This window comes from Neovison vison, chromosome 12 (genome assembly GCF_020171115.1).
Source record: "Neovison vison isolate M4711 chromosome 12, ASM_NN_V1, whole genome shotgun sequence".
NCBI lineage: Eukaryota > Metazoa > Chordata > Mammalia > Carnivora > Mustelidae > Neogale > Neogale vison.
In genome coordinates this window covers 58421287-58565465 of record NC_058102.1, presented here as the reverse complement: position 1 = coordinate 58565465, position 144179 = coordinate 58421287, and the positions used below count along the sequence as shown (strand labels likewise).

At 39.1% G+C, this 144179-nt stretch overlaps 1 protein-coding gene across 2 annotated transcripts; it reads left to right on the top strand.

Annotated features, from left to right (window-relative positions):
- The first annotated feature begins 22935 nt into the window (after positions 1-22935).
- RERG (RAS like estrogen regulated growth inhibitor) lies at positions 22936-140833 on the top strand. 2 transcript variants are annotated; one of them, XM_044227970.1, is made up of 5 exons: positions 22936-23046; positions 26465-26628; positions 127328-127384; positions 137268-137341; positions 139089-140833. In XM_044227970.1, the coding sequence occupies exons 2-5, from the start codon at positions 26568-26570 to the stop codon at positions 139494-139496; spliced, it is 600 nt and encodes a 199-aa protein (XP_044083905.1). In that variant the 5' UTR covers positions 22936-23046; positions 26465-26567; the 3' UTR covers positions 139497-140833. The 2 variants fall into 2 exon arrangements, with proteins under 2 accessions (XP_044083905.1, XP_044083906.1); XM_044227971.1 differs by lacking the exon at positions 22936-23046 and adding an exon at positions 25587-25601.
- Positions 140834-144179: the final 3346 nt, after the last annotated feature.

The window sequence follows — 144179 nt, the reverse complement described above, 5'->3', positions numbered from 1 at the left end:
TACTAATGGCTGCCAAGAGTGTGGGCAGAAGGTCAGCACTGAGTTTTCTCCCATCTGGCAAAAGAGCAGCAATTCTCAAAAGGCTATGTTATCTCCTGATATTTTTTGTGGTTTTATTTAAATTTAAAAATTTTATAGGTAATTATTTGGGCATTATAAAATATTCAAGATATAAATGGGTACATAGGGAAAGGTAAATGTTTCTCCAAGCCTTCAGTTCCCTTCGCCAGAGGAAACCACTGTACCAGTATCCTCCTAGGGGTAGACTATGTATGTATGAGAACTCATGCATGTGTATAACGACAATTGTTTTTAAAAATACAAATTGTATCAAACTCATTTGCTGTTTTCTTTTTCATGTAACAGTGTGTCCTGGAGTTCATTGCTTGTTGATACATAAAAAGGTTATTCCTTTTAAAGGTTTTCTGTTGTCTTTTAATTCTGGTAGTTGGGCAGCCTGCTTAACTTTACTTCATCTAACTCATTTCACTTACAGAAACTTTGCCTTAAATTTAACTGGAAAACAGATGCATTAAGCATCTACAAAAATATTTGACATAGAGTGGGCTCTTCCACTTCTATTTGTGTGGCATTGAGGAAATCTCTCAACTGTCTCTGCTACGTGAAAGCATCTACTTGTTGATACGGCCCTTATGGCTGGCTGCCAATCAAAGGTTTGCTCTTTCAAACCACAGGGCTATTGCTGGGAAGAGGCTGTGTAGGCGGGCCTGCATTTCCCAGCTCCCTGTACATCTGGTGTCACCCTGTAACTAAGTTTCACTAATGGAAGATGAGAGGTAGTAATAAGTGTCAATTAAAGGCCAAGGCAATTAAGCGCATAACTACACACTAAATCATATAGTCAGGGTCAAGATTAAATTCAGTACGGTAGGGCGCCTGGGTGGCTCAGTGGGTTAAGCCGCTGCCTTCGGCTCAGATCATGATCTCAGAGTCCTGGGATCGAGTCCCGCATCGGGCTCTCTGCTCAGCAGGGAGCCTGCTTCCCTCTCTCTCTCTCTGCCTGCCTCTCCGCCTACTTGTGATTTCTCTCTGTCAAATAAATAAATAAAATCTTTAAAAAAAAAATTCAGTACGGTAATATAACATAAAGCATTAAGGCATAGTAGTATCTAAGTAGTATTTATCATTATTAATATTGTCACCCATATATGGTTTTCCACAGGAAAAACCCATAGCTTTTTCTGTACCAACTCTAATAAAGACTCAGTACTCGGTCATGTGCTCCAAAGTCAAATGCACTTCAGAGAAGCACTAGGAGCAGTCAAAATTTTAATTGGAGGAAATAAAAGAGTGAATTTACTTCCATACCTCATAGCAAACTTCTTAATTATCACCATTAGGTTTTTTTTTCTCTAAGAGTGATTCTTTAGCCAATAGGTGTCTTTCCTTTTTAATATTTTCTCTGTACATTTCTAAATTATTTTCTACTGTCCTAACATATTCAGATTTAACCCCAAACTTAAATGACCTCACTTAAAGAACTACTCAGAGTAAATGGACCTATCCTCCTTTTTTTTAACTGAAATACAATTGACACATAACATCATATTAGTTTCAGGCAGACAACATGATGATTTGATCTTTGTATATATTGTAAAATGACCACCAAGATAAGTTAAACTCATCACCATCGCATTTCTTATGACGAGAACTTTCAAGATCTACGTTCCTAGCAATTCAAATATACAATGCATATATTATTAAATATAGTCACCATACCATGTATTACATCCCCAGGACTTATTTTATAACTGAAATTTTACATCCTTTGACCACTTTCACCATTTTGCTCATACCCTCTCTCCCATGAAATTCTCCATAAAAGGCAACTTATCAACAATCCAGTGTTACCCAGTTTGTCTTTTGAGAGTCTTGGCTTTTTTCCAATCATATTAGTGAGATATTTCTTCAACAAAGATGGATATTTACCTAGGAGAGGATTTTTCTGTCAGGAAAAATAAGATTTGCCTCTATCTCCTCCTAATTGTGTTGAAATTATAAAAGAATTTCTCATTTGATGCCTAGTTGCATTCGGGAGATGGACACTATTAAGGAATACTCTTCTCTCTTGGACTGGTGTAGGTTGTCTCAGAGAGTTCTCTAGGGAAGCCTAGAGGTACCCCAGTGAAGGTAGTATCTGCCAGGCAGCTCACCTTCTGGGCTACAACTATCCTTTGGAGATTCGCTATGATCTTTACTTCTGACTCTGTCTTGGCCACCCCTCCCTCACCCTCTTCTATTGAAGATAAATTACAGACCTGTCCCCGCATTTGCTATATAATTCATGAGTCTGGATTTTTGTTTTTGTTTTTGTTTTTCCAGAGAAGTTACCATCCAATCAGCGCCCAGCATATCTGGGTCTGCCAGTACCTTGTAGAGCACAACAGGCAAGTGGAGAGATGTATCATATGGTACCATATACCATAATGAGGGTGCAAGTGTGAATAAAACTCCTCAAAAGTATTCCATAAAAATAAAAACGTATTTAATAACTGCCTACCCACAACATAAATTCTACAGATTATGTAAATCCATAGGAAATGAACCAGGTCTGTATTATTCCCTAAAATATCCTCAGAATTCAACATCGTACCTTGGGGATATTAGGGACTCAATAATGTTTCTTAATGTGAAGAAATGATACAGATAACCCAGAAGTGAAAGATTAAATAGTCAAATATCAGACACGTATTTTATAAGACAAAATTCATATTCTAATATATATATATATATGTGTGTGTGTGTGTGTGTGTGTGTGTGTGACACTAAATAGTGTCTAATAATCGCTAACTTAGTATATTTAGACAAGGTAATCTTGGGGTCTTACCTGATTTATCTCTACAATGAAGCTATTGATAATATGAAAGAACTGAAAATGTCATAGAAGTGCTATCTGAATGTTAGAGGTTATTGTTTTTACTCATATGGGTAAAATGAAGTTGATAATCTAGTTGTTGTAGTCTGAGAATATTAACCACCTGGAACCTATTGCATTATAATAAAAGTAATGTGTCTCAGTGACTTTATAGGAGCTCATCTCTTGGCTTGCTGCCCTGACTTTTTGGGCATGAGAGACAAATCACTTAATTTTTTTCTTTTATCTTAAAAATGAGAGACAAACCATAAGTGACTCTTAAGCTCACAAAACAAACTGAGGGTTGCTGGGGGGAGGGGGATTGGGAGAAGAGGGTGGGGTTATGGACATTGGGGAGGGTATGTGCTTTGGTGAGTGCTGTGAAGTGTTTAAACCTGGCGATTCATAGACCTGTACCCCTGGGGATAAAAATATATTATATTTTTATAAAAAATAATTTAAAAATAAATAAATAAATAATAACAATGTATATCTGCCTCTTCATTGGGTTGCATGTATTAATTTAAAGGTTTCTAATTTACTGTGTATCAGTTCATCTATCCTAAGATATTTCTTGCTCATGGAGTAAGCAAGTATCCATGGTTTTAAGAAACTGTTATTCTAATCCAATTGTTAACAGTATTTCAGATTTTAAAACTGCTGTTAAACATCAAAATGTAGAAGCAAAAAACTGTTAAAGACTTTGTGATGTTTATTTAATGCAGGGATGAAAATTCAAACTTAAATAGTTCCATATTCCATTCTTGCTATTAACAAATCCTTGCAATTAACTCACAAACTCTTCTCTGAACCAAAGGTAACATAAATACATTGTCATAAAACATTAAAAGCAAAATCTTGCAAAGCCCCAAAAGATAGTTTTTTTCTATATAGGATGGGCTTGAGGATTCTTCTATAACTTAATAAAAGTAACTTCAAAGTGAAGGTCATTTCACTATCAAGTGAAGGCTTGGATAAGTAATGTACCATATCTTCTGGGAGGCACCCAAATTCGACTCTTCTTATCTCGCCAAGGTTGCCAGGGAATTTCACATCAGTGAAAGCCTCTCTTCACCATAGCTGTGGAAGGGACAGCAGAAGGGACAGCCTCCCTTCCCATAACAGATGAAAACTTTGTAGAAAAGGAACACCCTAGTCACCTAAAACTGAAGTCATTCCATAGGGAATGCTTCTAGGTAATGGAGCATGATGAAAAGCAAATTCTCAAAGTGTTTCTTGAATGCTGAAGATCCAGAAACATAGTTATGTGATAGCTGGAAGCAGCAAGCTGGGGCTCTGGATGGAGAGCAGAGGTACCAGAATCCCTGACTTTAACACAGAGGAGAAGGATGGCCATTCTAATTCTGAGCTTATTTGTAGGATAAACAACTATATACCACCTAGAGATTCAGTGATTATTCAATATGTGCAGGGATTTTCTTAAATAAGTCATTAATCTTAAGTAAATAGTGCCTCCCCATAATAAAGGGATGCTTAGTGAAATATGCCATAGAAAAGGGGCAATTCTAAAGTTGGTATCCAGCCTTTACGTCATGGAGTGATCACAAAATGCCTCCTATGTATGCAAGCACCATCAGGGTGTCCTGGAACTTTTAGGAATAAGGGAAATAGTTTTGCCCTCTGGGAGTTAAACTAGTGAAATCTGTATTTGTAAATTAATGACTAATAGAAGAAACCAACAGATTTTCTATAACTGGATGATGGAGAGATTTTTAAAAGTATTTCAACATCAAACTGGGTGTGGAATTGGATTATAATTTAGTACCAGACTACCTAATCAAATTAATTTCATCCTCTCCAGGGAAAGAGAACAAAAGAGGCAAGGAGGAAAAAAAAAGAAGACAGGTCCTTTTTTTCTTGGTATATAGTGGATTTCCGATATGCAGAGAAATTCCTCCCATTTGCATATACATCACTGGTACCTATTTTGCAACTTAATAATAAAATATATGAAAAATAACTATAAATTAGAAAGAATGAATATAATTTGCCACAGTCTACGCCAGATGACATGTTCTTCTGTGCCCATTTTGTATTATTTTGAGCCCTAGTGAATATTATGCTTTCTTGACATTCAAGAAAGAGGGTGACCAAGAAAGAGGGAACACAGTTTTTCCAGTCACAAGAAATTGATGTACGTTGCTAAAATTTAATTAGTCACCTGATGTATACACTTCATTCTCTTACTAAGTTTGAGGAACTCAAGTCGGATGGGCTCAGTCAGTTCTGAGAATCAATATCCGAAGGCTGAACCATGGTCTTTATAAATCAAAAAGCCTCTTCCTAAGCCAATAACCAGAGTTCTTTTGATAACACCTCAACTTCACTGCCCCGCTTTTACCTTTATAAACACCACGAGTGTTGATTAGTTTCTATTACCAGCACCGACTAGCTGACACAAATATTCAAAGTCAGATATAAATCACCAGACTGAATTGTGACCCCTGCTCGATTCTTTCCTAGAGAAGCCTGGTTTGGGAAATATTCCCAATTTCCCTAGGACCCATTAAGAAGTAAATGACCAAGAAATGGCTTCCACTGTATATTCAAAATCTGCGTGGAATATTGGAAAATGTAAAGCCACCTCTAATAATCCCTGCCAGATTCCACCATCTCGCCCTCCTATTAACAGCTTTCCCAGGTTGGGAACCCTGATCTCTACATTTGATATTTTACTTCTCACCCAGTTTCCAGTCTATTAGTATTCAGCATATGCTGTATCCTGAGGCAGCTGCTCCATCTCTTAAGTGAGAAGCTGGTTTTGAATTCAGGGAGTTGGTCTAGACTTTCTCATTCTATATGATGTTTTTCCTCAAAAGCCTGATATTTGGGACACCTGGGTGGCTCAGGCTGATTAAGCATATACTTACTTTTGGCTTAGGTCATGATCCTGGGGTCCTGAGATCAAGCCCCATGTCAGGCTCCCTGTTCAGCCGGAGCCTGCTTCTCCTTCCCCTCCCTGCTTGTGCTCTCTCTGGCTATCTCTGTCATTATCTGTCTGTCTGTCTGTCTGTCTCCCTAAAAAAAAAAAAAAAAAGCCTGATATTTGCTTTGGGAGCTGATAACCTCTGTGAAGTCACTCCAATCCATCAGTCAGGCTCAATAACTTTCAACTTCAAAGAGAATGAGGTCTAGTTCCTTATGCCATTCTTCTCTAAAGGCCCCATTTGCCTCTATTTTAAATTCATGGAGGCAAAGAGACCTGTAGGGGGATGATTCTTCATGTTCCCTGAGGACAGTAGCTAAACCCCAGGCCCTTGATTAGCAAAAACAAACTCACAGCAAATAAACGAACTCCTTTCCTTATATTCTTTTCCCTGCCAACAATGCCTTGCCTTCCGTCTACATAATCCAAAAAGATCTAATGTCAGTTCATCCTAGAACAGAAGGAACTCCCCTCACTGGATTCTCCACCTCCAGAAACAGAAAACTGTTAACAACCTTAAGTGTGAGCTCTGGTTTCTACTCCTCCAAAAAGTGACTGAATACTGTCACCATCTAGAACGCCGTGTCATCACGGATCTGATGCAGTCCTCGCAAGAACCTTCTAAAGCAAGCATTCTTTTCCTCGTGTTCCAGGCATAACTACCTACCGCCCAGGCACACAGTGATTAATTAGCAAGTGGCAAAGCGTACATTCCAGCCTCTGCTGCTCCTGATCTTTTCCATGGGCTATTGCCGCCAGTGAACACCTAGTGGGAATTAATTTCCCAAACTGCTTCTGTCACCCTGACAGAACCTAAGAGAAAGGAACAGGGGCCAGGTACACTTGGTGGAGGTATATACAGTGAGGAAAGGAGGACAGATGGAGCTGAGCGATGCCTGTTTTCCACTTGGATTGCGCAGCAGGCTCAGGGCATTATGGCTGCAGAGAGCATGGGGGACACGGGGGGCTCAGGCATCTGGGAGATGGTGGGAAACAGGATGGAATGCCTAACTAACCAATTGTCAAAACAGATGTATTTATCATTTATTTACTTCCCACCAGTTTTTGGTTCTGGTTCTCTCCCGACCCCAGATTCTTGCTTCTGTGTTTTGACTTGAATGAAACTGGCCTCTCCGTGTCACTTTCATCTGACAACTCCTGAGGCTTTAACATTCGCGTATTTCCACCCAGGCTTGTGCCACCAGCTCTTTGGAACCCCAACCCTTGCCAAGGTCCTCTGGTTGCGGTGGCATATCAGTTGATGTTAGGTGGATGTTTCTGGAGCTTTTTGCAGAATGCTATAAGAATGGATTCACACTCTAATGGAAGAACTTCTTTCAGATAGTCGTTCTCTCCTCTTGTACCAGCCAGGATCAGCACACTTGAAAGCCTCGAAATACCCAATTTGTCCTCTCTTGCTGGGCAGTCCTCAGACTATATGACACAAAATACAACGATTTTTTAAATAAAATAAATAACATAGTTTTGATAAAAGGTCTGCTTACTCGATTTGCAGAATCCTTTTTTTTTAAGTGTTAAAAAGAGAGAGAAGAGAGAAAGAGAACACAAGCAGGGGGAGTAGCAGACAGGGGGAGAAGCAGACTCCTCCGCTGAGCAGGGAGCCCCATGTGGGGCTTGTTCTAGCCCTGGGATCATGACCTGAGCCAAAGACAGATGCTTAACTGACTGAGCCCCCCAGACACCCCTCGATTTGCAGAGTCTTGATGAAATGGCTAGGTGGGGTCTACCCAATCTAGAACTTCTGAGGAGGTTAACTTTAACTTAAGACTATGACAAGGACAAGAGTATATAATCTGAGAATGATTGTTTTGTGTTGTGAACACAGGAATAACTACATACATTTGAACATACTACACAATACTCTTTTGGCATTATAATTTGTCCCTGTCAGAGAACCAGGAAAAGCCTTGGTGGCAGCTGGGAGGACCAGCTCCCTGCTCGGTGGTTCCAGATTTGTTTCATTACATAACCCAGACTCTATTGATGCTCTCCTGCCAATCTTAGGTTATTCTTGTCCCATTCAAAGCTGGGACAATCGCTTCTTTGTATCAGAATGAAAGAATTCTCAGTTCTTGTATTAGTTAAAAGCCTAGTTTAATTACCGATCTTTAAGTTACTAAAATGTAAAGGAAATTGCTTTCTTCTAACGTTTTGCAAACACCTAGAAATAGATTTTGAGTTGTGTGTTTTATATTCTGAGCTCTGTTGCGGCCGCCGCTCACCCTCTCTCTCCTGTCCTCCCGGCCCCTCCCAGTTATATGTTCATGGTCAGCCAATCACAGCAGGGTACATGAGTTAGGCGCATGGACACTGCACTAAAGCATACAGGGCATGCAGAGATCACGCAGAGAGCATGCAGGCGCCCGGTCCAATGAGGATTGCTTCCTCATTCGGATGAAGCTTGTTTATTCTAAAGCCTGACCGCACTGGCTCATTGCCAGCCGCCATCCCGTCCGGCCTGCCTTGTGGGGTCCCGGACACCCCGACAGCTCCCCCTTTTGTTTTTGTTTAAAGGGTTGGCAAGAGACCGTGCCTGTCTTAGGTTGAGGGGTCGACTCATATCCTTACCCGTCATCAAAGACTGTAGAGCATGCTACAGCTTCTGTCTTAGGTTGGTATATGGTCACCTCCTTCATTACCCGTCGTCGACTACCAGTCTAGCATACTGAGCCAAATTTGAGGGGAGCCGCCTGTTTCTAAAGCGGACATGGCTTGCTGGAAAATAATGCGGTCTCTGCGAGCTGATGCTCTTAGGCCTATGACTAGGCGGGTTAAGAATAACAATCCTAAACCAAACAATATGAATAAAGCCCCCAAACCCGCCCATTGTTTAGCAAATCCACTAACATTTGCAATCCAAGATACAAGATCTGTAGCTCTAGCTATATCAACCCTTGAGGTATTAAGGGAAGATATTTCCTGCCGCAGGGTTCGCATAAGATTGTCAAACTCAAAAGTTCAAGATCCATTAAGCAAAAGTCCAAGGTGTTTGGAAATGTTGGCTGCTCGAGATAGATTGGTGAATCGTGTGCTGGTGATACAGCGTCCAGTCATTGTGGATACACAGGTGGAAGTGAGGACCTCTGTGACAACGTCCATTTGTTCTTGTACGAGGTCCACTCGTTGACTCAGTAACATGATGCCTCTATGAAGGTGTTGATTGATGGCAGCTTGTGTTGAGAGGGCCGTCGCCGTGGAACTAGTGAGGTTATTGAGTGCTTGGGCAGTTGGCACGGAGAATGCCAGGGCTGCTCTGGCGGCTGCTGCTGAGGTGGCAGCCACTGCTATCGCTGTGACGACGGCAGCGGTGATTCCAAAGTCTCTCTTTTCTCTAAGTATTACTGCTAATTCCCGATTATACACCTGGTGGCTTGCATCTTCATTCGTTTCCAGGGCTGCATTCGTCAGCGTCAGGAGGTTTATCTCTAGGAGCAGGGTCTGCATCTTCTGCCACTCGTGTCAGTCGTTCTGGTACCCAAATAGGTGTTTGGCGGTCCTGTGGAAAAACACAAATGGACCCTCGGGCCCATCTTAACACAGGATCTGGGCCCTTCCATTCTCCCGTGAGGATATCTTTCCATCGCGCCCATTGTTGTGGTGTTTGATTTGGGGAGTAATGACGATCGGCGGCTGAGCACCCATCATTATCCAAAGTTAAAAAATTTAAAATAAAAAGGATTAGGTTAAGTTTGTCTTTTGGGGATCTGAAGGATGCCCCTATTCCCCCTTTTTGTTTTATTAAACAATTTTTTAAGGTAAGATGGGTCCTTTCTATGATTCCTTGGCCTTGTGGGTTATAGGGGATACCAGTTATTAATTGTATGCCAAATATGTCGGCAAAATTTTTAAAAGCTTTGGAGGTATATGCTGGTCCATTATCTGTTTTGATGGTTTTTGGGAAACCCCAACAAGCAAATGCATGTAAACAATGCTGAATAACATTACTTATCTTTTCTCCAGCTAGGGGTGTGGCTATGATAACCCCTGAACTAGTATCAACTGAAACGTGGACATATTTAAGATTTAAATTTTGTCAGTAGTAAGTTTAACATTCATTTGTTGTAATATATCCCTTCCCCATAGGGAGATGGGCAAGTTGCAGACATATGGTTGGAAGATCCCAGTATTCCCTTCAACATCTTTCCATAATAAGGAAGCTGCACTCTGGTCAGGGCTGGATGCTATACCTAGCCCTCGGAGAGTTTGGTCAGCTGTGACAAGCGGCCAGCCTTTTGGCCAGTCAGTGGAACTAATGATGCTTTTATCAGCTCCGGTATCTAGGAGTCCCTTAAATCTTTTTCCCCTTATGGTAAGATCCAGTAGGGGTTGGCTGCTTAAATTTATGGTAAAGCAGGTGAGTGGGTTTCCTGTAGAACCAAAGCCTTTGTCTCCTCTTAGCCTCCTCCCACTGGGCCAATTGGCATGATCGCTAGGGAGGATGAGCATTTAAGCAATGCGGTCTCCCGGGGAAATGACAGTGATTCCTCTAGGTGAGGATACTAGAATTTTAACCTTGCCTCTAAAGTCAGGATCTATTACCCCTGGATGTATGATGAGACCTTTTAGGGTGGTGGAGCTTCTTCCTAATAATAATCCTACTGAGTTTTCTGGTATGGGTACAGTCCAATCAGAATCTATTGCTTGAACACCCATTTTTGGGGTTAGGACCAATCGGGAGGTGGCACAGATGTCCAATTCTGTGCTTCCTGTGGTTGCTCTACGTGCTCCCCCTTGTGGGTTGGAGGATACCATTTCTGAGGGATCTGCTGAATCATCCCGTATATTTGCTGAGGGCCCCGGGCTGGGCCCTCCTTCCCGTTTTTTGACAATCTCGGGTTGGGGCCTAAATAATTTCCCTCTTTATCTTTGAGTGATTGACATACACTAGACCAATGGTTTCCCTTTTTACATCTGGGACAAAGCCCTGGTTCCTTACCCAAGGTGGGTTTTGGGCTTGGGCAATCGGCCTTCTTGTGTCCCATTTGTCCACATGAATAACATGCACCTGGGCGTGTTTTGGCTTGGTTTGTTCTGCTAAACCCCTGAATAATAGCAGAAGCCAAAACTTGACCTTGTATGATGGAATCATTTATGTCTCTGCAGACCTTTAAGTAGGTCGTTAGGTCTTTATTTTTCCAGGGGCGAATAGCCTCTTTACACCACTTATTGGCCTGCTCATAGGCTAATTATTTAATTAGCGGCATGGCCTGTTCCGCGTGGCCAAAGATACGGCTTGCAGTTTGTATTAGTCTATCCACAAAATCTGCATAAGGCTCATTAGCCCCTTGAATAACCTTGGATAGTTGACCTTGCAAATCCCCTGCGCCCTGTAGGGTTTTCCATGCTTTGGTTGCTGCTGCGGCAATTTGCAAGTAGACGGCTGGGGGATATAGGTTTTGAGCCTGTATATCGTCATATTGCCCTTGTCCAATAAGCATGTCTACGTTCCATGCAGGATTACCTGCTGCCGCATTTCGTCTAGCAGTATCCAGACAGAATTCGCGATGACTCGCTTTCCACATTAAATACTGACCTCCTGAAAGGGCAGCTCTGGTTATGTTTTCCCAATCGCGAGGGGTTAAATTTAGGGATGCTATGGATTCTAGCAGAGACACAGTAAATGCAGCCTGAACACCATAAGTACTGGCTGCCTCCTTTAAGTTCTTAACTAGTTTGAAATCTAGAGGTTGATGAAACCTCTGATTTTGTGCGTCCTCGAAGACGGGGAAGCAGCAGGAATTGGGAGGGTCAAACCCGTTCCACTTTTGAACATTCTTGGGGGTGCCATGTTCTGGATTGTATGCAGGAGGCGGCGCCGTTGGCATGGGAAAATCTTTAATATGCAATTTCCTCGCCCTACGTTCTAATTCCTCATCTGAAAGTTCCCCTTCCGAGCTGCTGCTGCTACTTGTTACATGGGTGCGCGACCGTTGCTCTTTCACTTCCTCTAGAATTGCATTCCCTTCCTCTAGAGGGGGCTGAAATTTCTCTTTAGGTGTAGTTAAACAGCTTTTTACAAAAGTCCATATGGCTAAGGTGCCAGTGGCTAGGGGGGTCTTATCATTAGCCTTTTGTAGATCTTCCCCCAAATATTCCCATTGAGAGATATTTAATAGCCCTTCATCTAAGAACCAAGGGGCAACCTTCTCTACAGTTTGTAAAAATCTCCTCGCTGAGGAAGCCTTTGGGGGCGTTCCATTAGCTTTTAGTAAAGCCCTCAAAGGTCTCTCCATCCGGAGTCTGGATAACTCTGACCCCATTATTATTTGTCCCAGACCTTCGGGCTTGCTTTCCTTTTTTTTTTTTCTCCCCCCGCAGTTTATCAGTGGCCGCTTTTCGCGTACCTGGTATCCGTTTACAGATTGGGCCGCTTTTCGCGTACCCGGATAGTCGCAATACCGCGAACGTTAAGGCTGCCTTCCTTTTAAATTTTAATTCCTGTATTTCTTACCTTAAGAATTACTCACCTTTAATCAGTTGATCCCGGGTTTCGGCACCAAGTATCGCGTTCACTCTGTCCGCAGAGAGACACGACACGTAGTTAAGGAGAGCTCTTTTATTTCTGCATGCTAGCTTCTTACACTCCGGAGGATGCTTCTTCCCTGCTGGCCGGCGTGGGGCTTGCCCTGGGGCGCTCTCTGAGGACAGGGAGCCAGCGGCGAGCAGGAGGCGCGGCGGGGCTGCGGCTGCCGCTCACTCTCTCTCTCTGGTCCTCCCGGCTCCTCCCAGTTATATGTTCATGGTCAGAAAATCATAGCAGGGTACATGAGTTAGGCGCGTGGACACTGCACTAAAGCATACAGAGCATGCAGAGATCACGCAGAGAGCATGCAGGCGCCCGGTCCAATGAGGATTGCTTCCTCATTCGGATGAAGCTTGTTTATTCTAAAGCCTGACCGCACTTGCTCATTGCCAGCCGCCATCCCATCCGGCCTGCCTTGTGGGGTCCCGGACACCCTGACACTCTGTGTCTATCAAAGTGTCAGTTGTGAATTTTGGTATTTGCTCTTCAATAACCTCCAGCATTATTGTCTCCCAATGTTACCATCTAACAAAGGGGGGAAGAAGAGTAAAGGGTAACTATGTGTGACATTTACAAGAGGATGCCATTAGTGAGGCAACCTAAAGGTGACTTCGCTAGAAGCAGACTTTGATAAAAGTGAGCCCTTGGGGCAAAATGTCAGCCCTGCGGTGGCCTTGACACTCCCACCCCACCTGGCTGGACCAACAGCAGCATAGCCTGCCTGACAGTCTAGCATTTGACATGAATGGTGGCATCTTCCAGTTGACTTTAATGCTTTCCCATTATCACCATTCATGATGGCTAAAATACTATTCACAATCCCTGGAGAAAAGTGTCTGAGGAATCTTGGCATCACTCATGTGAGAGATAGAGCTCTACAGAATAAACCTGTTTATTCATGTTTGCATTGAGGATTTCACTGTAGATGAACCAATTTTCCTTGACAGCCTTTTCCAACCATGTCCAGAATTCAGGTATGAAATTTTAGTTAATATTTTCTCTATTTTTTTAAGCAAAAATAGAGTTTTTAATTTTCTAACTGATACAACATTATATCTCCATTATAAAGTAAACTAAAGAATGAATTGTTGAAAACTGCATCAAGAACTAAGGTACAAAATGTTGGCTAATTGAATTTAAAATTTTAAAAAAGATAAACTAAATAAAACAAATTAAAACCTTATAGGCAAGCCTACCACCTTTACCTACAGCAACCCTAGATGCCTTCCAGAGGTTACCCGCTTTTGAAGCGGGAGAGCTAGGTTCTTGTCTCAGGCAGTAGTTGAAGAATGAATTTTGAGGACAAAAGAGGGTGAGTAAAATGATTGAGTTTTATTCAGTGAGGATCCAGAAAAAGCTCTCAAGAGGGAGAGGGGCCCCACAAGGTGTCTATTGAAGGCCTTTAGGGTTGGTCTTTTATTGAAGGTTACCCAAGTAACTTAAAATCCTATTAACATCTCCAGTAATAGCACCATTGAGTAGGGACTAGTGATTTCCTTCAATGGTTTGCTTCCTTTTTAGGGTCCAATAATTCTTTCTTGGCCACAAGTACCTGTTATAACAGGGACCCACCACTGACACCTAGGGCAGGATGGTCTGGGTTCCCTTATCTTTGATTTCTTTACCCCTCCACATTTATGGGATTTTTTATAAGCCTGATCTTACAGTCCCCTACTTATCTCTCCCTCTGTTGGCCCACCTGTCCCTTACCCACTTTTATCTGTTTGCTTTACATCCTTCATACATTTACTACAAAGTCATGTGTATATGTGTGTGTCCACATAGAAATTATATCAGTTGGCTTTTCTATGTAAATGATATCACATTTTATATATTACACCTTGTTTTTTTGTTGGAAATATCTCTATCAATATATACAGATGTATTGCATTTTTAAAAGATGAGAGATAATATTTCTTATTTTAAAATGTATTCTTTCGGTGGTTAAATACATAAATTATATTCTGTACAATCGTACCTTAATACCATGACAAGGTTGAAATCAATGAGGCATGTACATGGGCGGTGACAAGAAAAGATCTCTAAAATACAGTGAGAAAAGAATAATTTATAATTTACAGTCCAAAATGTAAATTTATTTTTAAAAAATATATGTTTTGGGGTGTCTGTGTTTCTGTCTGATAAGGCAGAAGAATATGTCTTAAACTGTTAAAGTGGTTGGTTTTATTTAAGTGTTGCTTTAGGTTTTGGTGTTGGTGTGAGTTTTCATCCTTCTTAATTCTTATGTTGCATATTTTAGTTAGATTTTCAGAGCTATTTAGCCAAGGACAAGTACCCAGATGAAATATTAAACCAGAAATTACTATACATTTATTTTAAGGTTAATTATTTCAGACTATATACCCACTTTCTTTTATTCCAACTATTTTTTTCAACAATAACAAAAATGAGTTGAATTTTATCTGTGCCAGGAACTGTGTGAATAGCCATGGAGAAATGGTGGGAAAAAATTGTACTATTTTTTTCACCTTCTACAGTTTTCTCTGAGTTTTCTGCTTATCTGAATCAGTTGGTGACTGTTCTCAAACTTCAGAATTTTTAGTAGCTGATGAATTATTCTTAGGTCTTCAACCCCTATTCATTCACTTTCTTATTTTGCTATTTTCTCATTCCAGTTCACAACCGTCTCATCAACTGGATTCGTAAAATTACCATTTCATTTAAGTATAATGTCTTGTCTTATATAGGAGACAGAGCAGCTAGGGAAATGCCTCCGGTGCATATGGGTTTTTTTAACATTATTTTTAATCACAGATCATATGTCTGATTATTCCGTCCTAGTTGGTGAGGTTTAAAAAAATATTCCAGCTCAGAATTGTTTTCATGTATCATCAAACAAAGTTAGTGAAAAATCACGTGGACTTACCTAGATAAGTTTAACATCTCTATTAACTCTGTGGTTGGCCGATTTTTATTATTAATATGTCAGTTCAGGTCCCACAAATTGTCAGAACTCCATGAATATGTTTCTAATTTCCTGCCAGTTTATGAAGTAAAGATCATCTGATATCATCTGAGCAGCATTAACTTCCAGTAAAATCTTTTACTATTCCATCTGAATGTATCAAATTCTTTGAGTCCAGCTTATATACTTGTAGTGGTGATTAAATTGCATTTGCTGTGAATGAATAGTCTCCCCCTTACCTATCCCCCCACACACACCTTTCTCTCTCTCTCTTTCTCTCACACTACTGTCCAGTCAGATATCAGTAAAAGCAAAAGCAATAAGAATTCAATAAGAATTCCAATTCTGCTAGACAATTTAATCTTCAGTGATCTGGAAAAATAGTTAACAGAGATGGACTCCTGAAAGCTAAATTTAGTTCAGGGGTTATGGTTCAAAACTCTGCAGAATTAGAAACTTGCTTTTGTAGCCTCATATGGGCATTCATGGTCTGCTCTCTTTTCTAATAAAAGGGGATGTAGTTACAACACCCTGGTCCACCAGGACAGGGAGGGGGATTTATGGTGAGACTTCCATGCAAAAGAGATACAAGGATAGTAGCCATAGCTTATATTTCTCTAAACACGTTCATTTCAAATACTGTCATCATGCTCAGCTTAGCACCACTGGAGAACCTAGAGTGGGAAAGTAGAATGGAGGGAATCCATCTTGGCCAAGGCAGGGAAATCTTACACACAGAGATGAGCCCAGCAGTATTAAAAAGTGGTAAAGCATAATGCTTAAGAACAGGGGCTTTGGTTGACATTCATGTAAGTAATGGTATAAAATGAAGCTCAGTTGCAAAGTTGCCCTTTCCCTCTGATTAGTATTCTCATGGCACTCCTTTTCTTTTTTTCTTTTTTCTTTTTTTTTTTTTTAACTCTCAGTACACCTATATGTTTAAGATGTGTTATTTTGTAAAAAACTTACAATCACATCATTTTAACTCAGTCTGACAATTTTAACATTTAATTAGAGTATATAATACATTTACATTTAATATAATCACAAGATAGCTGGATATAACTCTACAACTAATTATTTGCTGTCAATTTGTACCATCTATGTGTTCCTTTATTCCTTTTTTCCTGCCTTCTTTACTGTAGTATTTTAATTGCATTTTATCCTATTACAATACTTTTGGAATCTTTTCCTAGGAATTGCAAAATGCATTCTTAAATTAGTAGTCTATCTTAAATTAGTAATTTTGCCATATGTCAAACTATGGAAGAACTTTATAGCAGCCTAACTTCATTTTTACTCTCCCATCTGTTTGCTATTGTCATATACTTTTCTTCTAGATATTATTTTATCCCCATGAGACATCTTCATGCTTGTAGCTTTTAATGGCCAATATTAATTTATTTTCATTTATATATATACCCTATCTGAAGTTGGTGATTACTACTTGATTTTTATACTTCCATCTAGAAACTTTATTTTCCCATTGTTTTGCTAGAAATAACTCTTTCAAATTTTGTTTGTCTGAAAATGGTTTATTTCAGTAAATACAGGATTCTAGTTTGGCACCTTAAAGATGTCATTCTATCTTTTCATGTCTTTGTTACTTTATGTCGAGGTTACCGCTCATTCTTGCTTTTTCCTTTATTTTTTTAAAAATATTTTATTTGAGAGAGAGAGAGGAAAGAGAGAGAAATAATGTGCACAAACAGTGGGGAGGGACAGAGGGTAAAGCAGAGACCCCGGCTGAGCAGGGCTGGATCCCAGGACCCTGAGATCATTACGTGAGCCAAAGGCAGAAGCTTAACTGACTGGGCCACCCAAGTGCACCCATTTTTTCCTTTAAAATTATGTCTTTTTTGTCTTCCTGGCTATTCTTAATATTTTCTCTGTAACCTGGTTTTCAATAAGTTGCCATGGTGTTGTTAGGTCTAGTTTTGTTTTTATTTTGATTAGGGTTCATGGAGCTCTTGAATTGGAGGATTACTGTTTTTCATCAGATTTGCAAAATTTTCAGGCATTATTTCTTTAGTGATTGTTTGCATCTCATTTTCCCTCTCTTTGTAGAGCTCTAATTACATGTGTGTTAGAACCTTTTTACCATGTTCTACATTTCTCAAGTTCTGTCATGGTCTTTCCATTTATTTTTCTCTCTGTGGCTCATTTTGAATGTTTTCTAATGATGTGTCTTTGAATTAGTCCTGTCTTCTGATCTTTCCATCTACTGTTGAACACATTGAACAAGTTCTTAATTCCAAGTATTAACTTGCAGAGTTCTGAAAGTTTTTTTTAATCATTTTTATAGTTTTTGTTTTTTGTTGAAACACGCAAATGGATGAAAATACTTTATGTTTTCATCTACTTTTGTCCATAATTCCCTCTATAGGCTTTAGCAAAGTAATCTTAGAAATTTTAAAGTTCTTGTCTACTCAGTTTAGGTCATCTAGTGTTGTTTTGCTATTGACTTTTATCTCTTTATTATTGGTAATTTTTTTCTTGCCTACCTTGTAATTATTACTGGAGATATTATGGGCAGAATGTTTCTGTCCCTCCAAAATTGATAGGTTGAAACCCTAACACTCAATGTGACTGTATTTGGAGATAGGGCCTTTACAGAAGTAATTTAGGTTAAATGAGTTAATAAGGATGGGGCCCTAATCTGATAGGATTAGTGTCTTTATAAGAAGAGATACCAGAGTGTTCTTATTACCTTTCTGTAGGTGCAAAGAAGTCATGTGAGTACAGTAAAATGACTGTTGCCTACAAGCCAAGAGGAAAGACCTCAGAATGAAATTTATTTTGCCAGGATCTTGATCTTGGATTTCCAGCTTCCAGAACTGTAATAAATAAATTTCTGTTGTTTAAGCTACCCAGCCTGTGGTATTTTGTTATGGTAGCCCCAGCAGACTAATAGAGAGGACTTGACATTATAGATGATATTTCTAGAGGCTCTGGATTATGTTATCTTTCTTAACAGTGTTGCTTTTTGCTTTTTGCTTTGGCAGGCAGTGTGTTTACTGGTGGGTTAGCTTGTCCCTGTCCAGGCTTCATTTTAATCTCTGTTCAGGGGAGGGTCAGATTTGCCATTACTCTTAGATTATTGCCCTCGTTTCTATAGCATGGTCTTATAATCTTTCTGAGTCCTCAGTTGAATGTCAGAAAGTACTCTAAACTCTGGCTAGCCTCAACTTTCATGTCTTCTGAGGCCTCGGAGGTCTCTAAAATCGCCACCTAGCTTTCAGACCCTAGGCGGCTGTTCTTTGACTAGGTCTCTGAGAGACTCACCAGACAATGCAGAGCCCAGGAAATGGCCAAGGTCCCAGGGGCATTTCTGTGCAAATACTGGGAGTTCTGCTTCTGTGGCTATCCTCTGTGGCACTTTAACCCTCTGAATCCAGTAGCATTAGTAGCCCTGAACCCTGCTCTGATTGTTGTCTGGACTCCAATTTCATGGACCACGGCCCTTCAAATACCCACAAGGAGAAAACTTGGATGACTGTGGGGCTAAACCCAAGTGCATTCCCTCCTGTCAGGGATTGGCACTCAGCCTTGGTTGTTTTCCAATGCTTCTAAACAGTATTTCATACATTTTGGTTAGCCTTCAGCATTCTCAGTCAGAGGGGAAGTCTAGTTGTGGCCACAGTCAGACTTGCCCTTGCCTAACATCTAGCTAAATAAAAAATAACAATAATAAAATATCCCTTTAAGTAAAAAACAAAACAAAACAAAACAAAAATTAGCAGCAAAAAAAAAAAAAAGCAAGGAGAAGGTTATGATTTCTTTCCATAAAACTTCAAAATAAATTCTCTCAGGAAATAAAAGATAATGGTTGTAGACTGCCCTCTCTCCAGAAGCAGTATTGGTGAGTCATCAAATCCTGGGTATTCTTTTCCAACAAGAATGAACACCTCTAAATTTGGAGTGAAATGAGCTTTCCTTTTCTGACAAGAAGAGGGGAGAGAGTGAGAAGTTGTCATTGAAATGGCTTAAGAGAGAGAGAGGAGGGGGCCCTAAGAATGAAGGGGGTGAGCTCTTTGAAGCCTGAGGCAAACTTTTCTGTGGAATAATATCTGATTCTGACAGCCTGCACTGAATCTTGGTATGGGGTCTTCAGTAAAACCTCAGAAGTAAAGCAGAGTGTGTAAACTTTAACAGAAACCACACAGAAACTCAGATGACCTCTCCTCTTGGCTTTATGTTCCCATCTCAGGATGGTAGATGAAGTAGAATGCTCAGTCCTCAAACCATTGCTCCATGGAGGAAGCAAACAGGTCTCCGATAAGGTAGGTACAGAATTAGGATTCATTTATTATATATCACAGCCAATATGATGTTTGTTTTTTTTAAAGATTTTATTCATTTATTTGGCAGACAGAGATCATAAGCAGGCAGAGAGTCAGCTAGAGAGAGGAGGAAGCAGGCTCCCCGCCGAGCAGAAAGCCCAATGCGAGGCTCCATCCCAGCACCCTGGGATCATAACCTGAGCCGAAGGCAGAGGCTTTAACTCACTGAGCCACCCAGGCGCCCCCGATGTTTGATTTTAAAAATAAACAATATAATAACTACAAAATATGTTACACAGGAAGAAAAAGAGGAAAAGATCATGTAAACCAAAGTCGGGTAATTACAAAATAAATTGAAAACAGGGAAAGGAAGGGATGGGTATTTTCAATTACATGATATAGCATCTATAAGACCTTCTTGAAAACCTTGCTTAATGAAGAAATGAAAAAATTAATCAAAATAAAAAGTAAGTAATAGAAAAACTGTGGTAAAACAATTAAATAAATGTATCCCATTTAAATATGGAACTAAGTTGAGATCACTCTGGGAATTAGAAATACAGAACAAAGGCAAATATTATATATCCTGACAATAAAAAATACAGAAATAAAAATATAGAAAGAAGGAAGTGGAAGTGAGGGACATAAGAGGACAGAGAGCTAATTTCCTCCTTTTTATATTTATTTATTTATTTTTAATTTCCTTCTTAAATGATGATATTGACTAAAACAAATAAATGGTTAAATATAAACCATATAAATATATAAATATGAAAAAAATAAAAATGAATATATGGTTAAGGATAATGAATTCAGATCTCATTCTGTGTAGTTTTTTTTTTTTAAGAGACTTTTATTTATTTATTTGACAGACAGAGATCACAAGTAGGCAGAGAGGCAGGCAGAGGAAGAGGGGGAAGCGGGCTCACTGCTGAGCAGAGAACCCAATGCGATGCGGGGCTTGATCCCAGGACCCTGAGATCATTACCTGAGCCGAAGGCAGAGGCTTAACCCACTGAGCCACCCAGGCGCCCCTCATTCTATGTAGTTTTAACCTCAGTGGAATCTCGAACATAAAATAACTTGTGAGATAAGAAAGCATCTGAAGCCACCATTTAAGGGTGGCTTTAATTTCTTTATCTTCTGCTTTATTGAGTGTATCTTTAAATTAAAAATAGCACTTATTTATTTGTTAAAGAAGAACAGTAACACTTAGCATAGCTGTAATGCTATTTGATCCATCTCTGTTCTCTTATGGTAACAATGAGGGTCCTCTCATGGAAAAGGCGGTTATTTCTGGATAGTGTGAATTTGGGGGTGATTTCCTATTTCTTTGTATTTTTTCTACTACTTATTTAATCTACAATAAGCATGATTGCCATATGCACACACATACACAATTCCAGTTTTTATTGTGTTTTGGGTTTATACCGACAATTCATTTACTAGTTAGATGCTAAATGTTTTAGCTCAAGCCTGGAGCCAGACTAATGGACTTAAGTATGAGAAGACCTCTCCCTAGCAAGGAATATGGAGGATTTGTAAGTGCAAAATGTCCTCTGTCTTTCTTACTGATCCATGGAGCAAGAATCATAATGGGGAGTGGCTCCATTTTGCTGCTTTTGAGACAAAGGATACACTCCCATTGAATATAGGCATCACACTGATACAACACAATGGGTTCAGGGTCCAGTTAGTTAGTCATCTCTCTTGGTGTAGTACATCAAGAACTGGAAACACGGAGGCAAGAGCTCCCCTAGTTGACAGAGGAGTGCTGACCTATGTTGACTAAGTGGGAAAATGGTGGGAAACACTTTGCATAGACAAGATCCCAAAGAAATGCTTCAAAAAAGGCCTAGTTCGGGGAATTTTCAATCACTCCATTCAAGAAGGGTGGCAAAGTAGACATTTCAACTTAAGTCTGCAGAAATACACACACACACACACACACACACAAATACACATATATACATACATGTTCAGGAATATAGAACTTGATAGGGGAAGAATGTAACATGTTAGCCCTAAACAGAAATGCCACGAAATTCCATGTAATTGGGTTTCTATAAAATTCTATATAAGCTACAGAGACAATTCTTTCCACATCCCAGACGTCAAAAACTTACTGTATGCCAAGATGATGAAATCTCTTTCTCAGCCTTCTTTACGAAACTTCAGGCCCGTTATACGTTCAATTTTAATCACTATTCTATTGCAAATTATGTAAGAGAAATCAAACATATCTGGTCACAACTTGTTTTTTCTTTTCATTCACTCAACACCTTGTCTCTTGAATGTTCACAAGGCTCCAGGCATGATGGTAGAGGCTGAAAATCCAGGGAGACATACAATAGATCTCAACATTCAGGAAGTTCAGGTTTAAAGGAGAAGATGAAAGAAAAATAGTACGATGCAAACATGATGACAGGTAACAGGCTATAAGACCTCAAATTGGCTCATCTTATCCAGGTGTGGGTTGTGGGGTCAGCACTGGCCTTGGAAACTGCCTCCATGGTTCCATCTCTCCCACCAAGTACCCCTGCAGTGGGTACTTTCTCATCTGTGAAAGGCTAATAATTATACTAGTGCTTACCCCAAGGGAGGGTGTAAATATCAAATGCAAGGAGAGATGAAAGCAGTTCGAGCACGGCATCGATATCAATCATGTTCCTTAGGTCTGGAGGACGTTGGAGTGTGACTTCCATTCGAACACTACAAAGACTGAGCATATAAGGAGAAGACGAAGGCTTTGGAACTTTGTCAAATAGAGAGCTATACATTTCAGTCGAATTCAGCATTTACATCGCTCCTAGCATCTCTCAGCTTCCAATCCGGCCTGGATTTCATTCCAACCATCTACTAGCCTTGGACAAGTTATTTATCTTCTCTTTCAATTTCCTGTTGGGTAACATGGGGAGAATCAAAGGTACCTCAAGGGGATGTTGTGAGCATCATCGGAAGGAAGGAATGGGAAACCCCACGGAGCGACGCTTTCACACGCAAAGTTTTAACGGAGGGAGTCCCTCAGCGAGAGCCTAGGAGCCAGGGACCGAGCAGGGGAAAGGGAAGGCAGCCCCGGGCCGCAGGAGCGCGCGGAACAGATGCGTCTCCTCTCTCCGGGCGGGGAGGCGGCGTCGCGGGAGGAACCGGCCTCTGGCCCCAGTAGGGGGCGCCGACGCGCCGCACTGCAGCATCCTGGCGGCGGAGCGGCGGCCCCGGCCGGGCTGAGCTCGCGTCCTGCCGCAGTCCCTCCGCCGCCCGTCCTGGCGAGCGCGAGTGCGGAGACCCTCGCACCGGTCGGTCGGTCTTCGCAGCTGCCGCGGCGGCACCCACGCGCGATCGCGGCCCCGCGCCTCGGAAACGCAAGCCGCAGACTGGGCGGCGCGGCGTGGGAGGGCTCCACGGTCTCGGGGGACCGATCCCGAACTTGCAGGGGACCGCGGCTCTCCGGGGCCTGGAGAGTGTGAACAGGTGAGTGTCACGCACGTGCCCAGGTGGCTCTTTCGGGACGACTTCCTGCAGACCCTTGAGACCCCCTGAACGCTTGGCCTCTGGGTCGGTTCTCCAGGTCCCCGCGAATTCCCAGGGCGGCTTCGGGGTTCGCTGGGAGGGGATGTGAGCGCGGCGCGCAGGGGTTGACAGCGCCCTCGGAGCTGAGACTGAGAATGCCCTTTTTGACTTAGGCTGCGTTTCTCTCCAGGTTGAGAGCAAGTGACCTGCAGTCCACGATGGGCCTGTTGATCACTCTAGGATACCTGTTGCTTTTGGAGCTAAGCTATCACCAGGGATCTTGCACAATTAACCTTGTCGCTGTGGGTGCTGCGTTGCAAGATGAGGGAGCATTCCCCGTAGCCAGAAGAGGAGAACTTGATTTCGGAGCTAGGCAAGAGGCTCTCATTCCCACGGCCAGACTAGATGCTTTGCTTGCCTAAACAGCTGCGCTTTATTTTGATGATAAATACAGAAGTTAGAAAAACTGTTACCTTATAAAGATGCTTGCTTTTTTTACCCCCCAAAGAGGAAGTGGAAAGCAGGAATTTTGATAAGTATAGTATTGGGAATTATGAATGAAATCTTTCTTTCAATAAAGGTAAAAAAAAAATCAGGTTATTGGTCACTTAAATGTCACAGGTCTAACAGATCATAAGCTCCTGGAAGGTAGCCACTTTTGTCTGTGCTTAGCACAATTGTGGAATGATCAATGAATATATTAGTAATAACATAGTATGGAGGCCAGCTCCTTTTTTTCTTCTTTCTAAGCTTTCTTTTAGTTCCTTTATGTTGGAGGGGGGGAATCAATGTGCCTTAAATCTCTTAAATATCTATGTGTGATTTTAGCTTTAGGGGTGATAGAAGCTCAGAAGTTTTTGTCTTAGTAAAGCAGTGTCCACATAATAAGTAAATGGCAGCTTCTAGACCCAGCCAGAATATTTCTGTACAATAATATTAAAACAAATGTTTTTAGACCCATTTTATGGAAGATCTTGGATTATAAATTATTTTGAACATCAGAAATTGGCAAAAGGTCACTTATTACAATTTACACATTTATCTTTGTTTTATATCTTTGTCAAATGTAACATCACATTTTTATGTGAATAACAAACTGTTGAAAGACATATGTCAGTTTGTGTCTTCCTTTAAGTGATTTTTCTAAGCATAAGGTTGACAATAAGCAGCTGTACCTTCATAAGGGAAAAAATTGCCCTACACAATTTCTCTTTCTTATGTGAAATTCCTATACCTCTGAGGCCATTTGGGAGTTAATGAAATATTTGACTTAACAAATGTTTTTTAAAAATCACATCTGATGACTACTTTCAGGAACTATAAATAAGATAGATAATTACTTAGGTTTTATGTGCATGGGAATGAACAATTTTGCATGAAATAACAAATTGTTGTTTATACAAGCTCCAGACCCTTGCATGGTCTATGTTTCAAAGAAATGCTTGTCATTCTTATTTAGAATTTATGTAGTTATGTATCTCCATATATTATGCTTTTGTGATGTTCTGAAATGAAGCACGGAACTTTAAACATAGGGCCTTTCCATAATGAATACATATAAAATGACAAATAAGGAAATTCTTTTATCTTGAGCCAAAAGTATGGGTCTGGACAAATTGCAGATGTTAAAGCTTCTGGTTTTCCAACTATTAATGATTACAGAGAAATTTTGTTGCTGTTGTTGTTGTTGTTGGGGGTGAGGTAAACAATAGCTAATGTCAATGTTGAGCTTTTTATCCTTTGGAGGAAGTTCTGACCCTTTGGAAATCAGCAAGTACAAAATTCGTTGGGTACAAGTTGATGGCTAAGATGCCTAATGAAGAAAACAATTACATGTTCACATCTTTGTAGAAATCCTTTTTAAGCAGGATTTTTATTTTTTTCTTTCTGTTGAGAAGCTCCTTTGAAAAGTTGTAGATGACAAAACATTGGCAGGAGCCGTTTACACGTTTAGATAACAGATTCGTGTTGTAAAAATATCTTTGCAGACTGAAAAAAAAAGGATGAAATGAATGAATCACTGATGTGATTAAGTTTAACAAGGATGAGAGTCAAGTCTTATATATAGGTTTCAAACACTGACTGCAGAAGTTCAGAAAAAGGGAGTCTGCAGTTCCTGTGAGAGTTGTGAGTCTTGCTGTGAGTACTTGTACAGCCACAAGGCCAGCTAAACAAAGAATAGGGAGTATCTCGGTGTACCTTGGTAGGTCAGTTTGTCAGGCCCTATCTCAAGGAGTGAATGCAGTGGACGCCATGTTTTTAGTGATCAAGAGGCAAGTGCCAGCAAAGAGGACTCCATGTGGTGAAGAGAGAAGGCGAGAGTCAAGAACAAACCAAGACAAAACAAAACCGTACAGCTCATGAAGAACAAGGGAAGATGCCAGGTCTCATTTTCGTAGGAAATAGTAGCCTAGGATGGGGCCAAGGGTCCTAATAACTGTTAGGCTACTTGAAGGCTTCTGACTGAACGTAAACAAAAAGTTGAAGCAATGTCAGCTCACCAGCACTGACCTCAGGTATCTGAAAGTGGCCAATTAGACGCAAGGTGTTGTCTGATCTCTAGGAAGGATTCTTGCCATGGCTGGAGGATTCCTTTGGTTAACCCCAAGGCTGTTTCCAGCTTTACATATTCATGGTACTAAGAACCTAGGTGTCATTCCTGAAGCACTGCTTCTATATCACATGTGCTTACATTGTATGCAATGTCATTTTCTAAGTGTTAGAGCAGTGTTAAGTGTTCAGGTTGTCGTAGAAAAGAAATCTGAAGTTGAGTCACGGCATTTATCTTTTGTGTGCCAGGGGTGTTGTGCCTAGAAAAATATAAGGATATAAAGTAGATATTGTATATCAATTCCTGGAACATGGATATCTGTCAGATGTCTCAATCATGGGATCTAGTGTGAACTGAGCTAAAATTTAACCTTGAAGTGCAAATCCAATCATTACAGTAGGATGGATGAAGACGAATGTATATTATTCAGCCCTCAGGAAAAGAAAGACTTCTAAATGTGACTCTCCCCATCCCGTGTGTTGTGTATTGGGTATGTATAGACACGTGGTAAATACACGTATTCACACACTTCAACTATTTGTTATCCATTAGTGATCCAAAGATAATACCTTCATAAAAAAACACCTTAGGCAATGTTGTTGGGTATGAAAATGCATATGTTTTAGAAACAAAGAGATCTAAGTTCAAGTCATGGATCTATCACTTATTAGTTGACCAGTTTGCAGTAAATGACTATAATCCTTCCACGGGATTGCCGTGGAGGAAGATGATGATAAAGTGAGTGGTGGCCGTCAGGGAGAAGGTGCTTCATAAATACAAATTCCTTTCTCCAGTCACTTAGGACTTCCCAAATCTCTTTGGTTGCAGGACTGCAGATTTACAATGATATGGTGAATCCAAAGGCTGGAGCCAAAAAGATTTTCTCAGCTCTTCAGTGTGCACAACAGTGAATTATCTACCAACACCCAGCATGGCTAAAAGTGCAGAGGTCAAGCTGGCAATATTTGGGAGAGCAGGTGTGGGCAAATCAGGTAAGTGGTTTTGTTGTAGTTGTTGTAGTGTGTGTGTGTGTGTGTGTGTGTGTGTGTCTTTGACACTGCCTCCTAGAATTAGACAGAAGGGTGGTTGGCATTTCTCATAGTGTCATGTGTTGCTCTTTTAGATGAAGTCTCTCTCTTTATCTAGAACTTTCCTTTTGTATAACCAGTTTTATTTACATTTCTGCTTATTGATGATGACAGGTCTGCTGATAATACACAAGGCAATGGATATATCATAGGTTTTGGTATTCTGAGGAAGGGTATAAAACAAACCTCCAAATAAATCAGATTGTGGAAATGAAAAAAGTATTTACATTTTCTCTTGTTCCTCTTTACTAGATGCCAAGGGGCCAATTTTATATCTCATTCATCTTGATATTTGCAGCACCCAGACCAATGTCATGCATGTGTTGGTGCTTAAAAAAAAAAATGCCTGTTGAATGAATATATCCTTTCAAGAAACAGAATTGCATTACTACCCAACACTTCTAAAATTGGGGAGAGGGGTTGGGGAAAAGGTAGACTACATGAACTCAAGCAAGACAGCTCTTGCCAGCACCTCTGGAGTGAATTTAAATGATCGTATTGTGGTATATACTAATTCAGAGACTATCTTTTTCATTCCTCACCTAAGAAAAGTCTTACATACCTTTAAGATTAAGGGGGAAAGGATGGATATGAAAATGTATCTGATCCAGTTTTGAAAAATGTATCTCAGACTTTATAACTAAAGAATAATGCTGAAGCCAAAGTTGCTAAAATCTAAGGGCAACACGGCTTTTCAGACCACTTTGTCTCACTCTCTTCCTGGAGGAAAGAACCATAATTGATTTTGCACACAGGGTTCATGGTTCTCAGGAAAGGACTCACACAGATATCTAGTAGGAGCACCTTTGTGGAGGGAAACCCATTTGGGTCATCCAATGTCATAGGTAATCCACATAATCTTAAATAAACACACATGAGTAGCTTTTAATTCTGTGACCAACCACTCTTTCCTAACTAGCTCTCTGGTTTAAGTTCAGCAGTAAATCTTCCCTATTCTAAGCCTTTCTCTCTCTCTCTCTTTTCATTTTCTAAGAGTGCTCTTTTCTGCCATCACTCTTCCTTCTTATTGCTCATTCTTGCCTGTGGCAAAAACCAAGCAAAGAAAATAGATAGTTGGCAAGGCTTTAAACTTGCCAGGCTTCACAAGATTGAAGATAGTTGAACTCCTTCCCATCAATCTCCTCAGTGTTTCCCAATGGCGTGAGAACCTAATTTCCATAGCTGGTGGAAGGATCTGGAGAATGAGGAAACTTGTTCCAGTGAGTGGAGGATGAAGGGAAGGGCATGTGTGGGAGGCTGTGCTGCTAACAATAGCTTGTCTGAGTCCTTTGTGAGTGGAGGGTCTAGGCCTGGGGCTCCCTGTTGATTACTCATTCATTCAAACCTTAACATAGGCAGTCAAAGAAGAGAATTTTTAGAACTTTGATCATTCACCAAAATAAACTCCACATGGTTGGAAAAGTTAATCATAGAAATTAAAATTTGGTTGAAAAACTACCTAGTTGTGTTATAGCCATCCCTTTCCCATCTCTACTGTCTCAGAGCAAGCTCTGTACATCCTCTTTTCAAGGTTCATCTCTCAGTCTGACCTCTACCCATTTCTTTCATCTTCCTTTATGTTGTTTTGATGACTGCTTCAATTATTCCTCTCATGCTCTACCAACTGTTTTCCCATAAGGATTTCTTTGACCACGGTACCATCTTTTTCTTTTTTCCAGGCTTGTGGAATGTGGGCTTACTTACTATCTTACTATCTTGAGTTCTGTCTTACTATTTTACCTCTCATTCTCTTCCACTATAATCATGAGCCTGAAACTGCTTTTGCTCAGGTCACCACTGATCAATAACGAACAAATCTAATGCATATTTCCTAGTTCTGATCTCCTTAGGACTCCTTTTAAGATTGAACACAACCACTCAGTCTTTCCTAAAATTCCTTCCCTCCTACGCTCTCATGACCTCATGAGCTTCTTGGCTTTCTTTCTCCCTCTCCATTGCCCCTCACCAGCTGCCTTCATGGGGGCCCTTCATCGACCCACCGCTCCAAACCCAGGGCTCTCAGGGCTCTACATACCCATCTCAGGTCTTCTCTCTCCATACGTTCTCTCTAGGGGCGATTCCTCATGCCCAGAGCTGAAGATGTACTTCAATACAATCCAAATTCATACAATCCAAATTCCGCTCACCCTGGTTTTATTTTATGTAAGATGAAGAAGTTGGACTTGTTCCCTAAGGTCCTTTCTAACTGTAACGTCCTGTGATTCTTAATGCATGTTCTTTGGGCTGGTTTCTTTATCCACTTCACACACATTCTACCATTTGTATTTATTTTCATGTAGGTGAAAATGACAACGATAGACAGCATGACTTAAACAATTGCTTGTTTGTCTGTCATCGACACAGTGTTTTCCTATTTCAACACGAGACTGTCTCCCTGAGAACTGGTAACCACACCTCACGGTAAAGGTTGTACCTGTTTGACTGTTGCATGGGAGACAATTCTGAGACCTTTTCTCATAGTTCTGTGAAAACAACTACAGAGTCCTTCATATCCATCAACTTTGAAACCCGGCTATGTTTTCGTATAGCAATGTTGAACTCATGTTTATTCTAATTCTTTATTAATATGGAAATATGAGATCTCTGCCTAGTTATTACACCACATGCTTACTTTTCTGTCCTGTAGTCTGTATTAATCTTTTAAGTAGGGACACCTGGGTGGCTCAGTTGGTTAAGCAGCTGCCTTTGGCTCAGGTCATGATCCCAGCGTCCTGGGATCGAGTCCCACATCGGGCTCCTTGCTCTGCAGGGAGCCTGCTTCTCCCTCTGCCTCTGCCTGCCTCTCTGTCTGCCTGTGCTTGCTCTCCCCCTCTCTCTCTCTGACAAATAAATAAATAAAATCTTAAAAAAAATATTTTAAGTAATTTGTTTTTGTTTGTTTGTTTGTTTTTAAGTCTGTAGAAAGTTATACCTGCTAGAATGTCACAGCAGCTCCTCATTTTCTCAAATGCCTCTCCACAGAAGGTCATTCCTGGGGGAGGCAGCTTGAGATCTGGGAAAGGTAGAAACAGAGGGTCTCTGATTGCACTGTTTCAGAGGCCTCTAGGCTTACCTGTATGATCTACTTTTCCCCACAGTCACTATGAAAGTGGAACTGGGGATAAGCAAGACCCGGTTGTCCCCTTGCTAACAGAGAGCAGCGTAGTCTGGAGTTGAGAGCAGGAGATCTGGGAGTGTCACTGTTAAGTTTGACGTCCAATTCTACAGTTGACTAGCTGCAGGAACATGGCAATTTTGGCAAGTTACCAAACTTCTCAAGTCCCTCAACTATAAAAGAGCATATAGGGGCACCTGTGTGGCTCAGTCAGTTAAGCCTCCAACTCTCAATTTCAGCTGAGGTCATGATCTCAGGATTGTGGGATTGAGCCCCCAGTGGGCTCCATGGTCAGCCCAGAATCTGCTTTTCCCTCTCCCTCTGCTTCACCCCCTACTTGCATGCTCGAGCTCGCTCGCTCTCTCTCTCTCAAATAAATAAATAAAGTCATTAAAAAAAAAAAGGCTATAATAGTGCCTCTCTCTAAGAGATGTTATTAGGATCAAACGAGCTATTAGATGGAAATCCTTTAGAACTGCACCTGGCACAAGTAAGTGCTCCAGTATTAGCTTATAATAGTATAGATTTCTGAGGTATGCTCATTTTAATTAGTAAATTTTCTAATGAAAACATACAATAAAAGATACATTTACATTCAAGTGGACATTTGGGTTTTCATTACAACCAGAAAGTTTATAAGATAAAAATTCTATATTGCAACTCTGCATACCCTAAATGTATACGTGTGTGTGCGCGCGCGCACACACACACATATACACACACACACACCCTCTCTCTCTTTCTTTTGAAACCAAAGTCTGGGTAATGTCAATTACAGTTTGACTACTGGTGATCACAACAATACTTCTTGTGGCTCATATCTTGGAAAAACAGCCAGAAATATGTTGGTGTGATCAATAAATTATCACCCTTAAATTTCAAAGTGCTTCTGGTATGTAGTGGACACCTTCTTAAGCCCAGGTAATAGACAAGCCCTCTATGTTTAAGACAGAATTTAACATTAACCAGAACTCTTTGGTTGACAGGTTGACCATAGAAGTGTCAGCCCAGGCAGAATTTAATAATGTGTTATTTATAAAGGAACCCCGAAAGAACACGTGATGTGTGTGTGTGTGTGTGTGTGCACGCATGTATATATGTATCAGTATTTACATGGTCTTTTGTGTTGGGAGGATTCTTTCCCTTTCTGCCTAATGTTATCTTGAAGTTCTGTCTTCAAGGGACCTTGGTTGCTAGCTCAGCTTGGTGAGCACTTTGGGGGATGCTTCAGACCGCAGAGCCTGTATCCCATCCCATCCCATCCCATCCCATCTTCTCTTGCCCAACAGGAAAAACATTTCCCTTCCTGGCTGAGGGTAGAGCACTAATAACATGGCATACAGGACATATATTTCCTTCCTTGTGTGTGTCAGCCTATAATTTGACAGACTTCAAGTGATTAAAGCACCACCACCTGCAATAAAACCTAGAATGCACACCCGATTTATTTAAATGCTTCCTGGCTTCATATTATTCAAATCTGTAGTAAGTGTGGGAGGAGCTGAGAGAGAAACCACTGAAATTTTAAATTTAGTTTCTCAGTTGACATTCTCATTTTGGAATTGAAATATTGTGTGCCATAGCTATATATATTTCTCGAAAGGGCTAGTCTCAAAGTTAATTGAGTTAATGCTATCCTCTAAATCAGAAGCTGGTTCATGCACTCATCCATGAAGTCTTAAGCTCATAGATTCAGATTGCTGGGCTACAAATTGGGGGCTAAACACAAACAAACTTGTGATATATTTTTCCTAGACACAAAGAGAAGTGATTCAATTTCCCCTTCTTTTCCTTGTTTCCTTGTTCTTGTCTGCTTTTCTCTTTCTCTCTCTCTCAATTATAAAAAAGTATGAAAAGCTTTTTTCATTTTATATTTTAGTGGGACAGGGACAATTTTGATTTTAGATATGACTTTTCCAGTAAGTACCTAATACTGCTTTAACATATATGTGTGCTTTATGGCTGGGGTATGTTCATGAGATTTCACATACGTGGAATGAAAACAGCAATATCAACAGTTCCTTGGGTAGGTCAGTTTCCTTATGCTACAGAACCAAACTTTGTATTTTATTGTATTTTAAAGATTCATTTATTTGAGAGAGAAAGAGAGAGCACCCGCACATGAGGGAGGGAAAAAAGGAGAGGGAGAGATTCTCAAGCAGAATCCCCATTGACTGTGGAGCCCAATGTGGAGCTTGATCCCATGACCTTGAGACCATGACCCGAGCTGAGACCAAGAGGTGGTCATTAAACCAACTGAGCCACGCAGGCACCCCTCAGCCTTCGTATCTTAGAACTTTTTCTCTATATGTAGCTATATGCCAGTTCATTCCCTTCATAGAGACTTAATGGTGTAGTATGATGCTTTCTTGAAGATCGTTTTCAAAGGACTTCTTTTTTTAAGATTTTATTTATTTATTTGACAGAGATCACAAGTGGGCAGAGGCAGGCCGGGGCGGGGGGCAGGGAAGCAGGCTCCTCACTGACCAGAGAGCCCGATGTGGGGCTGAATCCCAGAACCCTGGGATCATGACCTGAGCCAAAAGCAGAGGATTTAACCCACTGAGCCACCCAGGCGCCCCTCAAAGGACTTCTAAAAGAAGATGACAGAGATCTAGGTGATTTGGAGTATTAAGCATCTCATTATAATCATGTAATTATTTTGCATGCTTATCAATTTCATAAAATATATGCAAAATTTGATATTGCTCTGTCTTATATCTATGTCTTATTATAAAAATGATACCCCCAGCCAGCTAGTGACTAAAATGGACTCGTTGGGAAGTTGTAGCAAATTGATCTGTGACTTCAGTAACCTGTAGGCTCCAGGTCCAGTTTGAAAACCACAAGTAGAGGAAATGGCCTCAGCTGGGCATGTCACATGAATGTGAGTACACACTGACAACAGTCCTGTACCACACTTTTTACCTACTTACATTCTCAATCAGCTCTTCAAGTTCTTGGTCATTCTTGTTTTACAATTATGTAACCTGAATGGTAAATTTTCTTTCACAATTTGTTAGCATAAGAAGAGGAACAGATGGTGTTTCAGGTGGTTCAGAACTTTCACACCTCCCGAGTGTAAGTGTGTGTGTGTGTGTGTGTATGCGCACATTTCCTAGGTGGTTGTTGAATTTGAAGGATTACCAGAAATGAGGCCCATTGGTTCTCTGTATGCTTGGTGGTTAGAGGAATAACTGATTTTTTTTTAAAGGCAAATGGGAGGAAGTTGGCATTGAGACAAGTTTGGATGCGGCTGGAAAACTAGCTCTTTTCCTGTCATAAAATGTAATGATATGGTTACCTGTGGCTTTCAAGCATATATACTTTCTTTTACCTGCAAAGATAGAAAAGTCAAAAGAGACAAACAGCCTAACTGAGTAAATTTTCATTTATTTCTTCCATGAGGAACAAAAGGGTATTTTCAAATTGGAGGTGTATGCTTATGGATATGTGGAAAAGCCGTACCTCAGTGCAAGCTATAAGTCATGCTGACTTTTATTGTATGCCCAGGAAGAAAAGCAAAGATGGGGAATGGTGAGGGCTCAGAAAAAGGAAAGAAAAAGAAAAAAAGGAAAAGGAAAGGAAAAATTAAAATCAAAGTCAGTTCATTGGTGGGTAAACATTCTGTAGGTTGGCAATGACCAATTCTTAGACTTTTCTTAAGGAAAATATAGTTAGGGAGGAAACAGTACTAGAAAACACAACAGAACAAAACCAAAAGTTTTTTTTTCAAAACCAAAACAAATCTCTGTCCCTGCTTCTTTCTACTGAAATATATTATTAAAATTGGAGTGTCTCTTATTTTTAATTTATGGCCAATTTATTCATTGAAATAGTTTGCTGTAGTTAATTGTCAGTCATCACTTGGTTCCATTTTATCTCAACTTGTTTTCTTGGCAACTGACAAGGCCTAACTTTAAGGAAAGGGAGTGAAGAAAATTGTAAATCATCCATGTAATTCCCCTTTTTATTCCTGGTATTTCTCCAACTTATGGGTTTGGGGAAATCAGCCAAATTTTCAAAGTGGTACTGTCCTTGAAGCCAAAATTCCAGTGCAAACGCATCTCTGTTGCTACAGCTGCCTTTGAAAATTGATGTGGTTTCAGAAAAACAGCCATAATTTCTTCCATCCCATTAAAAATGAAAGCAGTTATGTTATAAAGGCAAAGCAGTCTGAAAAGGTAATTTCAGCATGGAGTAAGCAAATACATAAAGTTCCTCTACGTACCTAGGTGAGAAAGAGGTCATTACAGAGATCACCAAGCTTCTCAGCGCACAGCCAAGTCTAGGATCCTAGTTTATGACTCATGCAAGTTTGCTACTACATATTTTTCATTTTTTATCACCCCATTCTTTTCCACATTATTTTGATCACCTTTTCTTAGGAAATGAGGTGCTCATTAGGATTTTAGGATATGAACCCTGTAAAACATGATGAGTTTTGTCTTTATGAGAAATGTCCAGTAATCAATAAACAGTGAATACATAATCAAGCCCCCTGGGACTCCTGGGTGTGTTGCCAGTCAATATGGCTACGTATGAAATTCTCAGCAACCTGTATATGTAAGTTCCCCTGTAATGTCGTATTTCAGCTCTTTTTTTTTTTTAAGATTTTATTTATTTATTCGACAGAGATCACAAGTAGGCAGAGAGGCAGGCAGAGAGAGAGAGGGGGAAGCAGGCTCCCCGCTGAGCAGGAAGCCCAATGTGGGGCTCAATCCCAGGACCCTGAGATCATGACCTGAGCTGAAGGCAGAGGCTTTAACCCACTGAGCCACCCAGACACCCCTGTCATATTTCATTTCTTAACAACATTGGATCAAGTGTAAGAAAACTGATGAATCATCTCCTCTGTAGAATAGATTTCTCATTGTTTTGTTTGTTTTTTAAATATTTATTTATTTATTTATTTGAGAGAAGGAGAGAGAGATGGAGAGGGAGAGAGCACAGGAGTGGAAGGGGGAGAGGGAGAGAATCTCCACAGACTCTTCACTGAGCACAGAGCCAGATGTGGGGCTTGATCTCACGACCCTGAGATCGTGATCTCACAACCCTAAGATCATAACCTAAGATGAAACCAACAGTTAGATGCTTAACCGACTGCACTATCCAGGCATCCCAAATTTCTCCTTGCTATCAAAAGAACATTTTACCCTCTATCCTATCAATATGATCTAATTATTATAATTTTTTTAAAGCATTCAACTCTCTTAACTGGAAGGATTGGGGTTAAAACTTTAGTTTCATCCCATTCATTTCTCTTTTTATTCATCTGTCAAATGACACACACTTGCTGGCTGGCTAGCTTGCTTATTATTTATTTATTTATTTATTTAGCAATACAGGTAGATGGGCTTTGAAGGTACTTTGAACAATTACAAGTGTGATATGAATTTAGTCTTTCTACTATGATGCTCTTGTTATCAAAGTCCATGTAGTTCTTCCTCTATGTTCCTTAACATTTCTGTTTGGAAAAGCAATATGGTGAATTTGCTAGCTATCCATGGTGGAAGGCCAGATGAACAGGCTCAATCCACCAGTTGGCTGTTAGTCTTCCTCCACTGAGAATATAACATTACAGACAATTCAGAGATGGCAGGTTTCTTAGCCTTAGGAGATGGCCCTTTCAAATAGGTGAAATGAATAAATATCGAGTTGGGCTTTTTTAAGATTAGTGTGTAAGCTGTCCGGACAGGAGAAGAGTTTAGGAAAATAATTCACTCTTATGTGTTATTGGAGAAGGAAGCATAACATGGAGAATTTTTTTTTGATGATCAAGTCTTATCCTAATTAAAAAATTCAAGTGTAAGACATGAAAATATTTTTGATAGAAAGGTTTCCCAAACATTATTTAATATATGTATCTATGTATTTCCCTATGATCTTAAAATATGTTTTCATTCAACAAGTATCTGTTGACCATCATGTTTGTGTTCTAGAGTAGGTGCCTATGTTACAGGACTCAAGTACATTCCAATAAGGGAGAATAGCAGATATTTCTACTCATCATTATGTCCCCAGACCCTCACACAGTATTTCACACAGCCAGGATCCTCAATAAAACTATTACATTGAGTTAAACTCAGTGTGTTCTACACATGCTTTTAAATTTTATTAAAAGGCATATATTCTAATGTCTCCTCATTATAACCAATGTAGTTTCCTTGCTTACACTTGTATATGATAGGAATTCAGCATGACTGGACGTAGACCATTCTGTCTTTGGGCTGTCAGTCATTGTTCCAGAGAAGCAGAACCAACAGGATGAGGACACACACACACACACACACACAGTTTCTTTATTTACCTGTTTGTTTATTTATGCTAACAAGACTAAAATCTGTAGAGCAAGCTGGTAGGCCTGAAACTCAGGCAAAATTTTAATGTTGTAATCTTACGGGAGTATTTCTTTCACTCTGAAAACCTCAGCTTTTGCACCAAAGGCCTTCCAGTAATTGGATGGGGCCCACCCACATTATTAAAGCTAATCTCCTTTACTTAAGTAAGGTCAACTGACTGCGCATGTTGTCCACATCTACAGATTACCTTCACAGTTACTCCTACGGTAATGTTTGATTAAATAACTGGGCACTGCATTAGCCAGCCAAATTGGCACATAAAACTATCACAACAGCTCTTCCTGTGTGTTACTCTACCTTTGGAACCAGAGGTGGTTCATTAGCTTCTGCTCGTTGCTTTTAAGCTTACTCTTATACGGGACATTTTAAGTGCCTCTTCCTATGGTAGCCCTTAACACATTTAAGATAGGGAGCATGCCTGGATCCATGCTGAATTTTCTCTTCCACCATCTAGTTACTCATAGTTACTTCATTTTCCCTACAGAGAGTGTGATTTCTTGTCATGGCACCATCTTGGCTGTCTTATTTGATCTGTGTTTTCTATGCATTGGGGGCCCTGGAAGTGAAAGCAGACATTTCAGAGCAGATCAGAACACAGCTGTAAATCTGTGAACATACCCTGCTTTTGCTAAGACATTCTGAGATCATTGTTGCTTTCCAGGGGACAATGGAGGCAATATTGACTCATGGAGAGACTGCAAGTAAAGGTTTTTTTCATTGTTTTGTTTTGTTTTTTAATATATGCTGTTGCTATGTCAAATCTCCCCAAACCTATAGTTTGTAAATGCTTAATCCAGGTGTAGAAGTTTATTTTCATCCTTTTAAATACTGTTCTGTTAGATTCATCTATTCTTCTGGTCTGTCCTGAGACATTTGGATCATCCTTCTCTATTTTCTGTCATCAAGAAGTCTGTTGGTTTTGGAACATTATGGGCCCTTGACACTCTTACTCAATCATAGAATTTTCCACTTTGGTATTATAAAGCTCATTGGAATGATTAAGAATCCCAGTGAGTTTTTTGGGTAATTTATAGCCAGTAAAGAAAAACAGAGGTCTTTTGCTCCAAGTGTGGGGACATTAATAGCGTATCACATTACTTCTAAATTCATTAAATCAACTCTATTTAGATTTGCCTTAGAAAGAGTGAGCTGGGAGGACATTTTACAGTTATAATCCCTTGTTTAATATTTTATTTAACATTTCTTGTTTCTGTCTCACACTCGTACTTTAGGATTCAAGGTACATTGCTATATAAAGTACAGAACCGTGATCAGCTTTTATTGGTCCAAGTATCTATTCTGAAAAAGTTGTTTTCCAGGGGTGCCTGGGTGACTCAGTCATTTAAGCATCCAACTCTTTTATTTATTTATTTATTTATTTATTAAGCATCCAACTCTTGATTTCAGCTTAGATCATGAACTCAGGGGTCTTGAGATCAAACCCCACAAGGGCTCCATGCTTAGTGGGGAGTCTGCTTGAGATTCTCTCCATCACCCTTTCCCTTTGCCAAACTTGAGGGTGAGCACACACTTTCCCTCTTTCAAATAAATAAATAAAAATAAATCTTTAAAAAAAAGAAGGCTGCTTTTCGGACACTCTTCCAGGATTTGTATGTACAATTCTGTACTAAAATGGCTGAATTTATGTAATTTGAAACTGTTGCTTCAAATCCCAGCTGAATTTGGTAAAAGATTTTTCTTCCTTGGGTTATACCAGTAGCTAGCACACTTTAGCCTACCTCAGAATCACCTGGAGGGTTTGTTCAAATACAGGTTTCAGGACACCATCCCCAGAGGCTCTGGTTCAGGAGGTCTGTAGTAGAGTCAGAGAATTAGTATTTTTCACAAGGTCTCAGATGATGCTGATGTTGCTGTTGTGGGGACCACATTTGGGGAACCACTGTGTTAAGTTTGTTAAGTACTCAATTTCCATTTGAAATAGGTGTTTTCAGCTTTGTGTCCATACAGAACTCTCCAGTTACCTGTCAGAAACTGTGAGTGCCAACCAGTGCCCTGAGTACTGGTGATACAGTGGTAAATAAAACAGATGGTCTTTCTGCCCTCATGAGGCTAACATCCAAGTGGGAATGAATTAATTGAGCCAGAAATACTCTATGGGGAAAAGCAAATGTGAGTTTTTTCTGAAGTTCCTTACAATTAGAATTTTTCACTCCCATAGCATGGTAAGTTTTGTTTAAAAAAAAAAAAAAAAAAGCATATGCCTCAACTGTGATATGCTGAGCTTTGGTTTTGAGATGAGATGTTGGACAATAGTAGGGGTTGGTTTAGTTACACTGTAGTATTAAGTGTCTGGGAATTAAACATACAGCCTAAAACCATGGTTCTGGGCTTTCTACTGAGAGAAAGTAAACAGACCACGTAGGAGTTGAACCCATAACTGAACTTTTCATTGACACCAAGCTCTACTCCCTGTCAAGTTAAGGCAAATACAGATCCATATTAAAGTAAGGTAGTTTTCCTTTTGGAACAATGATTTGGAAAAATGATTTCAAATTGCTCTTTGACAGTGCCATTTATAAAACTTGTGCAATGGTGTGTAGAACTGTAGTATTGACAAAAGTTCATAAGTTTCCACTGTTTGGGGTAGAAAGATAACATCTTTTTCTCAGTGATGCATTTCCTGGTTTTTAAAAGTATTTCTAGAAGTTCTTTCTTATTTTATGCCATTGGGCAGTAATTTAAGAAGTGAAGCCTAAATTAAAAAAAAAAAGATTAAAAAATTGTGAATATTTATTTATTTAAAACAGTTTGACTTTTTTGTGTATTATGAACCCCATAAATTACAACTGAATCTAACAACTGAGCCAGCTCCCTAGTCATTTGGCAACATATGTTGAATTAGAGGTTTTAAAGGAAGACTCAACCACGCATGATAGTATGAGTAATGGTTATCTGTTCCAATGTCTGGGACATTTTTCCATTCAGATATTTTTTTATCTTGAATTAATTTCTCTACCATGTTCCAAAAGAGGTGAAAACAGGAGCATAGCAACCATGCGTTTGAATCCTTGAGTCTCAAAAATTAAGGTGTGCTTTCTTATGCCTCCCACTCATCAATTTACAAATGTTTATGAAATTCCCCCTATGTTCCCAACTCTTCCACTCTCGCCATCCTCCCATCAATAATGTCAATATTTGTGGGGGAGGTCCAGAGAACCACATCATTGCCTTCATATTCAGGGACCTTGGTGTTTTGTTGGATATGTATGACTTACAATTAGAAATCAGTAAGAAATAGTCTGTGTTCCAGCAGGACAATTGACTTTTATGTTTTTTTTTTAAATCTTGAAATATTTTTTAAAAAATTGTCAGAGTTGCAAAACGGTACAGAGAGTTCTTATGTACCCATCACCTAGCTCTTCCCAGTGATAACATTTCACAAAACCACAGTGACTTATCAAAACCAGGAAATTAACATGGACACAATGCCAATTGCAGAACATGGATACATCTAAGCCACATATCTTAGAATTATTATTATTATTATTATTATTGGAAAGAAAATTGGGGAGGGACGCAGAAGGAGATCCTCTGAGAAAGGATGGAGCTCTTCATGCCTTCTCAACAGGTGAATCTGATAAAATACTTATTATAAAAAAATTTATACATTAAGATGTATGCAATTTAGTAATTTAAATCATACATAAGATGTTCTAACAGTTTAGTTCAGGCCATACATGCTAGAGGAATTGAGGAGAGGAAGAGAAATCAGTGAAAAATACTTTGGGGAGACCTTGAAAGAGGCAACAACACTAGACTCCTGTAAGTTTGATGGGATTTTTATGGTTAGGAACAAAATAACTTCCCTCTCAGTTCTTATCTTTCAAAATGATGTTTTCCTCATACCAATCCACATATGTCATTGATGTTGGGAATTAGAAGGGGGAAAGGACAAAAAAGTAAAAAAAGAAAGAGGAACTAAATAACAGGAAGGGACAAGGGCTTTTGGAATTTTGCTGATCCAGTCCCAGGAACGGTCCTTTTAAAGGTGTCCAGAGCTAGCTCAGCAGTCATCATTCCCTTCAGTGTAAGAGCACAGGCTTGGAGTCCCAGAGATCAAGAGATCATTTACTCATTGTGCATGTGTGGGGTCATCTTTCTTACTTTTGGGAAGCCCCAGTTTCCTCTTGAGTAAAATGCAACATTTGATAATCATCATCTTATAGGGGGGCTGTTGTGCATCCAAACCAAAGGAGCTCTAATAATAATCAGCAATCATAATAACTACCTAATGCTTATAGCATAGATGATAAGCCAACTACTGTTACAGGACACGACACACATGAACCCAAATAATCATCACAGTTACTCATAAATTTAGCCCTATTACTATCCGTCTTTTGCAGACAGGGAGCTTGAGGTCCCAAAGAGGAGGTAATTTGCTCAGGGCCATACAGGTAGTGACTGGATTCTGGCAGAGCTTAATTCAAACCTAGGCAGTTTACCTTCACTGTCTGTCCTTTTATCCACCAAACTGGAAGTTTTTAACAAAATGCCAAGCACAATACTGGAAATACCTAATGAGTGTTTTCTTCCCCTCTAGCCCTTTGTCTTTTCCTCGTGACTTGGAAACACTCATTTGGATCAATCAGTATCTGTGAAAAGTGCTTTACTTCACTTGATCCATTACTAGAGGAAAAGGAGCAACTGGAACAGAGAAGATGGGGATTCTGTTACTAAGAGGTCTTATGGCCTTATAGTACATTTTTATTCTGCTCCATTTTTAAAAATAATATTTCTATTCCAAATTCTGCCTATGATTTCATGCTGAAGCCCCTTATTTGGCTTTTGAAGCCCAGTAGTATGTGAAGGAGGTGCTCGGGGAGGAAGAGGGAAATTATAAAGAAAGACAGAAGAGCCTAACATTGAATATGTGAAAAATGTGAAGTGCGTTAAATATCCTCAGTGGAAAGGGAGGATACATTAATAAATTGACCTGGAGGAGCCCCAAAAGCAAAACTCAGAAGCTTTTTAAAGACGTGAAAGTCCTAGCATGTCAACATTAAGGAAAATATATAGTCAAGTCAAAATTTTTAAATGATGTTATGTGTTAAAAATATTGGATTGCAGAGATTTCCTCCATTATTTATCACAATAGGAGAGGGTTGTTTTTCTTCATTGAAATACAAGATGTTCTTACGAACCAAATAGCTGAAAGAATCAGGCTCCTACACAGGGCAAAATGCCAAAAGGCTTCAAACATTTTGTGAGGGCAGATTGGGTAGGATTGGATCCCATCAGATAACTCAAGATCCTTTATCTGCTATGAATAATTCATGATTAATTATTGCTGGAGACTTCCAGGTCAATAAATATTGTTGAAGTCTATGATGCTTCTTGTAAATGCAGAGGACCACTATCATTTATTGTTGCCAATTATTTTTGATCCCGTAATTGATTATTCAGAATTACATTGTGGTGGTGCTATTTTGGATGAATAATTGGCATGAACAGCTGTGATGTCAAAGTGGTAACTTTACATATAGTTTTTTTCAGGTCATTGTTTCAGATTCAGCAAAAAGGAGGTTTTGTTCAGTACAAACCAAGAAATCCCCAAATCAACCACCATGAGAAAACAGCTTTGGTAAATGTATTTTATTTAAGGTATCATGAAATAAGACTTTTCAAAACTATCTCTTATTTATGCAATGTTGCATTGTCCTAGTTAATAAGTAAACACTTCTATCTTATTTGACTCCCTTTAGAATATTCACCAGAGTCTCCCAAACTCCTTTGTTTGGCTGCTCGGTCAGTTTTATAGTACACACTGTTGATGGGTTCATTTCTGACACATCGTGGTTTGAATGACCCCAGATTTACTGTAATTTTATGATCGTGAAAGGGATTTGTTTTATTGAAGAGCAAATGCAAAAATAAAGAAAGCAGTTTTCAGGAAATATTAAGTTTATTTTAATCTTGGATTATTTTTCTATAGAGATGTATCAATAAAGGTGGAAACAAAACTGAATTCTAAGGATACGGGGCTGCTAGCCATTCAGTTAAATTAGATCATTTTCGAATCTCCACTCTTACTTGACGCATGTGCTATGTATGTGTGTGTGTGTGTGTGTGTGTGTGTGTGTGTGTGTTGACTAAGAGTTTTACTCCAAAAACTTCAAACCAAAACCCACTATGAAGAGTAGTATTTCCTAGGTTTGAAACATCGGGAAAATTCTGAGATATGAATGGGCTTAATATCTAGTCTCTGTTTAGTCTCATGTATAGCTTTTCCCTCTAGTCTAGAATATGGGAATATAAGAAAAAAATGTGACTGCCTCTGCTCTGGGATAGAGGGCTGCAGACAGAATGGAGAGGCTGAAGTGGTATGCTGTAGATTTATGAGGATAAACATTCACAGAAACAAAACAAAATGAAAAACCCACTCCTGGTCTTTTGGAATGCCATCACCAAATGGAAACATTTGACAAAATGTGTTAACTCTAGAAAGACTATCAGTGGTATTATTTTAAAACATTTGCAGTGGGAAAAGACTACCATGTATTGCCTCCCAGAGCCTCCCCCAAAGCTGGTTTATATGAGGTAGTTAATGAGATTTGAGACTTTGGTGATGGTGAGATTAATGTGAGCTCTGGGACCATGAATAAATATAATGGTCCATATAACCTAATCTCAAGAACCTGTCAATATACTATCTTACACTGCAAACAGGATTTTGCAAATAAGATTGACGTTATGAACCCTGACAGCAGGAGGTTATTCTCGATTGTCCAGGTGAACCTAACTTAATCCCATAAGTCCTAAAAAGTGAAGAACCTTCCCAGGCTGAGGTCAAAGGCTGAGGCTGGAGGGAGATGTGACTAAGAAGGAATGGTCACATACATGTGATTGTGTTGGCTTTAAGGACAGAGAAAGGGGACCATGGGCTAAATAAAATGCGGGTGAACTCTGGGAGCTAGAGGAGTCAGGGAAATGGATTCTCTCCCACAGCCTCCAGAGAGGTCCTGATGACTGTTAGACCGCTCACCTACAAAAGTACAAGGTGGTAAATTTATGTTGTTGACCAGCAAATGCGTAATAATTGGGGTTCTTACGCATGAAAATTGAGGTTCCTAGAAGCTTTGGCTACATACAGTGAGAGACTGCTGAGAATCAGTATGTTCTACCCAGCATAAGTTCTCTGAGTCTTTGTCTAGATTTGCCCCCTTACCCTGAAATTCAAAATAGTTCGTGAAACCTCAGGAATGGAGTCCAAGTAAGACTTGGTGGAGATGAGGAAAATCCTGAAGAATCACAACTAGTCCATTTCCAAGTTCAGGGCATCACAGAGAGCGATCATTTGAATGAGGCATTGCCTACGTGGACTGGAGTCTTCCATCCCTCTTGGTAAAGAAGGGGCTGCCTTTGAGAACAGTACATGTAGGAGAGGAGGCTCTACCTACAGTAGTTCAAATCACGTGCGTATCTCAAGGGACGCATCCTCACCAAGGGAGAAGACAGTTAAGGAAGAAAAGGGAGAGTGGAGAAAATAGAGTCAGAGGTTGTGGGCTGAAGAGAATGAAAGCATCGCCAAGGGGCTCCAGGCCAAATAAGATCCTCATAGACAAAGCAGTTTACGATTTTCAGGCATCTCGGTTATCTATGGGCCCTAGATAACCTGGGCTTTCTGAGGGCAGACACTGAAGCAAAGCTTGTGGCAGAGGATAGAAATTGGTTGCCCTGCTAACGATTGCTCAGCCTCTGGGTCAGGCTAAATGGGCCGAGTGTGAAGCAGCCTCTCCTTGCTCTCTGCACTGCCCTCCCTGCTGCTCACACCTGCTGAGAACAGTGTGCCTGGGTCCGAATGGTCAGCATTTACACGGGGCGGGGCTCACATTTCTAAGATGACTTAAATGAGCTTCAGGAGAACATTCTGTTGTCTAGCTCCGAGGTCCCATAAACAGTAAGTAATGAAAATAGCTTACTTCTAGAACACCAGACGTTTGACAGAATACTTACAGCATCTCATTTAACGGCTCACCATTAACACAGCGATTTCAGTCTTGTTATCGTCTTTACCTTACTGATGAGTAAACGGAGACTCTGAGAGGTTTAACAACCTGCCCAAAAGCAGAGATGGAGGGAATGGCAGAGCCAGGACTGGGTTCCTGGGAGCGCTGACTGCAAGTGCTACCCCTCTTCAGGTCTAGGCCCTGCTTGGACTGTTCTAGAATAGGTCACTGTCAGCAATCCAGCCGTACCAGTCAGAGAACGCAACTATGTCCCAATGGTTTTACATTTAACTCTTGGTGATTTATGAGATTCTCATTGGCCTCCAAAAGAGTCTACGTTTTATGATACCTTGCTAATAACTATAATAATTCTACAGCTCGTAGCCAGACTTCTTGGACCCAAATCCTGGCTGCACCACTTCCTGGCTGTGGAAAGCAGGCACTTTTGTGTGTTACAAGTGGGGCAGTGGCCCCAGTGGCCAGACTAGTCTTTGCCACACTGTAGTGCTCCATACATACTTGCAGAACAAAAAATGCCTTGTCACTGTAAGTATTGCGAAGACTAATCAATGAGCACGCTTAGAACGGTGCCTGGAGACTTGGTAATGCTCGGCAATGTTAGCAGTTCTTGTTCTGTGTGAGATTGAAGCCTTGGATCTTGTTTTAAGATTAGAACTTTTCCCCTTGCTCCTGGCCTTGCTTTCGCTTCTCTTCTTGTTCTCACTTTGGACTAGTCTGTTTGAGTGGCAGTGATTAAGAAAGATGATGCAGTATTTATAAAATATAAAACATACAATGAAAGCCGAAGATGACACTTTCCTCTCCAGTTCAATGATGTGGAAAGTCCCATTCTTTGAATGAAGTACTGACAGCAGCTGGGGAATCATCTCTTCTGCAGGGCTTTAAAAATGATGTCTCAGCCTGGAGGGGTGGCACGGGTTGTACTTTCAGTGTAAACAAAATAGTCACCAATCACCAAAAGCAGCTTCTTCACTCATGTGTTTCGAGTTGAGTCAGCATGTTTTGGGTGCAGGGTCCATAGTCTCGTAAGGAGAGGAGATCTGATTGACCTTTACACCAGCGTTTAAAACCCAAGTGCAGTCCCTGCTATGAAGCCCCAGCTTCAGTTTGCGTCTGCTTGAGAAATACTTCCTCAGGGGAAAAGAATGATTAAGACAAGGTGTCATTTTCTAGCACGTCTCTGCCAGCCTTTGTAGCAAGCTGACCATGTCAATTTTCTTCATCCAAGAAACCAGGGTCCCCTCTTGAGGCAAAAGGCTGTGCCCGGGTAGAACAAAACATTTTTCTTTTTTCCATTAATAAAGAAAAACTTGGCATCCATGCTGTGTCCTGGGATGGATGTTGTGCCCATCCATCTCGATGCCTGTGCTGCTCTCTAACTTGACTAAGATGGATCCTGTCCCACAACTGTTGACTGCAGAGGGCCCACTGATGTAAACTGTGGAGGAATAGGCAGCTGCCCAGATTTTAAATGCCTTGAAGGGAGGAGAGAAGTCTTTGGCTCATATCCCTCAGGTAGTCAAAGGTCACACAGCTTGGAGGGTGTTGCTTTGGCTGAAGTATGTAGGCAACCCACGGAGCATGCTGGGTAGACAGCTGCGTCCCTTCCACATGCTTGTCCCTCCAGCTTATTCGAAATATCTCAAGATACATAAAACACCAAACCATCTGACTGAGTGGCTCTCCACTGTAAGTTGTTCATACGTCCAACTGAAGTATGAGTTGGCGACAGGAACCCAGGATGGTAAGCGAAGCTGCAAACCTTCTGGGGAGGAGAATGGCGTGTTAATAGTGTATTTGTCATCTGTGATGCAACTTCTAGGTATCTGCTTGCCTCCGTTTGGTGCCATATGACAGCGAATGCTGATTTCCTCCCAGCTTCCTGAACTGATTTTCTTTTGACCCCCATTCAATTTGAGACAAATAAATGCTGATAGATTTGGGTAACTAGCTGAACCAACAGGTTAAAAAAACAAAAAAAAACAAAACAAAAAACCAGCCAAACTTTTGTGCGTTAAGAAAGTAAGTAGAGATTTTCCATGAGTGGTTTCAGAACCAGGAGACACAATCATCCCCAGAGCCGAGCAAAGGCCACCTACTTAGCAGGAAGAAAATGAGTGGGCAGAAAAGACTGAGAGATTAATAATGACCTGTGTCTGGTGATCCAACTCTTCATTTCTTAATTAGGCACCCCTGGCATTTGGGGCAGTGCCCCTTGTGTGTAAGGTGGAAAGGAGAGGTGAGGTGTTCTCATAGCGTTTGTACCTCGATCCATCTCTACTGCATTAGGCTAATCCTCAGCCATACTGGCCCTTACCCAGAGCCAGTCCTCTTGAAGGCAGTGTGGGAATCCCTGCCATCCTGCCACCATCTCTGGGTGGTCAGTTAGAATCGATTTATCAGCCGTTACTGGTTCATTAGCCACGACTATAATGATGTTCAGGAGGGCTTTACCCAAGTCACTTTGCAAGCATTAATTTAATATTCTCTGACTTTCTGGGGAGTACATTCCCCAGAATATTCAACCTTTGAATATTACAAGACAAAAATGAAAATGCTTAAGAAAGGAAACAAAATCACTCTCAATTTCTGACGCATGTCGAAGGGCTGCACCTTTGACGTAAGTTACCCCATGCCATCTGACAACCCGGACGTTGGTCTTGCCAAGATGGGAGATATTGAGATGGATGTGGAAATTATACCTGGAGAACCTGACACTACCAGTAAGATTTTATTTATGAATTTCATCAAGTTCTCAGTGGTCAGACCATCAACCCAGTACTGTGCAGCAACCAGAGGGTGAAGCAGGGACACAGTGAGAGGTCCTGCTGTGGTCAACCAGATTGCTTTTAACCAATAAAGCAAAATAGAGCTCCTTTCTTGGCAGCTGTAAACTGGACATCATGTTAAGCATTCCTGGAAGAGATGAGCTCCAGGCTTTTAAACAACACCAAGACTGTATATATAGTGCGTGAATCTGAGATAATGGAATGCTAGTAAAAGCGAAGCATTCCTAGTACAGATTTTACTGAATACCAACCTTTTTCAAGAGCTCAGCCTTCTTCTTTTTTTTTTTTTCTTAATTAAAAACATTCAGCCTAATAAAAGCTATTTTCAAAAGCATAGGTTCTGAGGGGAGAATGTATGTATTCTGAGACCTGAGGAGCAGCCCATACACAAGAGAGCAGAGAAAGAGCCCTTCCAAAGATAAGTTTCCATTGACTTCTAAATGATCCTTTACGATTGTACTTTTAGATGGCTCTTGCCTTAGCTCCCTTAATAGCAGGCCTGGAATGTGCTGTTGAAGGAAGTCACTGTTTGTTGTTCAGAGTCCGGCCTGGGTCCTGTGAATGTGTGTCATGCGAGCAGAGATGTTCCACAGCTGCACTCTCTTTTTCACCCTAAAGCATATTATTTAGCATAATCCCCCCCGCAAAGTTCTCAAAACAGGGAAATAATCTTAAATCCTTGCACAGAGTTTGTGAGTCATTGTTTTGATTATTCTTGTAAAGGTAATTACTTTTCTTTTTTTTTTTTCCTGCTGGCCAAGTGAAATCTCAAATTCAAATCCTTTTGGGGGGAGGGGTGGGAAAGTAGAGACTAAAAAGAAGCCGGGCGCTTTTCACTGATTCACTCCTTTTTGTAGTATAATAATAACCTGAATCCTTTGCCTCCCATTGAAATTTAGGAACATGAGAATGCATGTGGAGAAAATAATAGCCAAGTGTTCTAAGGCAGCTTTCTCTCATTTGCAGTGATATTTATAATTTCTCTTGCTTACAATATCTTTTCTGTCCAAACTAGATTCAGAGTTAACAGGCCAGATTATCAGAAATGTTTTCCAGCTCTAAATTCGGCACACTTTCTACTCTATTGTATTGCCCTATGTCCATTATTATGTCATGGGCCCTTACAGGTTTCTAAAAGGATCATAGTAAGGGGAAGCAGAAGAGAGCACTCCAGTGCAGGGAGTGTGGGAATGGGTGTAGCGTTCAGACAGGCAGGTATAATTCTCTAATCAAAGGAACCAGGATTCCTTAGAGAAGTAATCAGTTCCAGGTCTTGGACAGGCAAAGGAAAGATGGGCCTGGGATATCTTGTGGTATCAGAAAGTAAGGAAGTACTGACAAATAGAAGAGCTTGGAGGCATGTCTACCAACCTGAAAGGGCTCCCAATGATGAGAGCTGAAACCATTTGAGCAAAATAAATATGAACATAAATCCAATAATAGTATTGATTATAACCCAAGGGGAAAACATGGATATCCTTGAGTTTATACAGACAGAAACAAACAAGTGCCTAAAGAAATAAAAGAGGAAGAAATGACAAGCCTTCCTAATAAAGCAATCCCAATTAGTGAAGAATGAACAAAGGAGATAGAACCCTTGAATATCATGGTAGGAATTGTTACAGTCAACCATGGATAGGTGTAGTGAAAAGTTCAAGCACAAACAAGATATTTACATAATCTGAGTGTTTCACCCCTAAAATAAACATTTATTAATTAGAAAGAGAGCAGTGGTGCCTGGGTGGCTGAGTTGGCTGAACATCCGGTTCTTGGTTTTGACTCAGGTCATGGTATAGGGGTCGTGGGATCGAGCCCCACAGCGGGACCTGCACTCAGCATGGAGTCAGTTGAGTTTTTCTCCCTCTGCTCTTCCCCCTGCTCATATTTGCACCACATACTCTCTCTCTCTCTCTCAAATAAATAAATATTTTAAAAGTTTGTAAAGGAAACAATAGTAACTATATAGTGAAGAAACCTTGCAGATACCACCTTTGCCAAGTCCTAAAGGTTAGCATCACTGGGAAGAAGGCATAATGCCATCGTGATCTGATGCCCTCAGAAGGGCACTTCATCTCAGGGACATTCTTTTTTAGTAGCTCTAGTAACCTCATATCTGATCATGGATCCACATCAGACAAGCCCACATTGATTGAAGATTGAAGGACATTCTACAAAAGAGTTGGCCAGTAATCTTTAAAAGTGTCAAGATCAAGGAAGACAAAGAAAGACTGAGGAACTGTCACAGATTCAAAGAGACTAAGGAGACATGACAATTCCATCCATAGCAGGGGATCTTGAATTATATCCTGGAAGAAGACAATAATGGGACATTATTGAAAAAAACTAGTACAACCCAAATAAAACCTGTAGTTTAGTTAATGGTATTGTACCAATGTTTATTTCTTAGTTTTCATCATTGTGCTACGGTTACATAAGATATTAACATTACATGAATGTGGTGAAGGGAATAGGGAACTCTTTGTACTATTCTTACAACTCTTCTAAGTCTAAAATTATCTCAACGTTAAAAGTCCTTGCATACATGATGTCTAGTTATCTCTCTATACTCTTACTAGAAAATAAATGTAAGGCATTTGAGACACTGGCAAGATAACTGCTCATCATAAAATGCATCATTTTTTCATTCAACAACTACTCTGCAGGAACTAGGTCGAATCACTGTTCGTCTTAGGGATTTAGCAGGTAAGAAACCAGGCACATTCTGAAATAGCAACAAGTGCTGTGAAAGGGAAAGTGAAGTACATGGTTCTCTGGGGAAACAGAAGTAGTACTTAACATAGGCTTGGGGGATCCGAGATCATAGAACTAAAGATGAATACCAGTTAGCAAGTCTGGATTGTCTGGGGAGAGAGGAGGCAGGAGGGGCATCGGATATGTTTCAGGCAGAGGAAATAGCAGAGCAAGAATGGAGGCAAGAAAAAAGAGGACACTTGAAAAAGCAACAAACTTAGATAACTTCAATGGATCATGGAGTTCCAGGAGGGCTAAAAAGATTAAGGAGAAACCAGAGTATGTTAAGAAGTTTTGTTTTGTTTTGTTTTGTTTTTTTTAAAGATTTTATTTACTTATCTGACAGACAACTAAGCAGAGAGGCAGGCAGAGACAGAGAGAGGAGGAAGCAGGCTCCCTGCTGAGCAGAGAGCCCGCCGCGGGGCTCTATCCCAGGACCCTGGGATCATGACCTGAGCCAAAGGCAGAGGTTTTAACCCACTGAACCATCCAGGTGCCCCTGTTAAGAAGTTTTTAACAAAAATGTGAGGGCCAGCCAATAAAGGGCTTGAGTTGGGGAGTGATGTTATCATATTTATATTTTAGAAAAAATCACTCTGGCTTCGTGTGAAGAATAGATTATAGAGGGATGGGGCAGAGGCAAAGGTGCAGGAAGACCAACTGGGAAGCCATTCTATCAGTCCCAGCAAGGCATGGCAATGACTTTGACACATGGTGAGCTTTATGGAAAAGTGGACAGATTTGAGAGATTTCAGGGAGATCTGATGAACAGAAGTGAATGTTTCTTTGTGTGATGGTGGTGAGGGAAAGGGGAGTGCCTACGGTTTAGTGTTCAGTTCCCCATCTAGAATCTGTCAGTCATGTCTTAGTCTACACATAGATCCACGCTATCATGTATGGTAGTGGCAACCTGCAATTCAAACATAATCGTCTGGAGATTTATGATGATGCTTGTGTGGGTGTGACAGACACACCTGGAGAGCACCTCCAATGAGTCATATCCCTTTTCCGGGAGTTTGGGTAGAAACCATAACTTGTTGCTAACCAATAGAAAATGGCAAAAGTGGGATATCACTTCTGTGATGAAGTTACATTACATGCGACTCCTTCTCAGCCTACTGAAGTGAGAGACCCCTGGGTTGGCTCTGAAGGAGTAAGACACCATGTTGTGAGAGGGCTGCATGGCAAAGAATGGTGGGTAAACTCTAGAAGCTGATGGTGGCCCCTGGCTGATAGCCAACAACAACAACAAAAAAGAGCATCCATCCTACAAGTACCATGAACTGAATTCTGCCAGCGACCTGAAGAGGCATGGAAGTGGACCTTGTCCAAGTCAAGCCTTTGATGAGACCACAATCCCAACAGATGCTGTAGTCTTTGTGAGACTTGTGACCCAAGAAACTATGAGATAATTAAGGGTGTTAAGAGCCTCTAAATTTGTAGCAATTTTTTATGTAGTCACAGAAATGGAATCTATTTGCTCTGATGCCTTTGTCCTCTTTTGTATTTTCTGTCTTTAAATCTGTCCATTATTAGCATCTTAAATCAAGGGTCACTCTTCTTGTTTTTATTCTTTCCTTAGGTTTTCAGGTATTTAAGCCAAATGCTCCAAATATCAAAAACCTTCTTTGTTTCTAGTATTGTAAGTGGGTTAATTTACAAGCTAAGCATCATCTTACCACCTTTGGATCTCTCTAGAATGATGATGTGTACATACCCCATTATCAGTGGCATTGGTTTTCATGTATTTGAACATCCCAAAGGTCTTCTCTCTGTTTAAACCCTGAGGACCCACCATAGACCCCCGCTGGTTTCCTGTTCTCCTATGTCCCTTACTAAAGGCACTATGGACCAAAGCGGTGTTTGAGTTTTATTAAAGATATTATCATTAGCTTTAACTCTTATAGTTCTTTGAACCCCCTAATCTCATCCCTAATCTGGACTCTATGTAGTATATCTTCAACTCCTCTCTATCTTACTGTTGCTAAGAAAATTAACATTTTAAGTTAATACTAAGAAATGGGTCAATTCTTATGAAAATAACATATTTGAGGATGCACACTGCCTAAGAAATTATAAAAATTTCTTGATGTCGAGCTTCCTGGTTCGTATCCTTACTGAAATTCATGATAACTAGAAAGTGTAGCTTTCTGCCTTTCCCATGAACTTCTGACAAAGGAATTCACCAAGCTCTCCACTTCTTCGCTCTCATTTTTGGTGCAGGTCTTGCAAATTCCACCAGAAGCTCCTTCTTCCTGAAATTTTAGCTTTAGAACCATTTATTTAACCATGTTTATTTACCACCTACTGGATGCCAGCCACAGTCCAAACTCTGGAAATCAATGAGCAATATAGCTAAAAACAATGGAATTTGCATCCTAAAGAGGAAGAGATTAATAAGAAAACAAATATTTACAATGGAAATTATGTCAAATGATGATGGCTGTAGTGAAAAAAAAATAAAGATGGGACTAGAAATAGAGTTTTGAGCATTAGAATCTTAAAGAGTGATCAGAGAAGATGTCAATGAGATGTCATTTAAGCACAGATCTGTAGAAAGTAAGGGAGTGAGCCTTGTGGTTGATTATCTGAATAAAGAGCATTCCAGGCAAAAGGAACAAAAAGTGCAGAGGACTGTGTATGCAAGGACACTGAGGAGGGAGGTCAATTTAGTTGGAGAGAAGAAGAGTGGAATAGAGGAAAGGAAAGAGGTCAGAGAGATTCTTGAAGGTAGTGAAACCATATAGGTTCTTATAGGCCGATGTAACGACTTTGACTCTTACTGCAATGAGATGGAAAGTCGTTAGAATATTTTAAGCAGAGCAGTGATATGATGTGGTTTATATTTTAACAGTACTACTCTAATTTCTATGTTAAGAGTACAATAGGGTGTGTGTGCATTTAGGGCAGAGAGATTTGAAACAAGGGTGAGACAGGGAAAGAGTTAGGTGGCTATTTCAATAATTCGGGTCGGACAGTGCAGACAGAGAACATTTCCATCATCACAAAAAGTTCTATTTGACTTACCAGGAAGAGGGACAATGTGAGAAACTAATGTCAAGGAATCAAAGGCTCTCTCTCTCTCTCTTCACCCTGAGAAGACATGGTGATTTGGGGTGTTCTCTTAACTCCTGCCAGTGGTAAGTAGAAAACTGGGGAAGGGGTAATACGTCCCTCCTTCTCTATAACTTTTATTCCTCTCTAATGATTATCATTTTGGCTGGAAAAGCTCTGTTAAGGAAGAAGAAGTAAAATCTTGCTATTGATTATACATTACATGCTAAATACAATTTTAATACGATACTGGTAAAAACACACATTATGTGTATCCTTTATGTGTTACATACAATTATCTCATTTTTTAAAAGATTTCATTTATTTATTTGACAGAGAGAGAGAAAACACAAGCAGAGGGAGTAGCAGGCAGAGGGAGAGGGAGAAAGCAAGCTCCCTGCTGAGCAGTAAGCCCTACTCGATCCCAGGATCCTGGGATCATGACCTGAGCCTAAGGCAGCCGCTTAACCAACTGAGCCACCTACGGGGCCCTACAATTATCTAATTTTTATCTTCACACTAAGCATGTAAAATATAACTCCAGTACTTGGTAAAGCCAAAGTTTAGAGAAGATAAGTTAGTGTAGGAATTAGTGTTGTGGTAAGAACAGGTCCCAAAGAACATTCCCTTTTCATCGATACACTGCCTCATTTCTGGGCATTTCTTCATGCATATGATCAAAGAACAACAAGAATAGATTAGAAATCTTTGTACATGTGTTTGTGTAACTTCCTTATTATATCTGTAGAAACACTGTGACCTTTTCTAACTGACAGTGCTTACCCAAGCTTGGATCTTTGAGCAGAGTGTGCTTTCTTGTCCTTTGATGAAAATCTATTCTATTAGAGAAAGAAAGATAAACATCTCCTCACCAAGAAGACATTAAAGCTGACCATGTGAGAAAAAGAAAATACTGGTTGGTGGAAGCACATGAATTTTGGATTGGGTGGGGGTGGGAGGCACAAGTTATGGTCTTGACTTTGCCACTGATTAGCCTTGTGACCTTGGACAAGCAAGTAATCCATCTTTCTGGATATCTAGTCTGCCTCCTTAAAATAAGACTCCTGCTTGCCTAAGAACCCATTGTAGCTCTGGAACTCTATGACCCAGCTGGCCATCCTCTAATTTACACTGGTGGGAAGAAATTTTCTAGGTCCTGGTGTCTTCCGGATCTGTTTATTTCCTGATAATGCAAAACAAAGCATGATGTAATCCTATAAAAGAATAATAAAGGCTGACTTCATTGTAGTCCTAAGACAATTAAAAACAGAAGGTCTCAGAGTATTTAGCTTTGCTATTTAAAATAGCCAAATGACCAAGAAGAAGCAGTAAATTTATTTGGCTTTAATTTGCGTTTGTACCTGACATTGTCACACTTAAGAGCTAGAGGTGATAATAGTTGTCCCTGATGTATGAGCCAACTAGCAATGGTGCTAAGACCCCAGACCTAAGGAACTTTCTGTCTGCCAGTCAAATCAAGTTTAAATTTTGTATTACTATATTAATATTTAGCATTTGGTTGTTCTGAATATTGTTTTTACTCTCCGTACACTGTAAGCCTTGTTCTCCAAAAAGAATTCTGTATTTTACTTAGGGTTCATCGTGGCCTTAATACTACTTGACCTGAACGCCTGTTCTACCACCTCTTAAAAGCTCAATGTTTGTAACATCTATTCTTCTGCCCTTCTCACCTTTTCAAAAACTATCTTGATCCTAACTCGTAGTTTAGCCTGGGGTAATGGAGAAGTTTTTATCCACGGTTAAGAGACTTGAATAGTGAGAGAGAAACTAGATAGTCTAATTATCTCTGTAGGAATCTTAATTGAAACCAAACTATCCCCTGTGTTAATTTTTCTTTAATAGGAAGAAAAAGGAGAAAACAAACCGAGCACCCAGGTCCTCCTCCATTTTCTGCTTAATAGCGGAGTTAACAAGAGGCTTTTCCTGGGTATTATTCATTCACTGGGATCATTTTGGCTGTCCCCAGGGCCCTCGACTCTTCCCAGCTGCTCCATTAATCTCCGGGAAATCCCCAGCGCTGCAACTGTCACTGTATAATTAAATGCTTTGTTATTTTCTGCATGGTCCTGGACTTTGGCAGCTTATTTTCATTAATAGGAGGGCCTGTTCTTTGTCACTTGTCTCATATGTCTGTGAAGAAATAGTCTCAAAGTGGGTTTTTTTTTTTTAATTTCTTTCTCTCTCTTTTTTTTTAATTTTATTTTAGAGAAAGAGTGAGTGTGTGAGGGTGGGAGAGGAAGGGCAGAGGGAGAGGGAGAGAGAGAATCTCAAGTTGGCTCCTCGCTCGGTACAGAGCCCTATGGGGGGGATCGGGAGTGGGTGGGCTCGAGCTCATGACCCTGAGATCATGACCTGAGTGGAAACCAAGGGTTGAGTTGAGCCACCCACATGTTCCTTTCCTCCTTTTTCTGAATCAGGCAGCTCCCTCCTCTTTCTCCTTCTCTTTTTCCTTCTTTTCTTTTCTCCTCCTTTCTCCTCTTTCATCTCTCTGACTCAAAGCCAGATTCTCCCATATATCAGATGGATATCAACTATTTTTTAAAATTTCCTTCTGATGTCTTCTAACTCAGAAGAAGATTATTAAATTTTAGAATTCAATATGCATTGCTTTTCATTTTTTTAAAAGATTTTATTTATTCATTTGATAGAGAGAGCACAAGCAGGGGGAGCAACAGAGGGGGAAGGAGGAACAGAATGCCTACGGAATGGAGAGCTCGATGTGGGGCTTGATCTTGGGACTCTGGGATCATGACCTGAGCCAAAGTCAGATGCTTAACTGACTAAGCCCCCAGGTGCCCCAACACGCAGTCCTTTTAAATGTTTTTTCCCACAAAGGTTAAATCCTTGGCTTGAGCACACGGTCCAGCAAATACCCAGATGATATGGATTGCTATAAAAGCTGAATAGGGAAATAAAGAATTTAACTGTTTGGCATTGCCATCATGGTAGTAATTTCTTAATTGTGATCATAAGGACCACACCTGACAATACAGGAAGGTGTTGAAAAATCATTAGATTTCTCCAGAGATTCCAACCTCAGAATTTTCCCTTGATGCCCTCCCTATTAATACTGCAAACCGATGCCATTGCTTTCACATAGATTGAGAGGTTCTTGGCATTAAACGAGATGTCTTATCCTAGCAGAAAGTAGTGTCATCTAAGAAGATCTCAAGCAGAATTAGGGGTTCTAAGAGCAGGTGGTCACAGAACTGAATTGCAGGCTCCCTAAGGAGGTTCCTTACCCATGTTTTGCATCTCTTGTCCATTCATTCTCAGCCTTCAATGCACATTAGAATTATGTGGGTTGGGGCACCTGGGTAGTGCAGTCAGTTGAGCATATGACTCTTAGTTTTGACTCAGGTTGTGATTGCTGGGTCATGGGATCAAGCCTTGCGTCAGGCTCTGTGCTCAGCACAGACTCTGCTTGAGACTCCCTCTCCCTCTCCCTCCCACCCCCCAAAAAAACAAATAAAAATAAATCTTTAAAAAAAATTATGTGGGGGAGCTTTTAAAAATCTTAGTGCATAGGTCACATCCAAGCCCAACGTGAGAGGGAATTATTATGGGGGAGATAATTAATTTAATAATCTAAAGAAGAAATAGATGATAAAATATAGCAAAAAGTTCCCATTTGAGGCTGTTATTACAGTTATGTATTTGGCATCTGCTTAGCTGTCTCACTTTTTCCTCAAAAGGGACAGTAGAGGGACACCTGGGTGACTCAGTGGGTTAATCCTCTTAGGTCATGATCTCTGGGTCCAGGGATAGAGCCCTGCTCAACAGGGAGTCTGCTCCTCCTTCTCCCTCTGCCCCTCCCCCACTCATGCTCTTTTTCTCTCAAATAAAGAAAATCTTTTTTTTTTAAGGGATAATGGTCCAGGAGCAGATGATGCTTAGCTTCTGGAGTCTGACTAAGTAAGAACTGACCACTGCTATTAAAACCTGAAACAACACTCTTGGCCTCTCTAGGCCTCAACTGTCTGTTTACACATGAGAATAATTGTGTCTCATGCATATGTGTGCCATGAAGTTTAAATAAGAAAATACTTATAAGGCGCGTAGACTATGCGTGACTCTTGCTAAGAACCAAATCAACCATTCAGGTGTTGGGTAGCATGACGACCCTTTTCCACACCTCACTTTTGTTTTTCTGCTTCCTCTACTCCCACAAACTCACCATGTCTGGGGCAGTACTCACAATTCTCTTCCACACACCCCTATTTTATTTATTTATTTATTTTTTGTTGGAGAGAGAGAGAGAGACAGAGCGCAAGCGCAGGCAGACAGAGAGGCAGGCTAGAGGCAGAGGGAGAAGCAGGCTCCCTGCCGAGCAAGGAGCCCGATGCGGGACTCGATCCCAGGACACTGGGATCATGACCCGAGCCAAAGGCAGCTGCTTAACCAACTGAGCCACCCAGGGTCCCCACACATCCCTATTTTTATACAGGCTTTTCATTCTCACCACAAGAAGCTATCCCCCTGTGTTTGCTCAGCAAAATAATACCTGTCCTTCAAGGATTAGCTCAGTTTCTACCTGTGAAGCATTCTTCACTTTACCTGATCAGACTGTCCTCCTGCACTTTGTACCCACCTTGATAAGGGGAAAGGTATGTTAATGGTTTGAAGCCCCATCTCTCTTCCCCTTCGATCCTTCATTTTTAAGCACACAAATCAAATCTTTGGTTTCGTATCCCAGTGTCTAGAATAATACATGGAACAGAGTGGGTGTTTATAAATACTGTTTGAATGAATAAACAAATGTATCCTTTTAATGTCTTCTTCACACACACACACACACACAGAAGGTTGGAATTGCCCAGAACCCTGTCAGGAGTCAGAAAGGAGAGGAAGAGAGTAAGGAGAACTAGTCTTGCAAAGAAGGAGGTGACCTGGTAGGCAGAGCAAAGAAGCATGAAAGATGAAAAGGGGATCTTCGAATACCATTAGCTTCTCACGGAAAAGTGTTTGGATTGTATATTGAGAGTTCAAAATTAAATTCATTAAACTGAATTGACCTGTAGGCTTCCTGGGGAGCTTTCCTACATGTAGCTTCTCTTATATGGCTCTCCACCTGTAGGTGCCTATTGGAATTACCTGGAGCTTTTAAAATCTTAGGAAGAAACCTTAGGCCACATCCTAGCCCCAGGCACTAGCATTTTGTAGTTTCCCTAGAGTTTTCACTGAAAAGCCAAAGTTGAGAGCCATCGCCATCACATAAAACTTAGGTCAGCTCTTTGTGCACAATGACATCTCAGAATCTGTTCTCTGGTTGTTATAACTGAGTTGTCACTCATGAGCCAACTCCCTCATCATGCTGAGAAGGAAAGTGAATTTCAGTGTTTTCCAAATACTGAATTCATCAGCCCTTCAAGTCTCCAAAACAGACAGAAGCGACTAATTTGTAGCTTCAGGAAATGAGTCATTGTTATTACTATTTTTTTGTTGTTGTTGTATGTTCATCTTTACCTTCTTAGAGCGGTAAGACGACTCTAAAGCTATTGTGACAGATGGAGAAAAATAGAGTAATAGCACCTCTGTTTCTGCCAGCTGACCATTCCGGTGCCCTCTCACCCTTCCCAAAGCGAAAAGGAAATTCTCCACATACACAGTGGCTGTTCAGCATGTAACGGCAGCTAAGACGTTCCCCCAAGCTGTTGCTCTGAGTGTCATTGTTGGCGTAAGTGTAGAATCGCACAGCATCCTATGGTAAAGGGAAGAATTTGCGAAGATCAAGATTTCTTTTAACCCTAAAAGCCCCCCCTCCAAAAAAAGGTGTTTACTACACATTTGAAGGGGAAGGGCAAGAGGAGGAGGAGGAGGAGGATTGTTTTAAACTCTGACTTGCCTTACCATCTTGGAAGTCAAGAAATACTGACTTCCCACCAAACTTCAGAGCCTCCAGTTTCGTGTTGAAACGTGTAATGCCAATATGTTGCCGGTTGCTTTTGGAACACTTGCATGCCATGGAGAGAAACTGTTAAAAGCTCATCTTTCATCAGCATTCCTTGAGGGGGTGGAAAGGCTGTTTCTTATAGATTGGCACAGATGAATATCATTAAGCAGATTGCCTTCGCTGTGTTCAGAAGCGCATTACCATAGAAAAGGCAGTTTTGCTCTTTAATCTGCACAAATGTTTAATGTAGTAGCTTGTACCTTGTGTGCTTAAAACCCATGTATTGTAGGGGCGCCTGTGTGGCACAGTCCGTCGAGAGTCCCACTGTTGGGTTTCAGCTCAGGTCATGATTTCAGGGTTGTGGGATCGAGCCCCGCATCAGGCTCCATCGGGCTCCAGTGATTGTTGAAAGCTGGGCATGGAGGCTGTTTGGGATTCTCTCTCCTTTCTCTTCTGCCTCTCCCTCTTGAGCTCTCTCTATCTCTCTAAAGTTAAATGTTTTTTAAAAAATGCATATATTGTAAAGATAGATGCATCTTTATTAGTTTTCTATTGCTGCATAACAAATTACTACAAATTTAATGACTTATCCCAGCTCTCATCTATTATCTCACAGTTTTCATGGGCCTGGAGGCCAGACTGATTATAGGTGGGTTCTCTGCTAACGTCTCACTTATGGTATCAGCCAGGAACATCCTCATCTGAAGGCTTGGCCAAGGAAAAATCTGCTTCCAAACTCATTTGACATTTGACAGAATTCATTTTCTTGTTGACGTTCAGACAGCGACCTCCCTCAGTTCTGCAAGTGACCACAGTTCCTTGTCACATGACCTCCTCACAACATGACCACTTACTTCTTCAAAACTAGCAAGTAAATCTCTCTCATTCCAGTCTGGGTAATAGAACAGAATCATGGGAGTGACCTTCCATCACCTTCGCCTTCTTCTATCGGTTAGAAATGAGTCACGGTTTCCACACTCAAGAAGAGGTGTGAGGGGAGGGGTTTACAGAAAATTGTGACTCATTGCTATGACCCCACTGGCTGTGTTCACCACCATATTCTAAGCAGGCATTTTACTGAAGTTGTTAATGTACTAGAATCAATTTGGTAAAGATGGTGTAGTATAGAGTAAAAGAAAGAACACTGGGATTATGTGCTCTGCACTTGTGTAGCTACATGGCTTTAGAATACTTGCTTCAATTTTGAGACTCAGTTGTATTTCCTGTAAAATGGGAACCACTAACATCTCCCCTGTGAGTTGTAAATATAAAGTTACATATGTGTTTGAAAGTTCAGGTAAGCTGTTCAGTAAATCTTAATTTCTGTTGAAAGCAGTGATCAACAGAAATTATTTTAGTATATCTTATGTCCTTTATACCCAGGATCAGGTCATTGAGATTCAAGATCTCTTAGTCTAACTCAACTTCTTGAATTTTAGCAATGAATCTGGAAGCAGTACTTCATAACTTATTTTCTCTAGCTGGTATGAATTGCTTTGGCAAGGTCAGGCTCCAGCTGAATCCTCCAGGACTAGATTATATAGAAGGAAAAATGATCAGACAAATAAGAATATCCTAATAATAACTTTAGACTTTTCTCCCCTTCCTCTGAAAGAGAAGAAAGAGCCACGTTTTTTTTGTTTGTTTGGTTGGTTTTTTTTTTGGAGAGATAAGGAAGTTTCTAGAATCTCATTCCAGCCCATTCTGTTCCTTTTTAGGGAATGTGTTTGAGGTTTGGGTTATTAAAGGACAGTTTTAGGAATATAGACCCGTATCTCAGAAACAAAGAAACTATAATGTGTTCTATATTCTACTTGTTGAAACATCACAGAATTTAAGTTCAATTTATGTGTATTCTGGCGGTTGTGGCAATCAACATAAGATCTAAATATTTGGGGAGGAATTAATATGTAAACAACCGTCAGGGAAAAAAAAATCGTAGGCCTAATGCTTTGCTGAGAGATTGTCTTCTTATGAATGAAGTAAATTCTGGAGAATCACATGGAGGTTATCTGTGTAGTGTTTAATCTGTGTTTGACAAATTACCAGAGCTTCTTTGCTGTCATTTTCCATCAGCATGTTATATAAGGTGAAGGGGAAACAAAATTACATGGAAAACAGAATGTCCTTCCTTATGCCTACCCCCACTCTTTCTCGTGGTCTTTCAAGTCATGGCATCTAAGAGAGATTTTCTAAGCACCTCAGTTCATATTCCAAAAGAATTCCTAAGGGTTGGCCCTTTAAGAAGTAAGAATTACAGGAAAATCATACAGTCGCCCCAACACGGGCTCAGTGATATGCATTTTCCACAATTCTTCTCAGACCGCTTTTATGACACACCGTCTGTCATTATGATTTGCTGTCATTGGATGCTCTTAAATTCGTCAGTTCAAACACACTCTGTTCCCATGTTTACAGCTTGTAATAATGATCTGGGTCTCTGTGAATTCCTGATAAATTAGGCCTGAATGATCACATAACTGGTATGGAGAAGGTTTTCTAGATTAAGAAAATTTCAAGCATTCTGGTTTACTGTATCTCCACTAAACTTAAAAAATAAGTTGAGTATAGATTCTTAGCCTCTTTGGTTAGGTTTATTCCTAGGTATCTTATGGTTTGGGGTGCAATTGTAAATGGGATATTCCTTTTTTAAAAAGATTTTACTTATTTATTTATTTGAGAGAGAGAGAAAGAGCATGAGCGGTGGGGAGGGGCAGTGGGAGGAGCAGACTCCCCACTGAGCAGGGAGCTCAAAGCTGGGCTCCATCCCAGGACCCTGAGATCATGACCTGAGTTGAGCCAAAGGCAGAAGCTCAACAGACTGAGCCACCCAGGTGTCCTTATATTCCTTTTTTAAAACGAATCAAGACACAAGTTTAGGAAGAGCAAATGACACATATTTGAGAATAAATAAGACCTGCTTCGTACAAAACTCCTCTTATATACAAAGGAATGTCTTTCCCTTTTTTTCAGACTAGGCCCATTTGGATTAACTCTGTATCACTACCACGCTCAGGTATTATTCACATGATATAAACCATAAAATGTAGACATTTTTAAAAGCTGAGATTAAAATGAATAGAGGGGCACCTGGGTGGCTCAGTGGGTTAAGCCTCTGCCTTTGGCTCAAGTCATGATCTCAGGGTCCTGGGATCGAGCCCCGCATCGGGCTCTCTGCTCAACGGGGAGCTTGCTTCTCTCTCTCTCTCTCTCTCTCTCTCTCTGCCTGCCTCTCTGCCTACTTGTGATCTCTCCCTGTGTTGAATAAATAAACAAAATCTTTAAGAAAAATAAATAAAATAAAATGAATAGAAACAGAGATTGGAATATGTGCTTCTTGCCTCCCTTTGGAGACTACTGGTATGGATGAAAGATGAACTTAAAGGTGTTAACCTTCATGTTCTGACTCCTGAGTGTCATCGGATTTGACATGTGTGTCTTGCTTGCAGGATCTGGAGGGTGATATCAGGATAAAGTGGGTTTCCATAAATTCACATCACACATGTTACTTTTAGAAAAGTTACTTGGCTTCCTGCAAAGACTTGATAGGAAGACAGAGATATTAAGTGTTAGCTTACAGGCTCCCCATTACACTCTTAGAGAAGCTGGAGAAATACATAGTTCTGATGAAACTGGGCATTATTCCCAGCTGGGTTTGTGGTGGGCTAAAATGTGTGAGTTGAGGGTTAATCCGGATGAGTCTTTGCTCTCCACACTATTCAAGGGCTTGTGTAAGAGCCATGCTTTTTATGGATTCAGGATAAACTATAATAAAATGATTTCTCTAAAATAATACATAAAAACCAGTTATTTGAAGAGAAGAATATATCTTAATAGCTTTCTAATTTTTGGACATCCCAGAATGACAGATTATAAAATAAATATGCTGTGCATAAAAGTTTACATAACATCAAGGAAAGTATTCTTTCTGGGTCAGAAACTGTACATCTGAACTAGAAGTTTGGATCGAATATGATATTTTATGCCTTCATTGGCTTTCTTTCACTAAAAATTAAGATAGATGCCTGCATTTTTTGGCTGCCAGAAAGAAAGACTTTTATTTATTGGTATATATTTCAGGAATGTGATGCAAATTTTTGAGTTGCAAAAATGGTGTGGAATGAATATACCATTACACATTTAAATTTGTAAACAAAATTATTTTTATTTGGCATTTACTTTTTAAAATTCTCAACTAAGTTGATTAAGTCTACTTCATAACAGATTATTATGCTCTCTTGCCAGTCTGAAGGTTATATGTTAAAACTTAACTGATATCCTGACAAAAAGGCAGTTTCTAAACCTTTAAAGATGATATGATAATAAGTTATTATTCCGTTGTGTATGATTACATAATATTATACATTTAGATAATTATCATTACATTCATTGAACTTCAGATCCTCCATCCCATACCTCCCATCACTTTTTCATGATGCTTGGGCAAGCATCTCCTATTAATACTTTCTTAATGAGATAATGTCTATAAAATATTTTGAGATCATCAGGAAGTGAAAGATCATTATTATTAAGTCAGAATATGGAGATGAACAGTCTATATCACTTGATGTTGGTGTCATCCTGGAATCAACAGGTAGGGAAAAAAGCACATGTTTTACATTGTAGCAATTGGCTCATCTTTCCTAGAACTTATGTATCTTTAATGGCTATAGATAAAAAGAAGTAAGACATGTATTTTATGTGCTCTTATATCTTCGAGTCAATATTTGATTACTGTTAACCTTCAAAACTCTTACTAGCCATTGTGGTCCCATTCTGTTTAAGACAGGAGAGGAATTACTTGGTGTCCATGGATAGTTCTTTTTTTTAAAAAAAAGATTTTATTTATTGATTTGACAGACAGAGAGATCACAAATAGGCAGAGAGGCAGGCAGAGAGAGAGAGAGAGAGAGAGGAGGAAGCAGGCTCCCTGCTGAGCAGAGAGCCCGATGCGGGACGATCTCGGGACCCTGAGATCATGACCTGAGCCGAAGGCAGAGGCTTAACCCACTGAGCCACCTAGGCACCCTTGGATAGTTCTTTTTGCAAGAGACCAGAAAACCCTCCTCAAGTATAGTCTGCCAGTTATTTTATTCTTCTGAGATAAAATTGTCTCATCAACCGTAATTTAATTCTTCAAAGTAAAAAAGAGAAAATGACTGACTTTCCAGATGATTCCTGCCAATCATCATAATGACATTCTTCCAGAACTTACTCCAAATAGCAAAGCCATTCAGCCACACTTTTTGCAATGACCTTGCAGGGTGCTTTCCACCTGGCTGCGTGTGTACCCTGGCTTCTCACCTTCTTCTCTCTGTTCTCCACTCTCTTCTCAATGATAGAAACTCAGAGGGCTGCCCTAGTTGACTTCATAGTCATTTCCTTTCTTCTGCTGTGGGATGGAGAGCAGGTTCACCAGCCATCATAATGGAATCTAACATTTATCAAGCTCTCCCAATGTTTCAGGAATTGTTCTGGACATTTTACATATATTAATTAATTTCTTTTTGTATTACTTTCTTAACAACCCTATGAAAAAGGTAACTTTACCTCTGCTTGCAGATGGGGAAATTGGGGAGAAGAGGCTAAGTCAGTGGCACAGCCAGGATTCAAAACCTAGTGGGCCTGGCTACCAACAGCCTACACTGTGTTCTGACAATAGCTGAAATTGCTTACTCTTTAAGTCTGCAAATCCCAACTATTAGCTGTCTTGACGAATGGGGTATCTGTGAACACAAACCAGGAGACAAACCCCATCCAGGTTTTGAATTGGGATATGGAATTTCACAAAAGTATTCTAGCTTAATACTTCACATATTGTTCGGATTATTAGGATTTTTCAGGACGAAGAAGACTAGCTTCCTGACTGTTGGGACTCGCTCAGGGCCTCCACTGTTCTGGGAGGGGTGAGGGCTTTATTTAGACTGCTCTGGACATGCTGGTTCTAAGTGAAACCAGTCTCAGATGCAGAAGGTGAACCCAAACCAGATTTCTAAAGCTATTGATGTCTGTGTTCGGTTTCTTCCCGGCTTAGAGACGTTTGCCAAGGAAACAAAAAAATACGTGGAAAAACTGAATGGTCTGGATGCAATCGAATTGTCATTATTAATCATTTGTATATGTATTAGAAGAATCGAGACTAAGAACATTTAAAGTATCTTCATAACGCATGGTCTGCTTAACAATGGGAAGCACCCTGGCTGTGTGGTCTTCTTCCCCTGTTGAGATAAAGAATACTAGAAAATTCCAACTTTGTGAGTGGAAAGCAGAATTTTCTAGTATTCCTTACCATGTCAGAAGGGGAAGCTTCATCCTCATGGAGTCAGGAGTGAGGCCTCTATCCTCTAAGTGAGGCTGATAGATCCCCTCAGAGAGTTCTTTATCAGCAGTGCAAGGAGTGGATGGTGGTTTCTAAGTACCTCGTTTCTAGCAGAGAGATGAGCTCCCCTTCATTCCTACTGACTTCAGCCCGTGTGACTCCAGTCTCAAAGCTCGGGCCTCGAGTTAGAGGGTGCTATGGATGATTTATTGGATTTGCCTCAAGGGTGTGGGATTTTATGTTAGAACATTCTTGGCCACGGTTTTCAGAGCTACTGCTTGCGGGAAGCTTGGCTTTTGGGGCTGTGCAAAGGCCAGGCTCCTCCTCATGTCAGAGCCATAGCCAGTAGCTTAGGCCTTTCCACCCAGGGCCCCAGTTCTCCTACCTCTGAGGCTAGGAAAAGAAGGAGTAGTTTGAAGTGGCGGGGGGGTGGGAGGTTGGGGTACCAGGTGGTGGGTATTATAGAGGGCACAGCTTGCATGGAGCACTGGGTGTGGTGAAAAAATAATGAATACTGTTTTCCTGAAAATAAATAAATTGGAAAAAAAAAAAAAAGAAGAAGGAGTGGTTTGAAGAAGGGTCCTGGTGGATGAATGGCCCCAGGGCATGGGCCCCCAGGACCTGGGAATGGGCCTTATGAGTTCATTTCACACTGGAAATAGGGCTACATCTTTATTTTTGATTTTATAATTTCAAAATTTGGGGATGCTTGGGTAGCTCAGTCAGTTAAGTGTCTGTCTTCGGCTCAGGTCATGATCCCTGAGCCCTGGGATCGAGTCCTGCATCAGGCTCCCGGTTCAGCAGGGGAGTCTGCTTTTCCCTCTCCCTCTGCCTGCCACTCCCTTTGCTTGTGCTTTCTCTCTCTGCCAACTAAATAAATACATAAAATCTTTAAAAAGAACTTTATTAATTTCCAGTGTCAGCCCTTTGTAGTAAAATTTTAAGGTCTCTATTGCTTATATAATAATAAACTTCTCTGTTTGAAAGGACTGTATTACATTCTATTTCTTGACTTACCAGCCAGAAAAAGTTCAGCTCCTAGGTAAGGAATACTGTTATCCTAGCTTGCTTTCTTTTTCTTCCACTGGAAACCTCCTGAAATAGGATCCTGTACGTATGCATGGCATGTCTCTTCCTCCTTCTCAAAACTGCTAAACTCAGCCCACCTGCTTTTCATCACTGCTTTGGCCTGGCCACGGACCCTGATCTCTGTGTCCAAGCTTGTGAAGTGCCGTGCCACGTGCTTCATGCGAAGTCCAGACACCATCACTTGAAGCTCCCGCTGGGCGACCGGGAAGCCGCCGTAAAGCATGACTATAATGGGAGCTGCCCACACTATCCCTCAGTGTTTCATTTTGCTTTCTCTTAATTGGTAATTTTCTCCATGAGAAGTAGTGAATCACCATGTTGTGGCTTTCGGGAACAGCAATTGGAATAAGAAACCCATACACATTTTCTCACGCGTCTCTTAATGCCTTGATATTTTTGGATGTTACATGGCAGCGAGCAAATGTTTCCTAACAATTTTTTCTTTTTCTTTCTTTCTTTCTGTTTTTTTTTTTTTTTTGGACAAATATGCAATCCAAATATGGATGATAATGCATTTGGGGGAATGAGCCAGATACTTCAGGAAATTTTGGTGGAAATTCAGAAACTCTTGTATTTTTAATTGCAGCAGTATGGGACGGGAGGTTGCTTTTAAGCAGGAACAGAACTCTCATCCTCGTCTTGAGTAGTGATTGATGGCAGAGACCTTAATGCAGTTCTATAGTGTCATTTAGATAGATAAAAGCAGTTTAGAGTCCTAGCTTTTAGCCTTTCTCCAAACTGCACTGGTTTTTGAGACCCTTTTATCTAAACTGCCTTTGAGATTGCAAAAGTTATGGCTGATCACGTAAGGAGAAAATCGCTTCTGTCTTTAGAAGCTTTTGTATTAATTAAAGGACAACAGAGGGGTTTAACTTGGTTCCAGGATTGTTAAGAAGTAGCTCCCCTCACCCACCCTCCCCACACACATTCCTACCACCCACTCTTCCTTACGCACCACCCCACATAAGGACACATTCTCTGTTGCTCTTCCCCTTCCCTTCCCTTCTTTCTTTTACTTCTACATTTCTGATGTCCAAAATTTTCATTTAACTGGGATATGGGGAAACAGTTGTGATTTAGGCAACATATCATCTAGACAAAGTAATAAATTATAATTTCAACACAAACTCTTGGTAATTAATTTGGAAACTTTTACTGTAGGTACTCACTTCTTGAAACTTTGATAAGAGTTATAGCTGAGCTTTAACACAGCTGTAACTCCAGAAAACAGTTATATCCTGATAGGGGCGATCTCTTCAAGGAAGCATGAGGTTTTTTTGTTTGTTTTGTTTTGTTTTTTTCACACGTCTAATGGATGGTCCTTTTATGGATTCTCCATGTAATTTGAGAAACTTGTCCTGGATGAATGCCTTTGAGGTTTATAGGAGTCCGACTTTACCTTCAATCCATACATGTAACTTATGTTTATGATTTGGTTTGATTCTCACAACAGGTTTTATTACCTGTCTTTTACAGATGAGGAAATTGGGGCTCAAATATAATAAATAACTTGCATAAGGCCACATAGTTAGTAAGAGATGAATCTGGAACTCAAACGTAGGCCTCCATGAATCCAAAGTATATTCTCTCCCCAGATAAAAGAATGTTCTATAAAATTAATGGGAAAAAAGCCTGATGGATATTGTCTGTGTGTCTTCCTTGATAGTATATTGATTACTCTTGCAACTTTAATTTTGCCGAATTTCGATGAAGTCCATTCATTAGGGCCAATACCCCAGAATTTGTATTTTTGCTAGGGACCCAGAGAAACATATAATAGTAAATATTGCAGAAGTCCCAATGATGTCATTTCAAGTGGGGTGAGGGTAGCATGCTTCAGTCAGAAGAATGACTGAAATTAATAATAATAAAATAGATGTTTCTAGACAGCTTCGAGATACGCTTGAAGTTATTTCATTATAGAGTCATATTCTTCTTAACACATAGCCAAAATAAGAGACTAGCAGAATATTCCTCCATTATAGCACTTCTTTTTCCCCTTTCCTGCTCCACTTCAGCAATAAAAATATGAAATCTGTTCCTTCATTCATTCAGGGAAGGATTCAACCTATTTGGGGAAAAGGCTAGAGGGAGGTTTGGGGACTATAACATTGAAATGTCTAAGTTTATGCTTCCAGCTCCATTGGTTTCATGTGCTCTATGCTTCTGGTTAATGGCACAAGTAGTAAAGTGTAATTTCATGGTTATAAGCAACACAAATAATTTAATAAATGATACATGTTGAAATGAAAGAGGTGAAATCAGAGAGATCCCAATTTTAGTCTCTCATTTTGTCTCTTGATTCTTCATTCCTCATGTCCTTCATAGGCTCTATCTTTCAAAACATTTTTTGTTTTTTTGTCTTTGCCCTAAACTTTTAGGTAAATTCTAGATCTTTATAAGATAGAAGGTTGAGGACAAATGTTCCTATAAGCTGACTGCTTAGGTGTCTTCAATTCTAAAACATACTGTGTTTGTGTGTATATGTGTGTGTGTGTTGCTGCTTTTTATGTTCAGACTTGAGGCCATTAAACTTATTAGAAAGAAATATACTTTCAGGTGTCCCATTAAGCAATGGTATGAATTTCAGGAGAAACTCATAAATAAGTCTGCTAAATTATAGAGGGAGAACTTTTCTGGGTGAGTTTTAAAGTTTTTAAGAAATTAGAAGTTATTATGCCAAAAATATATTCTTAAACTTATTTGGAAATAAACAAAGGATTATGCATAGCTGTGTATAATTTAGATAAAGAAAAATTCAGGAAGGGCACTTTCAATAAAATCAATGATATTCATACATATGATAACATTTTAATAAGATGTCATAAAGGTTTAGTAGCCAAATAAATTTGTTTACCATTTTTATATTCTTGTTTTTTAAGTGTGTGTGTGGTTAGCTAGTGGTAACGAGTTCTTTTTTTGAAAGGTCAACATTAGAAAGGTATTATAAAGTAATGTATTTCCCAGTAGAAGATACCCTACACTATTCTAGTATTAAAATATATGTATATATACACATTTATTTTAATATATATATTTATGTATATGTATATATTATATATATACATACATTATATATATATATATATATATATATCCACAAAATAAAATACCAAGTAAAAATTTCTGTGCTCTGGTGTTTTTGAATTCATGATTATGCTTGTAGTTATTAAAGATGGATGGAACTTTTTCTCTCCATTGATTCTTAAAGAATTTATAGGCATCACAGCAGGCAGTTGGAAAACTGTGTTTCAGCAGACTAGCCTTCTAGCCATTTTCAAATTCCAATGTACCTGAGTTTCTGAGTTCCCATACAGAAAAACTAACCTATCTGCATCTATTTCACAATTTTCATTACCCAGTCTTACTTATATGAATCTGTGTAGATTCACGTACTCAAGCAGGTGTATACACTGATAAGCAACAGCAATATAAACATAATATCTATAACTGGGGAAATGAAAAAGTCCTATGTTCTGCAAAGGTCTGATTGGTGAAGGAATATGGTGTTTTGTTCTGGGTATTAATGGTAAGAAAAGCATAACTAAAATAGCAGGAATAGATAGGAGGGTCACTTAGGAGATTGAATATTTGATATAATGTGAGGAAATATGTATATGAGGAAGGAGCTGAAAAGAAATAGAAAAATTTATGTTTCTTCCACATGTCATAAAATCGTGCATTTTGAGCTAAATATATAGCCACCTAAATAAAATTTATGAAAATAGAGCTGAAGAATCATGTATAATGTATGAAAAATTCTAGTCAATTTTCCTTTCCCTTTAAGAATAAACAGTGGTGGGGGGGGTGCCTGAGTGGCTCAGTGGGTTAAGCCTCTACCTTCGGCTCAGGTCCGGATCTCAGGGTCCTGGGAACGAGCCCCACTTTGGGCTCTCTGTTCAGCGGGGAGCCTGCTTCCCTTCCTCTCTCCCTGCCTGCCTCCTTGCCTACTTGTGATCTCTGTCTGTCAAATAAATAATAATAAAAATCTTAAAAAAAAAAAAAGAATAAATAATGGTAGGAGACTTCTGGAATGGTACAATGAGGACCTCTGTAAATTTCCCTTTCCATGAAAACAGTGACAGAATCACCAAAATCAACTTTTTAGATCATTGGCAATTAACCAGTCCTGTAACAACCTAAAAAGAACTTATTCAGGGAAAACTGCTATACCTCACCAAGGCCTATAGTGTTTGTGGCATTTTAACTTGATTTACTATTATCACTCTATCCCCTCTGTAGTAGGGGAAACCATCAGCCTCACAACCATGATAGCTGTGAAAAATGGCAGCCTTGCAGTCACTGGAGGGGCAGGTGGATCAGATTTGCAGCTCCACAGAAAGTTCCATCTGCAGAACATTGTCACTATTTGACTTATCTCACAGCCTCTGCAAAAGCCCATTCAAGGTGATGGTGTTATTTGATCTGACTCAGAACACCTGCTGGAGAAAAAGCCTATCTTTAGGGCATGTGTCAAAAAACATCAGTGGTGATTATTTAACATCACAGATAAATAAGAGCCTGGCCAGAAACTTAAAAGGAAGTTAAGGGAAATATGATGTCCATAGGGGGTTTTGAAAAGCTCTAGCATATTCCTGGGGACCCAGAAGGCTGCACTCATGCACAAAGCTGTATGCATGCTCAGGAAAGACCTGAGAAGTTTCCAGTCTCTCACTTCTGGCTGACCTTGAATCTCTGTGGAAGCAGAAAATAAAGTCTAAGACAGTTATAAACTGACTACCAGAGCATTGAAATCATGCCCTAAAACATATACACAGCCTGACTGCAAAGACTTTGTTTTTCAAGACATTTAAAGAAATCTCTGACCAAGCATTGGCTGATTAATAAGGTAACCAAACAGACTTTAGAAGTTACACACTACAAAGAAAATAAACTTTATAGGATTGGTCTAGAGAGTTACAAAACACACAGTACCACAACAACAATAAGAAGAGAATAATAATAAAAACAATAAAGACTTGGTTGGGAGGCGATGGTCTAATTGCCAAAGTTTCCACATTCTATTACTTAGAATGTCCAATTTTTAAGAAAAAAATTTGAGACATACAAAAGAATGATAGAGTATGATTCATACACTGGAAAAGAAGCAGCTAATAGAAACTATCCCTGAGGGATCCGACTTACTAGACCAAGACTTTAAGTTAGTTTTTAAAAATACATTCAAAGAACTAAAGGAAAATAGCCCAAAAGAATTAAAGGAAAGTATGACAATGAAAGTCACCAAATAGAGAATGTCGATAAAGAGACACAAATTATAAGTAAAGAACAAAATTAAAATTCTGCTTTTGAAGTTACAAGAACTAAAATTAAAAAGTTACTAGAAGGGCCCAATTGCAGATTTTATCTGGCCAAAAAAATAATAATAATTGGTGAACTTGAATATAGGGCAATTAAGATTATACAGCATGAAGAACAGAGAGGAAACAGAAAGAAGAAAAAGAAACAGCTTCATAGACCTCTGAGAACAATTAAGAATATCAATGTTTGTATCATAGGTATATCAGAATAGAAGAAAAAGTCAGGAAAATTATTTGAAGAGATAATGACCGGAAGTTCCCAAAATTTAATTTTAAAAAACCCATTAATCCACATATCCTCCAAAACTCAAAAACTCTGGTAGGATAAACACAAGAAGATCCATACCTACACATTAGCTTAATCAAACTTTCAAAAGACAAAGAGAGAATCTATAAAGATGCAAGAGAAAAAGCATCCATCATATATAATGAATCCTCAGTAAGAGTGACAACTGACTTCTCCTCAAAAACAACAGAGAACAGAAGGCAGTAGGAAGATATGTCCAAAGAGCTTGAAAGAACCAACTGAGAATTCAATATCCAGCAAAACTGTGCTTCAAAAATGGGGAAATAAAAACAGAAACTTCTCAAAAAACAAAAAAAATGAAAAAACTTATCTCTAACATATCTCTTACAACACACGATAAGGAAATCTTACAGGCAGGATTGAAAAGATGCAAGGAGTACTTGCCTCTGCATGACGGAATTAAAGAACATCAGTAAAGATAATCACATAGGTAAATATGAAAGGCAGTAGAAAAGTTTTTTTTTAAATAAAAGGCATCCAGATTAGAAAAGAATAAACCAATCTTCATTGGCAGATGGCCTGATTATCTATATAGAAAATCCTAAATAATTCACAAAAATACCCATTAGAAATAAGAAGTTCATCAAGATTGGGGCTCCTGGGTGGCTCAGTCATTAGGCTTCTGCCTTTGGCTCAGGTCATGACCCCAGGGTCCTGGGATCGAGCCCAACATCAGGCTCCCTGCTCAGTGGGAAGCCTGCTTCTTCCTTTCACACTCCCCTTGCTTGTGTTCCCTCTCTGTCAAATGAATAAATAAAATCTTTTAAAAAATAAGTTCATTTTTTGAACTTCAAGGCTTGAAGATAAAAAGTCAGTTTACAAAAATCTACTATGTTTTTATACATTAACAATTCTAAAATTAAACAAAACAATTACATTTATAATAACATAAAAAGAATAAAACTCTTAGGTATAAATTTCACAAAACAAGTGCCATACTTGTACACTGAAAACTACAAAGCATTGCTGATAGAAATTAAAGAACATGGGGGCACTTGGGTGGCTCAGTGGGTTAAGCCTCTGCCTTTGGCTCAGGTTATGATCCTCAGTGCCTGGGATGAAGCCCCGCATCAGGCTCTTTTCTCAGCGGGGAGCCTGCTTTCTCCTACCTCTCTCTGCCTGCCTCTCTGCCTACTTGTGATCTCTGTCAAATAAATAAATAAATAAAATCTTAAAAAAAAAAAAGAAATTAACGCTTAAGTTAGTGAAAACACAGCTCATGCCCATGTATTGGAAGAATTTCTATTGCTTAGATGGAAAGATGGCTATACTCCACAAATTGTGCTATAGATTTGGTGCAATCCCCATTAAAATTTCATCTGGCATTTTTGCTGACATTTATAAGCTGATCCTAAGCTTATATGGAAATATAATCCAGAATAGCCTAGGAATCTTAAAGAAGCCTGGAGTTGGAGACCATAGTAGGAAGATATATTTCAAAACTTACTATAAAGCTACAATAATCAAAACAATGTGCTACTGGCATAGTGTAATAGAATAATCAATATAATAGTATTCCAAAAGAATTAAATATTCTTTTAGTATATAGTATATAGTATAATCAATAGAATAGAATTAACAGCCCAACAATAAATCTATATGTATAGCTAAATGATTTTTACAGAAGTACCAAGACAATTCAGTGAAGAATCAATAAATAGCTTTTCTAACAAATGGTTCTGGGTCAACTGAATATCCACATGTAAAAGGATGAAGTGGAACTTGTACCTCACATCATATATAAAATCTAACTCAAATACATTACAGATCTGAATATAAAAGCCAAAACTATAAACTCTTAAGAGAAGAACTAGGAGAAGATATTTGTGAATTTGGATTAAGCAATAGTTTCTTAGATATGAAAAAACTTGTGACAAAAGAAAAAAATAGATAAATTGGACTTCATTGAAATTAAAAAGTTTCTGTGCCTTGAAGGACATTATAAAGAAAGTGAAGAATAACTCATAGACTGGGAGAAAGTCCATTCAAATCAAATATCTGATAAGGGACTTGTATCCAGAATTTAAAAAGAAACTTTATGTTAAATGACAAGTATATGAATAATCCAATTTAAAAAGTAGAGAAAAGGAAACCCTTTGAACTCTTGGTAGCAACATAAATTGGTGTAGTTATATAGAAAACAAAATGGAAATTCCTTGAAAAATTAAAAATAGAACTATGAGCAATTCTACTTTTGGATATTTATCTAAGGAAAATGAAAACACTAATTCAAAAAGATATACACACCCCTGTGTTCATTGCAGCATTACTTAGAGTAGCCAAGATATAGAAGCAGCTTAAGTGTCCATGGATTGATGAATGGATACAGACAATGTGAGGTATAGATATATACCACATATGTATACATATGATGGAATATTACTCAGCCATAAAAAAAATAATGAAGTCTTATCACTTTTAACAACATGGATGGACCTGGAGAGTATTATGGTAAGTGAAGTCAGTCAGACAGAGGAAGACAAATATCATCTGATTTCATTTATATGTGTAATCTAAAATACTGAACAAACAAACACAACAAAACAGAAACAGACTCACAGATAGAAGAAACTGATGGTTGCCAAAAGGGAGGGACATGAGGGTATAGGTAAAACAGGTTCAGAGTTAGAAACTTGCAGTTATGAAATAACTAAGTCACAGGGATGTAATATTCAGCATAGGGAATACAGCCAATAATATTGTAATAACTTTGTGTAGTGACAGATGGTAACTAGGCCTATCAAGGTAATCATTTCATAACATAAAAATATCTAATCACAATCTTGTACACCTGAAAATAATATAATACTGTATGTCAATTACAAATCCATTTTGTTTATTTATTTATTTATTTATTTATTTAACAGAGAGAGAAAGAGAGAGAGAGAGAGAGGGAGAGAGATCACAAGTAGGCAGGGAGGCAGGCAGAGAGAGAGGGGGAATAGGCTCCCTGTTGAGCAGAGAGCCCGATGCAGGGCTCGATCTCAGAACCCTGGGATCATGACCTGAGCTGAAAGCAGAGGCTTAACCCACTGAGACACCCAGGTGCCCCTACAAATCCATTTTTAAAGTGGACAAAATATTTGAATAGACATAGCTCCACAGAAGATATATAATGAACAATAAACACAGGGAGAGATGATCAACATCATTAACCATTAAGAAAATGCTAATGAAAATCACGAGATAGTATTTTTCACCTACTTGGGATGGCTATAATTAAAAACACAAACAGTGATTAGTGTTGGCAAGGATGTGAGCAAATTGGGACCCTCAAACAAGTTGGTAGGAATGTAAATTGATGTAGCCCTTTTGGAAAAAAGTTGGCAGCTCTTCAAAATGTTAAATATAAAGTTACTCTGTGACCAAGCAATTCCCCTTGTAGACATATACCCAATAGAAAGAAAAGATAGGTCTACACTAAATCTGGTACATGAATGTTTATAGCAGCATTACTTACAATAGCCCCGAAAATGAAAACAACCCAAATGTTCATAAACCAATGAATGGATAAACAAAACGGTATATTCATATTCATATATTCAATATATTCAATATTTTCAGTAATAAAAAGGAATGAGTAGTCACACATGCTATAAAATAGATAAATTTTGAAAACATCCTTTTAATTGAAAAAAGCCAATCACAAGAGATCACATATTATATGATACCATTTATGTGAAATTTTTACAATAGGTGAATATACAGATACAGAAAGATTAATGAATGTTGCCGAGGGCTGGGATAGAAAGCAACTGCCAGTGGGTTTGGGGTTTCTTCTGGGTGATGAAAATGCTCTGAAATTAGATTATGTTGATGGTAGTAAACTCTGAACACACCCTAAAAACATCAAATTGTATCTGTTAAATTGATGAATGTTATTTTTTATCAGTTATATCTTTTTAATAGATCCATTTTTAAAAAAGCTATAACATAGTTTAAAAAGAATAAACAAAAAGTAATAGGTCTAATACATCTTAAAATACCTTATTTCATGAAAATGAGAGGACTGCATATCATAATTCTATTAATTGTTAGATAATTTTTATTACTAGGATGTGTAACTGATAACCTCTATTGTTTCAGATAGGTTGCACTCTTAGAGTATGTTAATTTTTCTTCCATGGGAATTCATCACTTATAAAACACTCTTTTGTGTGACCTCAAAGAAACTGAATAATTTAATTTTATTGAAATTTCAAGGCCTTTTCGGGTTAACCTAAAACACATTTCAAAATAACTCGGTAGTGATATAAAATAAAAAGAAAGAATAGTTGCCTTGTAGGTATTCCGTTATTTACTTTGACCCAGCACTGCTGATCACGTTCTTACTAAAGTGAGTTTGATTGTATTCCTGCCCTATTCCGAAACCTTCAGTGTCTTCTCTCTTCCAAGCTTCTCTGCCAGCCACTCAGGATCTCCCAGTTTAATTGCAATCCACAGGCCAGCCTTATGGGCTGCTCCTACATAAACTCTATAAACAATCAAATTACTTGGTGTCTGAACTCACCTGGCAAGCATGCGTGCATTCATTCATTCATTCATTTCATCGATCTTTAAATATTTGTCCAATGCCTACTGTGTATCATAAGTACTGTAAATTTAAGGTCTTTGCATGTAGGGAGAAATCAGAAGGCCACAAGGTACAGCAGAAATTAGTCAGTTAGTCAATGTAAACATACATGGCTAGGTCAAACACCAGCTCCAGACACCAGCTCTGATGATAGCCCCCTAACTAGGTAGGTACACACGTCTCAAAACAAGCCAGGGACATCACATTGAAGAGCTTTATACGTAGAGAAAGTAAAAGAGAAAAGTAATATCTACTTCCCCTGGTTGTTATGGAAGTGATTTAGATTTTTTAAAAGTGGTTATTTAGGGTCATTTTCTTGTTAAGGGGCTAAAGTTGTTAGGAGGCCCAGTGGATGGGAAAAACAGGTGACTTCAGAGAGAGCTGGAAATGTCATTTAGATCCAGAGTGCCTTAACACTGGAGAATTCCACAGGTTTCCTTATAATGTGGCTGTCCATTGTATGTTCTGGAAAATATGTTCATTCAGAGCAGAGGTCTCACCGAAAATTCAGCTAGAATCTAGCCTCCCGACCAGGATATTGTACTGAGGTTAGAAGCTACTGGCCCCTGCATCTTTGTAAGAAGTGCTTATTAGCAAGGATTCTGAAGACTACAACTCCAGAAAGTGTGCCTTTAAAAAAATTATGAATGTTTCTTTTTTAAAGTATACCTTCTTTTTTAGAGTAGTTTTAAGTTCACAACTAAGTTGAGTCGAACACAGAGTTCCCATACAAATTCATCCCTATCAAATCCCACACCAGAGTGGTACCTTTGTTACAATGAATAAACCCACAGTAACGAATCATTGTCATCCAAATCCATCATTTGCATTGGGGCTCCCTCTTTAATATTTATTTTAAAATAATTTAGAGCACTGATTTTTTTTTTTAATTTTAAAATTCAGAGCACTGATTTTTTTTTTTTTTCGGTGAAAGTGGTCCTAAGTCTTACTATTATTAGAAGAGTTGAATTCAGTTGTGAGTGCCAATTCTGTGTATGCCTATCCCACTTACTTTAAATTTGGTGGGTTTTACAATAATTAACAATACGAACACTTTGCCAGCTGGGTCTTAATATCTGTTTCCCCCAGAATTCCTTCACTGTAGATCCCTGATACGTACAACATACACAAACACGCACGTACACACACACACACACACACACACACGCATTTCTAAGTGGATGATGTGTTGATGTGTTCTCTCCTTGAATCGTTCATGTTTTGTCTGGCCTCTCAAAGTTCCCACCACCTGCTTTAAGAAGTGTTGGTAAATTATTAAAAGGGGAAGTTTACTGTACTCCAGGAATTGGTGTCCCATGAATGACTGGCTGGAACACATAAAAATAAGATTCTGTACACAATGGGGAGGGAGCCCTTTCTATCTAGAAGGAATGCTACAGGTGTCCTTATGGGTTATCTCTCAGAGAACCCATTGTGAGCTGAAACCATTTAAACCACACCATTTTAAACCTTACAGGTTTGGGGCCCCTGGGTGGCTCAGTCAGTTAAGTGTTTGCCTTTAGCTCAGGTCATGGGTCCTGGATCAAGCCCCGTATCAGGCTCCCTGTTCAGCAGGGGGCCTGCTTCTTCCTCTCCCTCTGCCTGCTGCTCTGCCTGCTTGTGCGCTCTCTCTCTCTCTGTCTCTCTCTGTGTCAAATAAATAAAGCTTTAAAAAAAATAAAGCTTACAGGTTTAAGTTTGGGTTTATGGCTCATTTCATTGGCAAGCCGGAAGAACTCCTATTCTCTTAATTATTTTCCTTCCTTGGGATACCTTTGTTGTAAATTGAATCAACAGCCCCCAAGTCATGAAAACAATATTATCATACAAAGAAGAAAGCTTTAGAGTATTGAATAGCACACTCTTTATTTGGCTGTCCACCCTTCGTCCATCTAAGTATTCTCTATCTGCTACATATTACCTACATACCTATCTTTTTATTTATTTAAATTTTGTTTGCCAGAAGAGAACCATCTTAGAGATGGGAAGACCTTGGACTTTCTGAGAGGGCTAGGTTCTTCCTCTGTCCTTGGGAAAATGGATAATCTGCATCTTTGCTTCCAGTCTGTAAATTGGGGAATTAATGGTAACTGTACAGGGTTTGAAAAGTTAAGAGAGATCATGTCTTTAGAAGTGACTTTATTATTTATTCCACAGTGAAGAAATGTTAGCATTACGGTGAGGGTGAGTGGCTTGCAACCCCTCCCTTGTCTCCTCCGTCCATAAGTAGGATCCAGCAGCGGAAGCTGGGACTCAGGCTGGGAACCTGCACCAGGGCAAACTCACTGTCTGTCACTGAGAATACACTGTGCCTCTTACTTGACACCAAGAAGAAGGAAACTTTGCTGATTTTCCAAAGCGCTCTCACTCATGTTATCTATTTTTTTTTTTTTTACTTGATCCTCAAAACAACCCTTTGAAATAGTCCTGGGGCATACTGGCCCCATTTTACAATTGAAAATGTGTGGGGAGTCAAGGGCTTCCTCCAGGTTCTGGAAGCAGTGAGCATTAAAGCTGGATGGGGGCTCTGAGTTTTCAGACTCAGACCCAGATGCATTCCTGCCATTCGTGTAGAACCTGAAAATGGCACGTACATCTCAGGAAGTGTAACAACAAAGGTTAATTGGTTAATTAGATGAGAAGCAAGCATAAGCCAAACTTGTAGGTGTAACGAAGGAAAAAACTGAAATCTGAAATTGACCCTACCTTCTCTCAAGCCATAATTTCTACTTATTATTCAACTTTCAAAGGATGAATTTTAAATCCATGTTGCCAATCTGAAAGCCTTTTACCTTGATTTGGGCAGAGAACCCATTAAAACTTAATTCACTTTTCTAGTTAGGGGGAAGGGTTAAAGAAACTAACAAAAGAAACAAAAAAAGATGATTTTGTGTTTCTATAAAAACTTTAAAAAGAGAAGTCTACATGAAAAAGAATATCTATTTAGATGTAATTGATCCAAAAAGATTACTTATTTTTAAAATTCATACCCATTTTTAAAAGCACCTTATTCTATCAGAAACAACTCACAAGATGGCCGACTTCGGAGGCACATTGAAAGGGTTGTTTTAGATACCAGGGCCATGTATTGGCTCCTCCAGAATAGTGATTGCTCAGTGTGTGGTCCTCAGACCACGACCATCAGCATTACCTTGGGAATGAAAATTCTCAGTCTCCATCCCAGACCTACCACACTGGAAACTCTGCACGTGGGGTCCAGGAATCTATGTTACAAGACCTCCAAGTGATTCTGGTGATTTTAAATTTTGAAAATGTCTGTTCCAGAAGAATCAGGGGTTGACTTGGCGGTGGGGTTCTCTCAATGCAAAGCCTTAATCCCTTCTGATTTCACTGTGGAACAAACAGGAAATCCAGGCTAGGCTAGTCTCAGAGAAATCCTGGTGTGCTTGGTCCTCCTAGCAGCCCCAGTTGGGAAAGCCAACTCAGGCTCACCCACAGCAATCTTTACACATCCTAAACTAGGTAAGAAAATTTATCTTCTGCATCTGGTAGCGGGTTTAGGCAAATCTTGCTTATACACTATTTCCTTAGTAAGATCTGCCTTTCAAGACAGTATATTTTCACTGGTGTTTTGAACTTAGATAGTAAGGGATAATAGATATCTTAGGGATATGGGTTAATAGAATCTTGGGGTCAGGAGGGTTCCTAAATGTCAGGGTCCAGCCCTTTATCAGGCAGAGGCAGTGTCATGATTATTTACAACATCCTAAATAATAATAATGATGATGATAATAACAGCAAAGTCCTATATCTTTTATAATTTCATACATGGAAACTTACTGTAATTTCCAAATCAAATAATCTGAATATTTGGGAATGTGAGTATCATCACCATCATCATCAGGAAATTGAAACTCAAAGAACCTGAGTCCCATAATTACATGGGAGAATTCAGACTGAAAAAAATCACATTTTCCCATCCCTTTTACATCATACTTCCCTAGGATCAAGGAATTAGATTAAATTGGATGAATTATACAAACGTGATGTTTTGTTTGTAAAAATTCTCTTTGCAAGACCATGAGAGTGGATATTCCTTTTCAATACTTTTTGGACTGTAAGAAACCCTGGGATCACTAGCTCCGCCTCCTTGCTCCTCTGCCCTTGGCAGCCACTTCCTTTCATTGCCTCTACTACACACCATTGCCCAGGCAGGCAGCTGGGCAATTCCTCAGGCTTTTAAGGGGTCAGTAACAATAGAAATCATCTTTGGGATTCTTGCTCAAGTCTGAAATGGTGTGCTCATGAAGCTAAGTCCTTTAGCCAAAGCATACAGAAATGAACATCTTGAATTCTCTATAGTAGTGGTAATGATTATATACCACGGACATATCCTGCCTATCCCAGCTCTCCTGGACCTCATAACTGACACCGAAGAGATGATCAGGGGAGGTCATTATAGTCCTGGAGCAGAGTCCTGGATCCAAGCACCTCCTTGCTTTCGTCCTCCTATCTCTAAAAGACTGGGAGAGAGGGAGGGAGGGAGAGGCTAAAGCTCTAAGATCAGCAAATTCTGGCTTATGTCTGGGCGGTTGGAGGGAGGGTGTTAGGTGAGGCTTGAAAGCAGAACTGACTTTCAGAGAATCTAACAGTGTACTATGAGGAGAGTGATACCATTGTCGTTTTTATTTTTTTAAACTTCTCAGATCTCCCTTGAACCAACCCGTGGGCACCACGGTCTCAGTTTAAGAAAAACACTCCACTCCTGAAAGCCTTCCCAGCACATCTGGGTAGGACTGTCATTGAAAGCCTCTCCAGTCACTTCCTGTTGCAAATGGAGGCAACTGGGGCATGGTAACTCTTACCACCCTCCACAACAACAAAATCATTGGCCCAAGAGTGGGTGGTGCATGAAGAGACCCCAGGACCCCACGGCATTCATTCTACAAGATCCCTTAGGGAAGCCCAGAGTGTGTTTTCTAGAAGTACAGTTTATTATGTTGTTTGAATATGTTACTCTGAGCAACAGATGTTATTTTTGGAGTCTGAGCAACTTTATTTTAGTGAAAAAAAATCTTTGGCAGAAGTTAAAAGATTGTTGGCTAGAAGAAGCGGTTGGTATACGGGGTTCCAGTCGAGCCTCCTCAGTTGTACCGTAACGGTTTACACGCAGAGCCAGAAGTCAGTGATTTGCTGTCTTTGAGTGGCTGCCGCCTAGTTATGACTAATGTCACCAGGACTCTGCAGGGAAGTAAGGAGACCTCCTTTCACCTTCAGCTTTGAAGTGCCGCAGGGAGAGGGGGAAATTCAAACAGCTGATGGAGTCCTCAGAATCCACTAGGGTTTCAGTACACTTCATTCCCCTGTTCATTTAGCTCGGAGGTGGTTCTAGAGAAGCAGCTGAAGCCTTCAAGAACAAGCACAGTCCTTAGTGCCGAGAGGATTATCTACAATTTGCTCTTCCATTTAAGTTTTTTGAGCAGTGAAGAGACCACTTCACCAGAAAACTTCACTAACACTCTTTCAGATTCTCTCCGGGGGAGGGCAAAGGTCAAGTTTCTAAAGCAAATTTTGTTTTATTTCTATCGTATTCTCACACACCTTTGACTATTTTGTGCTAATTAACATCTTACAGGGTCGGCAAATTACTGAAGGAAAGTTAAAGAAGGAAAGCTTAGTTTCACTGTTTGACAGTCCTGTGGCCCCCAAGGCTGGCAGCCTTCCGATGACGGCAGGTGCTGTTGACCGGATCAAGGAGGTCCAGTCCGGTGGGTGGGGACACGGAGTCTGCAGACACTCACTGGTGCCGTTGAAGGACGTCCCACTGAGGGCTGCACTCAGTCCATTTTGGATCAGTATCCTGGTCCAGATTTGAGAGTTCAAGTTTGCGTGATTCCCTTGGAAGGGGAATTAATAAGAGCTGCTTAGGCTGTCAGGGTCTCAGGAAGACACAGCAGGTTCGGAACAGACTCCTGTGGGGAGCTGGAGTCTAACTTCCTGATGGTCCGAACACTTGAAAGCTTGCCAACTAGACGGTGAGTTTGGGGCTTACTTCAGAAGCACCAGAGAGAGGATGGATACATCCAGACCCCGCAGTCACTGAGGTCCTAATGGCAAACTGGCCTCAGTCAGGATCGGCTCAGAGATGAGTGCAGCAGTAAACTGCTGGGGTCAGACTCCATTAAATGTGCCGGATTCTGATCAACTACCTGGTCATTTTGGATTTTTTTTCTGCTCTTTTCTGGCTCTTCTCTGTTTCAGAGGGAATTGCATTTTCTAGGCTCCATTGCCCTTTGCTTTACCAGTATATTTGGCCAATGCGAGGCAGTGGCAGAAGATTGAAGGGTAGGAGGGAGGAAAACCACAGTATTTGTCCCTCTTTCTCTCTCTGCTTCTTTTTGTGTCTCCTGTGGTAGCTTCTTTTCCTCTAGAGTTCTAATTACCTCAAGGGGAAAAAAAAAAAAAAAAAAAGCCCCTCCCTCCATGATCCCATCTCTGGCAAGCAGTCTCCACTGAATCCAGCTCGCTCTGGAAGGTTCCGGACAACTAGGCCCTGGTTAGCCGCCTCCTCCCATTGTCCTTTCAGCTCTAGTTAGCGCTTTAGCTTTCTGCTGTTGTGTCCCCATCTCCTAACTGGACTTCCAGTTCTTCCATCCTCTTGAATAACAGTTTCCCTCTATTAAATGCCCTCTGTGTGAAAGACCTAGAGTGGTATTAACATTTTCCTGGCTAGACCCTATGACACACTCCCACTGTACAGATCTGAAATGGCCTTAGAAACCATCTGACTATTAAATTACTTCCTTTCCCCATTCGAGATGCATGTCCTAGTCCCTGTTGAAAACAGCTCTTCCTTCTAGCTTGGTTCTTCATGTCCATGTTGAATTTCAGTTCTTTTTTTTTAAGGATTTTTATTTATTTATTTGACAGAGAGAGAGATCACAAGTAGGCAGAGAGGCAGGCAGGGGTGGGTGGTTAGCAGGCTTCTGCCAAGTAGAGAGCCCGATGTGGGGCTCCATCCCAGGACCCTGAGACCATGACCGGAGCCGAAAGCAGAGGCTTAACCCACTGAACCACCCAGGCACCCCTGAATTTTAGTTCTTTTGGGTAACCTGTCCTCTTAACAAATCAGTGTAGTCATTAAAAAAATTAACTGGTGTCCTTTGAACACCAGTTCAAAGGCTATAATCTAGGAAAAAACGAACCTATGAGTCACAGAATGAAATTTTAAATATCAGCCCCCATCCCATCTTCTTCCCTCCAGTCCGAGTCATCAACTTTTCCTATTATGCTATTCCTTTCTCATTTGTGAGTACCAGGGCACCTGGCAGGGGTAGTCTCTGCTCACGTTTGTATAGTGCTTCTGGCATTGCTGGCTCCCAGCAAAAGGAAAATGTTGGTGATCTCCACCCACATCTGTCGTATTTCAACAGAGGGCAGAAAGGCCATGTCACCATGAAGCTAATGGATCCTCATTAACACAACTAAAGATCCCAGAACACATAATGCTTGTGTTGCTTCAGGGAAGTTTGTCAAAATTCTTAGCAAAAATTTAGGCTTTCCTGAATATCTCTCTATATAGCTACTGATGATGGTAAGAATCTAAATTGTTCACAATACAAATATATACTATAGGATTTCAAGGTCTGGAACTACATTGTAAGGAGACCTGTGCTAGTCAGTAGTTACGTAGCCAGAAGCAAGACTTTTCCTTATGGGTCCCTTTTCACATTTGCAAAGTAAGGGAGTTTGACTAGATGATCTCTAAGAGCCTAGAAATATAAATGTATAACTGCAGGGTAAATTTACTTGTGCTATTTTCTATTCTTCATACTTTATTTTCCCTCCTTAAGAACAAAAGAGATCTTCTTGAGCAAAGAGAGCAAAATCTTTCTTTTCTTTTCCCCACTCTGATACCCCTATCCATATTACCCCCCAGCACTTTGATCAGTGAAGCATGCCGAATTTTCCCTTTGCCTAAAAAGCAGTGCTTTGGCAGATGGCTCTAAGAGTGGGAGAAAAGATTTTGGAGTCTGTGTTTTCAGTTTGTGTAGTTAACATTTGTATGCCCAAGCTCCCCCACCCTTTTGCTGGAGAATTAATTTGGTATGTTGGAAGACTAGATCTCCTGATTTTTTCCCTTATTCTGATTGGCCCACTCCATGCTTTCTCCAGGTGGCAGTGCCCTTTCTGGACTGTGTGCATGCCTGGGTCCACTTGGTGCCTAACCAGAGTAGGCACTCATTTCCACAATGAGATTTGAGTTCTGACCTCACACAGTTCTCTTCCCGTTGCCCTACCATTGTCCTGTGTAAGGACCTTGAAAGCGTCATCAGAGACTCATTTTGATGAAACAGTATCTTATCTTTCAAGTCTTAGTTTAGACAACACTTCGTTAGGAAAGTTTTTCATTTCTACCCCTAGGATGGGTTAGCATATGTTTCTACAATCCTCTCTACTTTCTTTACCAAGAGTACAGAGACTGAAGCCAAAACTGGGTTTAACTTCTGCCTCTGCCAGGTAGTTACAATGTAAAAGTTTCTTGCACTTCCCAAGACTTATTTTTAAAAATTGTAAAATGGGAATAATAACAGTATATACATCCATGTTTTGGGGGAGGATTTTTTATTGAAACACTTCAAACAGTACCCATAATTAGTAAGTACTCAACCATATGGTTTCTTGTTATTATTAGATTATTATTGATATTACTGATTAATTATGTCCATTTCCAAAACTTAAGGTGGTCTGATGTTCTCTTCAGTCTTATATGAGCAGTGACATGTTACAATTTTCCTCCCTTGCGTAGGGCCAAGATCCAAAATGCCTTTCTTTCTTCAGACTCAAGAAGATAGACTTGGCTAGAATTCTTTGTTGTTTCTTTTGTTTTGAGTCTGACCTATCCTTCTATCAATAAATATAAGGCAATAGCTGAAACCTATTTGGCTAACTAAAATAAAGAAAACCAAAAATCCTGAAAAGTTAAATATAAATTTAAAAGGAATATATATATATATATATATATATATATATGGTTAAACCAATCATTAATCATTATTCTCCTTCCTGTAAAAGTAAAATGAATCATCTTTATGTAAGAACTAAAGATATTTTTGTACTAGCAGGGCAGCAAATTATGCAAAGGAGTGAAATACTGTCATGATTATGCTTAGCAGATGATGGGACCTGTCAAAAGGGCACAGGACAGAAACCAGCTCAAGAGGACTCTCAGGGGCCCATACTGAGACAAAATCAATACTGACAGTAATGGATTACAACCCCTTGAATAAAATAAGAACACAGGAGTTCATGGCAATATAAACAATATTACAACAGAATATCAACTAGGAAGAGCAGAAGGAACAACAGATTAAGAGAACTACCATTTGGGCAGTGTTACAGTCCTAATTGATTCAGGCACGTCATTGGTGGTTGTGAAACTGATGGGTGACAGTTTGATGAGGATCATGGTATTTACATAGTCTCAGAGTAGCTTGCCCAAATTATTTATTAATTGCAAATGGAAAAATAATGAATTTATAGGGGAGAAACCTGAAAATTGCCACCTTCATCTGGGGATGAAGTTAGCATCACCAGTGATGAGACAAACCAACAGCCTGTGTCTCCTGATATGATTTACTGGGAAGGACACAATGTCACTTCTCTGGCATTTCTGCCCCGAAAGCACAGGCTGAATCTAATCATGAGGAAATACTGGACAAACCCAACTGAGGGACATTTTAGTCTGTCCCTCTTCCAAAACTGTATACTCTTCAAGATGCTTTGTGCTCTTCAAAAATGTCAAAGATGGGCGCCTGGGTGGCTCAGTGGGTTAAAGCCTCGCCTCCAGCTCGGGTCATGATCCCGGGGTCCTGGGATCAAGCCCCGCATCAGGGAGCCTGCTTCCCCTCCTTCTCTCTCTGCCTGCCTGTCTGCCTGCTTGTGATCTCTGTCAAATAAATAAATAAAAATCTTTAAAAAAAAAAATGTCAAAGGCTTGGGATGCCTGCCTGGGTGGCTTAGTCAGTTAAGCCGCTGCCGTTGGCTCAAGTCATAATCCCAGGGTCTTGGGATCGAGCCCTGCATTGGGCTCCCTGCTTGGCCGGGAGCCTCCTTCTTTCTCTGCCTCTGCCTGCCACTCTGCCTGCTTGTGCACTCTCTCTCTCTCTCTCTCTCTGTCACATAAATAAAATCTTTTTAAAAATTGTCAGAGGCTTGAAATTTTTTTTTTTTAAAGAAGACTGAGGAAATATTACAGTTTAAGAGAGGGAAGATAGGGGCAGTTAGATGGCACAATCAGTTGAGCATGGACTTTTTTATTTTTAAAGATTTTATTTATTTTTTGACAGAGAGAGAGAGAGACAGCGAGAGAGGGAACCCAACAGGGGGAGTGGGAGAGGGAGAAGCAGGTTTCCTGCTGAACAGGGACCTCTAAGCTCTGCCTGACAGGGGGTTCAATGGGAGCTGGGGGCACTCAATCCCCTGAGCATACACTCTTGATTTCAGCTCAAGTCTCAAGTCGTGATCTTAGGGTTGTGAGATCAAGCCCCGAGTTGGGCTCTGTACTGGGCAGGAAGTCTTCTTGAGGATTTTCCAGCTACCTATGCCCCTCACCCTGCTCATGCTCTCTCTCTCTCTCAAATAAATAAATAAATCTTTAAAAAAAAGAAGACTGAGCAAAAATTACAGTTTAAAAGACAGTAAAGATATATGACAACTAAATGGAATGTTTGCTCCTGGATCAGACTCTGAACCACGGGGAAAAAAAAAAAAAAAGAATTGTAACATTATTGGGACAATTGAGGAAATTTGAGTATGAACTGTGGATTAGATAATACTGTATCAATGCTAAATTTTCTGATATTGGTAATTGTATTGACATATTATAAAATATCTTTATTATTAAGTATACATACTAAAATATTTCGAAGTAAGAATGCATAGAATCCCCAACTTAACCTCTAATGGCACAGAAAAATGTGAATATATATATAGATTCCCTCTGTGTGTAGCTATATAGAGAGATTTGTATACGTATCAATTTCTCTATCTATCATCCATCTAGGTATTGAGAGGAGTGAGTGAAGGATAAAATAAATGGGACAAAGTGTAAGAAATGAGTGGATCTCAATAAAGAGTATATGAGAGTTACTTATTCTATTTTCATAGCTTTTTTCTAGGTTTGAATGTACATTCTCAAAAAAAAAAAAATGACCAAAAAAAATATGGGAAACCAAAATTCCCCTATCAGCAGACGCGATTATCTGCATCTCGCCAGGATAAGAAAGAAAAGCCTAGCTTCCTGAAATAGGCAGTCAAAACTCTCATTTCCTAATCATCAGTTATCTTTGTGTCTGTGTGTTTTGGAGTGAAAGTTCTGCTTCGCTTTTTTTTTAATCTTTGCGTCTTTCATTATAAAGTGGGAACCAAAGGGGGTTAAAATGGGACACTCCTGGTAGGTTCAGCCCTATCATTTTAGGGACAGGGTATAGCTGATCAGCTTTAGTGCCATATCGTCATGAAACAGGAATACAGTTGTTTCCCAAGAATGGCGATAAATTACATTCTTCAAGTCAGCCCCAACTGATGGGAATTTGTATGAAAAATTACTTGCTAGTTCTCAAGCTCCTTGCACGTCCCTCATGACATTTTGGCAAAGCAAAACTGGGGGTGGCTGGATTGTAAAATATTTCCCAAAAATCACAAAATATTTTAGAGCTGATACCAGACCTAAACTCTTATCTGCTGACTACACATAATTTTAAGCTATTCTGGGATGCCCTGAGTGTCTGTCTTATGCAATCTCAGGGGCCGCTTCCATTTCTTCCTGCCTTTTTAAACCGAGGAGACTTCAGAGTCCAGAATGAAAACCAGAGCACACCCACCAAAGGGGAGAATTTAGAGCAGGTCCAAGAAAAGAAGCTAAAAGAGAAGTCAGGCTGAGGTGTTTGACAGATCTGTGGCCAGGCCTCCTCTTCTCATTTCAAAACGGGCAAGGGATACTCTATGATTTTATCTCATTTAACCCCTTAATATTTTTGAGGTAGGCACTACTTCTATTTCCATTTCGCAGCTCAGATAACTAAAATTTAGAAAAGTAAGATGAAATAATAAAATTGTCTAATGTGAGTGGCAGGGTTGAGGCTAGAAAGAACTTCAGCATAACCCTGGAATCTCACTAAGCTTGAATTGTTCTGTTTTATGAACTGTAGCTATCAACACACTCTACTTTTTCTCCTGCAGACTCATAGCACAATGACAGCCTCATCCACTCTTGCGTAATTTTTGCCTATTGTGGTTTAGAGAGAAAGCACCAACAACTATGATAGGTTTTCTGACCCCAACAATTTCATTCACAAACATTTCTCCCATCTCGAGGCCGGCAGCGTTTGGGACCCACAGTGCTACTTGGGCTTGCTGTAAGATTTTGAAATGCTTTCTGAATCATCAGAGAGCTAGAGATTAAACGAACACTTGTTCAAAGTGGATAATCATAAGACAACTGCTTGAAAACTGATGTGGTGGTGTCATTATTCGTAGTAAACTTCCTCATCAGGGTGAGTAGACCTCGACAGCTTTTTTTTTTTTTAAAGATTTTATTTATTTATTTGACAGACAGAAATCACAGGTAGGCAGAGAGGCAGGCAGAGAGAGAGGAAGGGAAGTAGGATCCTCGCTGAGCAGAGATCCCGAGGCGAGGCTTGATCCCAGGACCCTGGGATCACGACCTGAGCCGAAGACAGAGGCTTTAACCCACTGAGCTACCCAGGTTCCCCTCGACAGTGGTTTTTAACCTGAGGTCCAGACTAACCGAACAGCCAGCAGATAGATTTCAGAAGGTCTGTGAACTTGGATGGGAGTACACTTCCTCTTAATTTCCACTCACTTTTTAATTTTATTTAAGTGAAATTTAGCACTGCCTTCCACGTGAATGTCGCTACAAATCAGTCTTGTTAGCGATACCCGTGACTTTGTCATCAATAGAAATCACAGATATTTTCAATCCTATCACTTGTTGCTGATATTTCAAAATGTCATTTATATTCATAATTAATTTGGGATTATGGGGGCACCTGGCTGGCTCAGTCAGTAAAGTATGAGGCTGTTGATCCAGGGGTTGTGAGTTTGACCCCCATACTGTGTGTAGAGATGACTTAAAAATAAAATATTAAAAAAAAACCTTGACAAGACAGTATGGTACTGGCACAAAAACAAACACATAGATCAATGGAACAGAATAGAGAGCCCAGAAATAGACCCTCAACTCTATGGTCAACTAATCTTTGACAAAGCAGGAAAGAATATCCAATGGAAAAAAGACAGCCTCTTCAATAAATGGTTTTGGGAAAATTAGACAGCCACATGCAGAAAAATGGAATTGGACTATTTCCTTACACCACACATGAAAATAGACTCAAAATGGATGAAGGACTTCAGTGTGAGAAAGGAATCCATCAAAATCCTTGAGGAGAAAACAGGCAGCAACCTCTTCGACCTCAGCTGCAGCAACTTCTTCCTAGGAACTTTGCTAAAGGCAAGGGAAGCAAGGGTAAAAATGAACTACTGGTACTTCATCAGGATCAAAAGCTTTTGCACAGCAAAGGAAACAGTTAACAAAACCAAAAGACAACTGACAGACTAGAGGAAGATATTTACAAACAACGTATCAGATAAAGGGCTAGTGTCCAAAATCTATGAAGAACTTAGCAAACTCAACACCCAAAGAACAAATAATCCAATCAAGAAATGGGCAGAGGGCATAAACAGACATTTCTGCAAAGAAGACATCCAGGGGCGCCTTAGTGGCTCAGTGGGTTAAAGCCTCTGCTTTCGGCTTGGATCATGATCCCAGGGTCCTGGGATCGAGCCCCACATTGGGCTCTCTGCTTGGCGGGGAGCCTGCTTCCTCCTCTCTCTCTGCCTGCCTCTCTGCCTATTTGTGATCTCTGTGTGTCAAATAAATAAATAATTCTTAAAAAAAAAAAAAAAAACACATCCAGATGGGCAAGAGACACATGAAAAAATGCTCCACATCACTCGCCATCAGGGAAATACAAATCAAAACCACAATGAGATACCACCTCACACCAGTCAGAATGGCTAAAATTAACAAGTCAGGAAATGACAGATGCTGGCGAGGATGCGGAGAAAGGGGAATCCTCCTACACTGTTGGTGGGAATGCAAGCTGGTGCAACCACTCTGGAAAACAGCATGGAATCTCCTCAAAAAGTTGAAAATAGAGCTACCCTATGACCCAGCAATTGCACTACTGGGTATTTACCCTAAAAATGCAAACGTAGTGATCCGAAGGGGCCTGTGCACCCAAATGTTTATAGCAGCAATGTGCACAATAGCCAAACTATGGAAAGAACCTAGATGTCATCAACAGATGAATGGATCAAGAAGATGTGGTATATATACACAATGGAATACTATGCAGCCATCAAAAGAAATGAAATCTTGCTATTTGCGATGACGTGGATGAAACTAGAGGGTATCATGCTTAGTGAAATAAGTCAATCAGAGAAAGACAACTATCATATGATCTCCCTGATATGAGGAAGTGGAGATGCAAAATGGGGGGTTTGGGGGTAGGAAAAGAATAAATGAAACAAGATGGGATCAGGAGGAAGACAAACTATAAGTGACTCTTAATCTCACAAAACAAACTGAGGGTTGCTGGGGGAAGGGGGGTCGGGAGAGGGGGGTGGGGTTATGGACATTGGGGAGGGTATGTGCTACGGTGAGTGCTGTGAAGTGTGTAAACCTGGCGATTCACAGACCTGTACCCCTGGGGATAAAAATACATTATATGTTTATAAAAAAATAAAATAATTTAATAAATTAAAAAAAAGAGAGAGAATGAAAAAAAAAACCTTGAGAGTATGATAATTTTTAGGTAATTATAAGACTCGTGACTAGCTCTTATTTAAAATGTTAACAAGAGAACATATAATTGCTAGATCACAAATTGGTTTAAAAAACATTTTTATAATGGTATGTCAATATGTTTGAATATTTTAATAGTGGTATCCCAACCTAGTTCATTTTATTTATAATTATATATCTTTTTTTTTAAAGATTTTATTTATTTATTTATTTATTTATTTATTTATTTATTTATTTATTTATTTATGTATCAGAGACAGAGAGAGAGAGCGCACACCAGCTGGGGGAGTGGCAGGCAGCGGCAGAGGAGGAAGCAGGCTCCCCGCTGAGCAGGGAGCCCTATTTCCTGGTGGTGGGGGTGGGGCGGGGGTGGAGAATGGATCCCAGGACTCTGGGATCATGACCTGAGCAGAAGGCAGATGCTTAACTAACTGAGCCACACAGGCATCCCAATGTGACTTCCTTTATATTATTATTTGAGAATTAGCTTATAGCCAATGCCAGAATGGTACCTGGTACAAGAATGGTTAACAATTCTGCTCTGGAGCAGAAACCCCTTCATTCCTTTAGTGGGACTAACAAATGGCTGCTTTCTGAGTCCCCTGGGGCATTGCAGTGACCCAGGCAGGAATAGAGAGAGGCTCTAAATGCTGGACAAGATAATTGTTAGGTACTATTATGGATGGTCCCACCCAGTGTTTCCCCGTAAAAAGAAGCAGCAGCCTTCTCCCCTCCCTTGTCCCAAGCCCGTCCAGGACCAGAAGCCTGGGCAGTTCCTCCGCGCAGCCCCCTTGCTTGTTCTCCTTCCTTCTCTAATGAAAGCAGATCTTCTGACAGCAGCTTCATGGACCCCAGTGCTCTGGGGAGTTGGGCCTGTGTTAGCAGGCCACCAGGGGTGGATTGGAGCCAAGGCTTTTGTGATTCTCTCCACCCTCATTTGCCTGTGAAAACACAGCCCAGAAGGACTATGCTGGAGGGTGGATGATTTTAGCTATATACTTGCACTGCTGGAATCTGAAGTTGTCCTTTTATGTGTCATTTTCTCGAATTTCATTTTAAAAAAATCCTTTATTTTCCAACAGGCGGATCCTGGTCACACCTCCCCAGGTGGCACCAGGTGCATGCATATTTTTCTGATAGTTACAATGCATCATAGGCCCTTACTGGAAAATGAAAGATGAAAAAACTTAACGGTGTTAGATTACTTTAGATGTTCTATTATGATGCCTGCTTTCTCCCCCGCCCCCTTTAGGTTTCCTTGTTTGGTCTTCCTCCCCCACTGGAACATCTCTTAGCTGAGTTTCTTATCACAACTTATCATTTTAGACATCTATTATTCCGTACCTTTTCCCAGTCTCTTTGTGGAGCAAAGAACAAGAGAGTGTGGCACGAGCACATATAACTTACATTTCAAAAAATGAAAATGTAATGATCCTATAATCTCATTTAAATTAGCTCCTCTAAAGCTTTTTCATCAAATATCAGGACAGAGGCATTCTTGAAGCTTAATATATTTTAAAGCTTGTAATAGTAAAAATTCTGTTTGCCTAATGGTTCTTATGACATCATCTTCCCTAACACACAGAGGTGACATTTATAAGCATGATCGCTGGGCGTGACTGAGGCAAATTTTCACCTACAGTGATTACCCCATTGGGTAGGAGACCAAACGGAAGCCTTGCCGTGTGCTCTTTGGTCATTGGTGGATATCATGATGGCTTCTGGCTAATCCCAGTGTTTTGTTTTTGTTTTAAAATTCTGCTACATTCTTATTAATCAGACTACTCCAGCCTTTTGGCCAAATTTTCCTGGAAGAAAATGAAATACAATCAAACTTTGAATCTCCTCTGATTGTTGAGGCCACTGCTTCCTTTATGGGGAGTGATAATCAACATAGAATTCATTTAATGTCCCCAGGCAGTAGGTGACTTTTCACAACAGGTTTGCCCTTCTAATTGTGTCGGTCTGGCACATTTTAAAAGGAGCTGGCTTTATCTGGGTGGCAGTATGACGTGGTTTAGGACCAGATCAGGTGGCCAAATCTAAGGGCAATCTGGACACAACGTCTGTGCTCTGTTGATTGCCAAGAAGGCTGGGCTGCTCAATGGGAGGCCCAGAGACAGAGATCAAGGATCCATGCCTGTGTTTGTTTTCTGGAGCTGTCGTGACAAAGAACCATGAACTGGGTGGCTCAGATAGCAGAAGTATATGATCTGACCATCCTGGAGCATGGAAGTCTAAAAGCAGGTGTCCGAAGTAGACAGGGCTCTCTCTGAAGCTGTGAGGCAGCCTCTGTTCCAGGCCTGTCTCCTGCGGCTGCTGTTGCTGCTCTCAGGCATTCCCTGGCTTGTAGACGGTGTTTTCTAGTGTCTTCTAATCAACCTCCCTCTGCACATATCTATCTTTGCATTCAAATCTCCTCTTTTTATAAGGATGTGGTCATGTTGGATAAGGGCCCACCTTAATGACCTCATCTTAATTTGATCATCTGTAGAGACCCTATCTCCAAATATGGTCACATTCAACGTCCATGGGGGTTGGGACTTCAGTATCAGTATTAATTCAATATCAATTCAACCCATTACAGTATCTATCTTTAAAAATCACCAGAGAAGATCATTATATATTAATAAAATGTGAATCCTATAATTTGCCTTCAGCAACTTTATTTATTCCAGATGTCTCATTTAAATGATAGAATGCCAAAAGTAATGTTCCATGAATGTTCTTTTTCTATAAATTATAAATGCTATCCAGTTACTCCTACATTTTCCATGGAGTGTGATTCTTCATTATTTCCTTCTAGGTTCTATTGGCTTCTTCTTGAATTTCATGGCTTTCCCTTCATTTATAAACACTAGACTCTGCTCTTTTTTGATGGTAGCATGCCTGGTGCCCTGTTATTTGGGAAATTTAATTCACTTTCATTTGTTTCAAATAGTAAAAGCCTATACCCCTGGTTTATATTTTCCTCTGCTTAGAAGAGTAACCTTCACAGTGGTTGGCTGTGTTCTATTCAAGTGGCAGACAATTATAATCAAATCTACAATTAAGCATCCATCATAACTTCCCCTGTTCTTCCTTTCAAGAGAAACTGAAGAAGCCTTGGGTGACACTTGGGCTCTCCAGAACGGATGGAAAAATACTGACCCAGAAAATTAATGTGTAACAATCTTTTCCATTACTGAATTGTGGTGTTAATTTTTTTTTTTTTCTTAATCTCTGGGCATCAAGAAAAATGCTAAGTGTAAATATGTGACTCACTCGAACTACCTCATTCTTAGGCCATAAATATGAGGAGTGATGACTTATAAGGAGGTCATGTTGATATGTAGTGAGTAAATGCTTGTCTGCACATATTAATTTAACAAGAAAGTAGCATTTTCCTAAGTAGCGTGACATGACAAACAGCAGAGAATTCAATACAAGTAAAAAGTGATGATAATTTTGAAGAAAAGTTATTATGACAAAAGAATCCTTTTTTTCAATTAATAATAATGTAACTGTATCAGGTTTTGCTTTTTTAAAGACTTTGTTTGTAAATTTGTCAGAGAGAGAGAGAAATCACAAGGAGGAGGAGTGGCAGGCAAAGGGAAAAAAGCAGGCTCCCTGCTGAGCAAGAAGCCCCACACAGGACGAGCTCATGACCCTGGGATCATGACCTGAGCCAAAGGCAGACGCTTAACCAACTGAGCCATCTAGGTGCCCCTGTATTAGGCTTTAATACCTAAAAACATGTACACTAGGTCTTGTTCCAATAAAAAAAAATTCAGTTAAATTTAAAATTCTATGTGAAAATTAACTTTTAAAACATATTAATTGTTTGTAGCAATTTTCAATTCCTAGTACATGGGATACCACATGGAGGTGTTTCAGCTGGATTGGTTCTCTCAATTCAAGGAATCAGTGTCAAACTTTGCTCCTAGGGCACTACCACATCACCTGAATTTTCAGGGGTACAAGTGGGGGAGCAAACCCCTACTCCATCCAGGATCAAGCAGGACAAAGTGAGGGTCTGAGTTTCCAAGAGGTGGCTTGCCTCAGAGTCTACTCTGTTATGGAAACAAAACACAATCCGCGATGGATAACAGTTTCAGAAAATATGAAAAGCCCACCTACTATGTATGGTAGGGGGCTCAGAAATATCACCCAGTCTCTAAAGCAGGTGAACTGGTACATTTAAAAGTTTTCCCAGGCACCTAAGTGGCTCAGTCTGTTAAGTGCGGACTCTTGATTTCGGCTCAGGCCATGATCTCCAGGTGGTGGGGTGATCCTGGTGGCTCCTCTAGGCTCCACCCTCAGAAGAAGTCCGCTTGAGGATTCTCTCCCTCTGCCCCTCCTCCCACTCGCCACCCCCCAATTAAATAAATAAGTCTTAAAAAGGTTTTCCAAATCCATGTTCAGACAGCCAGCGATATTAATTAGATGCATTCGTTTTTCATAAATAATGAAATTTCTACTTCTGTGACTTTGCTGGGGCTGGTTTCTGTTTTCCTCTCTGCTTAGTCTACTTGCACGTCTTTCTGTGCCCTTCCTCTGCTTTCCAAAATGACTATGGCCAATATGCTCATCACTGAGCAATCACGTTTAGCAGGGTAGTGCCAAATACCGTAGATCTTCTCTATGTGATCGTTCATGGGTTGTCTCAGGTGCCCCCATAGTTTTCCAGATGCCCTTTATTTATCTCTGACCTGCAGGCAAGGAGGCAGTCTGGTAGCTGATTGGTATCGTCATGGTGACAAGCTCAGCATTTAGCTCCTGAAAGATACTCAACATTTATTATAAAATTGCATTTTTACAATCAAATGGTTTCAGCCATGTAAGAGAGTCATAATGGTAAGGTTAACCCATAGTCCATTGATCCCTTCATGAGGAAGAAAAACCTTACCTGATTTATGCAGGAAAAGCAAGCAGAATAGAAGTGGAACTCTGTTGACCTAATCATACCAGTTTTCTCTGCTCAGAACTGGGGAGGGGAGTGGGCTGTTCAACTTTCCTGAGAAAGTTTTGTACGTACATACCGGTAGTGCCCTCTAGTGGACGGTAGCAATTCTCGCACCATTCAGTTCCTGGACATTGCGTTTGACCAGAAGGATTTATACATTTTGCTACCACTTCTTACTTTGTGCCCCCCATCTTGCATCAGTAGGGTTTTCTTTCACCAGTGACTTGGGATGCCACCATCTACCACAGTTGTCACTGGTGTGTGGCTTGTGAGAAATATTTAAGGTGAATTCAACTGAAGCGAGTGTCAATTTTTACCACCACCCTTCAGTCATTGAGTTGCCAATGTGGGTGCAATTTAACTGTTGCGTGCAAACCCTTGGCTTGGGTGTGTTTGTGTAAACGGTTCAAAGCCATGGACTGTGTGTCTGGCAAGCTGCTTCCAAGAAACAAAGGAGAAATAGGCATGTTTTCCATTTAAAAGACATGTGGTTCTTATTGCCTTACAGAAATTGGTTTTTGTTTTCACTTCATTTTATTTTTAAAGTGAGTTTTCCACTGTGAAAGAAAGTGTGTTCATTATAGAGGGAAAAAAAATCACCCACAGTCCCCACCAAAGCCAACACTGATTTTGGGTAGAGCCTACCAAGGTAGACTGCTTCCCTGGAGTGTCTCCTAAGGGAGCAGGCTCTAAGGCACTGAGGGCCAGGATGCCATTATCTTTCCGTGCAGCTGTTTTATGAAGTGCAATGTTAACATTGCATTTATGTACTTTCATTTTCTGCCTCCAATTAGGTATGGCAATTGCATAATAATAATAGCAGCCATTTATTTAGCACAGATTTTCCAAACCCCACCCTCCAGTTGCCATTTGTCTCCTGGAAAACAACAATTTAGCTCACACTCAATTCTTCCCTCTAACCTCCCACATCTCTGCCAGGATTTGTTCTCATAATACTAATAACTGCCATTTAGTAGGTCCTTATTACACAAGATAATATACTGGGTAAGTATGTAGCCTGATTGCATTTTAATTCTGGCTTTTCCCCCTAATAGCTGTGTGTGATCTTGGATGAGTGATTTAAAGTCTGGGGCTTTGTCAAATAAAAGCCCTGCCCCACAGGATTTTTAGGAGAAAATTAAGTCCCTGTAACAGAACTGGGTACATGGGAAGTACCCTATAAATGTTAGTTGTTATTATTAATATTTTATTAATTTTAATATTTATTAATATTTTATATGACATATTAGACATTATACCTGGTCCTTTCTATTTTTCATGCCATCTGTCCCTCATAACAGTCCTATGAGTTAGATAGTCTCATTCTTGTCTCATAGAAGGAAAATGAACCTGTTAGACCTCATAGAAGGAAAATGAACCTCAGAGACCCGTCCAAGTCACATGGCGAGTTACCCTGAAGGGCCAAAATCTGGCCAGATCTGATGGTCCATAACGCCTGAGCTCTCCATTTTTGGATGCGATGGGTTAATTATTAGTTAGCTTCTTTGATTTTTTATTGATGGATAAGATACATCAAGAAAAATGCATGCAGAAAAGAAAAAGGGGCAATTCATCATTTTAAAGCTGCACACATTTTCACAAGTGAGAAACACCTGAAAAATCAGTGGGGCCACTTTCCCAGACCCTCAGAAGTCCTCCTGTCCCCACGTGCAGTCACAACACTTCCATCTGTCACCAGTGAGCCCATTTCTAATGCATCGATGGTTTGCCTGTCTTTGAACCCTAGATACACAGAAGCAGACAGTATGATCCTTTTTGTGTCTGACTTCTTTCACTTAGCTTTATATTTGCAAGATTTATCCAGATTCATTCATTTTAATTCCTATACATTGTTCCATTAGTGTTCTATTGAGTGTCACATCACAACATATCTGTTTTACTCTGGGAAAATTGGGAGATTTCCAACTTGGGTCAATTATGAATATTGTTGCAGTGATAATGCTTGAACATGACCTTTGGTGGACATACGTATGCCTTTCCACTGGGTGAACACCAAGGAGCCCAACTGCTGGGTCGGGGGGTAAGCGTATTGTTAGCTTTAATATGTTACTGCCATATAATTTTCCGAAATAGCTGTACCAATTTACACTCCACAGAATTGAGTTTTAGCCAATATGAGGGAATTAGAGGCCATTTTTTAATTTTTAAAACATACCAGGTGGTGGGTATTTTAGAGGGCACGGATTGCATGGAGCACTGGGTGTGGTGAAAAAATAAGGATACTGTTATGCTGAAAATAAATAAATTTTTAAAAAGACACATTAGAACAAAAGACATATTTTGATCTAAATCACTTTTGGATTTAAAAAATGAAATGTGGGGACACCTGGGTGGCTCTTGTCAGTTAAGCATCGGCCTTCAGCTCAGGTCATGATTCCAGGGTCCGCATTGGGTTCCCTGCTCAGCAGGGAGCCTGCTTCTCCCTCTTCCTCTGCCTGTCACTCCCCCTGCTTGTGCTTGCTCTCACTCTCACTCTCTCCCTCTGACAAATAAAGAAATAAAATCTTTTTAAAAAGTGAAATCCAGGATGCCTGGGTGGCTCAGTTGGTTAAGTGTCTGCCTTCAGCTCAGGTCACGATCCCAGGGTCCTGGGATTGAGCCCCATGTCAGGTTCCCTGCTGGGCAGGAAACCTGCTTCTCCCTCTGCCTCTGCCTGCTGCTCCCCCTCCTTGTGCTCTTTCTCTCTCTCCGTGTCAAATGAATAAATAAAATCTTTTTTAAAAAAATGATATCCATTAATAATTATTAGCTCCCGAGAAGCACTTGAGTTTAAATTTACTTACACAATAGAAATGACTCATCTGTAACATAGTTAAATTCTCTATTATATGAATGAGTTATCAAGAAATCTAAATTTAAAAGGATAAAATTAAGAATAAGCAAGGATGTGGTTATTTCTGGCAAAGTAGTTCATGAACAGAATAGTCTGTTTGCTTGGGTTCTTGCAAGTTTTTTTACTGAGTCATTGTTCTGTAGTCATCAGAAACTGTGCAACCAACAAGTTGTTCGATATCAAGGATCTTGTCCTTCTCTATTAGGGAGATTATGAGTCTTAAGGGTTTTCAAATCTTTAGCAGCAAATCCATTGCTCCAAAGAAATCTGAAGAGCAAAATGTCTGGCAGAGGAGCTGCTGTGAGAAACCTCCGATCTCCACATTCTCTGCCTTCTACTCACTGCTCCTAGCAGCCTCCAAGAGCCTTCCCGGACCCAGGGAGCATGAGAGCCTACATCCTGGATCATAAAATGCACTCCTCTTCTGCCACTTCAGTAGCTGGTGGCAACTCCCAAAAATAGTACGTCAAGAAGAAAGGATTCTAAGAATATGGTGAAAACACAGACTACACCATGATCACTTAGTAACGTCTGTCACAGGCACTGGGAGTGTCTATAGGCCAGTCCCAGATACCATCTATATATACCCTTTCTTTGACGTAGGTCATTTTCTATGAACTCCAAATCTAGTATAAATGCAATTGTCATGTTGGCACATCACGCATCTGGCTAATTGTTTAGTACACATAGGCAAAACCCTGCCCTAGGAATCGTTTTGGTACATATATCTGCTTGCATTTGGCCAATATATCTTTTGAGATAAATTACTAAAAGTGGAATGCCCACCACTGGAGTTCAATCTCCATATTCTTTTATAGAATAGCACTCTGCCCCTCCAGTGTGTGGCATGTTGCTATTACTTAGCAACTGTTTCCCATCAGAAACGCAGAGTCCTGGAGTTTCAGTTCTGTCTTATGCTCCTGGGTTTCATTCCAACCCTGATGATCTGATGATGGTGACTGACAGTGCCTGACACTATGTTGCTTTTTTTCCATTGTAGGTGTGGCTACAAACATTTTACTTTAAATATAAGGGTGTGTGCATGTATGTATATAAATACATACATATATATGTATATATACACACATATGTGTATATATACTCATATACATAAGCATATGTAAATATAAGGATACATACACATGTATACATACATATATATCCATATGTATCTATATATATTCATATACATATGGATATGTGTGTATCTGTATAATATACTGAGCCACCCAGGCACCCTATATTTTTAATATTTTAATATATTAAATTTTCTCATTTTTTTTAAAAGCTAAGAATTAAGTACCAGAATTCAGCTTATATAAGGGAAGCCTGAGATGAAGTAATAAAAAATAAGAGAAAATTCTCTTGATTTTAAGAAAGAACTGATACACGCAGCTGTTTTTCTCAGTTGCTATTAGGGACAACATTAACAGTTAGAGGACTGCTTATGAATCTAATGGAACTATTGCCCAAATGATTAATGTTAGAGCACAGACCAAAATTTAGCACTAAATGGACACACTAATAGTGGAGCTGGAATATTGGAGTATTAGAAAAATCTTTAAATGCCTATGGAACAGGTAGTTTTAATTAAAAAGTGACCCTCTCTAATTCACTTCATGTTTCCTCACTGCCTTTGCCCTGGGCATCAACAGTTGATTTATCCATTCATCTCACATAAAACTTACTCATTAGTAATTAATATTCTTGGGGGTGTCTGAGTGACTCAGTTGGTTGAGCAGCTGACTTCTTGATTTTGTCTCCGGTCATGATCTCAAGGTTATGGGATTGAGCCCTGCATCAAACTCTGCACTCAGCGTGGAGTCTGCTTGAGATTCTCTGTCTCCCTCTGCCCCACCCCCCACGCACACATGTGAGTGTGCTCTCTCTCGCTCTCTCAAAATAAATCAAATCTTAAAAATATAATTAATACACTTAGATTATTTCTTACAAAGTGTCTTGTGCTGACATGGATATAAATATTTTTCCAGGGTCCTTAAGTTTGATTCTTGCAGTACTCAGCCCACATTCTTCCAGAAAACAGGAGGCTCACTAAAGCAGACTGTTAATGGCATTCTTCATTATTTGCTGTTTGTTTTTTGTCTGTTTGTTTTTTATTTTTTTTTTAATTTCTGCATTCTTTATTCACCCTTTCTTGTTTTATTCCAGTTGGCATTTCCAGTGATCTTTTGGGAATCCCAACAGTCCCCACAATGGTCAGCCTGTTTAGCCTTCTGCATGTTCTTTGACTTTATTACCTACAACTCACTTATAATTTATTTTGAAGGCTCTGATGGTCTTGCCTTCTGGAGAATTTCTCTGTATGTTTTTTTTTTGTTTTTGTTTTTGTGTTTGTTTTTTCCCCATCTCAGTTCCCATTATCTCAGAATGTATTACAATCACTCCTTAGGCTGTAAGTCTGCCTTCGACTTTTGCAGTGTTTTCTTGGATTTACGTAACCACACTCTCTGTGAGTGGAGATCCCAGATCCAGACACTCCTCCCTGTCATTCTGAGGAAATGTGATATACTTCATGTATGTGTTTGACGTTTCATGTGCACAGATTACTGTTATCCATCAAGATTAACAGCGGTGCTATCTGATCCCTGAGATGGTATTTTTTATTCTATGGAAATGGTAGAAGGATTAACCCCAATTTTATAAACCTACATTTTCCCAAGTGGAAAACAATTCACCAGTCTCTCTTTTCTTGTTCATCACCTTAATAAATGAATTTCTCATAATCTGCTTCTTACTGCATTGAGATTTTATCATCAGTGAATTACTCTGGGCTAATATTTTGTTTGGTGTTTAATGTTCCTAAACAGTTCATCACATGTTGATAGATGTATCTGAGTCAGTGGACACAATTACAGGCTGTGTATGTATGTGCATCTTTTATCAATATAAAATGTTCATTTATGCCCTCGTGATTTTGAAAAATAAATATATCTTCATGATTACAGTTATAAAATGATTCACTTTTCCTCCATTTTTAAACTGCATTATTTCAGCCTAATTAACTAAAGATCATTCCCCCAAATATCCATGTATTTGGGTTACAAAGACACCATTTTAGTTAAAGAATGTTACAAAATGCTTTTTCTGCTTAAAGCAAATTTTACAGTAGAAGTAACCTTCACTTTCAGATCCAGATTTTAATCTTTTTGATTTATAACATTAACTTAAGTTCACATAATTCTGTAAACTAAACCCAGAGAGTCTTTCTGGTCACCAGCATAATTATAACTTTCATCCAGTGTTTACCAGGGAATAGTGAATTCATTTTGTTAAAATGAGATCTGGCATGAACCTTATCCAGGCTTAACTGAAGCAAACATAGCTTTTTCTTTCCTTCTTTCTTTCTTTTCTTTTTTCTTCCTATCTTTCTCTTTTTTGTTAAGGTTTCACTAAATTAGATTTACAAACTGGACACAATTAAAAGCTTTAGAATATAAAAGAAAAGTCAGCTTTGAGAAAGATGTAGATTTTTCTTTTAAGAATATTTGACTAAAACCCAAATAAAAAGAACAGAAAACTGAAGAGGGGTTGTTAGTATAGTATTTCTAAGTTGATTTGCTTAAAGCTCATCTGCATGCTTTTGTACTGTTTGCCAATCCAATGCAAAGGCCAAATTGCTAAAGGTAAACAGGATTTGGGAAGCTGCCTGCTCAGGGATTCAAGGATTAGCCTTCATTCGGCCCTGGACCTGCTGCTGTCAGTCCAAATGGGGTCCTCTGTGTCTCCTAGAAACTGCTTCAATTTACACACACGTAGCTCTAATGCAAATCAAGAGTAGTATCGTCAGTCAGAGAAAGACAAGTTGGTAGACCTAGGTTTGATTTCTGGTAAAGCAACATAACTAGTATATATATATAGTCTATATATATATTATGACATACTGTATATTAAATATAAAAATATAATATAAAATACACATAACATTCACTGTAATACAAGGAGCCTGGTACATTACAGCAGCTGGTATGGGTCTCTCTTTACCCTTTATTTTGGAACATATAAAGTTTATTGAACACTTTTACATATAGTGTAGCATTTTATTTATTATTTACTTATTTATTTTTAAAATTTGTTTATTTGACAGACAAAGATCACAAGTAGGCAGAAAGGCAGGCTGTGAGGGGGACTGCTCCCCCACTGAAAAGAGAGCTGGATGTGGGACTCCATTCCAGGGCTCTGGGACCATGACCTGAGCCGAAGGCAGAGGCTTAACCCACTGAGCCACCCAGGTGCCCCTAGCATGGCATTTATAATCACAACAGTCTTGTAAGGTATATTTACTTGTCCTCGTTTTACAAATAAGGACACTAAGAGCTCAGAAAGCATCATTACCTTTCTTGAAATTCCGGGGAAAGAACAGAGCTGGGATTCACGCCCAGTTCTTAACCAGTCCAAGTGCGGAGTGTTGTACTTGCCTCTATCACAGCTTCTCCCAAAGAGCTTGTAAACACGTTTCCTGTGTGACTGTGGGCTCATGTCGCTGGTATACATTTCTCTAAAATGACTTAATTTCAATCTTAAGTCTTATTCTGTGTTCCGACATGAACCTAAAATGGCCAGTTTTATGTGAGTTTCATCTGAAAGTTGAGGCTTTCCTTAGTGGATTTTTGGTCCCGGTAGGGTTTTGCTGCCCCCTCTTCACTCCCAGGGTTTCAATAGGAGATACGCAGGCTTATACGAAGCCTGGAAGAAGCTCTTTCCCACCTGGGCCGGCAGATGTCTACTGGCATGTATACTGGCATCGGTATCCAGGAGTGGCCGGCCAGTCCTCTGTGTAGCCGCACCACCGATGAACTTGAGCACAGTTGCTGTTGAAATTGCTTTGTCAGGGGCACCTGGGTGGCTCAGTGGGTTAAAGCCTCCTGGGATAGAGTCCCGCATCAGGCTCTCTGCTCAGCAGGGAGCCTGCTTCCTCCTCTCTCTCTGCCTGCCTCTCTGCCTACTTGTGATCTCTGTCTGTCAAATAAATAAATAAAATCTAAAAAAAAAAAAAGAAAGAAAGAAAGAAAGAAAAAAAGAAACTGCTTTGTCTGACTCTTGCATGTGTCAGGCCCACTGGCTCTTGATGGCACACCCTGGGCACTTTCTGAGCCACGGAGCGAACTTTTGGAAGTGCCCTCGGTCCTGTTAGCACAGTGGTTCTGAGATTCTGTTTGAAATCCATCTGCTTGGTCAGCCCATGAGGTGCCCCTACTTCCTGAGCCACAGGGCTCTGTGGGCCAGGATGGGCTGTGGAGGAGAGGTTCCCCTTGTTCTAAATCCACTAAAACTAACTAGAGATTCCTCTGCCCTTTTCTCCAACCCCAATCTCTGCCTCAGCCTAAGGGGGAGGGGATATAAGTCAATATCAAAATTTTCATTTGCTTTTCTCTCTGCTTTTTTTCTCTTCACGTGGTGGAAACAGTGTTTATCTCAGGCATCTGAGAATGAGGTGTTTGGGAGTTGTGGGTAGACCGGGTTCTGGCAGCAATCCAATTACTAATACCAAGATCTTAGCTTCTGGGTGCTCAAATCCAGGAATAAGTATCTGGGAAGAAAGAATGGGGGAAAAATTTTTTGCTAAAAAAAATCCCTCCCCCATATACACTTACATAAATACTTCCTCTCTTATCTTATAACTTTCTGTCATTTTGTTCTAGTCTTGTTGCTATAGCATTACACATTGAAACTATATTTGGTATACTGCTAAGTAGTAGCTGAATATTTCATTAAACTTGTGTGATTCACAATGTTATTTTCAAACAAAACGGTGGCTGATAAATGTTTAAAATGGGCACGTCGCTGTGAATGGTTACGTGATTCAGAGCCATTTGATAAGAGCTTAACAGCCTAGATTTACTTCTCCATTTCCTCCCCCCCGGATGCTCTTGAGCCCACTCCAATCAAGCTGTCATTCATACCATTCCATCACCAACGGTTTCCCACAGCGAAGTCTAATTCGTCCTCCTCTCACTTATTTTCAATTTTTGAAACGGTTGATCAATCCTTTTCTTCACAAAACACTTTCTTTGCATAGCTTCCAGGATTCTGAGCTCTCCTGTTTTCCTTCTACTTGCCTTTCTAGTCATCTTCACTGGTTTTGACCTCAGCAACCCAACTGCTAAAAAGGTCAGAGATGCCCCATCATTCAGGGAGCTCCTGTATCCATACTGTCTTCAGGTGACTTCATCCAGTCTCGTGTCTCTAAATACCTTTGTTGTTCTGACATAGATTGACATCTCTAGCTTGAATCTCTGCCCTCAGCTCCAGATTTTTACATCCCATTGGCTCCTAAAGTCCCCCCATTGCATGTCTAAAAGCTATCACACACTTCATGGGTTTGGAATTGTCAGGGGCACCTGGGTGACACCTGATCTTTCCTCTGCAGTCTTTGCTACCTGTAGTCTTTCCTTTTCTGAGCAAATGGCAGTTCATGCCTCCGGTTTCTTAGACCATAGACCTTGGAGTCATCCTTCACTGCCTCTTTCTCTCTCACACTCCATCGCCAGTTCAAAAGCAAATCTGATTTTTCTTACGACGTCCGCTCTTCCCTGGTCCAAATGCCATGATGTCGGTGATCACCACCACCTCCTAGTTGCTCTCCCTCTCTTTCCCTTGCCCTAGCCCTCATAGTGATCAAATCACATCACTTCTTTCCTCATAATGGTCTAATGTTGCCCTGCCTCCAGTCGACCTCTGTACACTCACTTCCATGACTCTGCATGATCCCAACACCCTTTACTTAACTTTCCCCATCTCCTTCCACTCTCCCTTTTGTTCTCTCTGCCCCAGTCACGGTGGCTGCCTCCTGTTACATAACAAGTGCCTTTCTTCCTCCAGGCCTTTGCAGGTGCTCTTCCTTCTGTCTGAAACATACTTTCCCCAGATAGGTAGTTCACTCCATTACCCACTTTGGGTCTCTGCCAGGATGATATCTCACCAAAAAGCCTTCCTAGATCACTCTTCTTAAAATAGTACGCCAGTCCAGGCCCTCCATTCCCCCCTGCTTTACTTTTCTCCATTGTACTTATCTCCATATAACACACTATTTATTTACTTGTATTTTATTTAATATCTGCCTTTCTGTACTGGAATCTAAGGACCACAAAGCTTGTGGGATGAGACTTTGCTCTGTTTGTTTAAGTCTCTAGACCCTAAAGGAATGTGGCACATTGTGGTTGCTCCCTAAATATTGAGTGAATTAATGAACAAGCAAACTCAGGCCAGTACTATTACTCAGCAGCAAGCTCAATGACATACACTTAATAGTTATCAGTAAAAATATGTCCCATGGATGAATGAAATGGGTTAAACCTATGAGAATTTGCCTTGAACTTAGATCCTTAATTTCATCTTTTCTATAGTTTTTGTCTTTGTTCTGAGATTTTCTGTGGAAGGAACATTAATTACTACTGAACTATCCTTTACTGGGCTTATGTACAAACCTGGTGCATATACAGGGTAAGTTCCTTTGGTAATAGCTACCAGCATGACTTTAATACACCATCTTGAGTGCCAGCGCCCAACAGAGCTTTAGAAAGCATCTGCTAAAGAAGATCATTGCGCCAGATCCCTTGGATTTGAAATTAGGGTTCTGTGAGGTCACTCTGTTCTGCATCCAAATGTATTCCCTGCTATGGGGCAGATTGCTTTTTTATCCCACAGAGAAAAATGGGCTTGGAATAGCTAGAAGAGAGTTGGTTTAGTTGTGTGCTTCTGCCAATATATGCATCGAATTTGTGCCAATTATTTCAATATGAATGGTAACAGATGACAATATAGTTTTAGAAAGTGTGTAAAACATATGCCAGTGAATTTTTTAAGTGGTTTAACTTATCTAATTACAAGAACTAGCATTGCATTTTTCATTTTTTCCCTCCCACTCATCTTCTTTTCTCCTAGAACCCAAAATATTATTATTATTCAGAAAAATGCTAGAAAAGTAAGAATGAAAAAGACTAACTAATAAATCACCACCTAGTAATCCCCAATTGAGACTCAGATCACACCACATGAGCCTTATCGACCATATATTCATCTTAGGATAATGTCTGTAATAAATAAATGAACATGACAATGATTTAGTGAGCTTTTATATTAATTTATTTCAGAACAAAGGAACAAAACAGATAAAGTGAAATCTTTTAGAAAATACTCCAGTGAGGGACATGGAAACTTTACTCTATGTCTGTAAATTTTTAGCTGTCAGATTTTAGTTTTGTCTGACAATTTACTCTTAGAGAAATTGCTAACAAGAGACTATGCTTGTGTCATTTGTGTTGAAAAGAAAATAATATCAGCAAACCGAATCTGAAATGTAACTTTCAATTTGAATACATCAATGGCTCTGGGACTATTAAGGCTAAGACATAACACGTGTAAAGTTATGAGTCTATGTAAAAATTTGAACACACTCTTATTTATTAATGGAGAATAACCAAGAGTTCATGATTATATATATAACAATATCCGTCAACTAAATGCTCTTGTATAATATGTAAAGTTAGGTAAATATGAATAATTTGAAAAAGTTAGTAATTAACTAAATAATACTAATGATGGAATATTAAATACTTGTCAATTGAGTTCTGTTTCCAGGACTGTGGTGTTGATGTACATCGCTGAAATCTGTCTTTACATTGCACATTAAAAAATATGTGAATAATGCATTATTTTAAAATGCTAGAATAAAGATAATGCATGGCTGAGTTGGAAGAGTGAGAGAATAGTAAAGAGGCAGAAATAACAATAGGGTGAGGGAGCTCTGGACCTGCTTATGTAAAAAAGCTGGACAACTTCTAATTTCAGCCCTGAAATATAAAGAGGTTCTAAATCATCACTCCTATCCTTAAAACAAGAAAAGAGCTAAACAAACAAAATCAGTTACTTTTTTGGACCAGAAAAATGAAGCTGCTGGGCAATCCAATCCTAAAATCTGGAGAGAAGCAAATATTGAAAATCAAAGCCAAATTTAGCTTACCTGGATAAAAACTAATGGAACCATGACTTGTTCTCTGTGAACTGTAGACAACACACAAGAATAGATTTAAAAATGTAAACAGAGATGGAAACCTTATGAAAGAATCAGAAGAATATGCTGGAAATGGGAAACTATGTAAAAGAAACGAATGCCTTTGATAGATTCATCAGTAGATTGGGCATAGCTGAGGAAAGAATCAGTAAACTTTAACATATGTCAAAGAAAATTTCCTAAATTGAAATGGGAAGAGAAAAACACAGAATATCTAAGAACTGTAGGATAATGCTAAAAGATATAAAATACATAAAGTTGGAATACCATAAGGAGTAGAAAGAGAATGGAGCAGAAGAAATATTTGAGATAATGTCTAAGACTATTCCAAAACTAGGAGCAGACACCAAAACTATAGTTCCAAAAATCCCAGAGAACACCAAGCAGGGTGAATACCAAAAACTGTATATATAGGCATTTCATACTCAATCTTTAAAAAAAAAAAAAAAAAAAAAGACAAAGAGAATATCTGGAAAGAAACTGCAATGGGGTGGGGGTCATCTTACCTGTAGAGGAGTAAGTGTAAGAAGTATATAATTGACTTCTCATCAGAAATCAAGCAAGAAGAGATTGTAATGAAATATTTAAAATATTGAAAGAAAAAAAAACCCACCAAATTGGAATTTTTATATTACAAAGGATATAGAAATAGAAATTATCCTTCACAAGTGAAGAGGTGAGGATTTTCTCAAACAAAAACTGACAGAATTCATTATTAGCAAAGCTTCCCTACCTGAGAAATGTTCAAAAAAGTTCTTCCTGAAGAAGAAAAATTATATGGATCAGAAACTCAGATTTACATAAAAAAGAAAAGCATTGCAGGAAGAATAAATGAAGGCAAAATAAAAATTTTTATATTTCTTATTCTTAATTGACCTAATAGATAACTATTGTTCAAAGTAATATGGTAACAATGTATTGGTAATTATAACATATGGATAAGGGAAACAAGTGACAGTGATGTTCTAAGAGATAAAAGAGAGATATTGGGAACATCCTGATACAAAGTAACTTACATTACCCGTGAAACAGTATAGTATCATTTAAAGAGGACTTGCTCATAATTTATATTGCAAACAATAAAACAACCACCAAAAAGAAATTATTGAAAGGCTAACAGAGGAGCAAAAATGGAATTGCATGAAGTGCTCAGTGAAACCCAGAGACACAAGAGAAAGAGGAAAGAAGCAAAAAGAAGCAATAATTGCAACAGGTAGAGAATGATTAGAAAGATGGTAGATATTAATCTAACTATTTAAATAGTCACTCTAAATGTGAATGGTCTCCATACAGCAATTGAAAGAGATTGTCAGAGTGGATAAGAAAACTAAAACAATGAGGTGTTGTCTACAAGAAATGTATATACCACAACCAAGTGGAGTTTAGCCCAAGTATGCAAGGCAGTTCAATATTCAAAAATCGATTTCACGTATACATCCTATTGCATGAACAGGCAAGAGAAGAAAAGGGACATGACCATAATAATGGATGCAAAAAAAAAAAAGGCACTTGACAAAAATCTAACAGCCATTTATGATGAAGACTGTTAGAAATGAGGAATACAGAGGAACTTTCTCAGTTTGATAAAGAACAGCTGAAAAACCTACAGCTAAGGTTATAATTCATAGTGAGAAACTAGAAATTTCTCCACTAAGATCAAGAACAAGGATCGGATGACCCCTGATTCGTCACTCGTTTTCAACCTGCAGATATAGAAAAACTGATCCTGAAGTTTACATAGAGAGGTGAAAGTCCTGGAAAAGCCAACATAATATTGAAAGAGAGGAACAAAGTTGCAAGACCAAGAGTACCTGACTTCCCAAAATGTTCTATAAGCTGCAGTAATCAAGACCATGTGGTATTGGCAAAGGAAGAGACAAATAGATCTATGTAACAGAATAGAGACACCAGAAATAGACCCACATAAATAATATCAAGTATCTTTGACAGAGGAGAAAAGTCAATGCAATGAGGCAAAGATAGTCTTTTCAACAAATGGCGCTCAAACAACCAGACATCCACATGCAAAAAGTGAATCTTGACACAGACCCTATACTCTTCACAAAAATTAAGTCAAAATGGATCGTAGACCTAAATACAAAATACGAAACTATAAAAGTCATAGAAGATAATGCAAGAGAAAAATTAGGTGACATAGGATAACACAGTGACTTTTTTGATATACCACCAAAGGCAAGATCCATAAAAGATATAACTGATAAACTGAACTTCTTCAAAATTAAAAACTTCTGCTCTAAGCAACATACTGTCAAGAGAATGAAGCCACAGACTGGGAGAAAATATTTGTAAAGGACAATTTGATGAAGAACAATTATCCAGAATATACAAAGAACTTTTAAAACTCAAAAATAAAAAAAAAACTCAGTTTACTAAAATGAATGAAAGATCTGAATAGATACCTTGCCAAAGAAGAGATACAAATGCCAAGTGAGTATAAAAAAAAGATGTTGCACATCATATATCATTACAGAATTGAAAATACAAACAATGAGTTACCATTACACATCTATTAAAATAGACAAAATCACTGACAACACCAAATGCTGATATGGATATGGAGCAATAGGAGCTCTCATTTACATTTGAGGGAATGCAAAATTGCACAGCCACTCTAGAAGACGGCTTGATGGTTTCTTTCAAAATTAAACATACTCTTCCAATATAATCCAGGAGTCGCACTCCTTAATATTTCCTCAGGTGAGTTAAAAACCTATGTCCATACAAAAAGCCACACATGAATGTTTATAGCCACTTTACTCACAACTGCAAAAATTTGGACCAACTAATCTGTCCTTATAACTGAATGGATAAATAAACCATGCTACATTCCGACAATGGAATAGTATTGAGTACGAAAAAGAAGTGCTATATGAAGCCATGAAAAGACATGATGAAACCGTAAATACATGTTACTAAATGAAAAACACCATCCGAGAAGGCTGTGTATTATATGATTCCAACTACATACCATTCTGGAAAAAGGCAAAAGTACAGAGACAGGAAAAAAAATTAGTGATCATCAGGATTTTTGAGGGAGGAAGGGATGAATAAGCAGAACATCTAAAACTGATCTAAAAAATAATCTATTTTTTAAAAAATGGACAAAATATCTGAACAGACACCTTACTAAAGAAGATATACAGATGGCAAAAAAATCAAATGAAAAGATTATCAATATCATGTATCATTAGAGAATTGCAACAAACATACAAACCAACAACAGTGAGATAATAATGCACACCTATTTGAAAGATAAAATTTTTTTAAAAAATCAAAACAAAATGGACAATATTAAATGCTTTCAAAAATAGGGAGCAACAGAAACTCTCATTCATTATTAGTGGAAATGCAGAATGATACAGCCACTTTGGAAAGCAGTTTTGTAGCTTCTTATAAAGTTAAATATAATCTTATCATAATCCAGCAATTGTATTCCTACTTATTTACCCAACTACCTGATACAAATGCCCTCGAATGAATGGTTATAGCCAAAATGTAATCAAGATAGTTGCCAAATATGGAAGCATCTAAGATGTTCTTTGATTGCTTACCTGATAAACCAACTGTGGTTTACAATGGATTACTCAGCAGTAAACAGAAATAAGTTCTTGGGCCAGGACACAAACATAGAAAAACCTTAAATATATATCGCTAAGTGAAAGAAGTCAGACTGAAAAGGCCACATACTGTATAACCCCAATTATGACTCAATACATTGACTAGTGAATAGGAGTGAAGGAGGAGCTATGTGGTTTCACTTTTTCTTCTCTCTTAGTACTGGAATTTCTCCCCTCTTGGTCTTCCTGTCTCCAGCCTTGCCTGCATCCCTCTTGTTCATCTTGGCACTGACGCAGCAGGGCCCTTGATAAAACAAAAAGATGATCAGGGCATCTTTGTGTTTATAATCACTTAATGGCTTTCTATCATCATAAGCATAATTTGAAATTTCTTAGTTTGGCTTATCAGCTTTTCAGAACGTGGGTACTTTTCCAGCCCAATCTCTCAAATAACTCTCTAGTTCTCCGTACACACTGTGACTTTTTAAGTTTCCATTTTTCTTATTTTGTTTAATGAGGCTGTAAAGAGAGGATTTGTGTAAGGGCTGCAAATGGAGTTGGCCTATTGCTAGAGGTAACCTCTTTGCTCTAGAGTCATAGGCACAGCCTATTAAACCTGTATGTGCCCACATAGGCAGGAAGCAAACTGAGTCTGGGGCAGAGGGCATGTAGGAGCAGAGTAAATGGTTAGCTCCTTGGTTCTTTATAAAAGAAGGGGATTAAATGAGATATTCCTCTGCTTTCCTGGGATCCTTAGTGACTCTGAATCACTTTTATGTCCCCAAAAAGTCTGAATGTTTTCAGTTGCCCGTTTCTCACATGCGCTAACAAAATGGGCATAGAAAAAATTCAGACATTAACACCATATATACTTCCTTTTTCAGAAAAAAAGTTAAAAAATACAAATTTTATATCTAAATTCCTTGAAATTTTAGAAAAATACACAACACAGTACAGATAATTCTGTTTAAATATGATGCCTTGGTAAAAATATTATTTATTTATTTATTTTAAGATTTTATTTATTTGCATAAGAGAGCACAAAGAGAGAGTGAGAGGGAGAAGCAGACTCCCCACTGCAGATGTGGGTCTTGATCCTAGGACCCTGAGATCATGACCTGAGCTGAAGGCAGATGCTTAACCGACTGAGCCACTCAGGCACCCCTAAAATATTATTTTTTAATAAAAAACATAATAAATTACAAATTATTGACTTAAAAACTCTGGTTTGAAAAATTTAGTAACTTTATTTCTTTTTTCCTTTCTTTCTTTCTTAGAGAGAAGTCACGTAAGTAGGGTTGGGGAAGGGGGAGGCAGAGATAGAGAGAGAGAGAATCTTAAACAGGCTCCACCCCCACTGCAGAACCCCGTGGGGCTCGATTCCCTGACCCTGAGATCATGACCTGAGCTGAAATCAAGAGTTGGATGCTTAATCCACCAAGCCATCTAGGTGCCCCTAGTAATTTAATTCTTAAGCATCACTTGTAATTAAATAATTTTTAACTTATATAAAACTGGTTTGAATTCTTGGGCACAGAATCCATAGCTCTAGATTTATTAACCTTTATATGAACAGAAAGATAAAGCCAAATCAGTTGACTACCATACCCCAAGTTTAATTCCTCTTGTTTCTACTTTCAGGTTAAATTCAGGAAGAATTTATTGTTATTTAGTCATACAAGTTAATTTTTAAATTTAAAACAAACCTTTTTGATTTTACATTTTTTATAAGTATCTCCTAACCTCTGTTCCCTATCAAACATGTTAGGAATTATAAGTCATGGTTCTGCTATTTTTCCCATTCTCATTTGTCATCCTAAAACCCAGTTATCATATCAAATTAACCCTTACCTTACTAATTCTTAAGACTTGGAATGCACTGGGGAGCCTGGGTGGTTCAGTGGGTTAAGCCACTGCCTTCGGCTCAGGTCATGATCTCAGGGTCCTGGGATCGAGTCCCACATCGGGCTCTCTGCTCAGCAGGGAGCCTGCTTCCTTCTCTCTCTCTCTCTGCCTGCCTCTCTACCTACTTGTGATCTCTCTCTGTCAAATAAATAAATAAAAATCTTTAAAAAAAAGACTTGAAATGCACTGAAGCTAGACTTCCAGGCTAGGTTTTCAGAGATAAATGTTTGCCTCATAATTCTTGGAGAGTATACCATTTATATTTAAGAAGTTCCTTGTGAAAAGAACTGGCATTTATTCTGTAACTCTCTCTCAGAATGATATTTTTGTCAGAAAGCAGGACAAGTCAAAATTTTCAAGCTTAAACCTAATAACTTAAAAGCAACCCCTAGACACCTATCTGGAACTAATTTACATCTCATTTTAACTTGTGGTATTATAAAAGCACTCATTTTTATATTGCACTAATTTTAAATTTCCATTAAATTATTCCATTTCTATGTTTTCATTTGGCTTAAGGGTTTTTTGGTGTCAAATTATTTTGACCTTCATAGGGAGTAGAGCAAGGCGGGGAGGGGAGGGGAGGGGAGAGTGGGAGATGGACTGCTTCAGAAACTACATCTGTGTGAACAAATTTCTGTCCCTTGCCTTGATCTGTCAACTTTTGTAGTTTAGCTAGAAATTTTGAAGAGCTGAGGTAGGAGAAATCATAGGAAGCAAAAAAGATCACCATGAGATGAGGCTGAACATAGGGTTTTTTTTTTTTTTTTAAGATTTTTTATTTTATTTATTTGAGAGAGAGAGAGACAGTGAGAGAGAGAATGAGCGAGGAGAAGGTCAGAGAGCGAAGCAGACTCCTCATGGAGCTGGGACCCTGATGTGGGACTCGATCCCGGGACTCCAGGATCACGCCCTGAGCCGGAGGCAGTCGTCCAACCAACTGCGCCACCCAGGCGTCCCTGAACATAGGGTTTTGTGCTAAATCCCCTTTTCTTGCTTTAAACTACCTATGTAGGACATCTTATCCATGCCCATTGCATTTAGAAGTCACTACGAAGTGTCACTGTGGCAGAGATCACTTCCTCTAGCTTCAGAAGTATGACACCCTCATGACACCCTCATGATGGTGTCAAATAGTGTCTGGGACATGATAGATATTTAACAAATATTTAATGAATATATGTTGAATGTGTGATAGATGAGTAGATGAATGGAAGAATAGAGGATAGACACATGGATGGATGGATGGATGGATGGATGGATGGATGGATGGACAGGTGGAACTTCTCTATCTGGATGTTCTCATTAATGTCTCACATTCAACATGTTCAAGCCTAACCTCCCTTACTCTTTTTTTTTTTCCTTTCGTGTTCTTATATCATTTCACCATTAAATTCTACCTCAAAGATTTCTCTGCCTCAGTCTCTACAGCTAATCAGTGAACAGTTTCTACAGATAACCAGTTCATATCAAGCCATCCCTCTACTCAGATGACTGTCTACTCATAGACTTCAGAGTAAAATCCAAGCTCTTCAAAGTGACATATGAGCACCTTCCTAGTCTGGTTTCCAAAGAACCTCGCAAGCTACCCTCCCCATAACTCCATCCTCACATCCCTCAACGTATCCTGAACCACATGCATTTCCAAACTAAACCAGGCTCTTCCATGTCTAGGCTTTTTGATGAACATTCCTCTTGGGATGCTCCTCCTAAGTTCGTGAACTTCAACTCACCCAAAATTTAGCTCTAATATGAAGTCATTTCTAATATCTTACTTAGGGAATCCCCTTGGTCTCGCTTTCTTTGGTGCCTAACACAGTGCTCAATAAATATTTATTGAGTAAATGGATCTGCATAGAACTTACAGGGGAGTAGAGAGAAGCAAAAGAAAAGTCAAAGGATACGCATTTGAAAATTATTAAGTCTAGATATCCATATTTCTGAAATCTGAATTCTGTGCACCTGTCTTTACTCTGAGCCCCTCTCCTTAAGATCTGACATTTTTTGCTGGAGTTTTTTGATATTTCTTTCTAGTCCATCTCCACAGTTCAGAAAGGGCTTTTAGCCCTTTACCACTATGGTTCCTGAGATTCCAAACTGCACAGCCTTGGTCTCAGCTGTTACTGACAGTTGTTAAGCCAAAACTTCAAAGAGCTGTCCTGGCCCCCACATAACATGACCCTACTAGACAAGGCTCAGGGCTGAGATCTCCATAGTTGACTTTGATTTTAGGCACAATGGCCCGTGTTTCTTAGAAGAGGCTAGAGTAATCAGGAAAACAGGGGACTGCTAAAAAGAAGACATGAACTTGAGGGTTGGTGGTTGAGGAAAGACCCAGGAACAAGATATGAAGTACCAGAAGTATCAGATCCAGGAGGTGAGAGAATAGGGAGATTCAATTCTTTTTTTTTTTTTTTTTTTTTTTTTTGAGTCCTGATTTAACAGGAGGATGATAGAGGTCTAGGTGATAAAGGAAAGAAGGTGAAACTGACTTCCTCTTATATTTTAGGTAAATCTCTGGTTTGTTGTCTGAAGATGGAACAGAAGCAGTTATAGGCTTGATGCTTTATACATACTATGAGGATTTTGTCTGTTACATTTTTCTTCCAGAAAACACAAGTTGTTTTTTTTTTTCCTTTTTTCTTTTTCTCTGAGGCACTAAAGTCAGGTGGACTCATCTGTGTCTGGTTTTCCTTCTTTTACCAACACATCATAAAAGGACTTAAATTAGATAATTATTCTACCTGTGAATCTTTCTATTTTTCCTGAAACATACAAAGCCACTGACTCTCATCTCCTCAAGAATAGAAACTTACTTTCTTAGCTGTTTCCTTAATTGCCTAAAATGGTTCCTGACATTCTGGGTTTTTTGTTGTTGTTGTTGTTGTTGTTGAATGAACTCGCTAGTGTCTGAGGAAACCAGTAAGGAAATAGTTACTTATCACATTCTACTTTATGTCTATATCATTATACACTTCTTTCCTCCTTTGTTGCATCCTTAAGATCTGCTCAAGAGAAAAACAAAAATTTTATTTATATAAGAGGTTCTTTTTTGAAATTCATATTCTTTTTCTGTGTTGCCATGGTTTCTGGTCATGGATATTCCTCCACTAAGGATGAAGAAATTTAGTGATGAACAAAAAAATGTGCTTTTTCAAAGCATGCCTCTCTATAGAAGTATGCTTATCTGGAAAACAGTGTCAACCATTCAGAATTATATTATGTCCATAGAAATATTAAAATATAGTAGTGTGTATTTAATATTGGACAGGTTTTTCCCAATATTCAAGGTTTAAAGTAAACAAAAATGGGTTTAATCTTTGTTCTGTCACTTCTCTGCTTTGTAAAATACACAGGTTTATTTACTTTTCAGTTCAGGTTTCTTACACATAAAATAGAAGCATTAATTCCTACCTTTAAGAGTGTTTTGAGAAATAAATAAGCTTGTAGTCAAGATTCAATACAAACTCCCTTTTTGATATTAGCATTCCAAAATTCCCATTCATGTTTTTAGTTAAAACATGACTAAAACCTCCCTAATGAGATTTTTGAAGAGTATATACACTTTAAATCCAGCAGCTAATATCATTAATAAATGGAGTCTCCGCAAATGTATTTTTTTCTTCAATAAACTGTCTCTACAAATATAGAGTACGATTCCCTCTATTTTTGTAAGTATGATTATTTTTACTTCTGTGAAGCTTTTTACCACTGCAGGGTTGGAGTTAAACCTAACGCTGCTATTAGTATATGATCAGGGATCGTGGTTCTTCTCTGGCGGAGGAGAAGAGGAACAGCGTGTCCCGTCCTTCTCAGTCCGTCATGTTTGCAATGGATATGCGAACGAGGCATTGGAAGGGATGGTATATATTCAATGGAAGTTACTTTAAAGAACACATGTTTCTTAAATAATAAAGACATCCTAGGGTGCAGACCTGAATACACTGGTAATATGGAAGCCAAATTATTTATCCAGTTTTTCATTGTTTTCATCGCTCAAATATTTGCTGAGCACATGCAATGTATTGGGCAATGTGCCAGCCCCTGGAGATGAAGAGAACACGGCTTAATCTATAACTCCAGAATCTGTAAGACGTACAGGAATGTAAATTCATATTTACAAGACAGTTGTTCCTGTTCTATAATAGAGAAGAAACAAATGACAATGTCATGGCCGAGAGGGAGAGATTCATGGCTTGGGAAGGCCAAGGAAGACTTTAAAAGGGAGGGGGTGCTTCCCTACTTAACCACAGATAGAAATGCTCTGTGGTGAATAGAACGCCATCTATGAGCCTGTTCCATTCTAAATACATCTTTCTTTTCCTCTTTCTTGATTTAGTTCTATATTACTACTTAAAACACTGACTAGTTTTTAGCTTATTTGAACTTGCAAGGATGCAAAGTTTTAAAAAAGAAATGAGCCCAAAAGTATTTATGGAGCCCCCCAAAGAAGTTACAATCTCTGCACTCTTTTTAAAATAATAGTAATAATAAACTGTAAAAGACACCTTAAAGAAACAGTGAACAACATTAAAATGAGGAAGCAAAATTGTATCATGAGGAGGACTACAGTGTCTTGTGTTGATGTCTTTATACACCCTGGATTATGGAATGAGAAGAACAGTGTTAGTGCTCCACATGGAGAAAAGAAAAGAATCTCATGAATGTTCAGAAGCTTATGTCTGCAGAGTCACATTTTCCTAGAAACATTTCAGGGTTTCAGTTCTTTTCTTTTGTATTGAAAGCAGTGTTTGTGACTACACAGTGTATATTCTTCAAAATGCACCTTATTTGTAGAGTACATACAATTTTCACCCCCAGATTTTTCCAATGAAGAGTTTAGTAGCCTCATATCGGCATGATTCGTCAGCTGTCTGATGACAATTTCCTCATCTGTAGAAAGAGGGGGTTCTGCTGATTGAGTCAGGGTTGATGGGCACTGAAAGGGGGTCATGCATTTCAGGAATAATTGTAAATAGTCTGAGCTTCAGTGTCTTCACCGGTGTGCACAGATACATGTGCATAAGCATATGGATATACATTTATATCAACTCTGTGCTGTAGGGCAGTGAAGGGTAAAGACATGCAGTTGGCTCTTATTGAAGCGGGGTGAAGGACACCAACTTCCCGCGCAGTTGAAAATTCATGTATAACTTTTGACTCCCCAAAAACGTAAGCAATAGCTTACTGTTGACCAGAAGCCTTACCAATACCCTTAACAGTCCATTAATACATATTCTGTATGTTATGTAGTAGATACTATATTCTTACAATAAAGTAAGCTAGAGAAAATATTGTTAGAGAAATTGTGAGGAAAAGAAAATACATTTCTGGTACTGTACTGTATTTATTGAAAAAAATGTGCATAGATTGATGTGCCTGGGTGGCTCAATCAGTTAAGTGTCTGCCTTCAGTTCAGGTCATGATCTTGGGGTCCTGGGATCAAACCCCACATCGGGCTCCCTGCTCAGTAGGGAGCCGGCTTCTCCCTCTGCCTGCTGCTCCCCTTGCTTGTGCTCTTTCTCTCCCTGTCAAATAAATACAATCTTAAAAAAAGAAAGAAAAGAAAAGAACAGGGAAGGTGTGCGTATAAATGGACCCACACAGTTCAAACCTGTGTTGTTCAAGGATCAACTAACACCTGACCTAACCGTGCACACTCACTGAAGGAAGGTGGGTAGCAATACTAACAATACTGCATTTATTTTTAAATGTTTTCCCACTCTAATTTTCATGATATTACTTAAATTGATGTGTTTCGTGAACTGAGAAAACAGTTCTCAAGTGGTATGAAACTCTCTCATCCTTCTTTTTTTTTTAATTATTTTTCAAATACTTTACTGTGACTTTTACCTATAGTTCGTAAAATTCAAACTAAAAGCAATTTAGTGTTGATTTGGCCACCAATGTAGACTTGGGCTGACATATCTCTGCCTCCGGTTCTCAGCTGGCCAAGTAATCCCATTGTAAGTCTGTAATGGTAAGGAGGAGAAGAGGGGAAGAGAGCTGCTTGATCTCCTAGCTGTGGCCTGATTTTGAGAACTTTCACACTTAAGGCACTGTGTATGTTATTATAATATCTTCATGTAATTTTCAAGCATTAAGAATTCTATTTAAACACTGAAAATGCTGTAAAAGAAGAGAACAATGATTTGGATAACAAACTCTGAGTATACTCATAACCCATTGTGGACTACGACTGTGGCTGTTTTAGCCACGTTTGCCTTCTTTTTCTATAACAAAAAAAGTTGTTTGTTTTTCACAGAATAATTCAAACTCTGGGACGTAATTGTTCTGAACTTAGCAGACTCTCAGTGGACGGTCATTAAAGACATTAAATACTTCAAAGCTACCTGGTCTTACAACTTAAAAGTAACCATTTTTTATGAAGGTCCTGCTGGTTACAGAATGAAAACCATACCCATCACTTAATACATGTTTATAATAACTTTTTCTTATGATACGAATGTGGGAGATAACAAGCACCATCTTTGAGCATATATAAAACCAAGAGTGTGTTAAACAGGATTATAGGCAGAATTCAAGAGGAAGTCAAGTGAAGAACAATGTTCTTTGGAGTGCCTGGTGGCTCAGTCCGTTAAGTTGTCTGCCCTCAGCTCACGTCATGATCCTGGGATCCAGCTCCACATTGGGCTTCCTGCTCAGCAGGGAGTCTACTTCTCTCTCCCCCTCTTTTCTTCCCCCCTGCTTGTGCTCTCTGTCTCTCTCTCTCAAATGAATAAATAAAATCTTAAAAAAAAAAAAAAAACCAAAACAGTGTTTTTTGAGGTACTCTTAATTGACACAGAAATTCTTTTCCTGTCCTAAAAAAATCTGAACTGGCCATTTGAAACAAGTTTGAAAACATATTACCTGGCTTTTTCCAGAACAATCAGTTGACCACAGTTCCATAAGCAAATTATAATTTTCCCATAATAAATGCTCACTGTTACATGCTGCTGAGTTTGGGGATGTATTTAATCAACAGCAATAACTAACTGATACAGAAAGAAAAGAAGGGTTTCACAAAGGAGATTATATTTGAACTAGATTTTGAAGGGTGACTAGGATTTTATTAGTTGGATAAGGACTTTCAAGGCGGCAGGGACAACACGATTAGATGCATGAAGAGATGAGCGTGCATGATATTAAGTAGTACAATCAAACTGGAGGGCCGTTGTAAGCATCAGGAAGTGATTGAAATTCAGGTTGCAAAGGTATATGAGGATCAGGGGAAGAAAGGGAATCATTTTATATTATATAGCCATATATTATATATAATTATATATAATATATATTATATTATATATAGTACTATATTATAACTATGTATATTACTATTTATAGTCTGCTATTTATTATATATATTATATATGTACCATATATACCATATATATGGTGTTATATAATATATAATATGTATATGTACCATATATAATATAATATATATTATATTATGACTATGTATGTATTATATATAGTTTAATATACTGATATATATTGTATATAATATATAATATACTATATAATTACTATATATTATAGATGAAAAAGCCTAAGTTTGAAGAGGACAGGTGATTGGTAACTGCTTTAAGTGGTAGAGCATTCAATACACCTCAGTCAGGAAAGTTCCCTTCAGACAAAAGGACTAGATTTTTATATTAAGGATACTTTTTTAACAGACCTGTAGAGAAGAACAATAATCACAAATATTTAGGAGGTCATACATCCTTAAGGATCTATAAAACAATTGTATTATAAACATTATTAATCAGGTTATTTCATAAACCATGTAGGTGAAAAATAATGGCATCACAAGAACTGTTTTAAGACTATAAGCCTAAACAGTTTAACATTTGAAAGTTCTATCAGAACTTTCAAAAAGTTCTGAAAGTTCTGTCAGAACTATACTCTCTTGAGTATATTTTAAAAATTTATTTATTTATTTATTTTCCAATTTATTTATTTTCAGAAAAACAGTATTCATTATTTTTTCACCACACCCAGTGCTCCATGCAAGCCGTGCCCTCTATAATACCCACCACCTGGTACCCCAACCTCCCACCCCCCCGCCACTTCAAACCCCTCAGACTGTTCTTCAGAGTCCATAGTCTCTCATGGTTCATTTTTAAGGCTAGCATGTGTGTTAGTTTTCATTTACCTTGAAAAATTCATTTCTTTCTAAAAGTTGATTTGCTATACAGATCATATCCCATCAATTTTCATAAAATATTATTCTGATCATTAAAGTTGGTACTTTTGATGTTTTCCTCATCTTGATAATGACATCAGAACTTATTTTGAATAACTAGCCCCAGACTTGTTAATTTTTTAAAGTGGCATAACTATTTTAACAGAGAAATGTTGCCTTTTAGCATTTGCTTATCAATGAAATATTATCCTATTGAATTATTACATTAATGTCACTTTAAATAATATTTCCTTGGCTCAAACTCTACTTAGTGAATTTTCCATTTTGTTAGAAACCAGCTTTCATAGATAATCATGAAATTCAGTTCCAGTAATAAAAAAGAAAACCACATATAATGAAGAGTTATTCAAGTAGGTAATGTATCGAGCAAAATGTTCTTCTCTAGATTAACTTTTAGACATGTTTGACTTATTTAGTTTCAAGGTACTGGGAAGAAAATAAGATATTTCAGAAAGCAGAACTTGCTTGCAACCAGTCAAATATGTCAGACCTCAAAACTTCAGGGAAAACAAGATCATACATCAGAGTGCTGGCAAATGTAAATGTTACCAATACCACCAATTTACCTCAAAAGAAAAACCTTTGCTCAGGATAGTTGGGATGGAGAGGACAGGTGTTCAAGAGAGAATTAAATCAATTTTTCATTAACTCATTAAATAAACTACAGAAGTATAATTTGTAGAAGGCTTTTGAAATACCCATTAGAAGGCATTTCAGAGTGTATATTTATATAACCTTTCAAGAAAAAGCTATGGAAACGTGGCATGGTTCTGTTGTGAATTCTCTTGCCTTGTTTGTGTTGCTTCTTCTTTCAGTGCCTGGTTATTATTTCACTGCCAAGAGAGTGAACTGTGACACGGATTGATGGATCTTTTCCATCCATTTAACAAGTATTTTGCAGTCTACTCTGTGTCAGACACTGTTCTAGAAACTGGAAGACAGTGATAAATTAAACAAATGTAATGTCCTCACAAGCATAAATTCTAAAGAAAGAATCAAGTAAAATCATCATCATCATAATAATAAATAAAATTTCAGTTGTTATTATTATTATTAGTGGTGGTGGTGGTGTTGATTAACAGTAGTAGAAGTAGTGGAATGCGTGACTAGGAGAGTGGCAGGAAATGACCTCATCCTCAGCTACACGCATTATTGTTCATTTTGCCTTAGGCACCCCGGCCTGCTTTTTGTTCCCTGACCATGTCAAGCACACAGTCCTGCTTTAACCTGTTTGCTTGCATTGGCTATCCCCTCTCCTTCAAGCACTGTCCCTCAGGCATCTTCTCATCTGTTTCTTTTTCTTTTCTTTTTTTTTTTTTTTAAGATTTTATTTATTTATTTGACAGACAGAGATCACAAGTAGGCAGAGAGGTAGGCAGAGAGAGGAGGAAGCAGGCTCCATGCGGAGCAGAGAACCCGATGCGGGGCTCGATCCCAGGACCTTGGGATCATGACCTGAGCCGAGGGCAGAGGCCTTAACCCACTGAGCTACCCAGGTGCCCCTTCTCATCTCTTTCTTATACTACCTTTCCAGTGAGGATTATCCTGTCTTAAATAATAACTCTTACACCATCATCCCCAATGCCAAATCCCTTTACCTTGTTCTTTTATCTTATAGCACTTACCGCCTCTAATGTATTATAGTTCTTATTTCTTATTTTTATTTTTTATCTGTCTCTTCCTAGGAGAATAGAAGCTCTGTAAGGTCAGAGATCTTTGAATTGTTTACTGGATTATTGCAAACTCCTAAAACGGAACCTGATACCAAGTAGGCAGTCAATAAATAGTTATTCAATGAGATGAGGTCAGGGAGAATTTGAGGAAAAGATGTGGCATGAGATGGTTTAAGTTCTGGCAGAGACATTATCTGTGTGAAGAGTAGTTTGGGGGGGTTTTGAGGGTGCAGCTGAAGGAGGGGCCCCATTGAGGAAGCAACTGTATTATCTTTGACAGGTGAAATCATGTGATGTGAGTGGTAGTGGCGGAGGAGGGGAGACATGGCAAGATATATCCCCTATGAAAGTTATATCTCCTAATAAAATTATAATCAAATTTGTGGGTAAGTAATACTGAGGTTTTATGGTTCCATCAGTAAATGGTGAATGTCAGCAAGCACCTCAGACCCAGTGGAAATAATAGAGACTTTAACAGATAACACTTCCACAGATGTAAGGTTATTTTCATTCTTTAGAATAATAATTTTAAATTAAAATATTTTTGAAAATAAAAATATAGACAATGCATTTATCTTTTCCATGAATAATCTGTGTGTGAGGAGATAAAAGCGTGTCTTTTAAGAATAAACATAAGGGGGGCACCTGGGTGGCTCAGTGGGTAGCCTTTGCCTTTGGCTCAGGTCATGATCTCAGGATCCTGGGATCGGGCCCCACATTGGACTCTCTGCTCAGTGGGGAGCCAGCTTCCCCCTTTCTCTCTGCCTGCCTCTCTGCCTACTTGTGATCTCTGTCAAATAAATAAATAAAATCTTAAAAAAATATAAACATAATGCATGTCAATTTTTCAATGTGGTTTTGACGTTTTTTTATTGCATTTGAAACAGACTGAATTTCAGACGCCTGGGTGGCTCAGTCAGTTAAGTATCTTACTCTTGACTTCAGTTCAGGTCATGGTCTCAGGGTCCTGGGATTGAGCCTCACATCAAACTCCCCACTCAGTGGGGAGACTTCTTGTCTCCCTCTCCCTCTGTTTGTGCTCTCTGTCTCAAATAAATAAATAAATCTTAAAAAAAAAATACTGAGTAAAAAAAAATATGATCCTATTGTTAAAATAACCATCATAAAATAATGTGAAACTCAAAAAATATTAGAAATGTTTAGATTGATTTTATTGATAAATCCTAGCAACATTGCCCCATTAGAAGGTGGCTCCCTGAACCTGAGCCAATAACCCATCAGTGAGCAGGAACAACTTCTCAACAACAAACATGACATCTCAAAAGTCACCAGAATCCTGATTATATTCATAGAACAGCTTCCTTAGAATCCAACCCCAGAGCTACTTTAATATGAGAAAAAATTCTAACAAGCTTATTAATACGGCTTATTGGTCTTTAGAAAAACGAAAGTAACAAAGGAGATTCCAATGGGTTGGTTATTGGAGGTGGTCTCGGGTCCCAGTGACTGTGGCAAAAAGAGAAAGCTGGGGGTTCCTGGGTGGCTCAGTCAGTTAAGTGTCTGCCTTCGGCTCAACTCATGGTCCTGGGGTCCTGGGATTGAGCCCCGGGTCACACTCCCTACTAACAAGGAGTCTGCTTCTCCCTCTCCTTCTGCCCCTTCCCCCTTCTCATGCATGCTCTCTCCCTCTCTCTCTCAAACAAATAATTTTTTAAAAAATCTTTAAAAAACAAAGAAGAGAAAACCATGGTATTTGAGGGAAGAAAAAGGTATGTGTGTGTATGAATGTGTGTATTCAAAAGCTGAACTATTTAAAGCCCTAGCATTCCAGAATTGTGTTGCCTCGACCATTCTATGGCTTCTCACAGTATTACTGCGTAACTGCACAGGACGCTAATCCAGGTAGTTCACTAAGATTGGGACATTTTTAAATGATTCATATACTCAGTTTGGAAGGGCCATCGAGTGTCAAATACATTTTAGAAAGATTTCTTTGAGAAATAATTGAACTTTAAATGGTCTTAGAATTGGGGAAGTTCAAGCTTCAGTTATGTGAAACTTTAGGAATTTTACTACCTCATTGTTTAAAGATGTCTGGTAAGTGTATTTTTCACAGTGAAACTTTTAGAGTTAAAACTACATATCTCTAACAAAAGGTGAACTATGAATACGGTCAGCAATTATGTTCACTAACATGCTAATTTTAAAACAGGAAAATATCTTCTACTGCTTACTGCTTCTTACACGCAAAAAAAAAATGCATTCTTGAGAGGGTGAACAGTGACAGACTCTGAAAATTGCAGATAAAACCACAAGTACACTTACTGTGGGAAGTATTATAGGGTCAGTGGCCTTGCTACTTTAGGCACTGCAAATATTTTGGCTTCAATTCAGACTCACACTCTGTAATTAGAAAGAACATTGCTACTTCAGTATCCAGCCAAGCCACATATGTTTGTGGTCTGTTTTATGAGGTTCTCATTGCAATTTGCCTGTGATCTCTCCCATAAGACACTATGGTAAGGGTGATATACTTCTCTGTTGATCCTACAGTGGCAACAAAGGACAGACTAATAGCAACTTCCAACTAACTAGTTCTATTTCGTCAAGGAAGAAATAGCCTACTACATACAGGACATTTTGGTAAAAATAAAAATATTCTAATAATAGATATTTTAAAACTACAAAATATGATAGACATTGATTTTCTAGTGAGGGTTCGGTGGGATCCCAGGAAGTCCTCATTAGCGTGTTGAAATTATCTGCCAAAATGTGTGTATATACATTTTACCAGGTAAAAGAGTCCAAGCTTTTGTTCCATTTTCAAAGTGTCTGTGACACCCCTTTCCAAAAAAAATTTTTTAAGGAGGTTAAGAACCACTGTTTTCAATACTTCTATAGGAAGATGTCGAGCATGTGTCCCACTGGTTTTTAAGGACAGTGGAGCCCACGCATTAGGCCAGTTCTCCTCCTGTCACCAGCTTCCAGTCAAGTATTATCTGGAGGGCCTGGCCTTAAATTAAGTTGAGAACAGTGGATAAATCACAGGCCTTGGAAACAGACTGCTTGAGCTCAAATCCTAACTTGGTCACCAACTAGCTAAGTGACTGAGTGAAATTTGTTGAGTGGTCAGAGCCTCAGTTTCCTTACCTGAAAAATGGGAACAATCATAATATCTGCCTCATAGGGATGAAATAAGGTTGAGAGGATCATGCAAGTAAAGTGTTTCACATGGTTCCAGACCCTACCTCTGACTGTACTATTTCATCAGTGTCACCTCTGATGAGCTTTAATGAGTGACTAATGAAATCTGTAAGATTAAATATCTGTTGTTTTTTAAAAGATTTTATTCCTTTACTTAGAGAGAGACAGAGAGTGTGTGTGCATGCACATGAGTAGGGGAGGGACAGAGGGAGAAAATTTCAAACAGAGTCTCCACTGAACATGGAACCCCATATGGGGCTCGATCTCACAACCCTGAGATCATGACCTGAGTAGAAATCAAGAGTCAGACGCTTAACTGACTGAGCCACCGAGGCGTCCCTTAAATATCTGTTTCTCTGATAATACAAATTACCAGCTAGTGATCGTTCCATTGCAGTTAAAAATCATTGGGTTTTCAATTCACTGTTGTTAGTCGTTATCAGTATTCAATCTCTAGACACCTGTATTGTGATACTTTATATCTAAATTCATTGTTTTGCTAAAAATGTTATGAGTGAGCATTTTCACGTTGTGATGTCTTTCTTTGCTTGCTTGTTTTAACCCTGTAACTAAAGGAACAAATCGAACCCATTCATTAATGCACCATTAAGACTTTGCACCAATTTTTAGACCACCATATGAAATTGAAAAAACTCTTGAACAAACATGAATAAATGCATTGGGTCTTTTTATGCCAAGAAATGTAAGACACTCTAGTTGTATGGGCTACTTCTCTTTCTGTGCAAGGATAAGAACCGCAAGAAATTAACAAATTTGTTTGAAATGTTGCTCTTTTCTTTTCCACAGCTCTTGTAGTGAGATTCCTGACCAAACGGTTCATCTGGGAATATGATCCCACTCTCGGTAGGTCAAGTTTTGTTTCCTCCTTTCCAGTGAGAGTTTATGAGCCAAAAGAGGCGATGACTTTTTCTGTTGTAACATTTTGAAGCACCTACCAGCTATTTGGGAAGTATCTCATCAAATCAGGCAAAGAAGCCCTTCAAGAAGCTGGACATGTATCTCAGACTGTCTGAGCTTGTAACTGCACAGGATTTTCATACATAGAGGAAGACCAGAGCCAGGAAGGAAGTGGGTACAACACGATGCCCTCACATCAGGAAAGCTAGCATCATTCGAGTGGGAGAAGGAGGACACAGTGGCCAAGGCTAACCTGGTTTGAAATAAACTGGCACGCTGAGGGGAGTATCAGAAGAAAATAAACCTTCCGAACACTGATTCGGGGAAAATATAAAAATAAACTCTATTTCTGTCCAAAGAATTTGATTAAAGTCTATTTAAAAAAGAAAAAAAGAGAGGTGCCTGGGTGGCTCAGTGGGTTAAGCCTCTGCCTTCAGCTCAGGTCATGATCCCAGGGTCCTGGGATAGAGCCCTGCATCGGGCTCTCTGCTCAGCAAGGGGCCTGCCTCCCCGTCTCTCTCTGCCTGCCTCTCTGCCTTCTTGTGATCTCTGTCAAATAAATAAGTAAAATCTTTTTTAAAAAAATTTAAAAAAAGAAAAAAAGGGGCAATAAAAATTGGTGTCTGTAGAGCTTGAAAGCAGCATAATATTGTATGAAGCAATCATCAGGTTTTTTAAGTAGTCAAAACGAGTGATTATTAGATAGCAGCTTAGTCCTCATCCTCAAAATGGTGCTGACAATCCAAGGGTTCTAATTTAAGCTTCAGATTTTATTCCAAATTAATCCTTTGAGTTTTTGTTCTTTATGCTTTAGGGACACCGGCTGGGTCTGTAAAGGGCAACAACTTTGTATCCAGAGGAGGCTGGAGAAACATGCGTCCTTCGTTTCATTACCAGGCCCAGAGTCCAGGCTGAGCTGGCCTTACTCAGAAGAGTAAAAAGGGCAAAGATTATTACTTTTTTTTTTTTAATTTCATTCTGTTTGGTTTAGTTATGACTCCAAACTTACATACTTTAGGCTAAAAGGGAGATTTCTTTCCCTTTTTGCCTCCTTTCATTGCTTTTATTCATCCAGTCAACAAATATTCTTAAATGTGTCAGATCATTGCCAGTGCTGAGGATAAACCAACAGACAGAAAGAAAAAGCCTCTGGCTCTTTTGAGCTAACAGTTTAGTAAAGACAGAAGAGTCAATAAACAAAGAGAGGTCAGATGGTGATAAGTACTACAACAGACGTGAATGCAGAGTGACCTAAGAGTTTATTTAATTTATAATTTTTTAATCTGGGACTTGTTTTTGTGAAAGTACAGACCGAAGATCCAACAGTGTTTCCAAATAGTTGCCAAATCGTCCTGCTATTATTTACTAAATAGTCCCCACTTTGCCCAGGCTACTGCCAAAGCTGTTTTTTGTTTGCTTGTTTGTTTGTTTTTAATACATTGACTCATTTACCCTTGGATATGGCTCTATATTTGCCTTTTATATCCACCCCCAGTTCCACATTCTTCTGATAATTGAGCTCTGCGGAACATTTTGACACAGAGTAGAGAAAATCCTTTTTCTCTAACTTTCTGCACAATTATCTTGGCTAGGATTTTTAGTTTATCCTTCCAGGCCAATTTTTAAAACTTTATCACAACATGACATGATTTTGATTGGAATTGCATTAAAACTATAAATTACTTTGAGAAGACTAACATCTTTACACTATTCAGTTTTTTTTTTTCAAATCTAATAACATGCCTCTACATTTATTAATCTTTACTTCTCTGTTTTTGCTTTCATTTTTTCAAAGACTTTATTTATTTATTTGACAGAAAGAAAGAGATTACAAGCAGGGGGAGGGCAGAGGGAGAGGGAGAAGCAGGCTCCCTGCCAAGCAGGGAGCTCAATGTGAGGCTTGATCCCAGGACCCCGGGAACATGATCTAACTGAAGGCAGACGCTCAACCGACTGAGCCACCTAGGCACCCCTGTTTTTGCTTTTAAATAGTTTTTCAACATTAACAATTTTTAACATTTTTAACATAGCCACAATCTAATCTTAAAATGACATATTTGGATCAAAAATGCACCTGGTTTTAAAAAATCATTTGCTATCTATTTTTTGCTTCACATAAATAAATACTCTCCTCTTTTATTTCATTACTTATCTAAGCTTTACAAAGTTCCTGAGAATCGTAATGCTTTATGGAAGTTCAGTGGAAAAATCCTGATTTTTACTTAGCAATCCCAGTATATCTCAACAAATGAAGAAGCTTATAAAAAATGATTTTTTTTTTTTTTTTTACCTTTCTGAATGTGTTCCAGTAACCAGTGTTACTATTTTAAATCAGTTTTAGGTGAACCATTGTCATTGTCCCTTTTGTTTTATTCCTCCTGAAAAACAACTGCTGTTAATAGAAATCTGCCCGCATCAGTTATTTATAATACAGGCTTCCTTCACTAAGAACAATGAAAGTGTATTGAGTGACCTTGTACCGTACTGCTTAAAAAGGATTACTGCTGCTAAGCAACAAGAGCGATGATCAGGTTTATGACTCACTTCCAGGTGAAGGTTTCATTAACTCACCCTGGAAACTGGGGTGTGTGTGTGTGTGTGTGTGTGTGTGTGTGCTGAAAGTTACCAATATTCTAGCCTACAGGTGTTCCCCATCTATTTGACTCAAGATGAATCAAGATTTCCGGGGCTTGACTTCATACTATCACAAAGTTTCAAAACCACCACTGAAAGGGAAAGCGCCCATTAAAAAGCAAGTGGCATATTTGCAAAAGCCAGTCTTGAGTTCTGAATTCAGAGCCTTCCTCAAAAACATACTATAACACTGTATGTTAATTATACTTCAATAAAAGAAAGGAAGGGAAAAAATTTTCTTAATATTTCAGTGCTGTCAACTTGTGACAGAATTATTGCTCCTTTAGAAGCTGAAGACTATGGGGTGCCTGGGTGGCTCAGTGGGTTAAAACCTCTGCCTTCAGCTCAGGTCATGATCTCAGAGTCCTGGGATTGACCCCTGCATCCGGCTCTCTGCTCAGCGGGGAGCCTGCTTCCTCCTGTCTCTCTGCCTGCCTCTCTGCCTACTTGTGATTTCTGTCTGTCAAATAAATAAATAAAATCTTAAAAAAAAAAAAAAAAGAAACTGAAGACTGTGAACACCATTTAATGTTTCAAAATTGGAGTATCTACTGCTCTGAGGTAAATCTGTGAAGGAAATTTGCTGCCATGATAGTAAATGATTCCCAGACCATGTTTTGGTGGGGTTTGCTCTTTTTTTTTTTCCCCCATGAGAAGAACTGCCATTAGGGATGCAAGCACGGGCGAGAGAGAGGGTGAGAGGGAACAAAACCCACGGTCTGTTTGCACTTGTGTTTCATAAAAGAAGCAAATACTTTGCACATCCAAATGGTTTGAAGGATATAAGCTAAGGAAAAAAACATTCAATTCTTTATACTGGGCAATTTTAGTTTTCCTTACATTTTTCTCATTTCACTATGGACCAGTGAAATGTTAGTTAGAGACCAGAGGTGGTGTCTAAGTAGCATTTGAAAACCAGAAGTGAAGCCTGTGAGGTTTAGGGCTCAAACCATCGGAACAAGAACCCCCCGATGGTGGTGAGGGTAACATTCTCTGCTTAAAAGAGAATGATTAGGTTCTGATTAGATCCCCAAGAACTGAATCCCTACTTCTGAGAGTTCTATTCCCCTTAGAGAGCGTTGATCATGGCAGAGAATAGGGACAAAGGCTTAGATGGTGCTAGTTGTGCGTCCGTGTGTGTGGGCGTGCGCTCGCGCACGCGTGTGTGTGTGTGTGTGTGTGTGTGTATGTGAGAGAGAAAGAGATGGATGTTTGGGGAAGAAGAGAGAGACCACAAGTCAGCACTTACCACTACTACCACTATATTGGAAGCACCATACTCTGTGTTTGAATGGATAATGGAGTCTCTGTCTCATGAATAAAGACTCAGACAGGAACAAGGATAGGAACTGGGAGACAGATCCACTGGCACTTGGGGTTTTTGATTTGCTCTTCCTTCCTGCATGACAGTACCCTCTGTTTGGAAAGAAAGTCTTATACAAGAGAGAGACACACCCAGAATAAATTCTCTGAACTCGAGACTAAAGCATAAGTGCTTAGCCAGCTCATGGAACCAATCAATATCGGCACAGTGAGGAACATTGAGATCGTCCTTTGACGAATAAGGAAATAAGTCCAGCAAAGTAAATTTATTCAAGATTATGGGGCTGGTTTGTGTTTAGACCAGTAATAGAACTCAAGTCAGTACAATTTTCACTGTAGCATAAATCAGCATTACTAACCGCTGTTGTTACTGTACCGGCTAAATGTCTATATTAATATGTTGAAATTTGCAAAAAAGCTAAATCAGTAAAAGGATTAACCATCTACAACATCCGTTGAGTATCAACTTCTCTTAGCGTGTACAAAATCTACTACTACTTATAAAAATATTACTGAATACAAGTTTTAAATCACGCATTGCTCCTACACAGTAAAATTTGGCACATTTTTTTTTTAAGATTTTATTGATTTATTTGACAGAGTGATAGTGAGAGCAGGAACACAAGCAGGGAGAGTGGGAGAAGGAGAGAAGAAGGCGGAGCAGGGAGCTTGATGCGGGGTTCCACTCCAGAACCCTGGGATCATGACCTGAGCGGAATGGAGACACTTTAATGACTAAGCCACCTAGGCTCCCCAGTTCGAATTTTAAAATGTACCAAATTCCATCTTGAAACTTATATTGGTCTTATGGTGTATATTATTTTGTTTCATTTAGATATATGCCTTAAACAATCACCCCTCTTCCCTTTAAAAAGAAAAAGAAAAAAAAAAAGACTCCTAATCTTCATTTCAGGTTAGTAGGAACAAACTAAAATGTGTGTCTACTCTCCACACACATACACATTTTCTCTTATGTTTTGGAATGAATAGTAGAGTTTAATTCCAAAAAGTGCTTAGTACATTTATTCAAATTAGCTTCGTTAAAGTTAGCACACGGAGGCACAACATTTTGCCTGTGTGGGCTATATACTTCCACTGTTGACGTGAAGATGTGGGTTTCTTTTTTTTTTTTTTTTTAATATTTATTTATTTATTTGACAGACAGAGATCACAAGTAGGCAGAGAGGCAGGCAGAGAGGGGTGGGGGTAGCAGGCTCTCTGCTGAGCAAGGAGCCCGATGTGGGGCTCGATTCCAGGACCCTGGGATCATGACCTAAGCTGAAGGCAGAGGTTTTAACCCACTGAGCCACCCAGGTGCCCCAAGATATGGGTTTCTAATGAGAGAGAAGAGGCTTAAAGAGAAAAGGCTCAAAACGGCATGAAACCAGTCCTCAGCTTCGATGAAATCACTGCTGCTCCCCGCTGCTATGTCTGTGGCAGACATTCCCTCATTTCCTGCATTCCTTCATTTTTGTTTCAGTTAACAAACAACCAGAGAATCACACAACTTCATACAATTTTCATTATATTTTATTTCCCCCCTACTGTGGCCTTCTGTGGTTGAAATACATATCCTATTTACCATGGAAGCAACAGAGAAAAATGTCCCTGTCTGTCAGACAACTTTTGGTGTAAAGAGATGGAAGAGAGCCCAGAACTCTGTTTTCCAGGCCTCAGGGCTGATGCCAGCCCCTTTAAAAAGGAAGGTAGTGCAAAGGTCACCACAGAACGGGAGTGGAAAAAACAGAAATGGCATAGATCCTAGCTGGCCTGCTGCTTCTGGGCCTCTCTCCTCCTCAGGCTGGAGGACTGAAGATGCAAAAAGAAATAGTTGAGAGAACATTTAGAGATAGTTAGAGATAAGAAGTTGCTATACATAGTACTTTAGAGTAAAATTATACAAAATAATCATCTCCCCTTTAACATAAAGAGTAGGGGGATAGAATTTTCTAGAATTGAGAATCATTGTACATACCACATACGGATTACCTATTCAAACAGAATGACAGTACTGCGAAAATATGTTTATTAAAATATATTGAACATAACTTCCTTTTTAAATTTTGCTGTTCAGAAAAGACCTTAGCCGTGCGCCATGCCTGTGGCAATGATCGTGACACAGCTTATAGCAGGTAGAAGGCTAGGTTATGCTAGTTAGTTAAGCCTCCTTTCTGTAGTTTGTATTTTAGGTAGAAGATTATATTTGTAGGAAAATAATAAAAAACTGTGGTAAAAAAAAGAACTGTAAAATAGTTGATGAGATGAAGAAATGAAAGAATAATGAACAAATAAATAAAAGGACTGACTTACTGATCACCCTGTTGAGACAAACTTGCAGGTTTATTTGGATGGTTGGTTGGTTGGTTGGTTGGGGATTTGGGTAGTTTAGGTATAAAGAATTAAGTGAATCATGTTAATCTATCCATGGTACCATTCATGTGCTTAGGATTCCTTTATATAATTTTTATTACATTTCTATTATTTTGCATACTTATTTCTTTTATATTATATATTTCTATTACTATTATCTATATTATTCGTATGATTTTACTTAATTTTTCCTGCATGCCCCATTGTGACACCATTGGCCTCCTCTTTTCCATAGGTATATTATCTAATATGTTTGATTTTTAGGATAGTGGTATAAGCCTCATTCCAAAGCCAATCTTCCTTAGATCCAATGTCAACTCTACCACTTACCGCTTACTCTGTCTGAGCTTCGGCAAGTTATTAAATGTTGTTGTGCCTCCATATCTTTGTGTAACAGGGAGATAATACTAATATCTACTGCAGAGATATTTGTGAAGATTAAACGAATTAATATGAGTAAAGCATTTAGAACATTCTTGTTCAAATATTAAGCAGTATATACTAGGTATGACATATTTTTTGAAAAGGGTGTTTTTCTGTGTATCCATAAACCTTAAACTTATATAAATTTCATTATGCTATAGATCTTCCTGTAAAGGTAATCATGTGATTTTTTTTTCTTTAGCACTTTTTTCTCATTCAGTGCTTTACTGTGTTAAACTTCATTGATAGAAACAATATCCATATTATAGAAAGAGCCCAAGCGTCTGACGAATGGATAAAGAGGTGGTGTGTATGTATATGTAATGGAATATTACTCCGCCATAAATAAGAATGAAATATTACCATTTGCAATGATGTGGGTGGAGCTAGAAAGTATTATGCTAAACAAAATCAGTCAGTCAGAGAAAGACAAATACCATATGATTTCACTCATAGGTGCAATTTAAGAAACAAAACAAATGATCATAAGGGGTTAAAAAAAAAAAGAGAGGGAAAAGAAGGAACAGACTCTTAACAGAGAACAAACTGATGGTTACCAGAGAGGAGATGCGGGGGTCATGGGTATTAAGGAGGGCACTTGTGGTGAGCACCAGGTACAAAACTAACTGAAATTTAAATAAAAATTTTTAAAAATGCATTGATAGACTTTAAACACTCTTTGTATTTCTGAAAAAACTTTAACTGATCGTGATGTACTTTTCTTTTTACACTAATTGAACTCAATTGGATAATATTTTATTTAGGATTTGTGAATCTACGTTCAAGAATAAAGTGAGCCTATAATTTTCTTGTCCTTTTTCTCTTACTACTCTTATACTACTTCCTATTAGAGTCACGTAATGCCCCACAAAAGGAATTGGATGATTATCCTTTTTCTATTTTCTAGAACAACTTGTTTAATGTTTATAGAAATCTCCTTTAAAACCAATCAGATGCAGTTGCTTTTTATGATCAGAAGGGATCAACAATTAATATCTAAGTTACTTATCAGTTACTGACTGGGTTAAGTGTTCCAGTTCTCACTGTGCCTGTCCGTACATATTTCAATATGAGAATTTATCAGGGTTTGAAATTTGTTGGCATATGTCTCATAATATTATTTTCTTTTCATTTCATCAGAATATGTAGTTATTTCTTCTTTTATGCTAAATTGTGCTTGATTGCTCCTTCTCTTTTAATTTATGAGTCAGTATTACCAGATTTTTTTCATCTCTACTCCTACCTTTGTTATTTTTAAATCCCTTCAAACCCCATGCTTTGGTTCTGTTAACCTTGTGTCATTCTTTCTTTTGTGGTTTTCTCTTTTACTTCTTTCCTCATATCTTTTTGGATTTATTCTATGTTCCTTTTCTGATTTGTCAAGTTGAATACTTAAGTCACTTCTCCTTTTGCTTTCTTATGACGTTATCCTCGGGAGTAGGACAACTACATTAACTCACTCAAATCTGCCTCTTGTCTCTCCCCACCCTGCCCACCCCAATGTACTGGTATCATCTAGAATTGTAATTCTCAGTTGCTTTTGATGTGGTTTGATTGCTTTGTTTTACACCACTGGGATCTCCAATCCAGTTTTGCTGGTTAGAAGTCTAATGTCAGTCTGAATCATGTCCTTCTGTAGGTGATGTGCTTTTTTTTGTATATTCATTAAAATTTTTCTTTATCATTGATATCCCTAAATTTTGCTGTGATTGTTTTATATATGGGATTTTCTTTGTGTGTTCTTTAAGTCCTTATTTTTTTTTTAACAATGGTGCATCTTTTTAAAAAAGATTTTATTTATTTATTTGACATGGAGAGAGAGAACAAGAACAAGCAGGGGGAGTGGCAGACAGGGGAGAAGCAAGCTCCCTGCTGAGCAGGGAGCCCAGTGTGGGGCTCGATTCTGGGATCCTGGGATCATGACCTGAGCCAAAGGCAAACACTTAACTGACTGAGCCACCCAGGCACCCACGTCCTTTTGGTCTGAACTGTTCCAAGACCTTTCATCCTGGGAAATTCTCAGTTTTTTCATCCTCAAGTATTTTCAGCCCTTATGTACTTTATTGTCTTTGAAGCTCATTGTATAAGAGATAATAACATGTCCATTTCTATTATCCATCTCTCTTACATTTTACTTTTTACAATTTTCTTATCATGTACTGATGCCTTCTGGAAGAGCTCCTCAACCCGACCTTCATCAGCTCTGTCAATCATTTACTGAGCTTGGCATTTCAGCTGTTCTAGTTTTCATACAGAGCAGCACCAGTTCGTATTTATTTTAACATCTGGTTTCCATTTCATGAGGTAAAAGGCACACTAAGACCACCCAAAGTCTTGCATCTACTGACTTCTCACCCCCATAGAGCTTGGGGACCACCCTGATATTAACCCACCAGCCTACAGCTGGTACTGAGCAGTTGTCATTTTTCTACCCTGAAGAGGGAACATGAGCAGGAGAACTCTGCTTTGTTTCCTCTCCCACCATGTGCCCCAGACCTCCTCTGCTTCCCACACAACCCCCAAACATGGGATCCAATGGCCTTCTACCACCACAAGGGTCTCATGACTTTACTTGCTCATTTTTTACATGGATGGCTATCTACCTCCTCTGATGTCTAATACATTTCCAGGGTTGAGGTCTTGAAGGAAATGAATGGCTCCTGTTTATATGTCATCTTGTCAGGGACAATCATTAGTAGTGATTTCCTGAAACTGAGTTCTAGGAGTATCAAGGTACCATGCGTTTTGTGGGAAGCACTTCCTCAGTCTAGGATGTAGAGATCCTATTTTACACACCAGGAAGCTGGCCTCCTAGAAGAATAAAATGAGCAGAGACATAGAGATTCTCCCATGTTATGTCCTGAAAGTCTGTGGCTCCCACATGAGAACCCAGACTGCCAGGAGCTCAGAGAGTACAGAGATGGCACATTCTTGCCCGTCCATCCTCTCCTGCCTGGGATGCACATTCCTTTATGTGAAACAAGCAGACATACTTCTGTGACTACTTTGTCATTTAAAGATCAAATTAAATCATGCACTAATTTACTTTTTTACCTTCCTTCTTTGCTCATTCCCTCAGAATCAACCTACCGACACCAAGCAACCATTGATGATGAAGTTGTCACCATGGAGATATTAGATACTGCTGGTCAGGTGAATAAAGGGTTCAGTTAAAATGTTTTCTGGATCAAATAAAAATGAGATGTGTACATGCATACTATGAACAAAATTAAGACACTTTCCTCCAATTAACTAATGATGCCTAAAGACTTTTCTCTTTATCTAGTTATTCATATACTCACATATTTGAAAGAGCTTATGTGTGCATACTTATATAAATTACTGGGTACTTCAGTGGGATGAGGGGGGATTGATAATACCATAACATTGACATGACATCATTTAGAATTACCCACATATATTTTGGGGAGATAGCAAAATATTAAGAAGTTCATGGTTAAGTATTCTGAAATGCTCTGATGGAGTTAAGCATTTCTTTTTACTGGGGAAGTTCTCAGAGGCTTACATGCCCATGTATAAGATGAATCTTTTTTTTTTTAAAGATTTTATTTATTTATTTGACAGTAGGCAGAGAGGCAGGCAGAGAGAGAGGAGGAAGCAGACTCCCTGCTGAGCAGAGAGCCCAATGTGGAGCTCGATCCCAGGTCCCTGAGATCATGACCTGAGCCGAACGCAGAGGCTTTAACCCACTGAGCCACCCAGGCGCCCCATAAGATGAATCTTTAAGAATTTCAGTATATATTATATTCTAAACTTACATAACCCCAGAATCACTTTTTAGAATGCTGTATTTTAGGAATCTTTCCTGTAATATTCTTTCTAAACCTCAATACATCCTATTGAAAATTTGAACCACATAATTGTACAACAAACAATCCATTACAAAGGAAGCTAATATAAGTTTGCCCTGATGGCAGTCAGTTCTGAGATTGCAGATAGGTTTGTAGAGAGGCTTAGTTCTCAAGAATAAAATGATCACTAGGAATGAAAATTAGGGAGCTGAAGGGTTTTATGGTGCTCTATCAGTGACCTATGATCTGAAGAAGACTTTAAGCATTTAGCCCAAGAAAGACACTTTTATTTCTCATCACCACCTCCTTCTTATATGTGCTTTCTCTGGCACCCAACCCTGATTCTAGAGAGAGGTGGCAGGGACTTGCATGCCTGCAAAGGTTATTTGAGCCCATGAAAGTTGTGCATTTTGAAATCTCGTGTGCAACTTTCCTAGGAAAGAATGATCACCTCCTTTGAAAATCACTTCAGATGAGTTTCTACCATTATTGGGACTTTATAATATTTGGGAGGTGTTTAGAAAAAAAAAAAAAAAAAAAAAAAAAAAAAAAAGCCCCTGGCTTTGAGATTGACTCTCTCTACAGTTTTCCCCTGTTTTTCTGTCCCTGGTACCCAACTGTCTAGAATCCGAAGGCAAAAGAGATTAAATCAAAAATGAAATCAAAACCATTCACTAAGCTGTGCCTCTTAATCTGATCTCTAAAGGGTTTTGTGAGGTCTACTTGTCTGTTACCTACTCGCCAATTCTATGGGATGAAAATCCTTGGAGGCAGTGTGCCCAACTAAGATGGTTTCTTTATACTTCTTGTAATTACGGATTTAATGATATGGCAAGAGGAAACTCAGAAGCAGAAAATTAAAGGTCTATGCAGTTAGAACATTTCTAGTTCCATGACATATCCTGCTATGAGTAACTAATACTCCTATTCCAAACTGATTGAGAAAGGAAGCTTCTATAGGCAATCAAGAAATTTTAATGACACTGAATATAAAGAATAATAATTAAGGACTCATTACTGGCATGAAAAGCATCTACACATTGTGATGACTTCCAACTCCCCAATTGCTGTTGTTTCCTTGTCAACAGGAAGATACCATTCAGAGAGAGGGACACATGCGATGGGGGGAAGGCTTTGTGCTGGTCTATGACATTACTGACCGAGGAAGTTTTGAGGAAGTGCTGCCCCTTAAGAACATCCTGGATGAGATAAAAAAGCCCAAGAATGTGACTCTTATCTTGGTTGGAAATAAAGCTGACTTGGACCACTCCAGACAGGTTAGTACTGAAGAAGGGGAGAAGCTAGCCACAGAATTGGCTTGTGCTTTTTATGAGTGTTCTGCCTGCACTGGAGAAGGGAACATCACTGAGATATTCTATGAGCTGTGTCGAGAAGTGCGTCGCAGGAGAATGGTCCAGGGCAAGACGAGGCGACGCAGTTCCACCACGCATGTCAAGCAAGCCATTAATAAGATGCTCACCAAAATCAGTAGTTAAGTGGCTCTGTTCTTGCAAAAGCCCCATGGAGGTAGGCCAGGTAATTGGAAACACTTTCTTGCCCTTTTTCCCCCTTCCCCTGCCCAAAGTAAAAGAAAATACTCCATTCCCTGTACTGACTCTGGGAAATGTCTGGGCTTCCCATTGTTCCCAGGTCTCCCATATGTTGAAAAGTTATAGAGTGTTTTATGCAATTTTAGTGCAGACAATTTCCCCTTTTCCTGCTTGAATAAGATACACTCTATTGTAGTTTGAACCTGTAATCACCAGAGATTCTGAAATGGCTGGGTTCATATTAAGCTATTTTTAGGCATCCTCACCTTGCTTGAATAGGTTGAAGGCTTTTCTAAGGCATTTTGACATTCCATTCCTTGTCAAAGACTTCAAATGATCGTCTTAAAAGTGGAAAGAAATAGAAAATACAGTAAAATTCTGGAAAGCCGCTGAGATACTGGAGCAGGGAGTAGAGCCCTAGTTCCTCTTTGAAATGAGGATTTTCTTAATTATCTCAAATTGTCTAGTTTTTCTTTAACTCTTATTTTGTTCTTAAATTTGAGCACATTTTCACAAAGTTTTCCACTGTAGTAGAGTTCCATTTCAATTTGAATGGGTTCTCAATGAGCTCTTGATCACTATACTCTGATTCTTCTTCTGTGGCTTCAAAAAGATTTCATTGTAAGAGGCAGAAGGATCCTTCAATTCAAACCCTTCTAGGTCATTTCTCACCAAGCCCAGGGTAATGTAAAGACATTAAGAGACTTTTCACCAAACTCTGACTTCACTGAATGCTAACAGAGGATTTAGAATTGGAGATGTCTGATTCATTTCTCTGTCTCTCTGTTTATCATCTTAGCAGAAAGACAACAGTCCAAAAAACAGGAAAATTAAGAATGAAGCTAAATTTCCCTTCCATTGGGGAGCCAAGGCTCTAATGCCGGGCACAGTAAAAAAATTAGTCTCTGATTCATTAAATTGTCTACATGACTTCTATTATTTTGGATAAATTAATTCACTTAGAATTCAGAAAAGAATGAGTGTTTGAAGTTCAGTATCCCTGAATAAATGTGTATAAAACAGATTCCTAGATTGTGGAAGTATAGTCTGCAACTGATTAAACTTCATGATTTTTTCCCTATTATGCCCCCATATATCAAGATTTGGGCACTTTATTTTAGAAGAAAATATATATCTTTTACATATGTGTGTATTTATAAATGCATAGATATATGTATAAAAATTTGTAAGAGCTGGAAGCTTTAATTCACCAATGCATTTGGACAACTTGGTGTAACTATTTTATGTGATAAAATAAAAAACATAATTTTCTCATTCTGTCACATTTGAGCAGTCTTTCTTGTGATAGCATGAAAAGTTTGTACTTTGAGGAAAAACTTGAGTAGACAATCAAATTGTAGAGTTGACAAAGCAGTGAATGTGATACAAAAAATGAGCTCTTATTCCTAATAACAGCTATTTCTGTAGCATGCTTAGGTGCTATTTTAGGCACTTCATGTATTATCTCATTGAATCCTCAAATACCCTACACAGGTAATATTGCTATGCTCACAATTGCAGGGATGAAGATATTGAGCTACAAGGAAAAATGACTACATTGCTATTTAGTGGGTAGAGCCAGGATTTGAACCCAGAGAGGCAGTGAGATATAGAGCTCATACTATTAGTATATATTAGTAGACTGACATATAGCTCTTGTTCTGGAATTGTGGGGATGAAGATACAGGAAGGAGAAAATTTAGGGAATATTTGCTTCATTTATGCTTTCATTCATTCATTTGGAGATATTTATATATGAGTTGGGCATATAACTTAAAACAATTTAGTACATTCGATAGTGTCTTAGCTGAACACTGAAGAATACATACAAGTAACCCAGGAAAGAAAGATGGTGAAAATATTCTAGCCAAAAGGAATAGTACGGAACCAAAATATGGAGACATGAAAAGTGATCGTGAATGCAGTAACTAAAAACAGTTGAGAGAACCATTTATATCATTCTTCAGGACAAAAACAAAAACAAAACAAAAAACTGGAAGACAGAGCAGAGGGAAGGTATTAAAAGAAAGGAAAAAATAAGGAACCTGAAAGTAAGAAAAAAATGTCAAAAATTCATAAAACTGCAAATTTAGGTAACTACATATTAGAGGACCAAGTAGGTCACCTGGCTGTGATTCATTTTCAGTAATGTCTAGACAGGGTTTGGAAGGGGAAAGCAGAGTAAAATTATTTTCTGAATGTTGCCACCCTCCAGAATCACAGTCTCTTTCACTGTCTCATACCTCTATTTCAGACAACTTCTGCCATTTCTTATAAAGAGCAAGCTCCTAAGGAAGCATAGTGAAAAACCTGGGTGCCATGTTGGGTCAAACACTAAGGAAGGGAAATTCACAGTCAACAACACCAGCAACTTCCCTAGACGTATATGTACAAATCCAGACATGTTAAAAATTCAAAGAACCACGGGCATACGTGCCAACGGATAATTACAGAAGAACATGAGATTGCACAAATATAAATTAGTTATTCCTCTCATGCCCCAGGCTTCCCCACAAATGAAGGTTATAAATAAGTTGGGCTTTTTAATAGAATATTTTAATGATGGAAACCTGTGTGTTCTTGAATAATAATGGGTTGTTATCACCACACTACCACTACCAACATTTGCTGTTTGTAGTTGTTTTTCTTCTAATATTCAAAAAACTTTATTTCTAAATACTGGGTTTGCATGTCTCACAGCGCTGGGGAGGAACCCATAATTCGGGATCTTTTTTCAAATAACATGTGTAATACTTACCTGTACATGGATAAACAAAACAATTGATGTTCAAAGGATAGTGCCAAATAAGATTTCTTCTTAAACCAGCTTATGTCCACTTTGAGGATTATAAGGAAGTGGACAGTTCATTGGGCCAGATTTAATCAGAGTAATGTTGAATTGAGTTGTCCTGGGCTAAGAAGTTACTGGAGGATTCTGAGGGGGAAAAAATGACATAAATATATCTTCTCCATAGATCTGAAATGCTATGGTTAGCATACATATATGTCTGCTTTTGAACTGTCCATTTCATTGGTCTATTTGTCTATTCATGCTCCAGAGGCATGATATTTAAAAATTGAGCCTGATAATATGTTAAAATATCTCCTGTTAGGTGATCAACATTAAGAATAAGTTTTTAGGCTTGGGTATTACTATGCCTTGATACTATACAACTGTTTGTTCCAAAATGGAATTTGAAGGAAAATTTATTGGTTATGCTTGGAAACCAGTGCCCATTTTTTTTCAGCTTTATTGAAATGCAATTGACATATAACATTGTATAAGTTTAAGGTATACAACACGATGATGTGGTACGTGTATGTATTGTGAAATGATTACCACAATAATGTTCATTAACATATTCATCACCTCACATAATTACCTTTTTTGTGTGGTGAAAGTATTGAAGATTTACTCTCTCAACAACTTTCAAGTATATAATACAGCATTGTTAAGATAGTCATCATGCTGAATATTAGATCCCCAGAACTTACTCATCATCTTATAATTGGAAGTTTGGAGATTTTCACCAGCATCTCCCCATCTCCCTAGCCCCTACCTATGATGAACATTATTCTATAATCTGTTTCTATGACTTTTTTTTTAGTTTTCACATATACGTGAGATCATATAACATATGTCTTCTCTATATATGACTTCTCTATATGACTCATTTAGCCTAATGCCCTCAAAGTCTACCCATGTTGTCACAAAGGACAAGATTTCTTCCTTTTTTCTAGCTAAATAATATTCAAATACGTGTATGTACGTATCTATCTCACTTTTTAAAATAATCTATTTATGGATTGATGAACACTTGTTTCCACATCTTGGCTATTGTAAATAATGTTGCAATGAACATGGGGGTCCAGCTATCTCCTTGAGATAGTGAATTCATTTCCTTCTGATATATACCCAGAAATAGGATTACTGGATCATATGGTAGTTCTGTTTGTATTGAGGAAATTCCCTACTGTTTTGCATATTGGTTGTATCAACTTTCATTCCCACCAACACTGCACTAGGGTTTCTTTCTCCACTTCTTCACCAATACTTGTTGTCTTTTGTCTTTTGGACAATACCATTCCAACAGGTATGAGGTGATATCTCATTGTGGCTTTTATTTGCGTTTCCTGATGATTAGTAATGTTGAGCATCTTTTCATGTACCTGTTGCCCACCTGTATGTTTTTTGGAAATTTTTCTATTCAGACTCTTTACACATTTTTTTATTTGGATTATTATTTTTCATTTTATTTTTGCTATTGAGTTCTGTGAGTTCCATATATATATATATATATATATATATATATATATGATGTTAACACTTTATCGAATGTACAGCTTGCAAATATTTTTTCCCATTCCATAGGTTGCTTTTTCTTTCTGTTGTTTCTTTGGCTGTATAGAAGCTTTTTAGCTTCATGTAGTTCTACTTGTTTATTTTTGTTTTTGTTGCTTGTGCTTTTGATGTCATATCCAAAAATTCATTGCCAAGAGCAATGTCAAAGAGTTTTTTCTATGTTTTCCTCTAGAAGGTTAATGGTTTCAGGCCTTATATTTAAGTTTTTAATCCACTTCAAGTTATTTTTATGAGTGGTATAAAATAAGAGTTCAATTTCATTCTTT

Excerpts from the sequence above, each read along its gene's own strand:
- RERG (XM_044227970.1), top strand. The coding sequence starts at position 26,568 with ATGGCTAAAAGTGCAGAGGTCAAGCTGGCAATATTTGGGAGAGCAGGT. Across the intron at positions 26,629-127,327 it reads AGCAGGTGTGGGCAAATCAG|CTCTTGTAGTGAGATTCCTG; the intron begins GTAAGTGGTTTT and ends TCTTTTCCACAG. Across the intron at positions 127,385-137,267 it reads GGAATATGATCCCACTCTCG|AATCAACCTACCGACACCAA; the intron begins GTAGGTCAAGTT and ends TCATTCCCTCAG.